The following is a 111,675-nucleotide window of genomic DNA, read 5'->3' as shown; positions in this document are numbered from 1 at the left end:
TCAGGACCTCACTCGCGGTTACAAGTACAAATTATTCAGTGCTGACATAAGAGAAAGTATAAATCAGCCGCCTGATCCCAGATGTGCTGTTACCCTAGGAACAAGCATTTCAGGTATTTGGCTTCCTTGTCTAAACATGTAGGACACACAGGCTGTGTTATATAATCCTCCTCTGTGTACTTGGATTTAAGAGGAAAAATAATACCAACCCTGCCCGACCTTGGAAAACCAGGAGTGCTGATAGAACTGTTGTGTCCTCCCAGGCACAGTGGACAATGACAGGTTTCTGTCATGTCATCCACAGGCTTGATGAAGGCAGTACCATAATCCAGATGGTCTGAGAGTTTTGTTTTTTTTGTTGGTAGAGTTGCTTCACACAGTTCACTTTCTGCGTGGATTCATTGTGGTTAAGGTCATGCCTTCCTAAGAGGATTTGCTCTTTGGACACATCTTCCATCTTACTTCTAAAGGAATATCAAGGGTAAGGAACCACATGCATCTTTTAGCGGTCTCTTTCCTCCCACCCCTCATGGCAGCACATATTGCTCCTCCCTCAGCCGTACCCTTTGCCATGCCAGATGTGCCTTGTTATACAAACTTGCATAGCAGATCAGAAAAAGAAACTTAAAATGACACGAGCTTAAGCAACAGGGAAGTTGGTGATCTACTAAAACAGAGGCAAAAGGTTGGGTAGAGATGCAGTTTTATGGGAAAATAGGGTAATCTCGTGTTAAAACAGAAGCAAAGATGGAGATGTGGTGGGCAGTTCCTTAGCACTGCATAAAACTGTGTATCACTGTTCACAGTAAGCCTCCAGCAAGAGCATTTTGGACGCATAAAGGGGATATAAATACGCATCAGAAATAGTTAATGCCTGCAGCCTTTCCCATCAGAAGTTTGTGACACCACATAATGCATGCCTATACCCAAGATTCAGTGCTATTTCTTGCTGAACGGGAATCCCACTTACAGTTCTGCAGCATAAAGCCCATCCTTCCTTGATTTGGCAAAAGTGTATAATGACTCCCTTGTCACTACAAGACATTTTTCCTTGCTCGTCTGCAGTGTGGGAACAAAGACCAGGGAAAGATTCATCCCTTCCCATGCCCTGGAAACATGAGGTTTGATAGAAAATGGGAAGCTTTTTCTGCATTTCTTAGGTATGGGCTTGCAAAACTTCTACTGGGCACTACTCAAACCACAAAGAACTTGAAGAGTATTCTCTGGTGCAATGGCTTTAGAGCAAGTTTTATGTAGTTTAAAGAGTGTTTGTTTTCTGTTCAGATTGTTCCTCTTTCAACAACTGCAGTAATGTAGTTGAAGGGCATCAGCTGTGTTAAGTTCTCTGTTAAATGCTCCAGAATGTGAGTTCCCTGTTCTGCAGTGCTACCATACAGCTGAGCAGTCCATCCCTGCCTGGTAAACGGGGAATCAGGAAGCTCAGCAAGCCCGGCACAGCTGCGGGTGCAGCGGGACACCATGGCAGACCAAGCTGCCGGCTGCTCCTGTCAGCAGCAGCAAGAGTCCCAAGGCAGAGTATGAAATTCTAGAAGAATCGTCATTGTGGCTGTCAGGGAACCTCACGCAGGCTCCCCCGGGAATGGCCAGTTTCCTCAAGCTCTGCCGCTGGAAAGGGACTGTTTTCCCTTGGTCCCTGCCAGCCCGCTCCCTCACACGTATCCTCTCTGACGTGTGTCCTTGGTCTCCTTCCAGGCAGGCCGTGACCTGGCACTCGGTCCCACAGCTGTGTGCCAGATCCAGCCCCAGCCTTCCCGCAGGGCCCGTGGCCCCAGGGCGACCTCGGCCCCCCGCCCGTCCAAGGAGCCACCACTTGTGCTGAAGTCCAAAGGCTTCACTGCCCCGCAGGGCACTTTCAAAGCTCTCTGCACTCTATTTACTCACCTTGAATCTTTGCTGTTTGTGTCGAGCTACCTCAATGCCAGAGAGGAATTAAATATTTTTGAACTCCCACACAAACAGTTTCATATATAGACTGTAAACAGATGTTTTAATAGCCTTTTCCTGCACACCACACAGCCTTTTTCCTTTCTCTAGGGTTTTCTCATTTCTGCAAACTTTTTACTTACTGTCTATTCTTTTATCCTGCTTCACATTGAACAAAAGTACCACCTACACCTAACTCCACACTCATGTTTCATTTAAAGAGGTTCTCAGGAAGGTCTTCTGTAGCTTGTCCAGACAGCCTAACCAAAGGCAGAACTTCTGGAAGCAATGGGTTGCTTTTGTGAATTAGGGTCCCACCACAGACGTGAACAAATTTCTTACTTCTTGTGATCCAAACCTATCAATGCAAAAAATAACAGGCATAGCACCAAAGGACTCACACTAGAGGGAGGGAGGCCTGTAAACAGTATATAAACAATTTTAACTAAACTAAAACTGTTTTTACAAACCTTCAACCTGCTTCAGAAAAGTTGTTCTATCACAAACATAGATCTAGCCTGTAACAAAACATCAGTGTGATTTTGGTCACTAAACATTTTGCAGCCCTCCCAGTATATATATATACACACATTCCAGTTAAAATCGGAGCAGGAAAGGATTCCCAGTGCAGACTTGGAGCACAAGGGCTGTGTTACAGCTCCAGGGTTTGCTCTTATTTGAGTGGGGGAGCAGGTTGCTGAACAACATCCATCACAGAACCGAAACAGGTCTCTTCTGCTTTCCCAAAAACACCTCATCTTTTCCCAAGATCCTTTTTAAGAAAGCAGTTATGGCAGCATGACAGTAAAATAACTCCTCATTCTACTGTTAGAGTGAGGCTGATGCTGAAAAAAAAGCATGGAATTTAGAAAACACAGATCACTATGTGAACAAGGAAGAAATTACAACAAAACAAATTATAACATCACATCATGCATTAAAATCAATGTAAAAACTTTTCTAAAATTGGATTCTCTAAGGCAGTGGTATTTGGAGAATTCTCCAGACAATTTGAACACAAGACAGCATTCAAACAACCTGCACACAGGATTTTCTGCCCAGTCCCAATCTGGAGTGCATCAGTTTGCACTAAAACCAACACCAGAAGCAGTGTAAGCAAATTACCTACAAGCCTGCAAAAAGCCATCAGAGGAGGGAAAAGGCCTGTCTTTTTATACATGTGTCATCCCTGAGGGTGTTGTGTCTGTGTCAGGGGAAGGACCTCAAACTCCAGCTGCCACTGGAGTTGCTTTAAGGGCAGTGCAGCACAGGTCAGGTGCTGGCACTCAGGCCTGGACCGTTCTGTGTGCTTCCTGCACCACAAAGAGAGGTCTGCTGGAAAACACAAACAAAAGGCTGTTCGGGCAGGATTCACTGCACCGCAAGCTGTGACCCCATCTCCACTTTACGGTAAAAATTGTCGGAGGTGAGCAGGGACGAGAAGATGCCCGAGAGGAAGAGCGGCTCTGTCCTGCGGAGCTGTGCGCCGGCGCTGAGCACCAGGTGGAGCTCGGAGATGTAATCCTGGCCAGCAGGAGTGCACGGCAGCGCCTGACCCACATTCCTTAAGTCCTACTACCTTTAACACCTCGGGGGACAAAATCTCCTCTTCATCACACCTGTGACACCATTGTTACTGGGGCTGTCTTTAGTGCCTGTAGGCGAGCAGAAGGTGGTTGGAAGGGGATGGAATTCTGCAGCATCGTTTCCTTGCCTGTGTCCCTCCGGTTTGCTTTCTAAGCTTCCTTCACATGCCATCTGAGTGGTATAGCCTGTAGTATACTGAGAGCCAGATAATAAGACAGATGACATCTGTTTAGGTCACATATCTGAAAGGATTAATGCTCCCAAAGACTTACAATCTACAGCTTAGTACTCTGCTATCTGAACACATTGGCCCTGGTACATGTGATGGCTGTCAGCTCAAGGCTCAGTACTTCTACAGCTCAAGAAAGATGGAAGCTGGACATCCAAGCAACCATGGCAAAGGATGTGCACCATTCCCTTCATGGATACAGTAAAAGCCACAAGCAATTGTGTGCCAAGTCTGGTGAAAGAGTTCCAGGGGAAAGAAATAACTTCATGGCACTGGTTTTGTCCGTGGCAGTGTGCTGAAAATGGGCATGGATATGTTCATTCCAGCTGGCAGAGGTGAAAAGGGAGCACAACCATTTTTATATGGGGCAGAACTGCTATGTGTAAGTTGCTTTCTGAACAAGAAAAGGAACAAAATTCGCACTAATCCACATCACCCACAAAGCTTACCCATCTCTTTCCCTTTAAAACCACATGGCTCTGTAGAATTGCTCCTGTGGAGGGGCAGGGGAGTGGGATAACCTGGACTATAGCACCAACAGAAAGCACCACAGCTCCCTTCCTCAGCAGGCACAAGGGGCTTGCAGGACACACAGGACTTGTGGACAGGCAGTACCTGCAGACACCAGCAGCCCAGGGCTCTGCACACAGGCTCACAGGCATTCGATTCCCCTGTTTTGACGAGGGTCAGATGGATCTTGTGGCCTGTATAAATAACAGAGCTTTGGAAGGAAGATGAATAGAATATTATATTCACCATTTCAGATCCATAGTTCTGAATGAAGGGAAAAGAAATAAAATTTAGAAATTAATCCTAGACCCTAAAGTCCCCTGAAGGAGAAAGACACAAGAGACTGACGCAGCAAGTTCCACTAAGTTATTTAACTGGTACCGTGAGAGTTGATTAGAATTATTTATTTCCAACTCATAAACCCACATGCTGCCTCTTTCTCTCTTGCCAATTAACAGTATTACTTAGCACTAATAAACTGCTTTCATTTCCAAGGGGCTTAAGAAGACAAATTAATCACCTCAACATGTCTGAAAGGAACAGATGGCAATGAAGTATTAACATTGCAATTTCACAGTTGGAAAAGCTCCTGAGAGAGGGGGCAGTAGCAGTGTCTGGAGGACACCTAGCCCTATTCCCTCTGTGGAGCTGGGCTCCCTTGATCTCACCTCCACTCTCAGCTTCTGCTTTAACCCAGCTTCACCACACATTACTTTTCCTACAGCAAAGCTACACTGTTTTTCTTACTCATTTTTTAAAAGTGACTTATATCCTTCTAGAAGGCTTCTTACCTCAGCACATCTCCAGACAAGTCACTACTGCTTTGGATTTAAAAGACTAAATGTCTATCCAATAATGCAATTAGTCCAGCCTGTCATTATTCTTACTGGCTATAAGCAGAGAAGTGATCAGGAAGAAACACATTGCTCTGTCCATACAGTGGAGATGCTCTTTTTCCCTGAAACATCTTGGTTACATTTCAGTACAGAACAGCTGACTGCCTTTTCCTCTTCTCACTCACCCCTGTCCCAGAGGACTGTGTAAAAGCATTTTTCTGTGGGGTCTTTTCCTCAGCTGTACAACAGAAATTTTCTTAAGCTGTATCTGGAAGGAAGACAGGCTTTCTGTGGAAAAGGGGTTCCTAAAGCAAAACAGGTTCAGGTGAGGACCAAACAAACAAATACAGTGATTTTAATAGTAACTGATATGATAGTGACTAAGCAACTGTTTAGTGTGCTGTTTTGGCTTTTTTAAAGACTGATTTAACTATGGATGGTTTTTATTTAAAGCATTGTGATAATACGCTCTATTTCAGTATTTAACCCCAGTCAAAGATTATCTCAAATGGAAACTGCAATGATAATAGTCAGTGCCAAATGTCTGACATGTTTTGGTCTCTCCTCTAGAAATGGTAACAGTAAATACTAATTCAGAATGAAATTAATTATTCTAACACCATTTCAGAATGATTCCAGCACATACTGATATTAGTATCAATTGCCTTCAATCTCTGCTGAGCCACCGAGCTAAGCATCTCAGCCCATAATCAATCTCAGCCCTCAAGTATCAATGTACAGTGTACAATGAAATCCTTCTAGAGACATTAGTTAGTGTCTAGGGACAACATAACATATCCAAAATACTGCATTAACTGGGGCTGCTCCTGCATGTTAAGGTAGAGAAGGCACACTGAGACAAAAGCATTAAGCACCAGTGTGCCAGTGCATCCCTCCCTGAGAATTCCTGGGAAAGGCAGCCCCAATCTGCTCAGCTGGAACTGCTACCTGAGCACTCAGGCTGGGTAGCAGAGGCAGCACGGTGCAATGCAAACTGGTTTTCAAATGGGCTTGAGAAAATAATACAGCCTATTTCACCCTAGCTAGACAAGCATCTGTGTTCAGCATTGACCCACTCAGTCATAAATCTAGTGTGAGTTTTCCTGCTACTTTATTTATATTTAAGAGTAGAATGTAATGGATGTGGATTTTCCTAAGTTAGAAAATATTAAAAACAGAGTTCTCATATTTACAAGAGTAACACTTCAACAGAGAATTCTTAATATACAAAGTGGCTACATTTGATTTTTTTAAAAAACTGAACCCAAATGCGAAATGAATTCAAATAGCCCTTTTTTAAAGACTTTGATTGTACAAGTGAAACAACTTGTTTTATCCCTGTAGCTAATAATAATAGAATGATTGTTGTTGGGGTTTTTTTCCTCAGATTTCCATTATATTCTTGTACTTTAAACCTTTCCAAAAGTGTAGAACGTCCTCAAGCATAAACACTACTTTTTGTAAATAACAGCAACCCTGATTAATAACATGAAGATTCAGAATGTCTGTAATGAGTGAGCATCTGTTTTTCTGAACTTGCAAATCATTGGTATCCTTTGCCTTTACTTGTAATTTATTTTTCTCAATCAGGAATGATAATCATATTTAGGACTGTAGTAGCAAGTCGTACTAATGCATAAACCATGAGTAATTGACACCAGAACTGCAGGAAATACAATAATTGTTCCAGGTTTTATAATGCAACAGACAAAGAATTTAAGAGGCTTTGCCATATTATTCCATCCCTTCTGTAAACTCTCTCTTTCTGACCAGTTCGATACTGGTCTTATATCATCTTCCTACAGCTGGGGGCTTTATTTTGGAGAGGTGCTTGGAATGGCAGGGTGGGAAGGAGAATACAGTTTTTCCACCTGTCAAACTATGGATTACAATGGCCGTGGGAGGAAGGTACCCTTGCTATTTTAAAGCTTTAGTTTGACTCTTCAAATCTTGAATTCTCCTGCACACCCAAGGACAAGCTAACAGAGAGCACAAGGTTTTATACCACTATAATGCTTAAAATTCTCAAAGTGTAATGTTTGAAGAAAGGAAAAAAAATTAATATTCAATATTCTGGACCATAAAATAAGCCTGTATAGAAACTGCTTAGCTAAACTCTAAATAACAGCAGAGTAATTTTATTTAGTTACTCATTACTTCCTTATTCCTATTAAAGCTTCAATAAAAGGAATTTTAACATCGAGAATCATTAGCAGAACTTAGATGCTCACAGCTAAAGAGGATCCTGAGTAAGGCGTTATATTCCAGTGGCTTCACACTTGGTTTGTCTAAAACTCATTTTGAGCTCAGACCTCTTTGAGGCCAAAGTCCCAGCGTCTAAACGAAGCCTCCTGAACACAAGGTGAACTTCAAAGGAGCCAGCTCTGTTAAATCCCACTTTCCCCAGGAGTGAAAATTTGATCTTGAACTACTCTACATCATTAAATTAATCACAGGACATTCCAGCTAGGAGATCCTATATTTAAGTATTTTATAGATGAAAATTTAAAGCTGTCCTAACCACCAGGGGTTCCTCTTGATATGCAAATGTCAGGTGAACATTATGGTGTCAGTCTGCTAACTTACTGGAACAAAAACCAAACCAAACCAACAAAGCACAACCCCACACATTTAAAGTAAGAGTCAGAAATTCCACAGCAGTAAGTTCTCAGACATTGCAAATTTTCCTTTGAGACAGAAATGGATGTTTCTCTTTTCTCTCATAAAAAAAAAATATTGCACATGTCGTTTCCCCAAGAATCTTAGGCATTCACCAAAGGCACATATGACACTAGAAACAGTATTCTCAGTTTCTTTGACAAGTCTTTTACTTCAAACAGGCCCTGCACTACAGCTGCATTACACTATCATAACAGATTTCTCACTGAAAACTTGTTTGTGAAGTTGTTTCTAGAAGAAAATAAATCTTTAAGCTGCCCAAATGACCAAGGCACTCAGAATAACCTTAGGACTGTCCTTTGGGGAAGACACAAGGTCTCACTTTCAGCAGATGCCTGACGTCAGAGCAGAGAGGGAACACAAGACAGGCAAAGGTTACATGCAAACTGTCCCCTGTGGCTTATGCAAGAGCCAAATAATCACTGCTCAGGATAGATGCACATATAAAGAACTCACTGGAAATTACTTTTAATATAAGCAAACCAAAACTGCTCGTGAGTTGTAGGGTATGGTGGTGCCACAGACTAATCTGAACAGCTTCCGTTTCAGGTCTCTAAAACAAACATTCAGTAAGCAATTCACATTACATCAGTCATCTTTGGTAATACTGTACATTTGTGTCAATCACTTGGTGAATGTAAGTTCTGGATATTTAGAGTGTAATTCATCATAACTACAAACTAATTGGAAAGTTGGTGGAGTGTCCTCTAACTACATGAGCTCGCTAAGGGAAGAGTTCAGACTAGCAACACTGAAATTACTTCACAGTTATTTAGAAAAAAGTTACAATTCTTTGTCATAGAACATTACACAAGTTTGTTATTTTGTCTACAGTTAAAGTGGGCTTGTAGTCAGGATTATTAAATTAGCAGCAAAACAGCTGCCAAAACAATTTAAGGGAATGTGATTTAAAGCTAAGAACTTTGATTAAAGCATTTTTCTAAACCTAAATTATTAAAATACAGAAAAAAGTCATCATTATTTCAAAAAGATGTATCATTAAAAAAGAAATTCCATTCCTTACAATATAATTTAAAACTAACATAGAAGGAAACAGTGCTACACTAAATACAGTCAAGAGCATTTGGATGGCATTATTTAAGTATAATCTTATGTTTTCTCTTATATGGTCCAGCCATGGACTTCTCCTTGCTTTAATGTATATTGATGATCACTGAACTTTTCCCACTCATCCTGATGTGGGCTGTCCACATATACTGTGTTAACACTTAAGAGTCAGCATTTATGTACAATTTAAAAGCAGGACAGCTATGCTACACCCTACAGCTGTGCTCACTCCACTGCAGTACTGGAGCGAGCACAACAGCTTGGATATCTCAGGGAATGCATCATTGTTCTGAAAGGCCTTTTTTTCCCAGTTTTTCCAGGGGGTGGCTCCTCATTACTTTTCCCAGCTGCCTCAGCAGGCTCTGTCTGGAACTGTTCTATTTGAAACTCGAGATGTTTTTGAATGGCTACCCCGAGGACTTCTGGATCCACAGATGCCCCATACACTTCCCACGTCATTCCTTCATCATCCCATCTCACTTCACGAACTGGAGATTTGGGGGCCTCCAAGCCTTGCTCCAGGTTCACCTCTGGGAACACATGTGAGTGACCTTCTGCTGCAGCTGCTGGGCTCGTTGCCACCGATTTGCATTCCACGGTTGGAAGAGTTTGTACCTCGGCATCTCTGCGCTCCAGAGCCGGTTTCAGGCCTTTGGTTATGTCATTCATAGAGGTCATAGTCCACATATCCTTAGTTGTCACTACCATGTCTGCACCTTGCTGGCTGCTCAGAGCAACACAGGCAGCCTCGGCTTCTGGAGGAGCTCTCTCCTGAGGAGCAGGTTGCAGTTGTTCTCCAGGAACATTACAGCACTTTAGGATTTTCTTGGCATCCAGGCCTGATTCACTTACTGAAGATACCAGCTTAGGATATGTCAGAATGTCTGAAGCAGAAAAGGAATGAAAGTAGCCAGGTGCTGCCTGCTCTTTTCCTGTCTCACTTACGGAGCACACCAACCGTGGGATGAGCTGGATGGATGGGATGGGCAAGGAGTGGCAATAGGCTGGGATGGTGGCATCTGCCTTCAAGGCATCCTGCCTGAGACTGCAGGGCCCCGCTGAGTTGTTGTGAACCGTCATCACCATGGGGGAGTAGGCAGAGTTTGGAATATTACCATAAGTCAGACCACCATGAATAATCCCAGGGGCTTGACTGAACATTGTCCTGTTTGGGAAACTGTTTCCAGGCATGTGGGGTCCTAGAACAGCAGTGTGAAATGTGCCAGGATCTGTGTAAACAGTAGTGTTACGTGGAATACTGCCACTGTCAAAGGTATTTGTGGGTACTTGTTGGTCTCTAGGTAGGACTGGAAGATGAGTCACAAGGTTTTGACAGTGAGATGTGTTTTGATTTGTTTCTGATCCATATCTCTGTGTTTGGAAAGACATCCTAGCCACTGGTGGACCATGTCTGCAGCCAGAAGAGCTTAGGCTGGACTGAGTAGCACTGGTTTCTATGTGAGTGACATGAGTCTGCTGTTTGCAGCTGCAAGTTAGATCTGAGTGGCTTCTCTGAAGGGCAGTCCCTGATTCTTCCATCTTACACATGCCTTGCTGGTGAACAAAGCAGGCTGAAGAAACACTCTCAGCAGTGCTGCTCTTCACACACATCTTAGTGTCCCCCACTCCCCAGGATGCTGAGGACTGTTCAGTGACAAGAACATGGTTTGTATTCTTAGTTCTTGCCTCTGAATGGTCATTGGCTGACCGGTCATTTATGGTTGGGACCTCTGATCCAATTCCCACCATCCCAGGCTGTGAGGAGGACCATCCAGGACTCTGCACACTCCTTGCATCACTCCTGTTTTCCAGGATATGGCAGATGGTGCTACTGTGGCTTTTCTTCAGCTCCTGTTTGTTTTGCCTTTCCTCTAAACTCCCAATACAGGCCAGATTTGAGGAGCTCTTGGACAGGGGGTGACTGTTGACGTTCAAGAGACTGTGACAAGTAGAACTTAGTGAGTCTTGGTAGCAATGGGTGTGGAGCTGGTGGCTGTCAGATGACATGGCAAAAAACAGAAACCTGCAAGAAATGGGGGAAAAGAAAAAGACACAATTTAACTAGGAAATAAATGTACTGGAAACTATCATCTCCACTGACCTTTTGCTTGGGCTTTTTGCCTTTCACAGTTCACAAGTACTTTCTAAAAAGCACAGTACTCTAGTCTAAGTGTACTCAGACCAGTCAGTTTCCATTTTCACTTTCCCCAAAGAGTTTTCCCTAAATTAGATACAATATTTTTTAAAATTCTGGTGGGTTTTTTTCCAATTCATAAAATACAAAAGGAAAAAGTCCTCCTTGGTTTCTATCTTTTAACAATAACTGTCTCAACATTACCAAGTATCATCTCCCCAAATTCACTGGAGCCATTTTTGGGACATCCAGAGATGACATGTAACTTAAGCAAAGACACACATATTTTAAAAATAGATAGCTTTTCATCACAGTGGTCATTAAACCAACGATATTAACTGTATTGTCAAAACAAAAGTTTACTTTTTAGTCTCTTGACATTTCATTTTAGAAGTTATCCAGTCACTGATGGAGCTTTTAAACCTTAAAGCTGCAACAACTGAACAAGTTCTCCCTTTTCCCCATACTTTTCCTAAAAAGCTTCTAGATATTTCATGTTATAAGAAGATCACTGTTTTAGTCCAGTTTTCCCCAAGCCCACACAAGTGTACAGCAGGCATGGACAAAGTTGTTTTGACCCCCTGTGACAGAGATGACATGAAACCCAAGGAAATGACCTCTACCAAGCCAGTGTGGGGTCACTGCCAATGTTTCCAGAACAAATACTGCTGGTCAGCGCTCCAGCTTGTGCTCACCTCTGGCACCACAGGAGGTGGCTGCAAAGAGGGATCCAGTGAAAGACGGGAGGTGAAATTCCCCTCTCTCTGTAAGGAGAGTCTGAACTTAGTACTGCCTCTGTTAAGGGTGCCTGCTCTGGGCTCTCAGGCTGCTCACCTTTGCAAATCCACAAGTCCATGCTGGCTGTGGAAGGTTGCACTCATGACACCAGAGGAGGGGTAAAAATGAAACAAGAAAATCTTTAGCCAAAGTCTTGCAGTTCTTCTCCTTTTTTATAGTGCACTCAGTCATTTCTATTTTTAGAAAACCCTTGTTTCTACCAGTGGGTGCAGTACCCTCGACATTATTAACATTTATGTTAGCAGTTTCATATCTGAGGGGAGTTGTGATTGAACATTTTGAATCTCACCAGATTTAGAGATCCATTTTTGCTGATTGAATCAGATCTTCCACTGATTGACTACACATATTGCCTTGGTGTCACAGAGGTGTTGCAACATTCGTACAACTAAAGGTATTTTAATATGCTCATATACATCTATATCTACTCACAGAAATACATATATGTCTTTTCCACAAGGACTCACTATGTTGAACAGAGATCCAGAGTATTTGTGCATTGCTTCCAGGCCAAGTACTACCAGATATTTTGTTGTGCAGATGTAGAGAGTGAAAGCCAGATTTTCTCATTTTAGACAACTTTCCCTCAGATCCACTCTGCACTCTGCCTCCTTAGCAGGTCTCTGACAGAAACCTGCACAATTTCTTGTGCACTATATCACTAAAATAAAAATTAATGTGTGGAATGGAAAGGTACATGCACATGGTGAACAAAAGCACTCTGCAAATGTAACAGGGAAGTTCACTCCTACCATCAAGGACACCGTGGTTGCAATGGCTCACATTCAGCACTCTCATATGTGATCCTTTTAAAGTGATATTTACAGGCTTCAAGAGTCACGTACCAGTGTAACAGATAAGAACATGCCTTTTGCTCCCTCTGCCAACCAAGAGCTCTACAGCTGATCCAGGCAGCTATCAGTGCTTGTAATTAATTTCATTTCCACTGTTAACATTGGCAGGCTAACAGGCTGCAATTTTCCCATCACCTGAAATCCACTTGTGTTGGCTGTTTTCCATCATGAAATTAAATTGAGCATGACAACATTAAAAAATAATAATATTTGCAATCACATTCTTACAAAAATTCTCATTGTGGGTTGTGTATCAGGGACTTGTGACCAGCAGCAATATCCTCTAGCATAGGGTTGCTCCAATTTGGACTGTATGCAGAAAAAAGGTGAATTCCCATCCTTCATACATGTTACCTCTCCTGCAGTCACTTCTGCACATGAGTATAGTCTGCCAGACAGGGTTCAAAGGAGTCAAGAGGATTAAACACCAGAGCAATAGCTGCCTACAAGGTGAAAACCTTATATGTAATCTCTTTAAAAGGTAACACCTGCAAAGGCTCTCACACACACCTGGATGAAACAACACTTACTAATGGAAATCCTCAGACACAAATATTGAGACTCAGATGAAAGAAAGCTTCAAACATATCCTGTTACAAATGACACAAGGCTGTGGGAAGTTTGAAGTGCTCTCTTGCAAAGTTTACAGCGCTCAAATACATGTACACAGAAACCAAGGCTCCATTTGCTTTCTTTAAGTAGCAATGGACATTGCTGCAGAAGTCTCTGTAACTGAAAGAAGCGATGCATTTGAAACTCGTCACCTCACACACAAGACATTCAGATGGGTGAAACAGACCAAACATAGTGACATCACTGAAAGCAACACCCAGGGTGATGCTGGCAAGGAAACCTCCAAAGAAAACTCAGAAGAAATTTATTTTAGCCCCACTGCAGGTGAAATCATTACATATATTACACATGTACATGTAGAATATTCTAACCAGCTACTCCCAACAGCATCTGAACACTGTTGCTCAGACAGACCAGTGTCCCACAGTAGCATAATTGCAATAATTCTCCTATGGCCTTGGGCCTTCCCAAACTCTGCATTTCACACATGCACTCCTGGCACTGATTGCTCAGGGTGCACAAAAATCCTCTGAGAAGAGGCCCAACACTGCACACACACCTCCCGAGGTGCCAGACCTCCCACTGAGCCTGGGGTCCAGCCCATCCCTCCTGGGAAGCAGAAGGGTCTGGATGGTCCTTCCCACACCTCGGCCAGCGAGGGGCTGGGTCACGCACGGAGAACGAAGTGTGAAACTTTTCAAAAATCCAACCCCAAAACATGGAACCTCTTCAATGTCACAGCCATGCAACTCCTTTGTATTTTGTGAATCAGCTCATCAGGAATGGATTACCCATATGAAACATGGATAGAAGCACACTGATTTTGTGGGTACATAGGCACCCAAACCAACTTTCTCTGTCCGTGCAGGGCAGAGCAGGCTGCTTGGTTTAACTTTCATTTTTAAAACGTAAAAATATAATTTATAGGAAAGGAATTTTACTCAAAAGTACCTACTTTAACTTCTGAGTCTGTCAGAAAGATTGTGATTTGAAAGGAAAATCACACCAAAGGAAATTCACACCTGAATACACAAATAAGAAAGTATGAATTTTTGAGGCAGTTACTCTACTATGAATATACAGAAAATTGTTAGACAAGCAGAGAAAGGATTAGGATAGAAATGGAATTAACATCCACTATTTTTGGCTTAGCTTCAGATAGCTTATGAGGGGATCTAGGCTGCTTTCACTAATTCCACTGAACTACTTTAAAGCAACAAATGTGTATTTCGCTATGACTTATGATTAAAGTTTTGACCTATTTAATGCACCAGTAAATTTTGTCTCAAAATATTAAATACAATGTATGTTATCAATTGAAAGACATTCACTGTAAATTAATTATGATTCTAAAATCCTTCAGTATTTTTGTACTCCACACATGTACTTTCATTGAAATTTTGACAACACTGTCATCTTTTAGTTTGAAACTATTCCCCCTTGTCCTATCTGCCCACGTAAAAAGTCCTTTTCCCTCTTTTTTAAGAACCCTCATTTAGTACTTTGTTACTATAGCAAGTTAACAGACAGTGAGAATCACCTGACACCTTGAACAACACAAGTTACCCACAGAATTTGGGAAGAGTCAGAGAAATGTAATACTATTTACCAGAAATATGCATGTATTGCCAGAGACTTCTCTAAATCTTCCAGTTATTTTTTCTTTATATAACTCTGATGGTCAACCCACAAGTCAAGAAGATTTGTAATAATGACTGCAGCTGTTTCACCCATCTTCACTTGGCTGATCATACAAGAAAAGTCCTTTTTTTATTAATTTTATGCTTTCAAAATCAGCATCTGACTGCAAAATAAGTCATAAAATCAAAGCCAATCTCAGGGATGAGAGCACTAATATGCAAATGTGGAATTTGGAAAAGCTAAGCAATCTGATCCATACCACATTTTTGGATGATGATTTATTTTTGGATGCTGACCAGGACCCTCCATGGCAGCACTAGCCCTTTCAGAGAAGACACCTTCTGAGAAGGGTTAGGGGGTTGCAAGGTCTTTGTCCTGGATTTGCTCCTTCATTTGCATCATTCTGGCCCTGTTGTGCAATAATCTGCTTCACAAAGCAAACACAGAATTTCTGCAACACCAAACTCCAAGACAAACACAATTATATTTTATACAAGAAGGACAGTGTCGTTTTAATTAACTTAAGGAATAGCCTTGAATAGAAGGCTGCTAGATAGAGGTTCTTAACTTTATTTAATCTTATTACAAACACCATGGTTATAAATTTGAAAGCTAAGAGCAGTTTATGGCTAAAATGATGGAACTTTAATTACACCCTAAGGGGCAGCGGTCACTTAGCCATAAACACTGCTGACCCCTGCCTGGGGCACAAGACAGCACATTGAGGAAAACCTGCATTTCTGCCCAAACAGCCAAGCTCCCTCAGGTACCAGAAACAATTCAGTATATTCACACTAGGTTCTATTCAGGCCTGGTATTTTATAAGCAGTGTGGCTTCCTTACTGCAATCCATGACTAAACTTCTAAGATGCATGTTTAATGTGGAAAAATAACATAACGAGGAACATCATCTAATATGATATTCATTTATTTTAGAGCTGTACTAGTTTTATAGAAACTTATACCATCAAAATAATAAAAAAAAAGAGTGTGCTTATGTTTAAAAATTGTCCTTGCTTGTCCACATGGAAAACTACTTGCACAAGATAAGAAAGATCTGTTTTGCTTTAGACAAAGATTGGCATGATAGCATTATGAGATCTGATGGCCTCTCCCTAACTACTACTGCTGAAGGAAATAGTTCATTAACAGTAATCACTAACATTTACATTGAGGGGGGAGTCAAACCACTCCAGAGGCATTGGCAAAACAGGATTAGCCATGGTAAAAAGCTTAGAGATTCAAGTGTCTGGGATTAGGAGTTTTGTTGTTGCTGTTTTTAATTGTTATTTTATTTTGGTGAGGTGTAAGTGAAAGGAGTAAACAGGAGTTACAGTAGAGGAAAAGGTATCACTTGTCAGGGAACAAAAAAAATTTCTCTAAATTCTGTCAATACAAAAAATTATTTCTCTAAATTCTGTCAACTAGATTAATAAAGACTCAGGTTGAGACCCCAATCACTTAACCTTTAATCCATCATCTTTCTGTAGGCTTTCCATTTTGGAACAGCATTATAAACAAACCATGCCTTGTTCAGTTTAATCTGCTAATGCCCTTTTGTAAATATTTTCTATCATCCTAAGTATTTCCAAGTAGCAGCCAGATCTACAGGACAGACTGGCTTGGGCATCCAGAGATACCAACAGACAAATGTACACTTGGTATGCCAAGGGATTGGGTTGTTTCCCATTCTGCACTGCAAGAGGCACTGGGGACAGTGGGACCGTGGCACTGGGACCATAATTCACGAGAGGGAGGGGGAGTACACTTGGCAGGCTGGAAAACATGAGAGCGGGAGAGCTGTGACCCTCAGTGCCCAGCACTGCCAAACAGAGGCCGTGTGCCGGATGTCCTTACAAGGCCACTGGTCACAGCCTCGTTAGTTTCTGCTAATTACTGCTTTGGCTGCCAGGCTTTCCTGAAACACTTCTGCCTGTTGCCCACCCTGTGCTGAGCACATTGGGCAGCAATCTCTGCAGCGACTGGTGACAAGACCCCGAGAGAAGAGTCCCCTTCACCCTGAGTGGTGATGAGCCTCGGCTCTCTCCTTCCTGAGGGCACAGCAGAGACCTCTTCCCCCAAAGGCTGAGGGTGCCCTGGTCCTTACCGGTGGCCGCAGCAGGAGATAACAAATGAGTTGCCACATCAGAAAATGAACAGATTCCAACATTTGCCCATGCATTCACCTCAGTGTGGAACAACAAGGCCACTGGCCACAGCTTAGAAGAGCCAGGCAGGAAGGTCAGCATTCTCTTTTATGGATCAGGGACAGCCCACAGCCCCAGCACAGCCTGAGCAGAGCTGACAACTCTGAATGCTAAAGATAAAAAAGGCTAAAATGGAAGTGCCATGAGAGAGGGGCCTGATAGGGATGAACCAAAGGAGACAACTTCAGTGACACCTTCAGCTGAATTCCCAGGAAGAACAATTCACATGGCTGTAAATATATTATTGGGAAATCAGAGAGAGATGCACTCTGTCACAAGGGAGGCATGTGTTGGGACATGGTCCTGACACCACCACATGATTTACTACTGCAATATGTGGCATCTTCTTTGCCTTTTTTATTTAATCATCTATCCCAGAAACAACTTCAAAAATCTCTTGGACTTCATCTTTTTTTAGCAGAATTTTATGAGCAAAACATTACTCCCACTATATCTCCACGTGGAGATCTGCCTCAACATACAAACTACCCTACAATATACCCAACAGAGATATTGTACAGTCATATTTTGATGTTCACTTTTACTGTTTGACAGCTCACTTCTTTAAAGCTAATCTCTTCAGTCAGAATACTTAAAACTTTAATTACAAATTAAATATGATGACATGGTCATTTAAAAAAATCAGCTGTTTTCACCAGCTGGGGCTTAAAAAAAAACAAATATAATGACAGCAGGCAACATTGACCTAGAATCATGCTTACAGTGAATAGTGCATGCCTAGAAGTGGTATATTAATATAATTATCTTTCTGGCTTAAGCAGAACAGAATTAAGCAAAATGAAACTGTTAATTCAGATGCCAGAATTATGCTGCTAAGAATTGATGGCTACTGATATCCACTGGTATTGCAGAAGTCCTGTGACAAAAATATTTGATAGGTTTTTTAGGAATTCATCTTTAATGTAGAAAATATGCAGTGGCTTATCCACATTTGGATTTATTTCAGAGACAGACAGTAGTGAGCCTTTTCCTCTTCACAGCAAGGCATCAAATCCTATTCCTTCACATGTTCCAACTTGGAGGAAACAGAATTGGTCTGGTGTTGAACAACTCATGCTCCTCAGAGCTCCACTTTCGCACCCAGTCTTCAGCCCTGAGCAGACCAGCTTCAAAGCAACCCCACTGCCCTGGAATTCTGCAGAAACACATGGCCAGAGCTTTGCTCAGTAAGCCTCTGCCTGTCAGAGGCCCCAGCCTGCCAGCTGTGTGAATCACAGCTGCCTGGGCAGCAGCATGAACTTAAAAATCATACAGAAAATTTGAAGCTTGCTTACAGTCTCCTTCCAATCTCAGAGTACAGCTGGATATGAGTACAAACTACCAAAAGGCCAGCAGTTTGCACATCCAACAAACTCCACCCAAACTGGCTAAGTGATTAGAATATCTACTTGCAAAATAATGTGTTTTAGTAGAAAATATTCAAGTAATAATTTTTGCTGTTTGCTTGAAAGCTTAACAGTGACAGTTTAGAGGGAAGGCACAAACAGCTTATTCTCCCTGCCCTATGGACATCCCAGCTTTAATGGCACTGCACTTCTGTGTGAGGGCAGTGGGACACTCCTCCCTGCCAGGTGATCACACCTGTGACAGCTAAAGAGGGTGCACAGTCTGTGTGTGTGCTCTGTGCTGGCTGCAAGGAGGCAGAAAAGGACAGAGCTGAGCCTAAGTGCCCAGCCTCCCCCTAAAGCTCACTCCCTTGCCTCAGTGCTGTGCCAACAGAGATAAAAGCTTTACAACCAGCTGCAGTGGCAGACAAAGGAACCTCAAATCTGCCTTAAGAACACTGAATATACAAACATAGCCACAAGCACAGCAGCTTTTCATGCTCACATATCATCCTTAACTGAAGGATGGCAATTCCTACAGCAGCATCAAACAGCAATAATGGTGATATAAACAAAGGTCTCCAAACATCTCCATTAGGATAAAGACAACAGATTTAGTCAATTATATTGAAGGATGCTTCACCAAAATCATTAAAGATGGCTCATTATTCTTCAACATGTGATAGCTGAATCTCTTTCCTACCTAGAAAAACCTGGCAACTTACCTAGCAAAACCTAGAAATTTACTTTTATTGACTGTTCCCTGCTTCCCCCTTTGACTGAACACCATACAAGGGCCACAAAATCCCCTACAATTCTTTATTTAAATAAGAGCATTTGTGAACTGTATGGAAAACCATGGAGAAAAGAAGAATTCAAAATCACAATCCAATCCATCTACCTCTAGAAGCTGCTCTCAGTGGTGGCAGAGAAAACACTGACTTTGACATTGTGGACTGAGAGAAAACTGACTTCCAGAACTTAAAAATCAATTGCTCAGTAATTAGAAAGAGAAAACAATTGCTTTCTAATTCTGTCTTTGCTCACTGACATAGTGTATGACCTTGAGCAAGTCATTCCCTTTGTGACTCAGTTTTCTCATCTGTGACTCACAGATTAGATGCAGAAGCCCACGATGTAGGTATTTAAAGGCTTAATTCATGATTGCAGAGCACTCTCAAATCCTAGAATAAAAGATATTAAATAGAAGATGCTGAAGATAATGTATTCTGGCCCTTCTTTTGTAATATTTGGATAGGAAGAAATAAATAGAGCATTTCTACAGGAAGTTCTTGTTGCACTTGCAGAAAACTCACCTTACCAGTAAAGTTCAGACACCATCTGTGCTTCAGAAGCATAATTTTAAAGCACCCCCTGCAACTTTCTAGCATCATGAGCACAAGTAAACTCAAGGATTTCAAATACTCAAACTCAGCAGAGTTTCTCAAATTAGGTGTTGTATGTATATACTCTCTATATCATATGCATGCTGACAACATGTATATTGTATATGCATGGTATGTTAAGTAGCAATGATTAATTATTTTAAGCAGCTTCATTAAACTTTCTAAGCAGAGTTGTCACAATGGCAGACCACGTTGTCTTGCAGCACCACATGCACTTGTAGGCTTTTATTTACTATGGTGAATTTGTCATGAAAAAGAGATTCTGTGACTAATTTAAGCCTTCAGTTCACACTGCAAGCTGTCTTTTATACATCCTTAAGCTGGAAAAGAGCTGGCAACCTCTATCCACGGGGCTGAGTATTGAAAAGAACTAAAAAGGGGACCAGCTAATCGTGTTTCATAGCATTAAAAGGTGCCATTGTATGAGGTAGCTTTGAAACTATTTAAACAAGGAACATGGGAAGAGGAAGTTTTCATTTCAAATTTGGTGTTTTGTCATAAAAAACCACTATGTCAAAGTGCAATTTCTGTCTCTCAGAAAAGCAACTGTCCCAATTCATCTGTGGTCAAATCAGACCCATGTGGGGAACTATTATCTACAGTTTTCAGGGAACATCTGAAAGGGATGAGAGGGAACACTTCCTTATTCTTTCAAGACTGAGAGAAGAAAAACATATCTTGGCTAGAGGAGAGCCCCTGCCTCCCAAGGCTTGATACCAGAGACTGTAAGGAGAAAAAACCCAAGACAGAGTAAACTAACAGCCCAAAACAGCAGACTAAAGCTTGCAAATACTTTGTCAAATCCAAGTATGTGAAGGAGTTCCTCTAGAACTAATGTTTACACCCTATGTAAACAAATCTCCCCTCCTCTTGGTTAATCTCAATCATAAATCAAGCTGCAGAAGTCTCCACTTCCTTATTAACATGTAATAATGTCAGAATCACAAAGTTTTGAGGTATAATTTTGAAACGACTCAAGCGCTGCAAGACAATTCAGTTCCTGTCATCAGGACATCATTCAGGTAGAGAAGTATCCCACCTGTGTGACATGGACAACTAGAGAATAACTCTTCAGGCATCTGCTGTTAACTACTAGCAAGATACTGATTATAAAGAATAAAGGCTCTGCTACAGGAATACTTTGCTTTTCAAACATTGGCTTGATCATATTCAAGACTCACTCAAGAACCCTAAGAAATCTGTTCTGACCTCATAGCTGTCTCTGCTTTGAGCAGGAGACTGGAATAGATGAATTTGCAAAGTCCCTTCAAAAATGACTTTTTAATTATTTTTATTTTCATAAATACATGGTTTTATCCATCAGTGCCAATGAATGTCATGTATCTTCTCAACCTGAGAAGCTGAAATGTGCAGCCATTTTGCAATACTGAACCACTTCTAATTGATTAGTGGAGCCTGTACATTTTACTGAAACCTTAGTATTCTTACTGAGACAGGAACGACTTTGGAAAGGAAGCACAAAGGTGATCTACTGGAAAGAGGCAGTGACTCCAAAAGTTTCTTTCCAATCCATTAGCACCTCTGTTGTTACTAAATCAACAAAATCACTCCACCCCTTTCACAGTTTAGAGGCCGTTGAGAACCAAATAAAACTGCTATAACAAGATGTATGTTTTTCCTTGATGTTTCAAGAAGCATTAATCTACCCTGCTCAGTCATAAACACTGAACTTTCCCAGCAGATTCTCCGCAGAAAGCAATAATTTAAAAATTCTTTTAAAAAATTTTAAAAAAATCAGTTTATGAGAGCTAGGGTGGCTTTATGCATTCATTATCTCTCAAATTTCCAGGTCAGGTTTGCTTAGCTTGAGCTATAAAGGAGTTGGACCTTTCACTTCCGCTCAGATGAACTGGTTTCTGTCAGTCTTCTGCACTGTTGACTGGAGTAAAGCTCTGCAAGTCAAATGAAGGTCTTACAACTGCTCAATCCCATTAACCTTCATTTGCACACTCAGGTGTTCCCTTGCTAAAGCTTAATTAGCAAATATTCTGCAGATGGAGAAAGACTCCTGCTCCTTTCTCTGCTTTGTATTAAATCCACACTGTGCACAAGTCAAGCCATCATTTTGCAAGAACTTCCCCACACAGGAACAGGCCAGTTTAAAAGTGATTTTTCTTATGAAGCTTTTTTTGGTGCAGAATGATGCTTGGCTACAACTCACATGCTTAATGCCCACACACCAAACTAGGAAAGACCTGGCAGGACAACTTCATTTAGTTGGCCTGACCCAATTCCCATGTTCTGAGTGCATCTACCTAAGCAGCCCCAAAGTGATTTTTTTTTTGTGGTTCCTGTTGCTAAAGATAAAGATAATTTGTCAGAGTGGAACTTTACTCTGAAGAACCTTAACAGCTTTTCTAAATGGAAGAGGCCATCTTCTTCCCAACAATCTCCTAAGCAATGTTAGGAAACACTCCTAAAGGAGAGCTCTTAACATACAGATGGACTACAACCTGCACAGCTGTAGATTAATTCAGTTGTTATAAGGCATCCACAGGAAATATTGCATCAAATGATCTTAACCAGAGAAAAGCTCAGCAGTATCTTTCAGTTCACTGCCTTCTCATTGTATCCCTCATACAGATATTCCGGACCACTGTACTCCAACATTTATTTTCATTTTGCTTTTACAGAAAAGATCTCTCTCACAACTGTAACGCTGCCCCCAAATCCCCCATAAAAAAAGGCTATTCAAAGTTTAATTCACATCTTCCAGAATCTTAATATCCCAGACAGATACTGTGTATGCATACAGCTTTATTGTTTACACCAGTTAAAAACCTCTTATTTGTGTACAGTGAAGCTGCAAGAATTAAAAGGCTGGTGCCTGCAGTCCCTATGGTGTGGCTCATGGCCATGGAAAATGATTTAAGAAAAAAAAAAAAGTTCAAGGCTGACAAGGAAAGTAAAGTTCAACATCATTTGCAGCCTATGATTCCTGCTGGACTGTTGCTCTTGGGGCAAAATGGTTTGAGACTAGAAGCAATGAAATATCACTCACACCTGCCAAAGATACTTGCTGCAATAAAAATATTGTTATGATAACAAAAATAAGAATTTTTTTATGATTAACTGGAAAAAATACTTGCAGAACAAATACCATTAACAGGTATCTTTCAAGTCCCTAGCCCTGAAAAGCATCATTCCTAAGCTGCATTCTCCTGCAAAATGTGTAATAGCTTGCAATTCAAATACAAGGGACCAGAGTGAAGTACAATCAATCCTGATCTAAAAACGTTAACTCCAGGGCAAAGGAATGAGCAATTTAGTCTCTCTAACCTGCAGAAGAGTCCACTGGAGAAGAAATAGGATTTTGTTGCTGTTCTGCTCAGAAATAACCTGCCTGCAGTCAGGTGTAACAGTATCTCACTGGTAACAAGCAAATACCTCTGCTCATCTGCAGTGGTTAAAAGCTACCTCCAATTTACCCTTTGTCATTGCCCGAACAGAAAGAAAGAAAAAAAATCAAACTTCAGAAGTCTAATGATCCTCAATAACAATTCTCCTCTGTTTTGCCTTCCCTCATACATTTTTATTTTTCAAGTGCAGTTTGAATATGCATAGTTTATTATGGAAGGAAAAATATGGACTTGACATGGTTATCTGATGGAAATTTATCACATTTTGTATTATAAACTAACTCTGACACTACAAGGCCATATACAATTTACTGCTCTTGTTTAAGCAGCCCAAAATAACTGTCAGATAAACTAAATTGCAATTCCAGCTTTCCCTGAAATACAGTTAAGATAAAATGTCTGGACAATAAAAGTCAACAAAACCCTATAATGGAGAAGTATTTATGGAGTAAACAAGACATCGCATGAAAACACAAAGCCCTCATCTAATTCACCCTCCTGAGTGAAAACTTCTCAAAACCTAATTGTTGTACACAGAGACTCCATGCAGAGGTCTCTAAACTCAGATCTCACTACAGCTGATGTCCTGCAAACATTCAGACATACACTAAAACATGCAGACAACCATCTGCAAGCTTTCATCAATCTCTTGATGCAAGAAAACCCCTGATAGTTTTGTATTTTTTATGAGATTATTACTTAGAAGCATGATCCATGCAAGAGAGGTAGATTTTGATCTACATAAGGTCCACCTCACTTATGTCTGAGATCAACATCTTGCAAAATGTATTTATCTTTCCTTTCCTATCATCTTTCATGCTTAGAGTTCTCTAAATGGAAATAACTGCTTGCTCCCCCTCCCTTTTCCCTCTTCCCCTAAAATCCAGGAGTGCATCAGCACAGACTCTTGCTTTTAATCATATACAACATATACAGAAAATAGTCTTCTACTTCTAAGGATTCTGATATAAAATATTAATCTAGTGACAATAAAAAGCCAAACCAAATCAAATTCGTGACTTTGGAAAAAACAGGTTGTGGTTTAAGAGAACACTGTTATTTGCCATTTTAAATAGCAATTGACCATTTATGTAGGAAGGTAACGTGCAAAACAAAGCTGATATGCAGAAAGCACTGAAATATTCTTCAGATTTTTCTGTTGTTGGATATTCCTAGGAATTTAAAGAACATGTGGTACGCATGGTGGAAAACAGTAAGGTAAACAATTCTCTGGCACATTAGTACTAAAAGGCAGAAATTTAGAGCAATAAAATTTACTCTTTTCTCTTATTTTTGGTATCCAAACACTAACATGCACACAAGAGATAATCAAAAAGCATCTTCATAAACTCACAGATGTTCAGAGGAATAAGATGAACAAACTTATGGGGTTTTTCTCCCCCAAAGAAACAGTGATATGTATACTCTGGAAATATTTACTAAAAGACAAACACATACACATGTAAGTGAAAGACATCAGCACAAAAAAACCCACCTTCTACAGAACTACATTAAATTCAATTAAAGCTCAGAGTCATAGTTCCCATCATTTCAGAAAAAGAGAAAGCTACCATTTCCTGGGATTTTCAGTCCAGCTATCAACCCCCTGCTGCCAACACAGCACTTACAGAAGCCTGGCTCTGTCTGTGTGCAGCTCCTCTCCCTTCCCTTCCCCTCATCTGCTTTGTTACTCTCCTGGCAGAGCGGAGAGGACTCGGTGTCCTTTCAGGAGACAGAGAACTGCCGTGGTCCTTACCTTCCCCCCACTCAGAGATTGCACATCCAGCTTCCCTGCACAAGTTACTTGGAGGGTATTTAAAAACAGATGCTCAGAAATCTGAGGAGAACAAAAGCCCAAGGAGTTCAGATTTCCTCTCCTTGATCCGCCTGATGCTGTTGACACTAAGGTGAGCATATGAGAAGGGGAAGGAGGTGGGATTGTCAGAGAGCATCAAAGGCAGGAGATTGGGAGAGGGGGTTCCCTCTGCCTCGACGTGGCACCCCTTCCTGGCTCCCCCCTTGGCTGGAGAGGAAATAAAATGGAGCCTAGGAGGGAGGGAGAGAGATAATCCTGCAGCTTCATCTGATTAGAGAAACTGGGCCTGTGCAGAGCTGGCAGTGCCGCCAGGGAAGCACAGGGAGGGGAGGCAAACAGGGGCAGGAAGAGGAGGAGCAGGGGGGAGGAATAAAATTATAAGAGTTAAAGGAAAATAATAAAAGGTATACAAAGTAACTGAGCCCTGGGCCAAGGCATCCTGGTATGTGAGGGTATCAACCCTCATATAAAGGGGAAATCACCAGTAGAAAACACCCATTCCTTCTTTTAACATGGAACAATCAGAAAGAAAACAAATCAACCCCCAAGTCCAGAATGCATCCCTCCCGTGGGCACAGACTGGGAACAAGGATGTATCCATGGACTGCAAAGAGTGAGATTGTTTGTGCTGAGCAGGAAGAAATGGAAAAAGCAGTATGCTACAGAGAGATTCTAAATTGTGCCAAACAGGACACCATTTAGAAACCATTTTCTATTGCAAGCCATTTTCCAGAACCTGTTTCCACTTACTTACACACATCTTAGTTGAACCAAAGTGACTTCCAAGGAGCTTGTGTCAACACACACATCGAGGAGCTCGCAGCTGAGGCTGCCCTCCCACAAGGCTCCCACTTGTGCCATGTCCCTCTCCCACACCTGGCACAGGTGTTTCTGGTGCCCACAGAGTGTGGCCATCCCCACCCCTGCAGTACTGCAGCCCTCAGGGGGTGCCAGCCTGCCCTCCCTGCAGCGCTGTGTCCTCGCCCTCAGCCTGACACAGGGGCTCAGCCAGGCACGGGCAGGGTCCTGGGGGTGCTGCTGTTGGGTATCCCCCACCCCATCCTCGCCCAACAGGGATATCCTGCCTTAAGGAGACAGGCACACAGCTCCTCCAGGCTGCCAGGCGTGACCTGTGGTGCATCAGGGAACATCAAGGGCAGATGTGACCAGAGGAGTTTCGTCCCCATCCACAGTAGCCCATTTTTGTATAGAATCTCCTCTTTCACTCACCTTTATGAGGGGCTACACTCAGTCCTTTCCCAAGGATCACTCAAAGTTTCCACACTGTGAGCTACTTTTATTCTTTTCTGGCCTATACCCTCCATTTAGAACTTCACACAAGGGAGGGTGGTTGGATCTCTAATGGAGCAAGAAGCATGCCAAAACATTAGAAAAGAACCCTTTCAAGTCCTCTTTCTTTCTTTTCAGGAAGCAGTTAATAATTCTTGTAAACCACTTCCAGCAGTTCTCAGTTTGCTCCTAAGCCTTCACCAATACCCTCCTATCAGACCTAGCTCAGCTGAGGCGGGGGGGTCAACACCCCTCCCAAATGCTTTTAGGAATGTAGGAATGTACAGTTGCTCCCTGAGTCTTCAGGATGGGCTGCAAAAACAGTAATTTCCTGTGTGCTTCCAGGCTTTGTTCCTAAGATGCACACCCCCCAGACTCACTGGGGCTGCAGGTCACGAAGCATTTTGGGGGTTTAAGAGCCATACACGGGTCAGCAGCAGCTTTCTGGCTGCATTATTTTACCTGCCACGTGTTACAGCAGTGAAGCAGAGTAGGCACTTGCAGTCAGCTCTTTGTGCTGACTTTGACATCCTTCCTGCCAGGCTGGAAACAGAAGTTCCTTGAATCTGTCCCCTCCAGCACATGCTCATCAGCATTGCTACTGGTCCAGAATCATGCCCAGGCAACTCTTCCCATCCCATGGTATGGGATTGCAGTGGTGCTGCAGGGAGAGGGCAGCTCTACAGCCTCCTTTTTTATTCCAGCAAAAAACCTTTGGCTGGCGTAGTGAGACACAACCCTGGCACCTGTAGCTACTCCAACATTGTTCCAGTTCCAGTGGCCAGCCATGGAGCAACTCAGTGCCACCCTTCCACTCCAATGCATCTTCTAAATGAGTGCCAGGTTGTCCAAATGACATCCCAAGAACATATAAAAGATAAAATGAGAGGACAATACTGCACTTAGCCTTTCCCCTAAATCCTTTACAGAACGAAGTTGCAGGGCTTTCTTGTCCCAGATTTTCTCTGTCCAGCAAAGTTGACTGTTTTCATTGAAAACACCAAAATGTGCTTACTGGAAGATACTGGTGACCAACTTTTACATCAACAGGTCACAAATCTGGGCATCCATAATGATGCAATTGGCACCATTATGCCAATGCCAGCTTTCTCATCTACATTTGATGAGAAAAGATGCAAAACTGCCTCAAATTCAGATCTGGAGAATTTATTCTTGTATCTTTCTTTAAGAAAGTCGATAGTTAAAGGAAGGTGAGAAATCAGTAGCCTACAGATCCATTAGGCCAAATCCAGACAATGCTGATTAATTTCTTTTGAGGAGAAGGACAGCATTATTTTTCAAGAGAATGATTTCAGAACAGTTCTCCCACTGTGGCTCAGCCTGACTAGCATTCATGCTTTCCTGAGAACTCCACCCAGGGCTTAGACATGTGAGAATGTGTATAATTTCATGAAATCACAGCCCTATGCCCAGCCATGGAAGAAAGTTTTCAAAATTATTGTTTACTGATTTGGTTGCTTGAGGGTCATATGAAAGCAAGCCACCAGCCCCCTGACTTTGAGTCACCTGGTGTGAGGAGAGGCAGCCAGCTCTGCCTGCCTGCTGAAGAAGGGCACCACCAAGGCAGAGCTGTTGGATCTGCAGGCCAGCTCTTGTCAGTCTCCATCCAGGCAACCAGGGCTTCCACATTCAAGAGAGAAGTCCAGTCCTAACCCAAAAGCCCTTTATCTAACCTAAAATTCACTGGCACACTTAGGCCATCTACTCCTCTTCAGAAGAGGAAATGGGATTTTTCTATCGTGATTGCTTGGTGCCTCCTAAAACCAGGTACTGAAGCCCTTCTCTCACCCCTTCCCGTTTATAATCCCACAGTATTTTCTTGCACTGCCTGGTCTGCTGTCATTTAGAGCAACTTTTTCCTGCCAGGTGGGTGACCTGAACCCGCCCATACTGCGGCTTCTGAACTCCCTCAGCCCTGAACCTGCCGAGCTCTGCTGCTCTTTGTGGGGCAGGTTTGAGTGTCCACAAACACTGCCTGAAATTTGTTTACATCTCTCTCTGGAGGCTCTGCATGGAAACCCTGGAAGGCTGATATTTGTTGTCTGTTTTCAAAGCCACTTAAGCCAGTGAAACTGCACCTTCCACCAGGCAGATTTTATCTTAATGCATTTCTGGGATATATTCTAGTCTTCCACAATAAGGCAGCCCTCCAGGAACAATATGCTGCCTTGTGGGTAACACTGCTCATTTGCCTGAATGTCATCTGCCACAGCCAATTTGGGTCAGGTTTTGGATTTCTCCATTGTAAAGCATTTTTGAGTGTTTCTGAAGAATAACAGCCCCTTAGCACAGTCTGGGAGAGCCTTCAAGATAATAACTAATGCACCATGGGCAAATTTAACTTTTTCTATGCCTATAACCAGTCAGAAGCTCTCCACTCCACATACTAATTTTCCCTTATTGAAATTTGCATTCTGTATGCAGTGCCAGTTTTCAGTTTTTGCTTATACTGAGACACCCAAAATAATTCCAGTCAGGTGTAGGAGCTAGCATAGCAAGTGTTCACACACACACTCAAGGCAACTGAAATGAACCTGAGATTGTTTAAAAACATGAAACTGACCACCACCTTCCATTTGACATAAACCAGCAGTTAGCAGGATTATTTCTAACAGAGTTCTATAAAGAAAGCAATTCTGTTGGGTAAATATCACATTAACTTCAAACTTTCCAATACATCCCAATTAATCACCACAAATATCATTCCATTAGGCTATATGCCACATGTCTAACACATCTGTCAACCTAATATACCTTTGGGTATAAATATAAACACTATATAGAGTGTTTCTATCCAGCAAGCATCATGACAAGTTCTGCTTCTTGTGCCTGGGAGAAGACAGCTGCTGGTTAGACATCCCAATTATAGCAGGCATGGTCTCTGAATAAGCCTCTATTCTGCAATTTTATTTTTCTGTGGAAAGGAAGATAATTTGTGTGGGTTTATCTCATAAAGTCACCATGAAATCTGCCAGGTCACCTACATTTATCTTCATTGGGAATAATGCTGTAACACTACTGACATGACTTTTTTCAAGGAGCAACATAGATGCACTTCTCTTCTTTGCAGAATTAATCTTTTTGAAAGCTGTCAGAATTTTTAGACCCGTGAAAACTGGTGGTTTTGAGCTCTGTCATCTCCTTTCTTTTTCATCTTGGATATAAGAGCAGCTTTCTCAACAAAGCAGACCAGTTCTTTTGCCTTTATTTTACCTTGGCAGTCAGTGAGGCAAGCCCACTGATAACAAACAATCTCATGTACTTCAAAGACTTAGCAAATCTCTACAAAGCACTGGTTTTAGTTTGGTTATCAAACAAATAGAACAGTAGCTTACGGAGAATGAAAACAAGCTCCCCTTTTTAAGCATGTTTTGCAATAGATGGAAGATGATATTGCACAAAACCTTACATCTCCTCTTAAATCAGGGGACTATCACATGGACACTCTGCTGCTCTACTTCTCCCAGATGTCATTTCCTCCTCTGCATAACCACTAGAATGCCTTCCCTACACTTCTTTAATATCCATTAGCAGAAAGCAATAAATAATTGCACCAAAAAACCCCAACCCTTCAATCCAGTTTTTGGGTAGCTTTAAGCTGCCTTTCATGCAATAAGGGCTTTGGCCTTTTGATAATTTAATCACATGTTCAGCTTCGCCCTGCATTTGATTGCTGGTATTCCATCTGTTCTGTACTCTCAACTGAAAAGGAGGGAAGCCAGGACCACATAAGCAAGCAGGGCTCCCAGGGTCTGCTTCCAGAAAAAAGTCCCACTACAGAACACCACACTTTGAGAAGTCACCACTAATTCTGTCCTGATGTGACTTGCCCACCAGGACACTCCTGCAAGTTTGAATCTGACTTTTTTTTCAAAATTACATCCATGTAGATACTAAGCCTCCTTGGTTTACTTTTGCAAATGGTGTCATTCAAAAAAAATTACTTGGTCTTTGAACAACAAAGTATCAGAGTCTGTTCTAGATGTTAACTGGTGCCCAGGGCTGAGGGCTATGAACAAAGCCTGCTGTAGAGAGAGTTTGCTTTACTTAATGGGAGATAAGCATCTAAATAAAGACTTGAACTCTGATGCCTCAATTCTCACATGTAAAATGATGAAATGGGATCAGCAAGAAGCTGAGAAAAGTGCAAAGGAAAACACTACACAAGAGGACAGTTCTGCAGCCTGGGAGCATAATTTGCCCTCATGCACTTTGAAAAAACGCAGCTATGCAGCTCCAAGAAAGGCTTTGCTTTCCCATGTGACCTGCAGTATTCCCAAACAACTCAGACCACAGCCATCAGAATGTCTCATGGCCTGTGAATCAGCTCCAGTCCACTCAAAATTCCTAATCCAGATCCCCTTTCCCTGTACAACAGGCCTGGGTAACATATCCACCCTCATTTCTTCCTCATGCAGCAGAAGCTGCTTATACTGGTCTCCCTGACTTCATCCAGGATATTCTGAGGAGTGAGTATCATGGAAGGAAGAGGCACAGAGTCTTCAGGAAAGCTGGGGGGAAATTTGAAGAGGGTCTGGATCTAGTCCCTGGTGCTGCCTATAGTGAACCAGTCACCTAAGAGGCACAATGATCCTTGGTTTAATGAAACAGACAGAATTATTGTACAACCAATATACCAGAGTGACCTCCCAAATTAGACAGGAGCTGAGAGCAACACCACTGACTATTAAAAAAGGCTTGCTGCACTAAGCCCTAGATTTCAGAGGAGCCCCACAGCAAGAGAAAAATGCTATTTCAAATGTATCCAGTGTCAGAGGCAGTCCAACAATATGGAGTGTAAGCCCCAGGCTAGCTCTGCCTGCAATAATCTGCAGGCTTGACTCTGTGACAGATTGAAATGCAGTAATAGTGTTTATGCAACTAATTCTCATTCTAATCTATTAGTTTATGTAACCTTTGCTCATGGACATACTGACTCATAGGTCTCAGGAATCTAAAGAAAATCTTTAACTCTCTCCCATCCTTCAACACCTGGTTGCCCAATAGACAGGTTGTCAGAGATCTTGTTCATTCTCTTTGAGAAAAAATTATGTTGGCAACTGGAAAAAAGGTATCAGTTAAATTTCTCAAAACCAGTGTACTTCTCCATGCATACCAATGAAGTCATGTAATAAGCTCACCTGTGATGTGCAGGTATCCTTCAGGTTAGCATTTCCAACCCCAGCACGTACCATTTGAGCCCAGGCTGCGAAAGGCACAGGAATTGTTTGCTTAGCTCCTACAGAGTAAAAATACTGCTTTCTAGCATTTAGACTTTTTTTTTTTTTTCTGCGTAAAGCAAGGCAACAATATCTGTGTCAGTGACACTTATTCGTCCTAGCTTGAAAGATTTACTTTCATCCTTCTCATATTTCTTGTATTTCCTAGAACATTCTCACATCTATTTTATGTGAAGAGCTAACCACAGGAACAGTGTGCAGAATTCCTTCTGCAGCAGTCACAACTCTAGTGATTACCACACAAAACATGCCCGCATCAGCTTATTTTATCCCTGGCTAGGCTCTAACATAGATTTTTGAAAGGATTGGAGTCAGATCAACCCTTTTTGAGTTTTTTTTGGTTGTGGGGTTTTTGTTTTGTTTTTTTTTTTTTTTTTTTTTGGTTTTTTTCTTTTTAAACATAAAAATGTATGGGATGACACCTATAAATCTGTGGCTGCTATACAGAGGGCAGTTTTAGGCGCACTGCAGAAACATCTTTAAGTTAGAGGAAACAGATCTACAGCTTTCAGTATCTGATTCCAGATGTAAATGCTTCCAAAAAAGAAACATCACCTTTTGCTCTCAGTTAAAAGTTTGCATCCCCTAAGGCTGTACCAGTAAGGTACCATGTACCACGTGGTGTAACTGCTATGCCACACATAGAATTTTGTGCTTCCCTGCAAATCTTAAAATGGATTAGTGTCTACAGATTCACCTGCCTGCTCAGCAATCCCTCCCCATTCATCTAATTCACATTATGTCTGGTCTAAATTCATTATCCCTCACTCACAGAGGGCGAGGCTTAGGAAAAACTGTCTAAAATAAACACCAGTCTTGCCTTCGAGCAACTTCTGTTGGTCACTACAGCTGTGTGAACAGTTCATTTTTCATGTGTACACATACAATCCTGCAAGGCCCTGCCAAATTTATGGGGTGTAGATTACTCTTATCAAGGCCAGGAAGTGTACAAAACTGAAACAAAAAGCCAGATATTACCCCCCAAAATCTTTAAAACCATGGAAGCCAGAGCTATACAAATAGTTTTCTCTGCAAGAGTCTCTATTTGTGCATATTATCTCTGAACTTTGAGTTTATTAATAAAGTAATTTTAGAAGGAACATTTTGTATACTTATTTTCTTAAAACATCAACAGCCAGCTAACTTTCTTAATGCAATTTACATTAGCAAAAAAAATTGGAAACATAAGAACACATTTTAGTAAAAGTAAACCTGAAAATCCTATTACAAAACACAGAAAGGAAAAGTCATTAGAAAGGAATAAAAGTTCACATTTTCCCATTTTGCTTTATGCATTAAAAAAAGGTCAGCTTTAAAGAATTTTTTGCTTTGCTCTACTATTTGCACCAAAGCCCAGCTTTGGACAGCAGGTGGTGCTATAGTCTGTATATATTTTGTTGTTAGGCAACACCAATAGCTAAAGCTTACTAAAAGCAAAAGGATAAGGTAAAAAAAAGAGAAACATTCTAAGTCCTGTAGAAGTGCTGGCATGCAGACTTTACTTACAGATGCTTTCATATCAGTAGGTATTCTGTAACAGTGCTAAAAAGTTTCGTAAGAAGGCACTAAAATATTTGTGTCTGTCAAGGATTGCAAATACCTAGCAAAACATGGTTATCAAAGCATGGAAAAAACCTCATGCACAGCTCTGGGCAAGCTGTAACAGTTTTTATGTGGCCAAGGCTCTGTTGAGTAGCTCTGGGCCATGAGGAAACTGATGGAACAGTGGAAGATTTTTGCAGCTCCAGTGAGAGCATTCTGTCTACCTCTCCCTGAAGACTGTCAAGGTTAGCTGCAGGGTCAGATTTACTGGGCCAAGATGAAATACCAAAGCAGGAATCCAAACCCCATGGCTAGGTTAATGCCCTTTCCCCCTCTCTCCTTTCTTCTTTTGCTTTCTTTCTCCTCGTGCCCATCTAAAAGCACCAAACATGGCATCTTTTGAAGATTTTTTTTCTTGCTGTCCATGTTGCCCTGTCTCTATCCCCATTTGACACCTGTAATTTTACTGGGAGAGCTGTTCTGGACTGCAGTCTGCTTGACAGTGGTCCCACCAGCAGCCAAGCTGAGAGAAAACAATTGTGGAAGACTCATTCCCTTCTGGCTGCACTTCCTCTCCTGTTCTCATCTTTTCTTTGGAAAGGAAACTAACAAATTACTCCCAGAATGGGTCCAAGGGGTATTTTTTAAGAGAGTAGATCTTTCTTTCATATATTCCTTTCTGAAACTATCAATCATCCATAGCCTGCTAAAGCCAAGAACTAGGTGTCAGACCAAGGCCAACAGCAGATTGTGGGAGAAATTCTTATCTCAGTTACACAAGTGTGCATCTGGAGGAACTCCAGTTATTAAACAATCTATAAAATCAGGATAACAATAAGTATTATTTCAAAAAGGTTTGTGATGGTTAACTACCAGTAATTAACGTTGGTATAGAAAACAGGCAATGGTTGCCTGGAAATGAAAGGCACTATAGAAATTCTAAGTACTCATTATTTCTGCCATTTGCAATTATGCTTTTCAATGTAATCTATTTGTTGTAGTCAGGGTGCCCATCAATGCTCCCTGCAGACCCCAATGTATTGTCCTTGAATAATTCACTGGTCTCAATAACATTAGTTCACATTTAATTGGGGGGAAAAAAAAAGTTTACCTCTTTCTAGATGCCATTACAGATGAAGGTACAATCAACATGAAAGTCAAATTTCACAAACACGAGGGAGTGGGTGTGAAGGCAGAATAACTTGAAAGTATTTCACTTGAAATGGATGGACTTGAAGATCATTCTACAACTGCAAAATGGGATTAAAAAAATAAATGAAAACACTTTTATTGAATGGGATCTGTTGAAGTTTTAAGATTATTAATAAATTATAGTAGGAGTTAGACTTCAGGGTAAAATGATGCTATAATTACTTACTTTTCTAAAGACCTATTGATGCTTGTGATCCTACAACTATATCTTCTTTAAACACTTTTCTATCCTTTATCAAGGAATGTTCCTATAAACAGATGTAAGTAATTACATGCAATCAAATTAATTGTAAATCAGAACTGGATAAAAATGTTTATATGTCAAGTAAATACTGATTTTTTTTCAAAGATATTCAACTTCAAAAATACATATGTTGAATTTCACCCAGTCTAGTGGAAATTACATGAATATATGATAAATTATTTGTTGGTACTTAGATGGTGCCAAATGAGCAATGTTGCATCACTGTTTTTAAGTAACACACTTTGAAAAATTGTTTCGTGACAGAATTTTTAAGTGGTCTTTTAAAGCTCAAGGTTTGACTGTAAGATGTCCCTGGATAGGGACACCAAAAAATGTGCATGTTACAAAATATGCACCAGAAACACAGAATATTTATAGTACAATATCTAGGTCCACAAAACATTAAAGTCTTAGCTGTTCAGGGATTTAGGCTAAGAAGGAGGCTGCAATCAGAGATAAAGGAGGGTATAGTTGTGTTTCATGGCCTGCATTTTTTCTGCTTTCCAGCTGTTGCAAGAACTCAGCACAGAAAGACTGGAACCGGGAAATTCACAGTGGAGCAGAAAATCAAAATTAAAACTCCCTGCTCAGCAGCTTTGCCATTAACTCCTTCCACAGGAACTTGGGGAGGGCAGGATCTGCCCCTCCAGGCCATGCTGTCCCATCCCAGGGCTCTCTGAAACAGGAGCTCAGTCAGCAGCTGCGTACTGGCTATGGCTTCCCAGCTGTCCAGCTTCCCACTGCTCACACAGGCTCGTGTGGGAGCCAGTGCATCTGGGACTTCACTGGCCAGCAGTGCTCTGGAAAGCAATCAGGTGTTCAGAGCAAACTCAGCACTCCTCACACAGCCACAAAAGTGAGCTCAAGCAAGAACACTGCAAGAGAAAGCAGGCGTTTGTTGTCTTGCCACGCAACTCAAAATTTTTGGTTGCCTCAGACTGCTTACAGACATTATCCTGACAAGTGCAAAACTGCTCAGATAAAAAACTCTACTTCAGCATTTGCACTAATTCAATGGAGAAATAAGAGTAGCAAAAGCACTGACTGTGCAATATTTATTTAATAAGTAATTATCTTACAAGCATAAAACTAAAACATATGAAGCCTTTTCTTTTTTGGGTAAAATTTATCTAAATACTTCCTTCCTTCCAGAGGACTCAAAAATTAATAGAAAAAGCCTAACCATGCTACATTTACAGCAGAACACTTTAAATGCAATGAAAAGAATTCTAAGATTCTACAGAAACAGACGATATTTCATTAAAACCTACTGGTTTTAATTCCTTTGCATTTCTTTGGCTTTTAGATTAAACAACACTATGCACAATACACACAACAACTGTGAAGAGAACATGAAATACAAATAGCTATTAAATTTAAGGTATAGGTTCTTGTCATATACTGGCTGTGAAGAAAGCATTAGGAGACAAAAAGTGACAACAAATACTTTGTTTCTGAACTATGCATGAGTAATTTGGCTGGTTAAGATCTGGCTGGTTATATTTATTACACTCTCAGAGAGTAAAGATCACTATATTCATAAATACAAATAGGAAGGGTTGTAATTTCAATTGTCTAAGGAGATATGTGTTCCTTGGTGCTTACATATTTTGTTAAAGATATAAAAGAAATGCATGCTATTTCTTGCCCACACAAATATGCAGAATTAAGCTACTAACATCAAAGAATTTTTCTGAGCGCAACTGCAGCTTTTGGAGTTCTGTCACACCGGCAGTGTCGCACAGGTGCCTTTTTAGGGCTGACAGAGGACTTATGCAGCACAGCGGTCAGCATCATTGCTGCCCGACCCCAGCTCTGCCTCCCGGGAAGACCGGCAATGTCTGTCCTCGGGGAGCCTGGGACGACAGGGCTCTTTCCCGATCGGTCCCTTTGCTATTCCTGAGCCAGAGCTGCCTCTCCGAGCTGCTGCTGCCGGCCCGTGCGGTGTGCGAGCCGCGGGGGCGGGCCGGGGAGGGGCTGCGGCGCTCGGACAGCGGGGCGGCGGCGGGCACTCGCCCCGGGCCCGCAGGAGCAGCGGCACCCATGCCCGGTAAGTGCCGGGGGCGCAGGGAGGGAGGCAGGGAGACAGGCAGGGAGGGGGTGCCCGGCTCCTCCCGCAGCCCGCCAGGGAACGGGCAGCCTGGAACTGCAGGGCGGGCAGCACCGCCCGGAGCGTCTGACACAGCAGAGCTCGGCCCTGGAGACAGGCACAGCAAATGTGGAGTCTTGCCTCCACTCCCCCTCAATTATTTAATTTATAGTGGGGTTTAGGCCCAGTATATCATTAAATAATATAAATTATTTAATTTATATGTGGGCTTAGGCGGTGTCTTCATATGGGGATTAAAACTTGTGTTGGAGAATGTAAAGTTGCGAGCTCGTAAACTTGTTCATAAGCCAAAAAGCTTACTGCAAAGTTTAAGTAAAGCTTATTAAAAGCATACAATCACACAGCAAGCAAAAAGGGATGCAATCCCAGAGGAGACAGAGGATGCCTGTCAACACCTGCTCTATGCTAGGATAAAGCTGGTACCTATTAGCAGGAGACAGTCCCCTGGCTCAGGTGGGGGGAGATGAAGGGGTCCAACAGGTCTCTTCCATCTCCTCTGCCATGATCCTGTACCACAGCAGGATACATCAATTTCTCACGATGACAGGTAGTCATTTTAAAAGATACATATTTTCTCCCTGCACACAATGGATGCAACTTATCTCAGTGGTCGATTTGTGACTAGTGCTACATTGTGCCCTAAGCCACTGGTTCTGTTGCTGATCTAATCAGACAAGATGGTTTAAAAGCGAGACAAATTCTCCTTACTCGCATTAAATTACAGGTAACTATTGAAATGAATAAAACTTTACCTTATATCTACAGCTATGTAAAGTTTAAAAAATCCCAGAATTTGAGTCTATGCCTATGGGTGTGTCATGAATGCTTATCATTCTACAGTGAACAAATTCAGTACAAAGTCATTAATTAAGAGATTGGAAATTCCTTCTCTTACTCCAAAATCAATGCACACCTTACTGTCTTTCATGGTAAATGGTGACAAACTGGCTATAGGGGAACACAGGACTAGCTGCTGAGAGCATCAAAGATCTGTAAATGAAGAGGACAAGTTAAACAACGACCTGTACAGCTTGCTTGAAATGTTAACCTTTCAGACCCTTATGTTAGACAGTAAAAGCACCAGCCACATAGATATTTGTGTTGTTTACAGTGCACCTACACAAAGGAAACCATAATTTCTATTATGTTTATGGGTATTAAACTGAAGCATTTTTTCTGCATTTGGCCTTCTCAGATACAATAAAATGTGCGTCTGAAGATATATTTGAGCATGCCCTGCAAAACTAAAAGGAACAAACACACAAAATTCCCATGCTCATATGCATTTCCGCATACTGCGCATTCTTATAAAGGAAAACCAATTTACCTACATGGCACAATCAGACTTGTCTCTGTATTAATATTAACCCACATCAAGCAGGTGCTTGTTTCCTGTTGCTCAGAATAAGGATGGCACTAATAGCCTGGCTGAGTGCTGGACCCTACTCAGTTCACCTACCAGCTGCAAGGACAGCAAAGTGCTGTTGCTGTGGCACAGCCGTGAGCAGGGTGGCTGCTCCGTGGTGGTGCTGGGAGACAGGAGTGACTGTGTGACTCAGGGAAGCAGCCAGCCAATTCCTGCAGAGCCTAAAGCAACGCACCTGGAGGGGAGCTGCAAAACCAACTTGGCTCCAGTGACTCCACCAAATACAGGAAAATGAGTCAAGATCAGATTAAGGCCTTTGAGGTGCTATGGCCAGGTTAATTTATAGCACAAGGTAATTACTTAAGTGTTCTGTAGCTGAAGGACATTTCATGTCACTTACTGCAACAGGGCAACACTGAAAAAGATCAGCAATATATGTATTTGCAACTCGCCTCCCATACTCTTTAAAGCTCTAATGAATAAACTAAATTAAATGAAAATAGTTTGGAACAATTCAAAACTATTATTATTTGATAGTCAAAACTATCACTAGTGTTAACTGATTACTTTGTGCCTGTATTGTCTTTATTTCACTTGTACTGTTGTACAGAGATGGCTAACTGCAAGGTACCTACCAAGCACAGTCAGATAAAAAGAAAAAGGAGTAAAGCATAATCAAATTAACTCTACCTAAAAGCAGAGAAGAGGAAAAAATTCAGTACCAGCTGTAAGAAAATGCCAGGTCACTTCACTACTTCAGTTTCAGGGGAGACCTTGAGAACTGTCAGCACCGAGTACTCAGCTGCTCCTGAGCTGTCTGCCATGGCTGCAGAGTGGAAGATAGTTCTAGAGTTTAGGTAGAGAGCAAAATAATCTTTGCAGCCTATCACTCCAGCATTCTCAGCAAACATGTGAAAGCAACGAATTGAGCCCATTATCAATTGTCTATCCTTGGTCTAACGAGAAATTCTCACAATAGAATTTCTTATATTCATATTAAATACATTTATTAAGTTCTATTTGGGTTTTGGTTTGTTCTCAGTAATTATAACAAGATTTTGTTGTAGTTAAGTACTCACGGTTCAGGAAACTGTGTTTAACGGATATTTAACTTGGACTTCACAGATCAGGAAACACATGCATCCTTACAAAGAAAACAAGCCATAGCTTTACTTTGTTCCTTGTGGCAGGGTCTAGATTCAATTCAACATAGATGAATAGTTGGAAGAACAAACCAAACCAAAATAATGGTACCTTTCATATTAGGTGTTCCAGGGTTCTCTTTTTTTCCATTATGCAAGCTCTAGCACTTCTGCCATGCTACAGTAAATGTTAATGCAAAACAGAGCCTAAGCAATTCTTTGGCATTTGGGTTTTTTTCATGTCTGTAGTCTCTCATATTGCAGTAACTGCAAGTGCTTCTGAACACTGTAATCTGTCACTGCCATTGTCAGAAGTCTTCAGGTGCTGCACCATGCTATAACCAAACAAAAATGTATATGTGAGCTGAATGCTTCATTTAAAAATAATTTTGGAATGGTTTTTGTTAGCTTTAATATTCCTGTCTACACCCAAAATATACTTGACTTTGATCTTCCTATGATGTTTTGTGTGCTTTTATGTTTGAACAGAACAAGCAGTTGCTGTGGCTGGAGGTATAATAGGAGGGATCCTTTTATTTTTTCTCATTGGAGTAACTGCATATCTGCTCTGGAAAAAATTTTGCCGCCTCTCTTCTTATGAAAAGCTCATCAATCCTGTCAAAACAACAAATGCAAATGCCATTTTCCAGGATCAGGCAAATTCTGAAATTCATCTAAAAAGCACAAGGTACCTTTTTTCACTTTGTTTTTAAAGCATATGCTGTGTAATTTATTTCAACTTGTCAAATATCAGATGAGCAGGTGATCCAAATATATGCATGTACAGAAATAAAGGAGATCCCTAAATTATATGAAAACATCAGTCATGTTCTCTTTTGTTCCTTTAGGAAAAGGAAATTATGAAATCATATGCTGTGTAATTTATTTCAACTTGTCAAATATCAGATGAGCAGGTGATCCAAATATATGCATGTACAGAAATAAAGGAGATCCCTAAATTATATGAAAACATCAGTCGTGTTCTATTATGTTTTGTTCCTTTAGGAACAAATGTTCTGTTCATGTTTTGTTCCTTTAGGAAAAGGATAATCTAACTATGAAAGTGATGATTATTCCTGATTTATTTAAAAGAGAGAATATATTCAAGTGTAATTGGTGAATGGATATCTTTACCTGTTAGACAAACCCAGCCTAGGTTCCAGAGTAATTTCTAGTCTAATAAAAAAAACAATAGGACTTCAGGAAGGAGACTCTCTAAGAGAATTAATCATTGCAGGGGTTTTGGGCTCTAAAACAAGCAGCTGTAGTTAATTCTTCCTTTCCTTTGAAAGACAAATTCTAAAGGAAAGGAAAGGTGGAAAAAGAATAATCTGTCAGAAGACCTAATGTGCCTCACTTAATTGCATTAAGCAATTGATTTTATTTTTGCCTTTGCATATCTGTAGAATTTTTACACTCTGACGTAAGAACAGTAAACTTACTACTATTATCAAGTTTGATTTCCAGCTTTAAACCAGAAGAGTCAATAGGTGCTGTTGTCTTGAGCAGATCCAGAAGTGTTCCATTTATCATTCCACCAACGCTGCATGGGCGAGACTGGGTTCACCTGACCAATGAAGAACAGGTTCAGCAAGACAGGGATCCCTTCATGACCCCTCAGTCTGGGCCACGGTCATCATTTCATTCTTTGGGTATGGCATTGCAAAAATGGCACTATTTTTAAGGGTAGGGTGGCTTTACATAATTTAGTAGTTTATTAGATACGTAATTTAGTATTATGTATCTTGGGGGCACACCAGAGATTGCATTACACAGCACAAGCCCTAAATGCTCCATACATTTATATATTTTATGTATGAGAATTGGGCAAGAATGTAGTCATTTTGGTCCCAGTGCTGTGGTACCTTGCACATTTGGCAGACAAAGCAATCTCTCCTCTCATATTTTGTAAAGGCCAGGAAGTCTCTGTTGTCCCCAGAAACAGCAGTCACCAGCTGCACAGTGCAACAACAAATAGCTAGAACTAACCAGGTACAATCACAGGAATAAGAAAAGCAAAGTAGTGCAGCCTACAATTACTCCCCCAAATTTGAGGGAAAAGGAAACAAAATATTAAATTATTTAAAAAATTGATTGTTGATAAAGAGGGGAATCTGATTTACCCAAATACAGCAGTGGTTATAAAAATGCCTGCAATGGTTCTTGAGGCTAATCTGAGGGTGCTTGTTTTGCCTTTTCTTGTAGCTGGAGCTTATGTTGTAGGAACCATTAACCCAGATCTGTACAAGTTTCCCGAAGACAAAAGTGAAACAGATTTTCCTGATGGCAGCATTGGCCGCCTCTGGTTCTCCATAGAATATGAGCAAGAGTCCGAAAGGCTCCTTGTATCCTTGATCAAAGTCAGAAAGCTGCAGCCTCCTGCTGATTCCTGCAGTCCATTTGTGAAAATCTACCTGCTGCCTGATGAAAGAAGCTACCTGCAGTCCAAAACAAAACGTAAAACTCTTAACCCGCAGTTCGATGAAAACTTTGTTTTCCAGGTACTTTTTCTTTTGATGAGGCAGATTTTTGTTTGCAAATATTAACTTGTCAAACTACAGTAGATGTTTGTATGTTCACAGTGCTTCTACCAAGATAGAAGCTGTTTCCACCAGACACAGGATTTTTTACTGGGGCTTCTGGAGAACCTGGGCTTAGAAGTGTGTGGCTCCAGAACTGCTCTTACCTCTGGTCTGTACCAAAGTTAAGGGTTCCAGAACTTGCCCTGGGAATAACAAAAACTCCAGTTTGAACTACAGCTGAGCAGTTCAGCCCAGCAGTTCTAGAAGGCCAGAAGGAGCCAATACTGACATAATGCTTTCACAGCTTTTGGTTTCTTTGCTGTGCAAGTAGGTTAGACAGCAGAACCTGGGAGGTATCTCTGGGCTGCTATTTGTACAGTACTGCACAGCTTGGCTTCCCATGCTAACAGGCTTGCAGCACACGTCACAAGACAAAAGCTTTAAAACTAAAAAAAGTTTGTGTTACAGATTCTAAACATCCGAGTCTGAAAGTGAATGGATTACATACACTAGATCCATGTGAGCTAAAAAACCACCAATTAACTTCATAGCTTTCAAATGAAATCATATTTTAGCTTGTATCTTGACTTTTGCATAGCTCAATTTTTAGGCAAATTTTAAAAGTACTTCAAATAAATAAAGGAAATATCTACCTAACCTTACCACAGTTTGAAAAATATTTCCTTTGAAGTCATGCTAGAATAGGAAAGTGTCAGATGTTTTATATATTAATATTCTTCATTTTCCTGTACAGGTTTCCAGTAAAATGTTGCTCCAAAGGACACTAAAGTTTTTGGTTTATCATGTTGATAAACAGAAGAAACATCATCTCCTAGGCCAAGTTATCTTTCCACTAAAAAATGAAGCATTAACTGAGGACAACAAACTAGTCATATGGAGAGATCTGGAGAAAGAAAACTTGGAGGTATGTGATACTGGGCTGCTTGGCACTGTGGAACTTCTGTCATCTTACAAGTATTGGGAGGATGTAGCTGAAGTAGAACTATGTTCTAATTCAAATGCAAGTACCTCAAATGCAAAAGTACTTCATAAACATTTGGAATAGAAATTCCCGCCTTACCAACCTGCAGATCGATAGCTGTTGTAAAGGGAGTACTCAGATGCTTTAAAAAATTACATGAATTAGGAGGTTGTTACATAAGAACTTTCGTTATTTGCTTCTCCTTTCAATTAGTAAGAGCAGAAGAGACAAGGAAATAGATATCCCCTGGAAAAGAGTAATTCTGAGGGTTAGGAAGGCTGATTAATTGGTTCCATCAAAAGTTACAACAGCATAAATAAAGCCATTAGAACTCACTCATACACCTTAATGTGACAGAAACCATGAGCATGAAAAAGGATTGGTCTCCCCATTTGACCACACAATGAGGGAGTTTTTCAGACATATTTGACAGGTGTTGTTCTGCTTCCAAAGCCTCCTTCAGAGCATGGTGATATCCAGTTCTCCCTGAGCTACAATGACTACCTGGGCCGTCTCACTGTGGTGGTTCTGAGGGCCAGGGGATTGAAGCTCCAGGAGGAGAGCCCTGCTGTTGGTGAGTGGGATTTCCTCCCTGCTATCAGCTCCACAATTCCTGTTTTAATTTGCTCCTTCCTCATCTGTACACCCAGGCTTGTGCTGTGGGACTCTGACAGGAACAAATAAACATCCTGGTGATTTGAGTGGAAACAAGCCATATTTTGTCCTGAGGCAATTAGATTTTGATAGCTTAGTTTTGATATGTTTGGGGTTTGTTTCATATTAAAAGGTTTGTCCTGTGGCAACTGGTGGAGCAACATCCTTTTTACTGCTATCCAGTCCAGAGAAGGCAGCATTTCAGGGGATATTGATATGAACAGTTGCCTCAAGTCAAATTCCCAGAGGTAACAGCTGCAGGACAACTGCTTATGCTGAACAGCTATCCTGGGGGGAGCTTGGGAGAAAAAAAAATCCCCGTTTAGGGCAGCCTGGCTATTGTTCAAAGGATCAGGGCATGGAGTCACAATTTTCTTCCTTAGTGCAGAGGGCTTCTTCTGGTACATGATACTCATGTATCCCTGGTCTCAGAGATTACCTCAAAATGCTCTTTAAAATCCAACACTCAAAAGCAAAAACAGTTGAAGAACCAAACTTGTATCTCAGTCTGTAGTGATTTCTTGCAGGCCTTTGAAGCTAAACAATATAAATGCAAAATACACCTACAATTAAAAAAAAAAAAAGAAGTTAAGTCCTCTATATACACACATCACTATGAAGTTCTTTTTTGACTGAACAAATTAAGCCTTCAAAAAAGTCTCCACAAGATGAAAGAAAGGCATAGAAACATAAGATCAAGGATGCAGGGTAAGAATATGACTGCTTATTTTAACAGCACTTAAATTGGAAAGTGCACTGCCAAACTGAACCCTCAGTACTTTGTAGGCTCCCTGCTTTATGTCATGCTGTCATGTGTGTTCCATCAATCTTTCACAATCTGATGTTATAATTGATATTGACTCCCAAAAGGAAGAAACTCCTTAAGCCATCTCCCAACTGCTTCTTGAAGATGTCTTTTAGTCTTGAATTTCTTTTTCCCCAAGGTGTGTATGTCAAAGTCTCACTAATGAACCATAATAAATTCATCAAAAGTAAAAAGACAGCAGCTCTTCTGGGAACTCCCAATCCTGTGTACAATGAAACCTTCAGTTTCAAGGCAGATCAGACAGAGCTGGATACAGCAAGCCTGAGTCTATCTGTGCTCCAGAGTAACAAAGGAGAAAGTAAGTTATATAAATTATTACAGTCAAGGTGTCAAATCTCTTACATATTTGAGACATATTTAAACCTGAGAGGAAGTAATTATTTTTCAGCAATAATTATAAAACATGTAAGAGTTCTGGGGCATTTCAAAGGCTGTCTCTTTAAAAGAAGAATAACTTATTTGTAGTTAAGCATATGTCTGTCTTTCAGAGGCTAAATTTCACGGAACACATGAATAAAATCAGTGCAGACTAGTCAATGCCAGTACAAGGTGCTGTGCCTTTGTTTCATTCCAGTATCCCATTAAAACAAGCTTATGTGAACACTTACATGTGTAACACACAGCCTGAAAAACTGTGTGGCTGTTCACTCTAGGCAAATTTGAAAGAGGAATAGGAATTTTAATTCTCTCAGCAGTGAGAAAGATTAGCAAACATCCCCATTCCCCTGGCAGAAAACCTGATGCTTGAGGCCACCTCTTACTGTTAGAGAATCCATTAAGGAGTTCTGCTTACAAAAGCAAATCAGAATTCAGTATTTCCACTGCTCACAAGAAAAACATCTCTGCAGTGCAAATATGATCTCAATAATTTTCCCCATTCATAGCTGAAAAATCCAGGCATGAATAAACAATCTGTTTCTTGGCAGTGGCAACACACACATTACAGCTGTCTCAGTAACTGCATTTATTTTTTGCAAAGCCAGAGCATCATGCAAATCCTACTGAGGTTGCTGATGCCCATAATTAGGGCACACTTCCCCAGTAAACCTGAGGTCAAGGGGTAGGGCAGATACAGATCAGATATTTGTGCCTTGGAGATGTTTAACTGCAGGCAAAAGGACAGGCCTGACTAAACACCCACTTACTGCCATACCTTTTTTAATGCTGAACCTCAGCAGGCAGAAGCTACAAAACCTGAAGTCCAGAGTTATTTCCTTGAGGAATATTTTGGTATAAAAATACCTTTTAGAACTGGCATTACTTGGAGAAATACATGTTGATATTCTAACGTAGGCAAGGATTTCAGAGAAGCAACACAGGTGCTCATCACTAACTGCTTTCTTTTTTCCTAGAAACACTTCTGCTGGGACGAGTAGTAGTTGGGCCTTTCATGTACACACGTGGCAGAGAACTGGAACACTGGAATGAGATGATCAGCAAGCCCAAGGAGCTGGTTAAACGATGGCATGCTCTCTGCCACAGCACATGAACAGCACTGAGAAAAAAAAAAACCTTAACATGGAAAAGCTCTTACTACCTTTCTGATCTAAAGGGTACAAAAATATTTGCTAAGATTATTAACCCAAAGAAGAATAAAATAAAAATAAAAGATTTGGTTCCTGGTAGGCTGGGAGTCCCTCTTTCCTCTCTTCAAAATAAATGTTAAATTTATTTAATATGCAGCTGAGCAAACACAACAGCCAAAAATGACCTCTCAGTATTAATTATTTTAACTGGTTAATTCCACTTCTTGGTCATGAGTTCTGGGCACAAATGATCACACATGTAGACAGAAACCAAAATGACCCAAGAACTGCCAGTGATGACACCAGGCCTATCTGCCCACTGCTCCACATCACCACAGTGGCTTCACCAAAGGGGAGAGAAGCCCAGTGAGCATGCCAAAACACATAAAGCCCAAAAGACACTGTCTAATACATGCAGAACTTGTTCAAAAGAGCAGCATTGTATTTAAGACCTCTTTTGAACAGGAAGGGTGAAGGCACTGCTCACTGGTCACACACCTGGAAGCAGCTGTTCACATCCCTCAGCACAGTGTATTTCCTGCAGGAACTCAGTTCAATGTTGTCAGCTGACCCCAACTACAGCACTTTGTGTTAAAAATAAGGGACAAGTAAAGAAGTCCCAGAGTCACAAGTGACTGGAGGCTATTCCAGTACTGGAGTACTCTGAGACAGTAAGATGAGGACATGTCCTGTCCTTTTATATTTCTCTCTAAACACATCTCTGCTGAAGACAAAGCATTGATTACAAGAGCCTTGGGTTTGACCTAGTATGACCATTCTTACACTGAAAATCCAATTAGCTTAAGGCCCCTGGGCATATGTCTGTTTTAGTAGTAGAGTCCTCTTCATTAAGTAAATTACTGCTCTCTAAAGTAATTCAGAGCAATTATTCCTAATCAAAATAAAATAGAACATTTTTCTCTTTTTGATTGCTCTCTGGGGACCTCAGCTCTGTACCCTTCTCACTGTACAGCCATAAACCAGACACACTGACTACTGCAGCAAAACATTTTGCACAATCATGTTCCATAACCTCTACAGCTGAAATCAAACCAACTTCCTTTCAAACAGGACACAATATTAATTAATTCAAAATCTTAAAAATATTGGACTTCTCTGGGGAGATGAAACAACTTTCCATTTTGATAATACTGTTATTACCTAAAGGAAATGTTATGAATGAGAAGATACCACAGAGGAATTGTAAGATAACAGACCTCCCTGATCCACCATCTGATATGTTACATGGTATCCTCAGTCTGTCTTGCTAATTACAGCACAGGATACAAAATGAGCCTAAACTCATTACAGTAAACTGAATTTGACAAAGTGCTTAACACTCATTTATCTTTGCTAAAGGAGTAATATCAGCAACTCAACACCAAAGAGCTGTATTCAAATTTCAGCCCCACAAAACTACTGCAAACCAATCTCATAAGCAAAGTTAATGCATGTGTTCTGGGAAGAAAAACTACTCAGTTATCACACAGTTTACATATTACCAAAATAAAGTGATTTTACCAAATAAAGTTTGTATTTTATTATTTCAATCATACCATTAAGGATCTTAAAAGTAAGCAGTTAGTAGTATTTCAGACAGCTGGTTTATGAGCTTGGGCAGAAGATGCATGCAATGCACAGTGTCTGTTAACAAATACCCCTAAGGTGGGCAGTCACCTGGCTGACCTGATGCACAGTATGGTCCTCTTCTTCTTATACATGAAAGTAACAATACTTCCAGCTTGTGTGTTCAGTAATTTCAGCTAAATTGTGAAGAAACAAATCCTAATGCACTTACCAATGTACTTGTACTCATGGTCATCCAAGGGAAGCACATGAGAAAGGCACTTTTTGACTCTACCTGAACAAGAGTTATTTCAAAGCAAGAAACATCATCAAATAAGGAGTTCTAATACAATGTTTTTAACTGCCACATAATGAGCATTTTTTTTACTTACTGCCTTTTATATAACATCCACCTGATCTTGTGCTTGAGACTTACCTTGAGCTGAAGGAGGTGGAATGATTACAAGACAGTTCTGTTTTACAAGAGAAAAGAGCAGCAGCAAAATTGCTGAGGGTAAATGACAAAAATTCTGCTGTCAAAAGGAGAGCAACCACAACAGCAAAACAAAACCACCAAGCTACAGATAGCACATGGGATAAAGCAAACAAAAATTGTGTAACTAAAATATTACTGAATTCTCTGTCTTCCTCTAATATGCCAGGTCTCAGGAAAATTCAGTCTCTCACAATAGTAGTGAATTTTTCTGAGAAGAAAAAGGAAAACAGATACTTAAATTGTTGGCATTTATTCACATAATTATTAAAATAAAAATACATGTATAAAAATATACTTTATGAAAATTCACCAGTATTATTCCAGCAGTATATACCATTAGCAGATATTCCATACCAGTCCTTTTGATAGTTTTGCTTTTTTCATAAGTTAAAACCAAAATCCTTTATTATAATTTTATAAGAGATTTGCTTCCTTCAGCTGAGTAATTTTTCTTTTGCTTCCCATCTATATGTCCTTATAGTCCTTGTTACTCAGTTAGTGCAGAGGTCAAAGTTCAGGATGAAAATTCAGCAGATGGAAATCCTTTTGCAAAGGATAGCTGTTTTCATCTAGCACGAAGTGGCTTCTGATTTCCAGCAAATAGGATGCTTCTGTATCTGCCAGCAGTGAATGACACAGATCTGCTACTATTGTGCTGTAGGTTATATCTGAAGAGGGCACTGCAAAACACAAAACAATTCAATTTACACTTGATTTTCACAATAGCACCTAACATTCAAGATCTACCTCCATGAAGCTCCACTGAATTACTGGAAGTGAAGTTCAACATCTGAATAGAAAATTACCTTTTATTTTTAATTACTTCTAAAAAACAATCAGCTGAGCCTGTTTCTCATTAAACTGTTAACACCTGTGAATTACATAAAACACCTCAAGTCCAACAGGATGTATCAAGTGAAGCTTGTCTGAAACACAGCTCAGTGTTTCACACCATGAAAACATGCCAGCTCCTTCTAAAGGCTCCTAAGACATTCTATTTTGCACATAAGGACTCTATTTAGCTACTGAATATTTAGGTATATAACTACAACTACTTATATAATAGGTATTCACACCTACTTAGTTATATAATAGGTATTCACACTATTCTCACCATCTCAACAAGAGGTTGTTGCAACCTCTTCTCTGAAATTCTGAGTTTGTCAAACAGCCACTGAAATATTCTTTGATGTTGGTTGCTTAGGGCTTTTTTAAACTGTCAATGATTTAAAATTTTGCTTCCATTGTGAACTTTGCTGCCTGTTTCTATCACAAGTAATTCATGAATCAATACCTACTAATCTCTTCAGCCAGTCTGCAGGAATATTTAGGAAGATTTTTTCCACCAGCTCAGACACCACATGAACATAAATTTCGTATCCTTCATCTTCTACAGTCATCAAAGCAGGTCTAGGCCAGAAAACAAAGTTTCATGAAAGTCACCTGCTGTGGTTTGTTTTTTGTTGAAGCAAAATTTTAGAAAGCACTACAACTTCATCTTACTCTGCAATGTAATACCAAGAAATAGAAAAATGAGAAAATAGCTCTGCACTCATGTGTCTAATCTGTAGGACTGGAATAAGTTTGAGCAATAAATAAGGAAACGGCCTTAAATTGAGACAGGACACCCAGATTAGACATTAGAAGGAGCTCTTTTACTGTTAGGATGGTCAAGATTGCCCATGGAGGAGGTGGTGGAAATGCAAAGCAGGGACATAAGCTTAGGTGTATCACTTGGAATTGTACCATCTGTAACAACATCACTCTGTATTATCTGTCTTAATACATCACTTTATAGCCACACAGTACCAAGGTATATCTCTTGTTCTGTAACAAATACCAAATGTTTTCACAAACCACTGAACAAATAAAAATCCCTGTTTGGAAATACTCCCAAGGTGAAGCTTTCTTACTAAATTGATCAGCAGAAAATTTCAGTGCAAAAATGCCAGGCTTTTCTCTGAAAAAAAATGGCCACATAAATTCTACATCTGCATGTGATCCTGTGCTGAGAATACAAACACTGGAAATCCTTATAATTTTTCTACCATCTTTTGTGCAGGAGCAAATTGAGGTCCTTCATGCCCATTGAGATTTTATACTCTTATGAAAGATTGGCAGAACCTTTTCAGTTCAGAAAAAAACCTTTCTGCACTTAATCCTCCCTCACAGGAAAACAAATAGCACAAAGATGCAAGATTATTTTGCTTAGAGGAAAAATACTAAGTCCCTACCTGGTTAGATAAATAAGATATTTAAGTCCTAGTTCTTTAAGTAATAGTATTTAAGTCAATGATTCATTAAGTTCATTATGAAAGAGTTCAGAAAGAATTTGAGAAAAAAGATAGAAAATTTACATATTCTAGAATTCTATCACATCCATGGTTGTCTCAATAAACATTCTCTAGCTACATGTCTTTCTAGTCACAATGACAATTACATTTCAAAAGCCCAAGATAAATGTGAGAATTGAACAATTAGTTAATATAAAGATGTACCTACATCAAATGGATCCACTTAGCTTATTTTCTCTAAGTGTGAATACATGTGTCTCACAGTGCCATCTGGTGATAACTCACTATCTCTGCTCTCTGAGAATGTTTATTGAAAACATTTGTCAATATTATTTCTGCACAGCTGAAACTGACTAATCAGTTTAAAAACATGGTTCTGCATTCACGAGATTTCCGATTTAGGCTGGAACAAGATTCTCAAGGAGTTTTCCTTTGGTCCTCAAGCTTTATTCCATCTTAGCTTTATCTGACACAATACTGGGTACACATCATTCCTGCATGATATAGTATTCAAAGAAATTAAAAAGTTAGTTTTAAACGAAGAATATAATGTATAAATAATGACTATATAAACAGCAATTCAAGAACAACAAATTGAAAATTCATTAGAGAGACAGGGATTGCTAACCTCACCTTAAACAAAGAATTTCAGATATGGGGGATATTAAAATGGAGACAGTTTACCACCCTAATAATACACACTACTTTGGCTCTATTTTGTTTACCTGTAGAATGTTTTTACTTTGCTGTATGGCAAACATCTAACACATTGCTTATAGATCATGTTCTCATCTGCCTGTAGTTCCAAACCACATTTGGCACAACCTGAATACGTAATCATAGGCAGAGAAGCCAAAACACATTCCAGTGAAGTGTCAGCAGAGAAGACGAGTTGCTTGTACTGCCCAGTGGAAATGGTAAACTTCAATTCCAAGATATGGGCTTTCACCTGAACCACTCCTACAAAAACAATTCATATACGAATTAAGCTTAATTTGGAACTGCAAGCAAAATCAATGGCTACAGCTGATTAGAAACTAAAATTGCTATCAAGAACCTTCTGTTTTTTCCTCTTTGTTACCAGAGAAAAAAATCTTCATGCTATTAATCAACTTCCATTTTTAATATGTCCCTGTTTTTAATCTTCTATCTCCACAATTCTCAATTTGACATCAACCTAGTTTAACTTTTCTTAAAAGAACAAGTCTAGGAATTACTAGTAAAAATTGGTAAAATTTGGTAGGAGTCACTGCTGAAACGCAGTCTATGTAATTCTTGCAAGAGATGCTTTTACTTAGTTACAGCTGGACTTGATCTCAAGATCATCAGGATACAAAGCCTGACACAAGTAAAGTGGAAAGCAGAATTTTTTTTTTTAAAGTAGTAGGAAAAAACCCAGTAATTCATGCTAAACCAGACAATGATAAGGAAGGCTCAGAAAAACTGGTAACACAGTTAACACTCATGGATTTTTACAGTAACATAACCAGGCACTACATAAGTAAGTGCATCTTGTATATAGATTCAAGTTTTTAAATATTTATGCCTTCTCAGTCTTCTGAAGTGCATTCAAATTCTGTTGCTGATGGCACTGCTTCTAAACAGAGGAGATATGTTAGAATTAGCACAAAATACATTACCCCTCCAAGGGGACTATTTAAAGGTTGAATGGATAAATGTTACCAGCTGAATACTTAAAAGGCACTAACAGCATCACAAAAATCCTTTTAGACCTAACAATAGGTACAAAGACCTTACCTTTTTTCCTCTGAAGCTGGGGGTACCAGGCAGCCCCTGATCCCCACAGAACCATCCTATAGTGTTGATCTCTGTTCTGTTCTACTGTTAGAAAAATTTTTTTTTGGCTGCCACCTCTGTAGCTGTACACAGATTCTGAAAAAAATTGAAATTACATTACTTCTACAGTAAAAAGCACATAAGCACACAAACCCCACATGCCCCAGTATTACAGTGAAATCAAGGTGTTATCACATTTTTTGCTACAATTAAAAGCAAAGAAGAATACACCTGTAATTTCCTCTGGACAGAAAATAACCTGCTTTCTTCTGCAACAGGAATCTAGTTTGAGGGAGTGCATAAAGTCTATTAATTAACTTTTATCCATCTAAGTACTCAGTAATTGGACAACTCCCTTTGAAGCAGGAGGTATCCAAGCATCTTTCAGCTCCCATTCATCCTGACTTGTATTGAGTACAAAGAAGTTGTACTCAATCTCTCAGCAACTGTTGTAATTGGAAGTTCCCATAACTTCTGTAGAATACAGCAGAAGAAACATTTCTCTAGAAGTTTTGACATTAAAGAAAACTATAGGCACAAGGTGTACAAGGCAAACTAAAATTATTAGTAGCAGTACATACAAATCTCTGCATAGCTCTTATCCAGGATACTCCATGTTTGTTTCAGTTCCACACTAAACTACAGCATTTTTCATAAATAATTTTTGAACAAGAACACCTGGACAAAATATCTAACTAATATCTAGTTCCAAGATTATGAAAATTTCTATCTTCAAAATTCTGCATTTAAAACTAATAAACATGATATTGATGATGTGGGTAGAAATTTGTATCCTACCAGTTCAAGATGATAGTGCAATGTGACCAAATTTTTGTGCAAAGCTTGAAATCAAGCAGTGAGAAACATTTTGCCTTGCCAAATTACTATTTAAGTTCCACCTATTGCAGAAGTTGAAGTCCAGTGCATGAACTTACCTGTTAACACAGAAATATTGATAATTTTCAGGACTGAGTGCACCAAAGTACTTGGCTGGAGCTGATCTAGCTGCACATACTCAACATCATCCAGTCTCTGAACTTGTCTTTGTGGAATGTCTCTGAAGTGTGGAAATTCTGATGATATGTATGCCAATAAGCCATGGAGAACACCATCATCCACAAGAGGATAAACTTATATGGAAAAAAGGCAAAGTCACATACTGCTTTTTATGATAAGAAGTATAAAACTTGTGACTTGGAACATGTTTACACTGAAAAAAATCAGAACGGTTTTAGAATAATTTTAAGGTAAGAAATTCCTGAGATATATAACACTCAATTTGAAATTAAACTGTACTTCAGGGTAGTATCAAGAGGAGGCAGATGAAGTTAAGCTAAGTGCAATACTTTAAAATACACCAAAAAACCCTTGTATCATAGCTTGGTAAGAAGAAAGCTGTTCTTGATCACTGACCTCAGAATCTGCCTTAAGAGCTGGCATCACACCAGTGGACATTACAAAGACAGGAAGAGCAATGGTAATACTTCCAGAGTTTTTCCTCTCAGTCTCCAACCCTCCATGGCCTGCAATTAATCACTTTCCCTGAATGGATCTACTTACTCTATTTTGCAAAAAAATTAATCCTCATGCAATCTCAGACATCACAGGGACAGGTCCTGGGATAACTGCTCTTTCCTACATTAAAGTCATTTTTTTTTGAGTTCAGACTGGTAGCCACCAAACTTTATCACCATCTCCACATGCCTATTGATGTCATGTCCACATCTTGTGCTCAGGTGTTCCTGTCATATTTTTCTGTTGTGTTTTGTACCTCTCAGTTGCACACATTTCTATTCTACCCGATGTGTGAGGCATTGCCAGCAAAACGGAGTAATTGAAACAGCTCTTTTACTGTGATTTTCATGGCAACTTATGCACTACAACCTTACCTTTTTCTGTATTGAGAGCTGAGCAGTTCCCCAGATTCAGTAACTGACTGGTAAATGTTGACTGAAGCATGACCTCTCCACACCAAGGATTCTCATACATTATTATATCTGCAAGAAAAAAGCAACTTTATCAACTCATGTGTTGACAATTTGAAATGTATCATATTTTTCTTGACTTTATAACCACCTTGCATACAGATGTGTAATGCACAGGGTTTGAAAGAGATCACTTGGAAACACAGTGATTATTTTTTTAAATCTACCAACACCATTTACAATGAGTTAGTGAAATTTTCTCATTAGTTTGATGTAACTGTTAAATTTATTAGCCCCCTAGCTGACACTGCTTAGGTCTGGTTTGTAGTAGAACTTGTACTTTTCAGGAACAACTGTTTTAAAACACTGACACCTTACAGCATAGCCCTGACTCTCCATGGCTGTGTCTGAGGGCAAACTTCCATGGAATAGCCAGTGTTCCACTGGCAGGATGACCGAGGACTCAATTGATGTAAGAAAGCAACTTACAAATGCTTAGCCATAGTTCCAAATTACTTGTTACATTCTTCTACTTTAAACAGGCATTTTTAAGATCCATATTTTAAAAAGGCAAACAAAAGAACTCTCACCTGTAAGCAGTATGATATCCCCAGGAAACACAGTAAGGGACCAAAATGCAGCACCACGCCACAGCACCACCTTTCTCTCAATTTCTGACTGGTCAATAACAACAATTGTTGCCACAGGAACTTTACATGAAGATTTTGGTTTAGTCTTCTTCTGTATCTCTTTGATATGACAAGGATGTACAACTGTGACCAAAATATTGTACTTTTGATTTTTGCTGCAGCAATTCTTAAGCAGTGATAGTTTCTTTTGGAGTTTCTTGAACTCTGCCATCCCGTCTGGATCCACTCTCACCCCGGAACCAGGTGGAGAAGAATTCAGTTTAGCTCTCTTGGATTTCAGCTGTCTTTTAAATGCTGAGTGAGAGAGATGAGAGGAATCTTCATGCTTGAGGGGTCTTTTAGAAGAGTTCTTGTGAGAACAGTTCCCTTGAGAGCACCGTATTCCAGAGCTCAACGGCTCAATATGGATTCCATTTACAAGTTGCTCAGCAGGAACATTAAGTTCTTGAAACTTTTCTGCATTTTCCTGAGCACTTTCTTCCTGTTTTATAGCTTTAATTGAAACATTTTCCCCATCATCCTCAGAACTAAAAAGTTCAAGAGAACTTGCATCCTCTTCCTCATATTCATTTCCAGTCACAGCAGTAGTACATGTTCCAACACCAGAATCACATTGGAAGTGATCATACTGTCCTTCCTCAGCTTTTTTGCCTGCTTCTGTTTCTGATAGTTTTACAATACTTTCCTGCATCTCATTCTGTGCAAAAACAGCCACCTGACTCAAAGTCACTACACTACGAAACTCTGTGTCTGCTGACACTGCAAAGTCTGCACAGTCATTTGGTTCTTTTGGTTTGGACTCCTGACTTTTTTGGAAAAACACATCCATACATGGACTTAGATGTTCATGACACTCACTTCTGCGAGCTGCCTGAAGTCCCACAGACCGTAGATGGATGCTGACCTGCTCAGTGCTGGCAACCAAAGCAGAAATGTCAGAGCTGCTAATTTCTGAAGGAGGGGCTTTTCTCTCAGTGAGCTCTGGGCAGCAGGCACCTGATGGTTTCTCTTGTCCAGCTGATTCTGCACAGCCCTGGGGCAGGTGTTCATCTGCAGCCTGATCTACATTTGCAGGTGCAAATGTATCTTTGGATTCTTCACAATCAGAGCAAGTTAAACTCGTGCTCTTTTTAGGCGTGCTGGTACAAGTCAGTGCCACAGGGGCAGGAGATGGCAAATCTTTTCCTTCCCTTGCCATGAACCTGCCCTGCTGAGCTCTGTCCCCACTGGAAGGGACCCCTGTGGGTGTGGAGCTCTCTGCCTGGGGCACAGAGGGGGCAGCAGCACCCCGGAGCGTCCCAGGAACAAACCCAGGGTTACACAAAAAGCGCAGCTCCCTCCACTGCTCACCAGCAGGGGCTGAGCTTTGCTCTGACCCCTCCCGTGGCCTCGGAATACTGGGGGCTCCCACAAAAATATGAATTTGAGGTCTTTCTGACATTTTTGACTGCTGTGTAAGTTTGAGTATAAATAAAGTGGTTTATGCAAAAAGCACAATAATAAATATTAGCAGATGCCAAGAAAAGGATTTTACTTTTTCTTTACAATTTTAAAAATACCTAAAATTCATGGGAATATTTCATAGTTTAACTGCTAAAAACACTACTTAACTACTTCAAGCCTATAAAAATAGATGTACAAAATCTATAAAAGGGAAATTATTTTAGAAATATTTAGCATTTATTTCTGTCAAATTTGCCCAGAAAAATAAATTTACAGCAACATTTCTGATTCTGATACATGGGAAGTTAAAATTAAGTTTAATTATGGACCTATTTGTCTTCATTTACTATTGCTAATTAAAGAGTCAAATGTGACTTAACTATTCAGTACTTGATTTTAACTCATCTTAAATAGATGTAAGACATCTTCACAGCATAGTTAGATCATTTCATCTCCCAGAAAATTACAGTTTCAACTAAATTATTAAAACACTAGAGCTATTTAAAATTAAAGTTTGCTAGGAATGCAATATTTTACATGCTATTTTGGCATGAAACTACTCTTTCAGGCTATTACTGATAAATAATAATTATTTAATAACCACTAAGAGGTCAGTAAAGCTTGAGCAGGTGATTTAGGATTTGCTTTAATTCATTTATGTAGTATCAAACTACTCAAGGAATTACTAGCTTTTCTAGCTAATTAAAAATAAGCCCACTTACACAGCACACAAAAAGAAGACCTTTTATTTTTTAAAATTTCTGCTGTATAATTATTATTTTAATATATGCAGAAACAGCTGTAACTGTTCCTTAAAGTGCTAATTACAGCTACTTGTTTTGGGAGTGCTGTTGCTAATAGAAATTGCTTCAATAGGCAATTCTGCAGATGTAGAGAACACCAGGAAAAATACGACAGCTGTAAATAGAAGGAAAAGACCATTGAAACAAATGCAGCATTGAAAAATGTGCAAGTTTTTCATTCAGCACTAATTAAATTAGCAATTGTTTCCTAACAACCCCACTAGGGGTCAATAAATCTGCACGTTCATAAGGCTCAGTGTAACATGGAAAAACCATAAACACCCCAGAATAGTGATCTCTGGTATGTCACTGCTGTCACTAGAAAAGCAACATACATCACTAAAATTAGATAGGGCAAAATACAAACAAACTACAAAACCCAGAGACTAGTATTGATCACTTTTATGCTCATAACAAAATAAATACCACTTAAATCATTGGAGTGTTCAAACTTCTGCAGTTGTACATTTAAATCTAGTCCCAGAAAATGTAACTTTTAAAGGACAATACCCAAAGCTGTGAAAGCTTTGAGTTATATAAAGAATGGTAACATACAAATAACCAGAAGAACAGAATTTATTGTCAATATTAAAGTAGTGGATCAGGTAAGGGAAAGACTAAGCAAAATGATAGTGAGTTTGAATCCCTAAAGAAGTGATGTTAAGTTTCGTAGATAAAAGGCTACCAATACATGATGTAAAAAGCTTAGTAACAGATCTGTGACAAACAATGTTACTATCAGTTCAAATGACCTTAGTAAATGTCCAGTTATATAGTAATTTATCAGCCCCTCATTTTAAGTATCACTTCTCTTTTGTTTGTTGACATGTTTAAAGGTTTATAAGTCACACAAATTTCTCAAAGTTTTCCTTAACTTTCCAGTCTGTAACTTCTCTAAACTTAGGATTTGCTTTGCTGATTCACATTTTGCAGTGCCACTACTTTAAGGCCAGGCTGGGTGGGGCCCTGAGCAACTTGGTCTAGTGAAATGTGCCCATGACATAGGGTTTGGAACTTGATGATTTTTAAGAGTCTTTCTAACCTGAGCTGTTCTGTGAGTCTATGATCACACCAAAGGAATTGAATATTGATGTTATTTAATGTATGTTTGAAATGAAAGTATAACTAATATTTTCAAAACATAAATTACCTTAGGAATGGCAAGTGACCTCTGCCAATTTTCTGGTTCGTGTAACAGGTCCACTACTAAATGACCTACTTTGCAAATTCCAAGGGACTTTTTGGGTCAAAGATGTCAAACTCCTCCCTGTACTAGGAATCATCAGTACCTAAAATCATTTAAGCCTGTAAATCAGAAAGAAAAAAAAAATTAAGTTTACCTCAATTCTCTGTACACAAAAATGTTTAAAGAACTGTTGCTTTGCTGCTTTAGAACAGAATTATTACTCACTTCATGAGTTTTGTTAGTTAAGTACTACACCTTGTTATAAAAGTCTGAGAGAACAATTCACTTCAGATTTTAAAAGGTGAGCAAAAAAACTACCAATATTTTAGTAAAACTCTACTGCCACAAAAAAATCCATTTTATACTGTAGTTAAATTATCTGTGGGCAGACAGTAGGTTAACTAACTACACAAAAGATAACAAGAGCTAAAACTCATGAAGATAAAACTGAAACCTGAATGCACACATCCATTATACCTGTTAATTATTACACCATTTCCTAATTTGTGGAAAGGTGCTCTACTCCTAGAAGCCAATGAAAGCCACGCTTTTTATCTCTGAAATGGTCAGAGTCTGATTGACGGGTCAATGATCTATTAAAAAACAGTAACTACATCAGCAAGTTTTACATTTGCAAGGCACCGCAACTGAGGTTTAATATACAGAAATATATTATGCTAGATAGGGTATTTCCTCCAATCTAAACAGTAAGACAGGAATTCTAAATGTAAAGGTTTTTAAAACAAACTGTCATTAACAGATTGTTAATCTCTAGTGATTTGCTGCACATAGAATGAAATTTAAAATAGCTTTAAAAATCTTCTTCCCTCTACAAATGTTCTGATGCTACATACATGACCTTAAAGTATCCCTAAAACACCCTAAAAATACTCATCAATTTTATTCTGTATTTTTCTACTCATTAATAGTATTCACTCACCATGATAATCATTAAGCATTATGCCAAGGTAATTTGGAAGGACAAGAGGATGACACAGCTTCAGCTTCCTATAATTCCTGAATATTCACAGTAGTCACATGCCTAAATCTCTGTTTTGAGAAGTTACATCCAAATAGTCTCATCAAGTCTTTACTCAAGCCCTGTACACTAAAAGTAAACCATGCTAATTCAATCTCGTTAAGAGTTTCTTTATGTCTGTTACACACTACAAAGTTTCAAACTACAAATAAAATTACAGAAATAAAAGACAGCAATGCATCAGAAGACAAAGAACTATACCAATATAATGCCAAAGTGTACTTTCCCCTCTAGAAACACTAAAGTTTCAGGAGATAGTGTGTTCTTTTAACTTTCTGCTTTGATTTGCTGCAGCTTGATGAACATTCAAAATGCTAAGTGGTTAATGACTTGATCCCTAAAATATGCAAGAAAACATTATATTGTCCTTTACCTGCTGAAAAGCTGGCCCAGTAAGTAATAAATACATAAAGTAGGATATTTCTTAAATTCTAAATTTTAACTTCTATTGTGGACTTCATCCTCCCTTATTCACATACTTGACTTTATCCTCCTCCTACATGTGGTATAAAAAATTAAAGGATTGATTCATCTACCTTACAACAGAAGAAGCTGAATTATTCATAGCCATCTTCAGAGTATTTGGTTTCAGCTCAATTCAAGCTGTAGGGTTGTTTGGCTGCGCTTTTCTCTTTTCTACAACTCAACCCATCTGATTGTGGAGTAGCAAATCTACTAAGACAGCTGCCAACCAAAGGGAAACCAGAAAAACTTCTTGATGCAGAATTCTGATTACATCACAGGAAACTCTCCTGGCACTTTCACCATGCTGCTCAAATCTCCTTCCAAAATTCAACGTGATCTTTTTAAAAAGCCAGGCACTGGAGCTGTACAGTAACTTTAAAAGAATAAACAGCAAGCAGTGCAGTAAGAGTTTCATGCACTTAGAAACTGAAACAACTCTGGGATGAAGTGAGGAATGCATTACAGTTTGCTTGCAACTTGTGCAAGAAAAAGAAGGGTGATCCTTCTGCCAACAACTCCTGCTGGCACTGCAAGTGAATCAATATACCAGCAACAGCACCTATCTACTAAAACAATAAGCTTGGTCCAAATACATGTCGAGACAAACAATTGTGTTCGGAAAATAAAAACTGACAGAAGAACTCAAGCTAAGCACCTTGTAGCTGAAGCAAACTTACTCTACATAAAAGTGAGGGACGTATCATGTGGGTATAAAAGAAGATGATATGTGTAAGTAAATGGCAGTTCAAGGAGACTTACATGGGTTGCAGTAGGCAAGGCTGGTGGCACCTAACAAGAACTCAAGGGAACACAGATGTGGGAGAACACACACACACACACACACACACACACACAGAGGCAACTGGGTAAATGAACAGGTCTTATTTCTGTCATCCCCTGTTTGGTGATTGTAACAATCACCAAATGCCTTTTATCTGAATTTTAATACAAGGTTTCAGGCAAAGACTGTAGCCCTGTCCATAAATGGCCTGTCTAACCAAATGCAATTTTACACCAGGAGGATCATTTGGCTCACATACTAACACTGTGTTAGCACATGGAATACTGTGCACAGGCACTGCTGTCAACCAGACCTGGTGGTATAGCAAGAACCCTGCTAGTTGATATCAAAATTGTTGAAAACCACAAACCTTCATTTGCCTACAGCAGTATCTGTAATTAGCATAAAGTCACTTCTAAATGAGGTACTTAGGTTATTACTGACCATAAAATAATCTCTATTAGTACTTCTACTGAAGTTAAATAGCAGCATTCAGTATTTAGTTCTTACTGGCTATTACCAGAGGACTACAATAACATTTGGGCTCAAAATAGGTACAGCTGGTTTACAAGTACATAAAACCTGTATTCAGCAATACCTAGCCATAAACACGAGGTATCCAATTTTTTTTCCTTATTTGGAGCACGTTCAGTAACAAGATGATTTTTAGAATACAGAACACCTATGGTTTAGGTAACACAATAGAAACCTTCCTAAATACTCCTGCAGCAGCAGGGAAATAATTTAAACCAGAAATCAGCGTCCTAAGCTGTTCCGTAGCCTGACACCGTAAAAAATGTTAAATCAAAATACTGAGTAAGAAGAGGCAAGTTGTTCTTCATAACTATTACTGAACTATTCATATACAAAAAGAAGGCAAGCAATCAAATGGCATTGCTATTGCTAATATTTAATGTGCACCTACTTGCCTGCAGAATCAGGGCCTTGGTTTCTAAAGTTGTGCTCTAGAAGGAAAATATTTCCCTGGATTTGAAATGAAGACATTTCTTCTGTACATACAAGCTTGGGTCATATAAAAAGGGCATCTACTGAGCAGTTGCATCAGCCATTTTATTTTACCATTACTATTTTTTGAAACCAAATTATGCAAAATTTGAATTCTGATAATACACTTTCAATTCAGCCACTGAGATAGTCTTCATTGTGTTTGAAAATTGGAGTAAAGGTGATAGGCTTTTGTGATTAACTTGATAATTCTTTCCTCACAGCCTTTGTGCCTTTTGAGATGGCCCCTTAAGTAAATTCTATTTATTGATTTTTGTTTTGCAATACATGAAAACATATAATTAAGGAGATATGAGCATCCAGTGGCTGCTACAAACAAAAGAAGTCAGAAGTTCTGGAGAACACTGACCTTTTGAGTAGAAAAGAAAGATAAAGGTAGAAGGTGAAAGATACACAAATGTGCCATGCACGTTTCGTTGAAGAACACTCACTCCCTAACCCTTTATTTTTGAGAACTATTTAAACAACTAAACTGCTATACCTGCTGTCAAGAAATATGTTGTTCCATATATTTCAGCATATTAAAATACCTCACAATATCAGAATGACATCATTATGGCTTTTTTTAGAAAAACTATTTAGTTTGCAGAAAATATTCCACATGTATCATTACCAATGAAAATCTATGTTGGGACTGAAACCTGATAAACAGAGGTGGATAAAGCAATAGAGGACCTAAGATGAAAGCAAGGTAAATGGTGAAAGAAACATCACAATAGCCTGATTTCCATCAGATTAACTGCTGGTAGATTTGACTTATTAGGACCAGAAGATAGATATAGATATATATATATATACAAAAGAAATATTTAAAACACAAAGCCACCAATATTATTTTCCCATCTTCACAAAAGCCTTACTCAAAAAAGATGAAATTTCAAAATGAAAACCTGGATGCTGACTGCATGTTCATAGTCAAAAATGGGATATTGTCACTGTTTTGGACAACTGCCATAGGTAAGACTGTCCTTTTGCTTTTCTACTGTGGGAGACAGGGCGTTGAAAAGGTGTAATTCTGAAGTTTACCACAAAGTAATAAAGTAAAGTAATCTATTTTATTTCCACATAAGTAATCTACTAGTGCCATGAAAATGTCTTTCACTCCCCACAAGTGGTTAAGCTAGCAATAGACCTTAACAGAAGGTGCACTTCCTCTTGCCTTTAAGACAAGTGGGATACTTCTCATTTGTCAGCATCATGAAACAATGAAAGGTCACTGTCTGTCAACTGAAAAATCAGTCACCCACGCCAAGAAGTCATATTGGAGAACACAAGTCATCACTACAGCAAGTAATTTTCCAAGGCTGTTCAAAATGACAAGCTGCACAAGGAGCTCCAGAAGAAGCCATGTGGCACATGAGCCCACGAGACACCTTCAGACCAATAGCTCAATTATGACTTCATCTACTTCATCACTGTATATACAGGGTCCCTCCAGAAGAGCAAACAATTAACCTTGCTGCAAACATAAACAGCAGCAAGTACGTTTTGTCAGGACTGAACCTATGGCACCAGAGCTATCTAATTCCCTCCCCATGCCAAGCCACATTGTGCATATTTTATTTGTTCCTCTAGTGTGCAGCTACATCCTTTATGTGGCATCATCAGTGTATTTCTGTGAGGTTCAAAGGAGCTAGCAATTCAGTCCAATCAATAGCTGATCTCCTCAGTACTTCCATATCTCAGGAAGATGAAAGCTAGCTTTACACATTTCTACAGATCCAGTGTCTCAAAAGAAAAGTTCAAACACATGCTTTATTTGCAAGCATTGTAATTTAAACAAAACTCTTGAGAGATATTAACTACATGCTAGCATGACAGTAATGTCAGAATTTCAGTTCTTGTAAAGGCAAAGGATTTTCAAGATTATGCCAATATTTCCCTTTTGCATGCACCTCAAGAATACACTTCAGCTGTAAATGAAAAGGATTTGCTCTTCTATCTATAAGTTGAGAGCGTTAGGATTTTTTAAGAGATAAAGCTCCCTTAAGGAAACATAACCTTCAGACTTGAGCCAAACTGTCTCTGTACACTGGAGAAGAGCATTACAAAGATCACTGACGGTTCACTGCCCACACTTGCTCCTTGTTGTGGCCACAGAAGGAACACACCTACCTACTTCTTTGCAGAACTGCATGAACGTCAAACACTCTTTCCTGGCCATTCCAGTAAGTAGTAAAGTTGTTAATTTACTAGGGCACTGCAGGAAAACAAGACAAAAAATTCAAATTATTTTAAGTGAGTGAGAACTACAGTGAATCTTCTGGAAACAGAAACAAAGTTTTCAAAAGTCTTTTGGCATTTACCTATGAAAAAATTAAGATACGATAAATAAAGAAAATTAGCATTGGCTTTTTAATATATAAGCCTTTACATTTCAATGGTTTAGATGGATGTTAGTTTAGCAAACTGGTTAAGCTTTAACAGGGAACAGGTGACACTGAGTAACTATCAACATAGCTGACTGAGCCAAAGGTGCCTTTTAGATGCAAATTTCCTTATTTCAAAGGCGTAGCTTTTCTCTCAGACTTTAGGACAGCAATGCACTTTGACTATTTATTAAAAGTAATTTGACTGATTCTACTTCAAGCAATTGTACATCACAATTTTCTATTCTACTGCCCCAAAAAGTTAACGGAAATCATTACAATTGAACAAAATGTGAATGAAGTGTACTAATTAAATGCCAGAAACGCTGATTTGGCCTGTACCCTTTTCCATAGTAATTCAGTTGTCTGAAAACACCTCAAGAAAAATCAAAAAAGTCAAGGTATGATGTAACAAGTCATCCTGGATCTCCCTCTACTGTTCCAAATCATAGTGTGTAGCAGCAGGGCACAGCAGCATAGTCACAGGTAAAAACCTTCCTGTACCTTTGTTCTCAAAGCACATCATTTTCTTCATTGTTTTTGTTCAAGGCAATACTTCAATTATTATCTGTACTGTGCCATTATTGCTGAGTACCTTCACTCAGCTGCCTTTGATTCAGTAACTTTTAGAAATGTTTTTATTACTTGCAGTACTGCATAGTTGTGCCCCTGAAATTTTAAGTTGTTTAACTTGCAAAGCTCCTGAAGTATGAAGAGTTAAGGATGGAAACTAAAGGGATTTATCTATTTATTCATTTGTCTTCATACAGAAATTGCTCCAATCTGAAGTAAAACTATAAATTGCTTCTTTCTGCAATATAATGCAAAGAGAGTAGAGATTATAAAGAAATGGTCACCTCATAGCTTAACTCCTTCTGTATTAGAACTGCAATCCTGTTTGCAAATGCAATTCTTTTTCTGTCTGCCAGCTGTTGCAAGTTCTATACTTGATTTTCACTAGAATAGAAACAATAGGACTGATGTACACAAGGCCCATATTGGCTATTAGTACACTAGCATATTCTTTATCTAGAAAACCATGTGAGCTGCTATACAAAGCTAAAATCGCAATATTCTTCAAAACATTTTTTGAAAAACACTAGCAGAAAGTTTTCACATAGAACAGAAACGACAGTGCTAATGTTAGAAATCTATCTCTTCAACAGGAGTTCTATTTAATGCCCCAACACACATATGGTACTAAGGTAGCTCTGAAGAGTGTTTTGTAACCCACCCTTACTCCATGTCAAGTGACATCATTTACAGACAGACAGCTACTGCTCCGTGTAACTCGTGGTGCTTTAATGCCACACACATGCACCTGAATTTTACATTCTGTAAAAACATGAAAGGGGAAAATTAGAGGTGAAGAAACAAAGCAATTTGCAATCCATTCCATATCAAAGTACTCTTTGGTATCAGCTAATGACTTGAGTAACTCCAGGTTTAACTTGCTTGTGTTAGGAAGCACGTGGAATATAAATGAATAGCTTTGGTAGTATTGAGCACATGACAGGAAATTAGTAAATACATATTGGTTTCCCTTCCAATAAATTTCACATTAAAACCTGTTTATATGAGCTTACTTTAAAAGATTTTAAAATTAGCAGATAAAGCAAAAAATCCAAAAAGCTATTACACTTAACATGTGATCCATTATCTCTCTCTAGAGATTAGTAATCTTTACAACAGACCAGAGATACAGGAATTCAAAAAGCAATACAGTTTGTTCTATCTTGGCTCATGTTCTGAATTATCTGGCATTGCATTCCAAGAACTACAATTATGTTAACATTACATTTTATATTAAAACTTTATCTTGTAGGTCAAGCTAGCATATCATCTAAATGAGTGCCAGTTTAGGAGCCATGTGCTCATAAAAAACATTAAGTGAGGTATGGCAACAGTTCACGTTAAGCACTATGAAACACTGGAGCAGAAGAAAAATTTGAGATAAATAAAAGACATAAAACTAAACCACTAAGACATCATATTTGTCAGCACAAATCTATAAAGCAGCAAATGGAGATTTAGTTTATATAATGGAAATCAGATTAAAAAATAATTGAAGGTATCTTTTCAAAAATAAGATAGCATTCATTCAGTAAATACAAGGTATTCAGACACAAGTGAAAATCAAAATATTAACATACTTCTCTCAACAGCAACTTTATGACACTACAATATATAAACAATATGTTATGAACTTCAGCTTTCTGCCAACAGAAAAACCATGCAGAAAACTGAACAGTCTGATCACAGTGAGAAAAAAATTAGTGATAGGTACGGATGCAGTTTGACAAAAATGAGCAAGTGCAAGAACATGATTTGATGAAGCTAAAAAGAAAAACATCCAAAATAATGTCCATTAAAATGCATTCAAAAATTGCCTCATTAAAAAAGGCAAATATAGAAGAGGGAAGAGGTAACATTATAAGAATTAAGAACTGTGCAATCATAGTGTGTAGTTTTTAAGTCCTTCATACATTATGATGTTACTTGCCATTTCTTTCTCTATATGGCAAACAAGTAAGTTTTACTATACCAGCTCTGATGGAAGTTAAGATTCCAATCCCAAATGGGAAGCAGCTGTCAAGTCCCTTTACCTATGGCTAATCCCTTTAACTGGGCAAACACAGTGTTTAAAAAACAAGTACTTCCATTTTATTTCCAGGCAAGTTTAAAGGATAAAGTTCTGATCCTGGAAGCTGTTCTATGCAGTTCTCTTCTCCAGGCAGCTCTGAAGTGACAAACTGTTTAGTGGGCATCTCAGCTTTCCTTGGAGCATGCAAACATGGAGAAGGAAGCTGTCCATCAGCAGCATTCTCCACAGCTTAGCATTTGAAAGCCACTTATGCTGTACTTCTGGGTCCTCTCCAAAGAGAGCCCAACTTCCTAAGACTGTGAATATCAAAAAAATGAAAGCCCCTTAAAAAACGTCTTGACTTACATTCACCTTTCAACAATGAAAATTTCATTCTTGCAGCCAACATCAGTATTTTAGAAAGATGTGGGGAAACTTTACCCAAAGAGGTCAAACTCTATTCTTTCAAATTCTCAATAGATCATCTTATATAAATAAAAATACAGTTTAGAGGGGACTGAAGCTGTTCCAATGTAGAAGCTATCTAGGCTTTTCCACATTACATTGGCTTTCCAGTCTAGTTCCAGGCTCCATGACAGAAATTTGCCACCATGCTTCACATTAATAAGAGTACTCATGATACTTCAAGAGTAGTTCTAGCCCATTATTGTAAAAATTAAATAATGACTTCTCAGCACAGGAACTAGATGTCAAGAGGAGAACTAGTGGCAGAAAGCTTGCCACTGATCTCTAGGATTAGTACTGCTTTGCAAGCATTGATGCAATGAGGGGTTTGAGCTTATTCCAAGAATGAAAGTCTCACACCTGGGAAGCCAGAGCTCTGCCTCCTAGGGCTCCTTTGCTGGACACAGGAAGGCCAGGGAACAGCCCAACTGCAAAGTCTTTATTCCCAACAGGTCCTTTAGAATTAGCAATCCATGCAGTTACAAAGCTAATAAAGTCACCTTCCTCCACCTTATCTAAATTTTATGCTCTTTTACAATCTAGGGTGGGAAAACAGAAAACAAAAACAACTCTAAGTTCAAGAAACTACACTGCTTTAAACAAACTGATCTGACATTCTCAGCAAAAAAAGCACAATCATATCTACACTGGCATATTCCCAAAGAACTCACGCCAATCCCAGTATTTATCTTCTTTGCTTGCTGAGTAATTCCACCTTACTTAGCATTTCAGAAATTTTTCTAACCATAGGTCAAATTATATTACCTACTCCTCACCTGCCATCATGCAACTTGCCAGATGAAGATTTGCTGACAGACTTCATTTCAGACATATTAATCATACAGTATGAAAACAATTGAAATTAAATCTACTGGCAAAACACAAATGTAACATATATGACAACCATTCCTTTTATCCAAACTGACCCATTAAAGTAGCTTATGGATGAAGCCATGGATAGTACTTGTTATTCCAAGAGCACTTCTGCTCGTTCCTCTATTACTTGTTTCTCTGGATTCTTTTAATTCAACAGAACCTGCAAAAGCTTACATAATTTCTATTTTTCATCATCTTCAACATAAAATTAATGAGCTGCAGTTCCATTAGACCTCACTATTTCTGTTCCTAGGAATGAGTAAATTGAATATGCTCCGAAAATGATAAAGATTCCAGACAAGAAGTATTTTACTTATCACTTTGGAAAATAATCACAGACTTTCCTATATTTCTTGAAGAAATCAAGTCTGATAGGAGAGAAACTGTATGAGTTTATTAGAAAACAAATTCCAGGAGCTTCTCCTTAAGAATACATACTGCCCATACTCCATAACTTCTGGCCCATATTAATTCAGATATGAGTACCTTACAAGTTTGTACAACCAGCTCAGTTCCAAGCAATACTTAAGGTTAATATGTCCTCCCCGTATTTTTAAGACTTTGGGAATAGATTATCATCTGTTTTGCCTTTTTTTTTTTTTTTTTTTTAATGGGAACTGAGGCAATGAAAGGTTTAAGTAACTTACTTTTGCTTGCACAGTACATTGAACCACATGTAGAACTCAGTGAGTCTTACATACTCCTACCTTAAACATGGCACTGCCATTCCCCAGTGCATAATCCCTCACCTTCTGGATAAGAAACAAAACTACCCTTTTCACCTCAGCTTTTCACCCTACCTCTTGAGATTTTAACAGTCATCATCCCTGGTTATACCATTTCTATATCTACAATTCTCTCTTCCTGCAATATGAGATTTATTGTCCTCTGCTTTTATTCCTTACTTGAGGTCTCAGGTGCTGGTTTACATGCACAAAATAATCAAATGATTCAAAGTCAGGATTAACACAAGGCATCTGATGTAACTTTTTTTTCTTTGTTAAGTTCCTAAACCTCATACACTATTTGAATGAAGTTCTCTCTTACCTTATATTGCAAAACTCACCCACACAATCACACCTTAGTTTTCAAAATGTTAAGAATTACTTTAAGTCCTGAGGCAGTGCCCTATATTCTATTGTGACTTTAGGACTCTGGGAGAAAAAAGACAAGTGTTTCGCCACATAACAGGCTTTTTTTTCCTTTAAGTTAACAGGCCCATTAACTTCTTTAACTTACATAACCTTCACTGAATTAGCCATCTAATAAACAAGAATAAATTGTACCTAAAACTGAGTAACATTAATGGACTTGCACTGCAAGTGTGAGTTCAGTGTAGGTGAGGGGTAAAGTATTTAGAGAGAAGAGAACAGTGAAGGAGAGTGGCTTCTGACTCCATCCTTCACCTATTCATTTTTACTTTGAGGTTTTTGGTCACACAAGGAAGAAGCTCAATTTCTGCTTAGGCAGCCCAGTGTTACATTGATGTAAATGCCACCATGATAATGCAGCCTTAAAACCTGAGGCGAACATCTTAGCATCCTTTGTTCAAGCACGCTGACCTCTAACGATAACTGAACGATCTAAAAGCATACATGATTTAGATTGCCATTTAGTGTTTCTTTACTAAAGAAAAACAGCAGGCTTATGTGAAAACTGATAAGACAAAAGAAACCAGGATAAGCTTTTACAACTTCCATGGTGATTTTAACTCATTTAGTCAGAAGACAACAATAAAGTAGTCCTTCTGAAAGCAGAAAATCTGTTATGCAGAGACCCTACCTTTTCAGTAATTCAAAACAGGCTTCATTTCAACCTACTGGCTTTCAAAGGAAAAAGTAGAAGAGATGAAGTAGAACAGGAAAGTTAGACATTATCTTGCCAACACTGACAAGATTAGACAATAAATAATAATCACGAAAAACTTGATACAGTGTTTTCAAAAACTGTTCAAGTGTGCTCAAGAAGGAACAATTTAATTAAAACAGAAATATTTCCTTTTCTGACCTATTTTCTCATTCTGAGATTCCTCTGGGATGAGCCATCCACCAGTGATTTTGTGCTGGATCTCTACATGCAGTGGACACCACAAACAATCCTGAGGTCTGTGAAAGAAGACCAAGAAAAGATATCACTATACACTTTTACATCTTTTCCCCCGAAGAAATCCATGATGTGTTGAACAATACCAGCCAATGCACTCCTGGAGTTTTCTGATAATACCAATTTCAATTATACCAACAAACTTGAATGGTAATTCTTAATACTTTGTATCTGGGCTTCACCCACCAACATATTTCACAGAAGATTTAAGCATTCAAGCATATTTTAACAATCTTGATTTCCATAACCACTCTTCCAAAGTGAAAGAGGCTAAAGTTGATTTTGCTAATAGAAATGCAAACAAAAGCACTGCAGGAAACTAGCATTCTCTAGTTCATAAGAACTTTAATGTTTGTTATTTAAACAATACACACTACATTTATGTCAACAACTTCTGACTGTCCATTGAGTATTAAACCAAGAAAAAACTGGTTTGCAGCCTCTGATGCTTTGATTCCAGGCTGGAAAGATTTGGGGTATAATTTTCAGCCAGACAGCCAAGGACACCAAGAGTTGCAAAAAAGATCCATTTCAATTGTAAATGTTACTTTCAAACAATTCTTATTTCACTCCTGGCAAACCACTGTCTACTATCTGTTATTTGCTATGTTAACTGAAGTAGACAGAAATTTTCTAAAAAACAATTTCCAGGAAATAAACTGACTAAAGTACTTTATTTTCCCCCTAACCTTATTTAAGAGAACAAAGCTGGCGTGTTCTGAGTCCATCTGTGGAAGATTTATGCCTGTATATCTATCAGCTTTCCCATTGCCAGCTTTTTCATCACCTAATTTCAAACACACTTAACAGCAAATGAGAATCACAAATATTTTTCAGGATTGGGTAACTACATCATGCCTTCTTTTGTCTTTTAAATTAGAAATGAGGAAATACCAATCAAAAGCTAAAGATTATGCCACAACGACACAAACCAGCTGCTTACACAGAATCTCACTGATATAGGAATTGAGAAAGGAGAAGCCTTCACAGTGACCTACAAAAGCCTCTATCATGAATGGCCACGTTGATGGGAAGGTCATTGAAATCAGATTAATTTGTTACTGACTTCAGCAAGCTTTGGGTCAGACCTGCTGCCTCCAGAGAGAACTACTTTTTGTCCTAGCCATCTGAAAATCAGAAGTGGTGTTACAGGGATAAGAGTCACTAAAAAGCATATTTAATCTTTATCATCTAGATTATCTGGCAACGCTCATTATCAATGTATTGATAGTAACAGTGCCAAAACATGGCACTGAGAATTTGTGTATCTATAGACTGCCTGATCAAGAGATGAGGGCATCAGCTCCTATATACATGAAGAGCTTTTTTTATCTGCTCTGTCACAGAGCTGAAGTTACCAGTTGGCAACATCAGTCATCATGCACAGCAACTATATAAACAGATGGAGACAGAAGATCTTTAAAGCTAACAAACATCAGCACAGCCACTTTTCATGGAAATTAAAAATATTTGCTCATGAAGTAGTTATCATAATTTATTCAATATTTTGATTTCTGCAGCAGAATTATTAGCAAGTTAAAAGCTCAGAAAACTGCTCTGAACCACTTACTGAGGTAAGTTTTCCCAAGTACCTTCAACTTACAAATTAGGAATCCATGACAAATTCACATCATAAATAATGGGCTAATAGCTCTATTAGCAGAACTTCTGGAAATGTAAAGAAAAACAAAATCTTATGCTTAATTAAATAATAAATTTAAATATTACTTTGCCACAGATTATTTTTGTAGCAATGCTTCAAGCAAAAAAACAAGACACACTCTAGCCTACTCCCTACTAGGCTAAACCTAGAACTTCCTAATTTACTTACACAATTTTCAGTTTCACTCCCTACTTCTGCAGTGCTATAGCCAAGCAAAACCATAACTATTTACAGATGAATTAAAAAACAGCAGCTTATTACTTTAACTTAGCAGTCAGGAAAAACTTCAATTTAATGCAAAGTAATACATAAAAATATTAAATAATCAGACCACCAGTACCTAAGTATCTCATTAATAAGGCAAAGTATTGAAAGGTTTAAAGCCTTTATCTCAAATGGAAATAACGTGAATACCTCTTCTCCAATTTTGCAACATTGCAGCAAGCACATCTCAAATTTGCAACATGTGCAAATTAACTTCTGCATCCTGCCTGGAAAAACCGCCAAATTCGGGTTCTTTTTATCAAGGCAAAAGGAGTAAATGAAGAAAACCTATAAGTCTGCTCTCCAGAGCTGCTATGGCTCAACACAGCTGAAGCTATTTATAGAGGAAAGGCTCTAAACCAATAGATCTCAGTACTGGCATCTTATGCCATCAGGAAAATGGCTTTTAATAAGCTTTGGTCTCTGACTGGTTGTAAACAGATGACTGAAATGAAGATTTCTAGTCAAGTGTTCATTTGGTAAAAGTGGTCATATAGACAGTCCCAAATTAATGGAATCTTCTGGGATTCACCTACTTCATGTGCTGCCTGTGGCAGCATCTTACTGGGACAGCCCTCCAGCAACAGCAAAGCCACAAAACTGCTCCACACGTCCCAGTTTGTTCCTGTCACATCACGTACTGGCTAGGCATAGAAAAGGGAAGAATATAATCAAGAAATATGGTACTCAGAGTACAACAATTTATTCACAAATTTGGAATTAAAATTAACATCAGATTACATTAATTATTCCTTAGATCCTTTAATCTGTAGCACATTTGTTTCATTTAAAAATACATCTTTGAAAGAACAAATGCTGTACCAACATTACCTCCCATTACTCTTGACTGAATGCTGGTACATTCTCCTGCAGATAAAGAAATTGCCATCTCTATTTTGACATCCTATGCCAAAACCAATTAGACATGAAGTTTGTACTTTAAAGCATTGGTGGAAAATAAAACCCATGAACTTGAGATGTTCTCAAGTCAAAGATCTGGAAAATAATTAGATTTCTATTTGGTACTATTTTAATACATTTTGCCCCAGTATGCAGGCAGTTCCCATGCAGAAGGATTTCTATGAAGTCCTACACACTTGATGCTCATCTGCATCGTCTCCATTTAACACAAACACAGAGGATTTTAGCCAAGAGGTGTGTGAACAGCACTACACTTCCCATTCCTGTCAGATTCATACCCTCCCATTCACCCAGCAACTATTATGCAACTGTCCAGAGATCTGTTGACTCGACAGAGGCTGAACAGTTTCTGCAGCAGTTTGGGGTAAGAAAATAACCCCAACTCTCACCTATTTAGCTACACTTCCAAGGTAGCTACATAAAGCAGTACAGCATAACATCTAAGCCCAGAGGCTGAACAGTTTCTGCAGCAGTTTGGGGTAAGAAAATAACCCCAGCTCTCACCTATTTAGCTACACCTCCAAGGCAGCTACATAAGGTGCAATGAGGAATGGAAACATAAGTGCTCATATAGGCAATTCAAAGGCAAACAACTTGCTTCAATTTTTACTTGGAATTTATCTCCATTAATTTTTTAAGCAAAGGGACTTTGCTTTATCTGTCAAGTGCTTAATGTGGTATGGCTCACAACTTAAAATCAAATTTTCTGAAACAACTGTAATTCCGTCTGCAGTTTATTTCAAAAGCAATTTGTCTTCCCAGAAGACAATTTACCACAGAAAGGAATTGGTCCTCTGTACAGATAAACTTTCTTCCAGAGCGTGTTGTCCAACAGAGGCTCAGACTCTGCACTGGAGGCAACCCCAGGGTTACCCTGGATTTCCAGGGCTCAGGCAGCCAAGGGCACAGCTATCCAGAGCCCTGGGAGGATCCCTGACTTGCAGCTTCTCTGCTCCTTCTCATCTGCTCTGGTCAGCTGGTAATAAGACTGGGAAGTGAGCTGGGAATAGCTATTCCAGTTCCTGAGGGAATTCAGCACCAGTACATCCTGGGAATGTTTTAGCCCAAATAGCTAGTACTTCAAATAATAAATGGATTAAAGCAGGAAGTATTTGATTCTTGTCTTAGATCCCTTTTCTCAATAAAACTTTTAATTCCGACACATAAAATTACTCCACCTGCTACAAAATTGCTAATAAATTTTAAGGTAGCAAAATTGCTACCTTAAAACAGTAGATTGCTTTAGGAAGGCACAATACAGTGCTCATTGTAGTTCTTATCTATAATAAAAATAACCCGTTAAAATTTATATACATTTTGAAATATGTATATAAATTACAAGAAATTAAATCAAGTTGTTTGTCTCCCTGAGTTATACTTCACAGATTTTAAGTGGAAACTGATACCTGTCATGTACATACAGTTGAAAACGACCTTGCTGCAAAGTCCATTAATAATACAGACAGCTCCTATCACACAGGTATTGAGTTTTCTCTACTCATCTCTCTCTTCAGATGTAGTCCTAAGACCAAAACTTCGTATAAAATTAATGAAGTTAGTGAAGCTCCTGACTGTGAAGACAAAACGTTATCTTTTAATCCACCCTAGCGATTTTGTTTTTACCAATGCTACTCAAACGTGAATTTTCTGATGGCACCCCACATGGCATATGAGAGCAAAGAAGATACAGCTCCTCTTTTAGTATTGCAACTACCACTTTCATGCCTGCTAGAACTCATTCTGAAGCATGCCATTTCTAATTTCCTCTGGCAAACTGATTTTGATTCAACTGCTCAGTGCTTAGCACGTAAGAATTCTGGAATGAAAATTCTCCTGCCTCCAGAAAGGACTTGAATCAAACAGAAATTCAGTACAGACCTGCTGAGTTTGGTAAACTGCACACATTATTTCAGTCATAAAAATATGCCAAATAAAACTCCTTAGTTATCTTATCTCCTACAATGTTTAAAGACTAAGAAATTTAACATGCTGATCTAGTTATTCTCAGCATTCAACACACAGCTTGTAAAACATTTTTCCGAATTCCAGTCTTGTTTAGAAAGGAGGATATGTATGGTACAGCCATTGCTTCAAATACAACTGTGACTGAGCCTCTGGAGAGATCCACGTGGTTCCCACATTGTCATGTCCCATGCTCAGCCTCAAATACATCCACACACGTGTGCTACAAACAGGCTGATACTGCAAGCAGCTGATAATTGAGTGTGCTCGGAAATCAGAGAGAACACAGCTGAAAGCAGGACAGGAGCTAAGCACATTAACCTTAACATCTAATTCTACATGCTTGAGCAAACTGGCTAATCACATTCTTCATTTAACCTCTGTGTTTCTGCAATGACATTCCAACCTACAGAACAAGGTGGAAACAATTACCTGATAAGGACTAATTGCACAATACCTCTCATCACCTTCTTTCCTAGGCATTTACAAAATTTAAGCACTTGTAAAGAAAGTGAGCTTTAGCTAATGAGAACATGCAGATGACTGAAATCAAGTAGTAGCTCAAAGCTGATACAACCACTGAGATCACTGCAGTTCTGTGAACTGAAAATTAACACTAAAATAGAAGTTTTCCATAAACCACCTATACTATGGACTGAAAACCAAATCAGTAAGCTTATTTCTGAAGCCCTGTGTGAACATCCAAACAAGAAACTGGACTAAGAACCAGCTCCTTTCTTGATTTTTCCCCCTATATCACTATCAAGCATCTTTCTTCTCTAGACTACAATTATAAACCATCTTCATCACTGATAAAAACCAGCCTGATTAGTAGTCCTTAAGAGAACTTCTTCAAATCCTCAGGACAGAGAGCAACATTAAATCAAGATAAAAATAGAGCATCAATTGCCTGAAGAGTTTATTTGAGTTAAAGAATCTGTGACTAATCTCCCTGCTGACAAATACACACACAAGTTAAATTGCTTTCCCACAAGCCTTGTAGCACAACCCATAGTGGTTAGAGAGATTCCCACAGCGATAAAACAACTTCCTGGTTATTCCTGGCTTAGGGGCATTGGTCTCTCACAAGCTTAAGAAGAAAAAATACCCACTGTATTTTCCAATTAGCACCCCAAACCGACAGAAAATTAACAAGCCACTTAAGTATTCTAAAATAAAGTTAGTTCAATAGTACAGGACACCATCTCTCATGCTCTGAAAGCAGACCTTACACAGTTTCAAGAAATGTTCTTAAGAGATGGTGCCTGAGGTACACTTAAAAAATGGCCTTGAATGGACCAGGACCCAGCAAGATGAAAAACAGTGGAGCAGACAGAGTAGACAAATCTCAAGGTCTGTTCCAACCTCAGTGATCTAACGGTTCTGTGAACGCAGCCACGTTAACACCTTCACTCGAGGCCTCTGTCCCCTCTCGGCAGGGCAGTCCCTATACACACGTGGGAAAGCTGGGTTCTCCCAAGGCTCCTTTCCCCGGGAGCGCAGACCACGGTGTGTGAGCACGCCCTCGCTTGCGCTGTACTTGCGCCAAGAGAGGCCTGCTTTTTCACGCGGCACGTGAAGGCCGCTTGCCGCGGGCTGTCCGCGGCCCGCAGGGCCCGGCGGGGCGGGCCCTTGGCAGCGGCGGTCCGCGGGCGCGCCGCCCCCCCTGCAGCCCGCGTTTAAAGGCGGCGGCGCCTGGCCCCCGGCCCCTCCTGTGACAGCGGCAGCACCGCTCCGATCCTCGCTTCTGGCGGCCGCCGCCATGTACCGCTACTTGGGGGAGCTGCTGGCGTCCCGCCTGGCCGCCGGCTCGGTGCTGGCGGGCTCGGAGCCGGGCGGGCCGGCGGCGGCAGCGGCCGGGGGGGCAGTGGTGGCGGCGGCATGGGGCGGCGGCCGGTGTCCGCGGCGGCACTACTGCGAGGCGGCGAAGAAAGAGGACGACCCCAACTTCTTCAAGATGGTGGAGGGGTTCTTCGATCGCGGCGCCAGCATCGTGGAGGACAAGCTGGTGGAGGGGCTGCGCACCCGCGAGGGCATGGAGGAGCGGCGCCACCGCGTCCGCGGCATCCTCCGCATCATCAAGCCCTGCAACCATGTGCTCAGCGTTTCCTTCCCCATCAAGCGCGACAATGGCGAGTGGGAGGTGATCGAGGGCTACCGGGCGCAGCACAGCCAGCACCGCACGCCCTGCAAGGGAGGTGAGCCCCGCCGCCTCGCCGGGCCCGCGGAGGGCCGGGCCGCCCCGCCCCGCCGTGCCCCCGACCAGCCCCCCCTGTCCCGCCGCGCCTGCTGCCCGCCCGGCCAGCGGGCAGGCGGCTGCCTCGCTGTGCCACCCGTGGTATCCGACAGCCGAGGGAAGGCACGCGCAGGGCTGTTCCTCCAGCGCTCCGCTGTCCCGGCCCCGCCGGTGACCCCCGGGCCAGCCCCGGGGCCGGGTGTCACGGCCGCCGGCCGGGCCTTCGCCGCACCCACCGCCGGTCTGGCCCTAGGCATGGCGAGGAGATCCCCGCCTGATTTTAACTCGATGTGACTCAGACCTCGATAGTGTTTGTGGGGAAAGGGGGGAGCACCGTGCTAGAAGTGTCTGCGCGAGTCGAGAGCTGGAGGAACCACTGTCCCTTTACAGCCAGCTGTGTTCGCGAAAAGCTAGTGCTCACACCGAAAACATCCGTAGAGAAAAATAACAAGTTTTAATAACAAGTTAACTGTGGTTCCAGTTACCGGCTGGATACATAGTTAGACAAAAGTGATCTTTCTGGAAGTGGCTAGCTCTAGATAGGTGAGACCAACGACCTGCTCAGGGACCGAGGGGGTGAATCCCACCGGAGCTGAGCAGAGCTGGGCTCTCATGGGATCGGCCGTGGTCTCAGAGGAATCAGACTCCCTTTTAGTCTGGGATACATGGCATTTCCTTGAAAAACAAATACAGATGTCCTTCAGCATAACTTACTCAAGAGCTCTGATCTTTGTGGACATTTGAGTATTGGAAACCATTTCAGGTCTGTGACCCAAACCAGAGACTCTGTAGTCTGTAAACACTTTTTTTCTTTTTTTTTTTTTTTTTTTTAGTGTACATCAGCTTTATAGTAAGTAATGACGGTTACAGAAACCAAGCAATTTCTTATAAATGAAGTCGTCTAACTTCAAGACTAGATTAGGAAGGGTGTTCTCAGGTAAATGTGTTTGTGAGAATCAGTTCAGCTGGTATATATATGACATGAGGATTTCTCTCTGCAGCACAAATAGTGTGTCCTGTTAATGTGATTCCTAACATTCCAAAATCAAATGTCTAGTGAGTGTCCTGTAACATGCTGAATTCTTACCCAAAAGAGGCTAACTCAACTTTTGGTTGTTTACTTGAAGCAAGAATTACCATGAGACTCCAGCCAGCATGGGTGTGGCTGAAGTTTACTCTGTGTGAATCTACTGTTCTATACCATTGCTATAATTTCTTTTAAAATACCGATGGATATCACACTGCTGTTGTATTACTGCTTCAGCTGAGTTACTCTTTGCTGCTGCTTACAAAAAGTCCTTTGCTGTACAGTGTGTTACTTTAAAGGTCCTGCTTGCATAACAAAATGCAGTCCAGTGGCAAATGAAGTAATAAAATAATATTAATATATGATAGCTTCTGATATTTCACATTAGTACTGCTCATAAGGGAAGGAACTAATGTTTACACAACAATTAATTATAAAATGCATTGTACATGAACAAACCCCACCAACTGGGTGATTGGACGCTGTCCATTCTGATACCTACATTTCTAAATCCTCACCAGAATTTCTTGCTTTTTGGTGGCGTTTGTTATGCCTGTCTGCACTCACACTGAAGCAAACACTGGAGCACTTACAGGCAATTGAAAATGACAGCTCAAGAAAGTAGGAAGTCTCAGTAGTTTGTCCTTTTCTTCTTGTGTTGCTCCCCACCCCCTCTGAATTTAGGGAAGGAATTGCAAATGATATTTCCTTTCCCTTCTTCAGCACAGAGATCATTAATGGGTTTCACCTTCTACTGCTGTCTAGGAACTTGCTCACTATCAGGTGACAGATCTGAATTGGTAGTAAATTTAAATGGGGTGCATGATAAGCAAAGATCAATTGCTTGACACCCGCTATGAAAAAGGAGTGAGGAAGTAGAACATTTCTACTTTAATGACAAAGGAGTGGTAGAGATATTTCTGCATTTATTATGCATTTGATCCACCTGAAATGCAGCAACAACTTAAGCTTTTGTCCAAAAGGGATTTTTGAACTAGAATCCTAATACAATCCTCAGGGATAAAAGCACAAAGTCCAATGAAACCCAACTCCAAACTTCATATAACAGAATGAAATGGGGAAACTTGCTGAAGTGAGTGTCCCACACTTCCCCAGAGTGGACCCCAGAGTCCAATGCAAGTAATTCTCACCATCAAGAAACAGCAAGGGACATAAGAGCCCCTTCTAAAAGAAGGAGTGAGTTGGCAAGTGGAAGGCTTGCAAAGACATTAGGAGGAACACAGTTAGCCCATCTTTTCATATGCAAAACTGTGACCTTTAACTTTGTGCTTCCTGAGAAGTAAAATTTGGTAAAGCAAGCTTATCCATCCTGCTTTTTTTTTTTTTTTTTTTTTTTTTTTTTTTTTTTTTTTTTTGGTGTGTGTGTGTGTGTGTATTGTGTGTATTTGGTACTGAGAAAGAAATAGTGTTTAATTACTGCTAGATGATTGTAAGTGGGGATGCTTTGTCCTGTCTATTGTTCTTTCATGGAGCATTGTGCTTTAAAATCTCATCTCCTATATTTCTTGATGTTTACATAAACTGAAAGGTAAGAGATGCTGGTTAGAAAATATTAAATACTGTTCTGTATGCAGATTAGACAAATGATCAAAGTACACTTTAAGAATCAAGTAGGAAATGTAGGAGTACAAAAGTTTTTAGGTCTTTTAAAGGCTGTCCTCCTTTAATTGTTCCTAATTTTTTCAGTACATTCATGCCAAAATGTTTCATTAGCAGTTGTACATTACTTCTGTATGTCTTTCGGTTTATAAGAGCATTTACAGATTTAACCATGAACTAAGGAAGAATGTATACTGTAAATCAAATTTTAAAAACTTGATTTAAATGCCCTAAACTTGGACGCAGCTGAATTACTCAAAGAAAAAGAGTCTAAATAAACATTTTAATTATATGCACTTTAGCAGCCCCTTCTTATTTCTACTAAATGTTTGTAGTTAACAGTATAACATTTAGATTATGTTCCTTCTGTCAGAGGTATCTCAATTTCTTTGCCTGCTCATTCTCTGCTGGAGTGAAACCTCAGTCCCTGTTGAGTGGTCCAGCCCAAATATGAAAACTGCCAGACTCTAAGTGCAAGGTTTCTCTTTATAAATCTCACATGTGCATGCAAGTGATACCTGCAGGTATAAACCAGCAGTTCCTTGACTAGTAGTCCTTCCATACCTCCTCTGTACTGGCTTCTCTTTTGCTGCAAAGTAGAAATACCTCAGTAGAGTGAATGCCATGAAAATACATGCCAAGAAAATGCCATGACTCCTTTGAAAATGCAGGTCCTGAGTGGATGGATGACTAGCCTGATACAGCTGCATGAGGGCAAATCCAAGATCAGTCTTACATTTTTTGTATAGGCAAACTTCTACGCCTTGGTGAGAAACTCGACTGTCGTATTTCTATTCAAGAAGTACAATGCCCTTAATACCGTAATTCTAACAATCAAAAGCATTGTTAATAAAAATAGGAAGTTATTTAAAGGCTTTTCCTACTTTACTCTCTCCCCTCAAAGCACATGTAAGAACACAAGTCGGTTGTGTTGGATGTAGCTGTCATTACATAGCAGTGCAAGTGATTCTTCATTGGGTGAAGAAAAGTGCTTTTCTGGAAAAGAAGCATGAGGTACTGAAATATGCTGTCTTTTCAGTTTACAACTTTTGGTGGTTTTCCACCTTATTGAGAGAACCCAGAAATAACACTTCTTGTTGAATCTTGTGGTGCTTACCTATTTAATTGTTGTAGGAGTTAACCTTTAATTCTGCTTTGGGGGTTGCAAACTTTTGCAAGTTGAGAGAAGGTGGTGATTCTTTTTCTTAGCAGTGCTTCTCTGCTTTACTTTAGGAATCTTTACAGAACTGTCATGAATATCCCATTGAAGTGGTAGGTCTTGCAATATGTCCAGCATGCAAATCCAGGTTTTAAGGACTCAATTTTCTGCAATGTAACTGTTTACTAGAAAGGAAAAATCAGTTAGATGCCACCTCATCCCACTGAAAATATGGAATAAGCAGCTTTCTTGTGTGTTGGAACTCAGGTTGCTTATGCTCCAAATATAGTATTTATACAACTGGACTGATGCTGCCTGGTAGGTGGAGTAATGCTGTGGGTCACATCACTCTTTCCTATGCTGATGTGGTGACTTGCATGCCAGTGGCCAGTACTAACAGGAAACCACAGCTGCTCTTGTTCACTGCACTGACAGCTGCCTAAAGAAGTAAAACAAGCCAAATAGGGTACAGGAAATGAGATGTCTGAATACAGATGGCTTTGTTGGAAAGTACTCTGGCACTTGCTACTTAATAAATTCTTCTAAATAATTTCATCAGGGTCTGTGAAAGGTGTAGAACTGGTTAAGCTACTTTTTGTGTGGTTGCTGATGGCTAACTATCATTAATTGGTCAGTTTCAGAAAAGAAAATGAACTTACTGAATTTTTACCTGCTTAGTAGTATGGACATGATTCTGTGTTTGTTAGGCAGCATTTACTATGGGAATAATGCTGTTAATGGTTTCAAAACTTTCCCAAGCTTTTCCATGTTAACCAACTGTCCAACAGGTCTGTTATAAAGGAAACCAAATGAATCAGAGCCGGAAACAGCCTAACTTGTTTGTGCTCACCCAAATTGCTGTAACCAAGTCCCAGCTGCTTCCTCAGTTCAGAAAGGCTTTTAAACCGTCCTTAGTTCTGGACTAGATTTAGTAGAACTTTCATTTACAGAGTAATTTTGAAAGCTTTGTCAAACATTACTTCTGAGTTCGCTCTTTTATGTGAAGACAAATGAGTCTTACTTTATTTCTTCAGTTGACTTGGAGGTGAATGAATTTGATTTCCTGTGTGGTGCTGCCTTGGCTGGTTAGTGGAAGGAGCTATTCTGCACTACAACACTTTCCTGTTGTCTGGTCTTGGCTGCATTTATTCTGCCTATCAGGATTTATCCTTCTCACTTGGCTCATGAGTTCATATTAATGAGTTTCTTACTGCATAAGGTGACTTTTATTCGTGCCAGCCTTGCTGCAGTTTTGCAATTGCAGAGGTCCAAGGCTGGCACTGATCTCAGTGCCCAGTCACAAAATTCTCTCTGTTGCAGACATTATTGTGGTTAAAACAGGTTACATACCTGATGATGGAAACCTTACTTGCAAAAGAAAAACCTGTACATACAGGACTTGGACAAGTACATGTGCTGTCCCAACATTATTTATTCCTTTTCTAAGAGAGTAAGGAGTAGTGCTATAAGGTATCTTGGAACCTGCAGAGCTGTTTATCTTGGGGTTGAATTAGTGGCTTTGATTTTTTTAAATCATGCATGGGTGAAAGTTAAGAGCTTGTGCTTTTGGCTCGGGGTCTTTCAAGTAAGACATGGAAATGTACCCTGTGGACCATGCAACAGATTGAACTATAACATGGACCATCTGTAACCTGAAATAAACCTTGGAAAATGATCTAACTCCAAAGGAGTGGGAGAGGTTTTTTGGGGAAAAAGGGGTAATTAGCCTAATTGTGGTAACACTTGTGGTGTTACAGCTAAGGCTTATACGAGTGCCTTACTTTCATAGAATCATTAAGACTGGAAAATACCTCTAAGATTTGAGTCCAACCTTTGACCAATTTTCATGGATTTCTGTTCTCTTATTGTAACTTATCTAACTTCACAATTAGTGCAACAGTGGATATACATTTAAATTGCAAATGAAAAAAATAAGAAAAGGAATGTATGTCTTGTCTTTTATTGTCTTTTAATATGCTACTTATAATGTGAACCATATCAGTTTTTTGTTTCTACCTTTGATATTCTTATAAGAGGCTATGCCTTGCTCTTGGTTGTGAATCTTTTTAGTCTCAGCTCTTTCATATAATCAGCTCATACCGTTGCTGCGGTAGCCAGCTTTGTCCTTGATCTTAAATAGTTGTTTTCCCTTGCTACTGTTGGCTCTTTGTCTATTTATAGAGAGATCATACCTCTCTCAGCATTGGGCTTTCTGCATAAACACGTGTTGGGGAGAGGAATCTCCTGTGTGATAGTCTCCCTCCTGTTCTCTGGGTGATCCTAGCAAACACTTTCTTGTTGCATGAATTGCAACAGCTCCATCTTGTTAGAAATTAGACTCTTAGGAAGAGCATGGAATTTGCCTGCCTCATGTCAGCACTGTGGTGCCTTCTTGTTTTGTGGCTCTGCACACACCCCCCTGCACATGGTAATAATAATATCTAAGTGGAAGCAGTTTACTGTATCTCCCTGTTTCTGTCCTTGTTACTACAGTGTTGAGTGCACTTTAATGAATGATCTAATCCTTTAGGTGGGGCTGAGGTAGTTCTGTAGGTGAGAGACTTTACTTCATAGCCAGATTCCAAGTGCATAAATTCATGTCCTACTTGCTTGCCTTGTAGATTTGCTGTATTCACATTTGAAGCACCAAGTCTTATCAATGCACCAGAGGTAGTTTGAATAGTTTGGTAGGTTTTTGAATAGAGAAAATTCTTCGCTTTTCTCAGCATGGATTGAAATAAATGGATATGTTCAAGCATATTTCAAGTGCAGCTTATTAAAAACACAATAAGTGGTGTACTGCCTGGCTGAATATCTTATGATCATTTTATACATACTGGTGCTTAAAGCAGAATGGTGGCGTGTGTCTGTAGGGGAATGTCTGTCCTGCCCCAGCTTTGTAGCTGGCTAGTGCTGTGTAGGAAGAGATAAATATTTTTATCTCCTCTCTTGGCAGTTATTGAATTGAATTTAGGAATTAGTGGTTCTTGTTGCTGATTGGTGTACAGTGTTCTTGTTTTCCAGTACTGAATTACTCATCTTGCTTTGTTAGGTTTATCTGGAATTTCTTTGTCTTCAATAATTACAAATTGGTCACTGAGCTGTTTACCACACTTTCCAAATGGTTAAATAAGGCTCAGCAGTTTCCTTCATGGGAAGGCTGGATTGTTTTTCTGAGTCTAGAAAAGTGTGTGTGTGTTCTGAAAGAGTTTAAGAATTGCTTGGATGATATGTCCCTACTGAGTTAGGTGTCAGTGAATACTGAGTTTGATGGTAGTACAATCACAATTGCCATTGTTTGCTAACCTAACATGAAAATATACATAATCCAGGGTTAAAACACTAAGGAACTAAGGTACTGCAGTAAGTGCTGGGACTGATTTATGGATTTTGCAGAATCTATAGGTGAGCATCTATACTGAAGCTCCTTCACACTGTGGACTTAGACTCAAGCCTTTGGACAGGGTCAGGCAAGCTGCTAACCCACAGAGCTGCTGCAGAATCCAGTGTTGCTAACTGGGAGATTAACATGCCTGTAGTCAGTCCTAGGAACTTCCAGAGGAGATGATGACATCTGTGTTGCCAAATGCTGTACGGGTAGTGTAGGATAGCTGCTGCTCTGGAAGGTTTCTTTTGATGAGCAAGCACTTTGCAAATAGAGGTGAGCAGAACAAATGCACCATATTGACAGGAATTGTCATCTGTAAAGGACCCAAATTAGTTCCAAAGTTCACAAGAACATGACAACCAGAAGAAAACACTGAAGTCAAAGCAGGATAAAACCCTTGGTTAGATATTAATAATTTAGGCTGAGATGCAAATGTGTTTCAGGTTCTGGGGAACTTGAGAGACTTACTAAAATTTACAAGAGGAACATGAGGAGTAGTTTACCAAGTGTTTTGCTTTGAACTGTTGCTATGGCAACTGTTGAGGGTTTTTTTGAGACTTTGACTACCTCATGCTCGTTAGTAGCAAGGGCACATGTAGGCACTACCATTTAGGATTGCTGCAAAGAAGCTCAAAAAGTAGTGACATGAACTTCCCTAAATAGATTCGTAGGCGTACTAGAAAGGCAGTAGTCATCCTTGAAAAGTTGGTGGTTCTGTACACCACATTTTCTAAGGAAGCCTAATAAACGCACTTAACATCACAGAACATACTGAAGTCTGTACAATGTAAAATCTAGTAGGATGCATAACCAATTTTCTTGGAAATCAGGGTCTTTGTTATGTGTATGTTAGTACACCCCTTGCTACAAAATGATAAAATGATTAAAATTATAACTAACTGCTGTTATTATAGAATCCAAAGTAGCCTAGCTGATAAAGACTACTTTCATGTGAAGAAGTAACTGAGTGAAGTATATCTCCATAATACAGATCATAAAAAAGAAGTTCTAAAAGCATAGACACTGTCGTGTAGTGATAAAGCCTTCTCTTTATACTGACCAATACTAAAAAATTAAATGAAAACTTATTTCTTCATTTAAAAGCCTCTGTGCATAGAAAAACAAAGTTACTCTTAGCATACTGTTTAACTTCTTGGGGCGTGGTAAGGAAAGAGAATTCTCAACTGGAACAAGAATTCGTATGTTTTCCAATGAAACGTATTTTCCATAGCCGTGAGTCATACTGTAACTTGAGGCTTTCTTCAAACTATTTTTTGTAGTTTGCTGTAAAAGACACAAGTTTCCAGAGACTTACTGAGTGGGACTTGCCAGAGTTTAAAAAAATTGTAATCTTGCTACCTAACAGTGACTTTGTTTGCTTTTATGCGGTGAGAACCTTAAAAAAAGCCAAAAAATCAAACCCAGTATTTTATCTGTGCACATGATCCATTTTTAGACTTAGGCTATTGAATGCATAGTAACACTGCCAAAAGATGCCACACAAATGTGTGGCGATACTCCTGCCAAATTATGAAGCTGTCAAACTAAATTTCAATGATGTCCAAATAGAATAGAAATTAAATGAGTCTTTTATCTTTGTGCATCTGCTTGCAGATGGAATGTACAGAATTCTCAGATGCCTGCTTCTCATCAGTCTTAACAGCTTAGCACGAATAACTTCCCTGTCAAGAGGTGGCCCTCCTGTAGAGTAATTACAATTCCTGGAAAACAGTAGCTGGCTGAATTGTGAAAAGGAATGAAATGTTAGCACATCTTAAATGTTATGTGCTTCTGCCAGGGAAGGGAAAAATTCATCACACCTGTCAGAGAACTTGGGTTCACATCCTGAACTTCACCTGAACTAGAGAAGAGTGACCAGTAAAGTCCGCACAACTCTCAGAACTGACTAGAGTTCCACTTACTAAGATAAAGCCAGCAGTCAAATCGTTTTAATTACAACTGTTTAAAAGCCTGGAAAAGGAATTAAACCTTATTCAGAAGTACAAAGTTGTCCAGAAAAGAACAGTTTTGACCTCAAGTCCAAAAGTTTCCTGTGTTCTGGTATGTGTACGTGGCTGACAGATAGGCAGCTCAGTTGAAAGCCTGTCAGTATTTTGTTAGTTTTGGGGCTTTTTCCCTATTTACCTTCATAAGAAAACTTAACATTTATTACGTCAAAGTTTGTGATAATCCTTGACTGGAATACAAGGAACCAGAGGTCTAACTGTTCTACATGCACTGGAGTAAATACATGCACCAGCACTTCCAGTTAAAGTGCTGCTTGTTTACCTCTTCAGATCCTATCTTCTGTATGATTTGCAGAAGAGGATTCCCTCTCTTTTTGAATTTTGCTTCTCTCTTTAAAGTGTTCAAGATAACTCTCCCAAAGTATTTAGTTTCCCTGCTGCTTTTCATATACCAATAAACAACATTTTGTGTGCCTGCAGGAGTACATTTGTAGCAAAACTGCTTTGTATACACAGCTTGGAAGTTTGAATAGGTATATGGGTTGAATAAATACACAGTGATCTAGTTCAGCTGGGGGGTGGTGGGGCAGAGTTCACTTTTGGCCAACACAGGCTGTGACTCCAAACTTGGCTGGCTTGAGCAACACTCAGATGAGACCTGTCCCCAGAATACCTGCTCAGCCAAGAGGGAATGGTTTCCCCAGGCAGGACAGTCAGTGCCATAGGTAGTGCTCATTCTTGCTCAGAGCATGACAGAAGGATAACTGCTGCTCTGAAGGACCAGAGTAAGACATATTAAAAAACCCCAACCCATTGATGTTCTACATTTGACTGGTCTTTTGGGCTCTGATAAGTTCTACTTAAATTTTGAATATTACTTCCTATGAAAATGTTATTGAAAGTTCAGACATTAACTCCTTGCAGCTAAGTGAGAAACTACTTAGTTTGCTTTTGGAGACCACCCTTCCCCCATATACACAATAAATTTAAATTCTATTCTGCAGAGGCATGGTACTTTCTTTTAGTGATTGAACTCACATAAGAAAGCAGCACTTGGCCCTCAGCTTTATTTGAGCAGCACTTAGTTCCTTTGAAACTGGGATTGTTTCCAGAGCATTCAGGAATGGCTTTCATAGCAGCACAGTCCTTTAGTTTGGATAATGTATGCTGGTCTTTTTTCACTCCTGAGAACCTGAATATGGTCTTCTCTTTACATAATAGGAAATTTGTGGTGCCATGTTCTGGCATCTAACGGACACTCTGTGCCTGCTACAAACCACCGTGCAACTTGGCAGAACCTACAGCCAAAGATTTGGGGAGTAAAGATGGGAATAATAAATTATTCATGGCTCTGTTGTATGCTTGGTTAAGTAGGAGAAGCTTGGATAGAAACAAACATACAGCTGTAGGACCCTTTTGGTTGTGGCCACATGACTTTGGGTACATGTTGATCTTAAACAACATATTCAAGCTTTTCTAGTTCTCTGTATCTGCTCTGTCAGTTTGGTTATATATTTCCTACTCTGTAGCTACCTTCAGATACACGAATCTTAACTTTGAATTCAATAAATTTATTGAATTTTTCCATTTTTCAGAAGACTGGTAAGAGTCAGGCAGGTGAAAGATTTCCTTACCATTGTGTAACCATTTTTTCCAGTCAGCTTTGAGCTGCCTTGAATGCTGTGCTCACCCATTGTGCATCTGAGCTGCTGCCAGCACACAACAAACTGAATTTGCATTTGTACCATGTGTCAGCACACACTTGCAGCCCTGCTGAGTGACTTGGAGCAGGGAATGCAGGTGGGATGTGGGATGGGTGGTCTTGTCTCACAAGTTCACTGGTGTAGGACTATTCCCTCAAAATGTTTTGAAAAAATTCAAACTAGCAGAGTAGTTTGTTGCTTTTTGTTTTGTGGCTGTGCCTGGCAGTCAGGGCCTTAAAGCCAAGGCTTAGAACTTAACAGGAGCTTGTATTACTCCATCAAAAAGATCTTGATTATAACCTGTACTGATAAGTTACGTTCAGGAACAAAGTTAATCTTGTATATACAATGAATGAAGTCCAAAGCTAAAGATCTTGGGAATGCTGAAGAGCTTTATCAGCCTCTCAAAAACTGTGCTCTTAGCTACCTGTCAACTTGATTCATCTTCGTCACAAGGAATATTCACTTTTTTTCCCTAAGGCTGGGTGCTGCCAAAGCTACTTCATAGAAAATTACTGAAGTAGTGAATTTCTGCTACATAAAGGTAGACATTTAAGTAGGGGAACAGGGTCTTGTTCTTTACCTCTTAGAATAAATAAGTTGATAAACAACCTACTTGCTTGTTAAAGATTGTTGGTGTAGAATTACCCTTTCCAATTTATAAACACTTATGAAGGTGGTTAGTGAATTCCTATTTTTTCTCATGTGTCTTCTGCAGGTATTCGTTATAGTATGGACGTTAGTGTGGATGAAGTGAAAGCCTTAGCATCTCTCATGACGTACAAATGTGCTGTGGTTGGTAAGTGTTCATTTTTCAAGCAAGATTTCAATTTCAATTTCAATCAGTAGTGATGTAATTACATAGAAAAAACCAAACATGTAAAGGATTAAAATGAATTTCAAACACTAATTTCTAACTTAAATCTGTAGCAAGGTGGGATAAAATCATAGTGACCAAAATAATAATATATATTCCCTCTCCTGTCACTGAAAATACTTTAATAAGGTTGCATTTTCGTTTGAAAAGTCCAAACTCTGCTAACTACCCACTCCCATAGAAAGTACTACATCTTGAACTCAGATTCAAGTATGACAAACTTGGATTAGTAGGGGACTAATTTTAGGGGGAACAGATGGAGGCTGTAAAGAATTCAGGCAGGGGAGCTGTGGAGAGCAAAGGATGAAATTCCTTTATGGGTTATAAAGAAGTATAACTTGTACGCAGCTACTAAATCATAGAGGAGTTTGGAGAGAATCTGCATATTATGTGTAAGAAAAGAAAATATTTTCCTAATTTACATAGATGTGCTTAGGACTCCCAAAGTAAATTTTTTGAGCTAAACCAGTAAAATATAAAAGGTAAAATAAAACTTATTATTTCTACAAGTGTCAAGTAAAACAGATATTTAAGCATAGAAAATTTAAATAATGAATTTTTGACTTTAAAGACCATTTTCAAAGTGCCTTAAAAGATCTCCCATTTTTATAAGAGTACCTGGATCAGATTATAGCTAACACTTCAGAAGCCATAAATGCAGCAAAACCAAAATCATCACTAAAATCAAAGATATAATTACACATCTTTCTCATGTGTTCTGCCTTTATTGTTGAAAAAGTAAAATGATTTTCCTTTGCATTCTTGTAGATGTGCCATTTGGTGGGGCAAAGGCTGGTGTCAAGATCAATCCCAAGAACTACACAGTAAGCCAAATCATAAATGAAAATTTGGGTATCTGCAATACTGAAGCCAGCCAGTTAAAAAAGCTCTTCTAAGGGCATTATTGACCACTTAAAACCTCCTGCCACTTCTGCCTCTGTAAAGGCCGAATGTAGCCTGTGCATGCAATAGTTAGGAAAAGAATTTTTAAAAGGTCTGTGTTTCAGAGGTGGAATACTTCAATTACTTAATTGATTTTTTTTTTTCTGAAAATCAGGAGACTACAAATAATAGATATTGGAACCTGAAAATTTTTTTAAGTTGATACTGTTAATAAAAGCTTATATTATAAAGTTACTCTTAAAAAAAAAAAGTTAATGTTTTTGTTTATTTTGACTAATAGTTTTATGCTCCATTAAACCATTCTATGCAGTGTTCTAGTGTGAATAATAACTAACTTGGCTTATAAAAGGTTTACTGCAGGCTTGCCTTCTTGCCCTAATTAAAACAACTTGTACAGAAAGGAATACTAAAATACATAATTGATATTCTAAGCTCAAAGCTCCTGTAAGGATTTGTCTCAAGTCATTTGGCTGTGTTGATTGCACAGCTGGCAGGGCCAGCTCTTGCTGTTGCCGGTTGTAAATCGCTCACACAGGATATCAGGTTTGTTTGCTGGAAATCTCTGCAGTGGGCACAGGTGGTTCTTCCTGTGCCATGCTCCCAATTTGTCATGGATCAGAATGTACAGAAAGAAAGCCCAATATTTCTCATGCTGCCTGAATACCAATGGTCTGCTAGGGAGTGGCATATAAATTATATAAATTATGAATCATCCTTTCTTCTAAAAGAAGAGGGCGTTGGCTTATGCTTGGGCTAGGTTTGGGCAAATACTCATAAACACTAATGATTTCTTCTGATATTTATTGCTTTCTCTATAGGACAATGAATTGGAAAAGATCACAAGAAGGTTTACCATGGAGCTGGCAAAAAAGGGCTTTATTGGTATGTTGGGCGGCTTTACTATTCAAATTTAGGAATCTGATTTATTGTGCATTGGCAGTGTCTGTTAGGTGATATTCTTAAATAACAGTATTTTTGAGAGCTGTAAACTATTTGGGTACAGAACTTTCAGCAAAAACCACAAAGAATTGAGTCATTGCATCTTAGTGCATTTAAAGGGAACTGTGTCTTAACTTTTTCTGGTGGCTGTTCTGCTATGGAAAGCCACAAAAGCTGAGGTCACAGTACCCAAAATGAATCACATTTCTGTCAGAGTTAGATCATAAAATGGTGACCATATTTGTTGCAGTTTTAATCTCTAATAGCAAACTCTTCACTGTTACTGTTTCCTGTAGTCTCAGTTGAGGCTTTTGGCAGGTATCTGAGGAAAGAGAGGAAGGAAATAGAAGATCCACCCCAGCAAAAGTTGATGGCTTCACCCATGGCAACCAGAGGCTGCAAGGGAAGCGTAGGCAAGAAGCATAGGAGCCTGTAGTAACAGAACCTCAGCTTCTGTAATGCCAGTAGGGGCTTCATTCACACTCAGCCCTGAGCTGTTCTGGTAGCTTTGCTGTCTGGACATCTCCTCTGCAGAAAGCTGACTGTTACCAGCTCAACTTTTAATTGAAGGGAGCAGCTTTACCCAGAGAAGGTTCTTACTCAAATGAATAATGAGGCATGTAACTAGTTAAAGGTCTGCCATGTATTCCTGATATCTAACTGCCCTGGGAAAGTCTATGCTTTTTCTTGCTCTTCAGCCAATGTTTGTTGCTCTTCCAGACAGAGCATTTATCATCTAAATTAAGCTCCTTTATAAACACACTTACTGATATTACATGTGACTGTAGTTTTGCTATACACAATGCAAGCTACAGTGATAATTAGTTCTGTGACAATTAAAATGGTTTGGTAAAATTATCTTCCTTTTTGGCTCTCTGGTTGGTGCTACACAACTTTCACAAACCTTTTAAAAATACTTAGAAAAAATTGTTGGGGCAGAGTTGCATATAATATCCTGATTAGCAAGTTTCTATGATCTTAAATAGTCTGGGGAAATACTATTCTTAGCTATCTACAAAAACCAGATTTTTTAAAAAATTTCAACAGATGTGTGAGATTTCTTTTAAAGGTTTATTTCATCAAGAAAGAGAAATGAAACCTTCCTTGAAGTAAGCAGTAAAATGAAATGTATGTGCTACAGTGCAGTGACTAGGTAGAGCCTACCTTCAAGATGAAACTCACCCAGGAACAGAAAGGAAATTCTTACGCAGAAGAATCCAATCAATATCACAGTATATAGAAATCATACCCAGATAGCACCCTCCCTGCAAAATAAACCAAACCACTGCTCTTCTTATTGACAAAGTGGCCTTCACCTTTTATCAAAAGGCTTATGTAAAGGTTAGGGGTTTTGATAATATTGTAGAAAGGTGTGATACAGCATCTAAAACTGCATTGAATCCGGGAGAATATTTTGCTTGCATAATAAACTGAGGATTAAACAGGAAAACAGTTCTTCTCTGCCAAGGCCTGCACAGTTCCCAAGTGAATAATGATTGACAATAACTATTTGTGTTGGATCCTTAAGAGCTGTTTTCACTGTTGCCAACAGGACCTGGTGTGGATGTGCCTGCTCCTGATATGAGCACGGGGGAGAGGGAGATGTCCTGGATTGCTGACACCTATGCCAGTACCATAGGACACTATGTAAGTCTTGTGCAGAGGCTTTCAAGCAGAAAAACTACCTAATCATATCAATTTGTTTACTTATTGGATCTAAAAGTATTCTTGCAAACTGTGACAGCCTCAGCGGTGTGAGGGTACAGCAAAGGAAAAATAGCTTTAAGGATAATATTCTTACACTAGCCTTAAAAGAAGCTTCTCTGATACAATACTGATTGCAACTGTTCAACAAAAGAAAATACACTGTTTTTAAAGGTATATAGTCTAAAATTGCTTTCTATTTCTATCATTTTCCTCTGTTTTTCATTGGTACTGTAATTACTAAAGTTTTTAACTGATAACTGAATTTACAAGTTTTATTGAATACATGCTTTTGTTTATTCAAAAGACCATGCAAATTACATTCACACTATTGGTATAACTTCTAAAAATTTTGAGACTCTTTGCAGTGTCCTAGAAGTAAGAAGTTTCATTGTGGACTTCAGCAAATTCTTCAAAGTGTAAAGCAAAAGGACACTAACATAATTTATAGCCCAAGAGGCAATAAAAAAAAAAAACTTAAAGTTTTTAAAAATTACTTTTTAATGCCAGCCCTTGGTTTGGCCTTTGTCCTTGTGTCTATGGGGTTATTTGTACCTGTTAACCAAACACTTTAGTTGTATACTTTCAACAGGTCTGTTAAAAAAAATGCCTTTTGGACAACTTATTTGTGAGTAGCTGTGTATTAGTGTGTTAATATGCTATTCTATTGCATGTTTGCCTGTCCAGCTCCTCTTTCTGTACTTAGTGGAGTCCCTTCCAGCAGCTCCCCTGAAGCACTGCAGGGTGTGTGCCTTGGGCATTAGTGCCACCCACCACGTGCCTGGCTGTCCCCAGGCATCTCCTGGCACAAGACTTGTCTGAGGCCTTGGGCAGTAGGAGGTGGAATGGAACAGGTTATTCTAAGTCTGAAATACAGTCTAAGGTATCTTATGGAAGGAAAAAAAGAATGCTTGAGTGTTCAGCTGTGGCATGCTGATTAGTTGAGTTAAATTACTTTTGTACAAGGCTCTCTGTTAGGGATATCACTGAAAAACATTATTTGCTTTTTGCTATTCACATAGGTAAATATTTTAATTAAAACTTGATATCTGATAAAATGGCAAAGTTATGACTTCAACATGTGGGGTGGCAGCTAGTTACTTCAGTCAGAACTTAAAATTCCAACTTAGAGCAAAACTACTGCCTCAAAGCATTGAGTTTTAATATTTAACCCATTGCACTAAAATGTGGATTTCACTGTGATACAACAACACTGTGTTACTGAGACTGACAAGAAGGATCACAGCAAGTGACCTGCTTTAACATTTGCTGTATTGAAGGGTTCTCGTACAGTTTTATACAAAAGCTCATTTTTTTTAATGAAACTAAACCCTGATAGAGAAGTTTTCAAATGGATGAATTTCTTATTCTTACCACTTTATAAGCTCACCTTATTGTATAGTCCTACATATTCTAATGATTCAATGACAACAGAAAAGAAAATAACTACTGAGGATTAGAATTGGAATTAGCCTACAACAGCTTCTTTTTAGACTCCCTCTGTATGGCAGTTGCCTATTGAAAAATAAAAAAAAAAAAAATCTGAGAGGATTCAGGAACACTTTTCTGCAAACTTAAAATATGGAAATAAGGGCTGGGGGGGAGTGTTAGTTTCCTTAATTTTGTTGGGTTGCTTGTTTATACTTAAGAGAGTGGTAGCCACTGTGGAACTCCGAGCTATTGTGGAAAATTACCAAGTAATGGAGAAGGAAAGTGAGAATTCTGAAAAAGCTATAAAAAGGGGAATAATCCATCAAAATCAGTTTCTAGAGGAAGATGTTTCAGATAACTGTCTGGTTGGCACACCAAGAGCAAAAATAAAGGTGATTAAAGAATACTAAAAAGATAAAAGTGACCATGGGGGAAGAAGGGAAGGGAACTAAAAGCAGAAAATGAGCAAGGAACAAAAGTGAAACAAGCCGTAATTGCAAACACAGATGGAAGCTGTGCAAGGGACTACATTCAGTGGAGTGGAAAGATAACTCTGGTGAGAGGGATCTGTCTGATGGCTCTGTCCTTGCACACTGCACACAGCTGTGTTCAGGGAGTTTCAAGTGGGAAGGATAAATCAAATAATGGATCTAAGCAGATAAGGGAAGTGTGCTCAAAACCCTCCATACAGAGCAAGGAAGCTGGAGAGACAAGGAGGACATCATTGCAGGGGGAAAGGGGTAAAGAAAGGAGCAAATGTTAGTGCCTGAACATCACCAACTAAGTTCATAAGCTACCAGTGCTGATATAGAAGTCTTTGATGCCAGGTATAACCCATTTTTCAAGGTTCTCAGTAAAAGCCATGCTCTTTGGTTTTCACCCAAGATGTGTTGAAAGTTTTTGCTTATTGACTTGAAACCAAAGATTTTAGGACTTTGACATCAGCTGTGGCTTTTATATGTGACTTCAAGAAGACCTGGATCTGCCCTCACTTCATGCTCTATTTTCTTGCCAAACCATGCAAGTTGTTAATAACTACCATGTTAACTGTTCCAGAAAATCCATCTGAAGTTGCTGGATCACTGAGTTACATATAGCTGAAGTTTTTTATTAAATTAATCCTTTCTGCTCTTCTGTACTTCCTGACACAATCAACTGACTTTTGGTACACAGGAAAGGACTTTGATAAATACATCCTTATATATGGTTGGAAGCTGTATTTCTTCACATATTTATAAAATATATTCCCTCTTTTGTGAATGCACAAAGCCCAAAGCATAGTTTAAGACCGCATAACAGAATAAAAACCTGAAAGTCCATCAAAGCATCAGGCCAAGAGAACACCCCTGCCAATGTTTGTTACAGTTGACATGCCACAAGAGGGAGCATACAGCTTATGGAGAGCAGCGAGCTGTGTTTTGGGAGGCTGAATTAGGAATTCTGTGACAAGCCCAGCATCACGTTCATTGTTCTTACAGAGGCTTATATGTTACCTCACTGTCGTTTTCAAACAGTGAATAGTTTTAGTCTTCATTATGGCTTAGTCTCCTCCAGCCATTCTGCCTCCACTTACTTTTGTCTGCTCCTTTCCTTCCTCTCACCAAGCACCCTGCACCACAGGCATGCAAATGCCTTTGGCACAAGGGATGGAGCAGAGGGAGCCTCCCTCCATCAGTGAATGTGTGGAATGGAAACCCATCCGGCTGCTGGCACTCTCATTTCAGTGCATTCTCTTTCATCCCTACTTTTTCACTTGTGCTGGAAGCCAAGCCACCATGTGACTGTGCTCCCAGGGTGTGGGAGCATGGGAACCACTGGTGACAGAAGAGGGAGTTCCAGTGTCTGGTTTGGAAGAATTTCTTGTTATTAATTCCAATTGGAAAAATCAGCTATGGTTTTAAATAGCTATTTTATCTTGGCTATGTGAATATGGAAAACTTAATTTTATTGCCACCAAATTAAGAATAGAGGCTAGATTGTAAATGCTGCTTTTCTGAATAAAAGTAGTAATTACACAACTTTTCCCATATGACCTTCAAACTCCAGATTTCCTCTGAGAGCATCCCTGTATTCTGACTACAGACCTCATGCCTCATTTTGTAATTGTAAAATAACTGGATTTGTTATAAAGGAACACTAAACACTGTTTAAAGATGATTAAAAGCTAGTTCAAGGATATGTCTGAGCCCTTAAAAAATTATGACATCAAAAGTAGTGATGTAAAGAAATTGTGGCTGTAAATAGGAATTGACTTTAAGAAACATTCTTGAAGATTTTTGATTTGTCTGCTTGTGGATGTCACCATGATACTCAGACTGAAGTTAACACACACACTTAGAGGCAACAAAAAAATCACAGACCATATCCACTACTGCATTACACAACTTTCCTGACAGAATATTCTGAGGTGTTCACACAAAGTGAGGAAGGAAATCATCTTTACAAACTAAATTCATTTAAGCTATATAATGTTCTGACTCTTAAAATTTCTGTTTTCCCTTATGTCAGAAGTGTACAAAACTTCTTGTTCCATCTGTTTTTTGATTGATTCATTCCATGTCTCACAAGTCCTTTGCTGTTTTACAGGATATTAATGCACATGCATGTGTAACTGGTAAACCCATCAGCCAGGGTGGGATCCATGGACGTATATCTGCAACTGGCCGTGGTGTCTTCCATGGAATTGAAAATTTCATCAATGAAGCCTCATATATGAGCTTATTAGGAATGACTCCAGGATTTGGAGACAAAACATTTGCTGTTCAGGTAACTTTTTTCCTTGGACTGTAGGAAAAGAAACAGTACATAGACTTTCAATAGAGCTGTTTTTAAAACAGGCTGTAGCCCTCAAAAACTGAGAGAGCTTTAAAACTTCCAAGTTAACCGTTACTCTCAAACTTCAGAAACATTTTTCAAGCAACATACGTGTACTTTATTTTGGACTGGTTTTTATAAACTGAACTTTCAATTGCACTCTACAGGCACAAAGCCAAATCTCTATAGTCTTTATGATCTTGTAAGCTGTAAAGACCTAATGAAATACTGTTACAGGAGGTCTTTAAACTAAGCACACTTTTCAGTGAGCTGTGACACTGGTTTTACCTACACAAAATTTGTTGCGATGTTTTACAATAAAAAATTTAACAAGAGGAGAAATTCAGGGTTCCATTACAGAATAAGCAGTTGGAAAAATAGAAATTAAGACCTTATCCTGAATTTGTGTAGTTGAATGTACATTTTTGGTGTTCCTAAGACTTGGGGATTTATGTAGATGAATTTCGAAAGTGTTTGATAGTCAGTAATATGCATTATTGTTCTTAAAATTTCCAAGAAAGGAAACTTGTTCAACTTTAAACAGTATGTTAAATGGAGCATTTAAGGAACTGATTTGTTTTGTTGCTTTCAAAAGTGCTTGTTTCAAAAGAAATACCAGAGTAATTGTAACCTCCAAGTTGTCCTCTGGTTAACCTGTGGTCTGAACAAACACCTCTGCCCTGCACAGGCCCAGTAGCACACTCCTCTCCCTGCACTTTGGCATTTTCATGCCCGGCAGAGGAACCAACAGGCCTTTACGCAAAACGGAGACTGAAAACATTGCCATAAGAAAAGCAGAAAATTCTGATAGAAAAATGAACCTAGAGCATTTCAAAGAGACCTAAAGCAGGACAGACTCTTCTATCAAAGTTTGCTTCTAATACATAAGCAAAAATCCCAAATATAATTGAAGCTGTGTTATATAGGAATTCATTATTCAGCTTTTTTTTTCAGCACAGAATCGTACGACAAACTTTCAACATTGATCATATGACTTTTTGTCTGCTATGTGTGTACTTTTACTTCCAGAACATCAGCATCCTGGAAGTAAAGGAACTTAATGGCCTGGAATTAAGTCAGTGGTCATACAAAAATCCATTAATCCCTTTAAGAGGGTGCCAGTCATAAAGTGGATACACAGAACATTCCCAGGTTGATAAACATCATAGTTTTGACAATTTCATAGTAGCATTATCCCTTCTTTTCTATATTTCCAGTATAAAACATTTATCACAACTGTACATTGCTGGCTACAGTGCACAGTTTCTGCAGTGAGATTCAGACAAGAATGGAATGTATGTAGATTTCTCCCATCTTGCCTATGCACATCATCTGATGCCAAGATGTGCCAGTAGATGAAGAACTATTTAAAACTGTATTAGCCCTAGCAGTAATCACCATTTTAACTGGAGGGTTAACTACTTTTCCCTTTCTCTTTCCACCCTCAGGGATTTGGTAACGTGGGCTTGCATTCTATGAGATACTTGCATCGTTTTGGCGCAAAATGTGTCGCTGTTGGAGAGTTTAATGGTTCCATCTGGAATCCTGATGGGATTGACCCAAAGGAACTAGAAGATTTCAAATTGGTATGAAACTTAGCTAAGCAGAAAGAGTTTCGTTTTTGTCAGCTTTGCAAGTACATAGAATGACTGATGACTGTAAACTGGTGGTGTGATATTTAAAGCATGCTGCAAATAGTCCTTACAAAATGGCTTAGAAATATTGATTCTTCTGACTTTCCTTCTTATCCCCAACAAGAAGGCAAACTCAGGTTAAAAGCAAATTAATACACCTTTTTTACCCTTTGACCTGACTCTCAAAAAAGTCTGTATGTGTGCAGGCTAATTACTTTGTTTTCAGAATTGGAATTATTATTATATTGCCTTTCTTATGCCTAAACTAGAAAGGAAGTCTTAAGGAACCAGGGCGAGAAGGTTCCTGAAGGATTCCTGACTGAGAATCACAAGCACATGGTCATTTAAGATGTACAAAATGTACTTTTGCTGTTTCTTACCTATTAGATGTTTCTGAAAGAATGAAAGCCTGCCTGGCAGTGTGACTTGAATGTGTAGTTTATAATGAAAACTGGATGTGGTCTTTTTATTTCAGCTTCCAAGTGAAGCAGACTTGAGGGGACAGTTCACAGGCACTAAAATACAATCTTCTACTTAAAGCTTCTTAGGGGCTTATTTTATGTGTCTGCTTTTATATAGGGAATGTTTGAATTTCTTTATCACCCTCTGTCTCAAAAGAATGTAGATTCTATCACTAAACAAAAGCTATCATTCTAGTACTGAATTTTAAAAACCATTTGATTCTTATGTGGTGCAACTTATCCTGGGTGTAGCAGACTAGTGAGTCATTTTGGTTGTTTGAAAACTATTTTAAGAGCTAAGAGGAACCTTTTTTTTAAAATATTACAGAGCCCAGATGTTTCTCAGTGTCTTTATGCAGAAAGCAGTTATGCTTCAGTCTTGGGAACTTTGTTCCTGAAGCTTTGTAGCTTGCTTTTTATGTCTAAGTAAGGATAGGAGTTACATTATGTGCTGTCTCTCTCTAGTACTCACTCTGAAAGTCAGAAGGGAAGAAATCGGCATGAGTGCACAACACACTGAAACCACTGTGGTTTGTTTTCTTCACACAGCAACACGGGACAATCATGGGCTTCCCTAAAGCAAAGCCACTTGAGGGCAGCATTCTGGAAACAGACTGTGACATTCTCATCCCTGCTGCCAGCGAGAAGCAGTTGACCAAGGCCAATGCACACAAGGTTAAAGCAAAAGTAAGTCAGAGAGTTCAAATGGAAATGAAAACCAGAGATGGTCTGTTTAAATACTAATATTCAATAATCAGCATGAACAAACCCAAATCTGTACCTCTGAGTTTCTCTGTGCTGTGGTTTCTTTCAGATTATTGCTGAAGGTGCCAATGGGCCTACAACTCCTGAAGCTGACAAAATCTTCTTGGAGCGGAATATCATGGTTATCCCTGTAAGGTTCTATCATCACCTTTGATTTTCATTTCAAAGGAACATTTTTGTGAAGAGTACCAAGACCTTGTTATTGAAGGTTTTTATTAATAGCCATTCATTCTCTAAGAATGTTTTTTAATAACTGATGTCTACAAAGTGGGTGTCAATGTTGCTGAAGAATTATTATATTTATTAAAGACCTCACTACAACTGTAAATGACCAAAGATAATGATTGTTAGCTGACATTTGCTCAATCAAAAGTGCACTAAACACAGTAAGAAGGAAGAGTAAATATTCTGGCCAGTTTCTAGACATGGTCTGTCTAGGTGATGCTCTGACAGAACTGTGTACTGCAGAGAGTATAGAGTATGTGTAGTGATAGTTTGAAAGAATAAGACCTATCCAGCTGTAATGACAATTTTTTTCACAGAGGAAGGGTGTCCTGATCAAGTGATCTTGCTACATAGAGTAGCTGATCTTCAGCCTTTACTCACTGAGATGGCCTAAGAATGCTCTAATTTTCTTAAAGTCTTGTGCTAAAATAGAAGTAAGTAGTCTGTCAAGCACACCTGAACTTGATGTGCTCTGAAGTAGAAATAATCCCTGAACTGAAGAAGAGGATGTTGTCCTGTAAGAATAAGAACTGGATTGTCTTCTGTACTGCAGTTTAAAGTAGTGCCTTGGACATAATACTGCTTGCTTTTGTAAAATATGATAGTGCTTTGTCATATGGTCACAATTCAAAATATTTCTTCTTTCTGTGCAGGATCTTTACCTGAATGCTGGTGGTGTAACAGTATCCTACTTTGAATGGCTGAAAAACTTGAACCATGTCAGTTATGGCCGTCTGACTTTCAAATATGAAAGGGATTCAAACTACCACTTGCTCAGTAAGTGCTCACTTCTGCTTCCATGCACTGTTTAATTAATAGACTGGACTAGCAAACACCAAACGGGAACAAATGGAAACAGAACTCTTTTAAATTCACCACAATTTCCCCAGAAGTCTGTAATTGCTGCTTACTCAAGAATAGAAAAGGTTTCATAGGCTAACTGACCTGAAACTAAGTCTAATGACTTAAGTTAAATGTATATTTTTCTGGTTATCTTTAAATTCTTTCCTCAGTTTTGTAAAATGGTGAAATCAAGCCACTTAAGTGAAATAGTACTTCTTAATAAACATCTTTCAGCTGTACACTTGGTATTTAGGAAGCATTCAAATGAAGTTCAAGCAGGTGCCATTGTTCTGCACATACAACAGCAAAGGATTTCTATAAAGGCAAATAATATAATAGAGACAGGCACTGGAAAAACCTGCTTATGGCTCACAGCTCCACTTGTGGTCATTCTGTGCTGCCTGCTTTCTGGAAAACAATAACAATTGTGTAAAGAGAGGAAGCTCACTGGAGGAGAATTGGAGGATGTTGCTCCATTTTAAACAGTGCTCTGTAGAAAATATTAGAATCTTGAGACACTGGACTTGACAAAACATACACCTGTATAGTTTTTAATATAACCCACTCTCTCGTAAATCATACATTTTAAGGTGTTTCTAAAGTAGTAGAGAGGTATGGCCATTCTCATTTAAATCCCTTTCTTAACTTTGAGACTGTGTTGTCTCAAATGCTCTTTGTAGCTGTTTAGGAATTTCAGAATTTCAAGAACTAAGATGAAATTAATATCAATGAAAATACCAAAGCACTGCTCATGTCCTAAGGAAAAAAAAAAAAACCTAAAATATCACATTTGTCAGTTACCTTGCATCTACTTTTTTTTTTTTTTTTCCTAGTGTCTGTCCAGGAAAGCTTGGAAAGAAAATTTGGGAAACATGGGGGAACTATTCCAGTTGTGCCTACAGCAGAATTTCAAGATAGGATATCGGTAAGTAGTTGCTGCTGGTTTTATTTTTACTGTTAGGGGAGCTGTGCTCTGATATTATAACTGAAATCTAAATTTCACCATTGTAGCTATCATGGAGCACTTTTCCCCAAGCAAAGCATTAGTATATGATTACCCTGATGGCCAAACAAAGCAAGCAAATGATCTGAACTGCTTCAGAATATTGGAAATAAGCTATTTTTGATTTCTTTTACTTCAGTCCATGTAAAATACCTCCAATGTAGTAAAAAAGCTACAGTTTTAATACAGATGCTTTTTGTATTTTGGAGCTCTTGTTGATATAGTTTGCCTGGTTTTCCAAAAAACTTTGAACAAGATATCACACCACAGACAGTTTGATGTTTCTGTAACTCCAGAATAACAACTGGGTGAAAAACTGTAGCTTGTTCCTTTAAGAGTGAATCAACAGGCAAAGAAACGTCAGGTAAAATTCATTGCTATCTATTGTGTAGCAGTACATGGTGGGGAAATTTCCACATGAAGGGATGGATTGTGAGCTCATCCATTTGCATTTGAAAGGAAATTGTGGAGGTGATGACAAAATACAAGCCTAGAAATCCACAGCAGTCAATAACCAAATCCAGCATTAGAAATTGTTCTGATAGGGTGAGACTGACTAATGATGCACCACATGAATTCAGAGTGTACTGCCTTCTGAATACTGTGTGCAGGTTAGGTCTCTGCATCTTCAAACACTGGAAGGGTGGCAAAAGTTCAGAGCAAGATGACAAGGATAGATAAAAGTACAGGAGCTTCTCCAGCATGGAACAATGAACGAACCTAGGTCCTTCTAGCCTGGGCAAGGCCTGAGGTGGAGACAGTGGTCTGTAGAATGAGGGATATGGCAAGTGGTGGGTAAGGATAGTTTGTTTCCTGCAGGGAATGGTGGAAGAGAGTGAGATGTGTTCCAACCAAACCAGCACAGTGAGGTGCAGAATTAAGAATAAGAGAATAGTTCCAAGCAGAGCAGACAGTTCAGGTGTGCAATACTCTGCCAAGGGATACATAGAAACTAAAAGCATCAGTTGGTTAGGTTTTTAAACTCAAATTCAGGAGGAGGTGGGACAAATGAGGAGGGGGGGAAAGTCCAGCAAGTTGTGAAAAATGTTGAACCATGCTTCCTTAGGAAGAAATCAGGGGAAGTGCATATAAACTTGGACTACAGCCAGGTGATAGCAATAGACTTTAGCCTGATCCAGAATGGTACATTTTATACATGTTAGGCTATTTGAGTAGCATGTGATGGGCTCTGTGGCTTAAAGCAAATGCTGGATCTCTTAAACACAAGCCATAGAAACTGGCCTAGTACTTTCTGCTTCCAGCCCAAATTCGTATTTGAAGGAAAACAAGTATTTTGTGGACCCAGATATCAAATTACTAGTAAATTATAGCAATCAGGATGATGGGACATTGAACCTATAATGAGTCATCTTAATTCTTCAACTGCTTATTGTTCTGTGTATTTAAATTTTAATGGAAATAAAGCTATGGAGTTGCTAAGGGCTAATGTAATGTGGAGTACATGAATTTGGGATCTATGCCCTTCCTAAAACCTGTCTGTCTTCAAAACAATTGCAATAGGTTGTTGACTCTTGGAAACGTTTTTGTTTAATATTTACTGTGTGGCCTGAAGGCAGAAAACAGTAATTACTATATCAGTAGATAATGGTAGCATCATGCATCTAGAAGCTGGGCTCATGAAAGTCTTCAGTGCTTACATGTGAGGTTTCAGAATTGAATTGACCATAGCTAGCTCCTCACATAACACAGTAAAGGCTGTTTAGATTCTTCACCCATCATTAGAAGAGAATGAGTGAGCAAGCTCCAGTAATGACAGGAATCTAACGTGTCATTGTCCCCAGCACACAATGAGGACCTTTTTGTGTTTTAGGACACAAAAGGACTAAAAATCAAGGATTAAACCTGGATTTTATTCTCTGTTGTTGCAGGGTGCTTCTGAGAAAGACATTGTGCACTCTGGGTTGGCTTACACGATGGAACGCTCTGCCCGGGTAAATACTGCATGACTCTATACACTTACATGAAGGAAAATCCCATGACTTTGGGACAGTTTTTGAATAGATTGTGCAGAATTTCTTTGCAAGTAAAGGATGAGATAAGTAGTATGTGGTTAATGAAAGTCAGAGTATGAAGAATTTCTGCTCTGTGCCATCATGGCCAACTTTAACTGGTTATAATAACCATTAGAGATTATTCTGGTAGAAGCTGTAGTAAGTAGAAACTTTCTTGTTGTTCTTTTGTACCTGGCTAATCTGGGACACGTACACAAGAGTGCTTTACTTCACCATTAGCAGTTTTAGATCAATTCCTCTATGCTGTATGTTTAATTAGTGGGACAAAGGCTACTTAAAACATCTCATCTCTCCTATCAGTGTAAGACTTGAAAAGGGGTAATATAGTGACCTGGGAAAGATGTCCTTCCCTTTCAGCTCTCAGTTGTAAGGGCAATCAAGAAATTTCTGAATTGATACACAAAGGATCAGAGCTCTGACACCAATCTAGTAGCTCCTTACTTTTTACTCCTTACTTGGATCCTACAAGCAAAATTGTTGAGCTCCTATGGAGAAACCTGCAGAAACTACATGTAACCTTTTCTGTTTCAGCAAATCATGCGTACTGCCATGACATACAACCTGGGTCTGGACCTGAGAACAGCTGCCTATGTCAATGCAATTGAGAAAGTCTTCAAAGTGTACAATGAGGCTGGTTTGACCTTTACATAAACAGGCCATGACCGCTCCTTGTTGTATCCCACCCCTCGCTGTTAATGTACCCTCTTCTTGAGAAAGCTTATCACAAGTTTACATGTAACCACAAAATTTTCTTTCTTCTGACATTATAGTGGATTCTATTCTCAATTAGTTTCAGTTCCAAACTAGTCTTTTTTACAATAAAAATCCATGGATTAGGAAATTGTATACAAGTATGTATCTGAAGATAACAGTTCATCTGCACTTGTGGGGGCCATTCTGGGTGTTTCGCCTACAAAACAAAATGGTACATTTTATGTATGAAAGAGTGGTCTTGCCACCTGAGCCACTTCTCAGACTTCAGATCAGATACTGTACTATATGAGCACTTGGCTCATTATTACTTCATGCACTTTTGTTTAATGACATAATTTTGGCTTCAGCACTTTCAGTAAGGCCTTGTATGATCAATGCTGTGGCATTGTCAAAGGAAGAATGGGCCTCCAGCAGGGATTAACTTTGATAGGAGTCTAGTTTTTATTTGTAGTAAAGCTTCAGGCCAGATTCTCTTAAGGCAATATTTTTTCTTTAACTGTGCTACTGTTACAGGACTGCCTTTCCTTGCTTGTTCAAGCTAGTTTGACTATCATCATGACGTTTGTAGCGCTGACAGACTAATATTTTTATAAGCTGAAACTATTGAGCAACTCTAGTTATGTTTTTAATCAAGTATCTACATAACTACTCTGACTATAGGTTGTTTCCTTTTTTTAAGAAAGGGATATTCTGAATTTGGTAAGCAATCATACTTAGGTTTTTTGGAATTATTTTTCAGTCTTTTCCTTTCAGAGGCTTTCTGAAAATTAGATACTGCCTCAGTGAACAATTAGAGTGAAACTGAACCCAGAAATCATTGGCCAAACCACAGAGGAGTTAGAATGCTGCTATAAACTTAATTCACTGTCTTAACACACACAGCCTTTTTTTTTTTTTTTTTTGTCATCAGGAGGTCTTGAAAGTTTTGAACATAAAGTACAACAAAATGGACCTCAACAAAATATTGGATCAAGCACAGTTTTTGAAGTTTAAGGCTTTTTTCCCTTGGAGTCCCCTTGAAGTGCCAGATGTTATTTATGTAATGAATATGAATGTTTTTTTTAAAAAGACAATTAGTCCCTCCCAGAAACTCATGCTTTTTTCCTAACTACTTTGTAACTGCATGACATAACCTGGAGAGAGAGCAGTTATTAAAAAAAAAAGTTGACCTTTCCAAACCAACTATGCTGGTGTATTACTGTTTTCTATTTCATGCAATAGCTACAATCTGCATCTCTTCACAGCACACATGTCAGTTCATTACCTGACCACTACTGAGATAATGTCTCTGAATTATCTGAAGGCGCTCACTAATACAGATCTTTGTCTCTTGAACTTGCCTGTCAGCAAGATTTTGAAGTTGCATATATTTAGTAAATCATTTCAGGTCTTTTTAGCTTATCCTCTAAAACTTGTGTGAAGAACTATTTAGTAGTTAGCATGGAGCAATAAACCTGTGTGAGGCATTTAATTGGTGGCTTACTTCATCATATATGCTGGCATCTAGGGTTGTAAAAGTACTACAGATAAAATAAGTGCAGCATATCTATATACACACTGATACTATTTAAAAAAATATGAACCCTTAGAGCTTGAGAATTATTGTGATAAAGGTATGGATATCTAAACACAAGATCTATATCCTGGATCATATCCTTCAGTGCCGTTTTTACATAAATCATTATAAAGTAAAACAAAATTATGACTTTAACAGTTCAGCTCTGACAAGTTGTAACCAAAACTTGGAGGCCAAAAGCTCACAAATAAACAGTTGTATTACAAAAAATAGAAATACTCTTAACAGTAGTGTTGCATTATCTGGCAGCAGATTAATTTAAGGCAAAATTCTTATTGTTGTTCTCCCTCCCCTGCTTAATTTCCTCTATAGTTGGTAAAGCAGCCCTAGTTTGGCTGGGCAAACTTCAAAAATGGGACCCTTTCAGTGCTGGAGCATACAGAAAGCTGGCACAGATAGCTAACTGGGACATCTTCTACCTCCTACCAACTTGGAAGGGGAAAAAAGCAAAAGCCTGCACCATGCCTGTATTCCCCAGTACACTAGCATCCTCTATTCTTGTGTACACACACATTACCACTTATTTTCTGGGGATATCTTGGATTGGAAGGGGAAAAAAGCAAAAGCCTGCACCATGCCTGTATTCCCCAATACACTAGCATCCTCTACTCTTGTGTACACACACATTACCACTTCTTTTCTGGGGATATCTTGGAAAAAAAACCAGCCCTAACCACCTGGCATGATTTTACTAAACCCAGAGATGAGCCCTTAAGGTTCACTTGACCTCTACTCAGCAGCTTGATTGCAGTAGTTACTGACCTCTCGTTAAAGAATCAAGTGCTGGAGACATGAATCCAAGCATATCCAAGGGCCAGTGTTACAACAACTTAAGGTACTTTCAATCAAAGAGTTTAGATTCTCGAGGAGACAAATGCTTGGAGGCTGACTTGAGAGCACATCAGCTGATTTGCGCTTTGTAGCTAAACACAAGAACCAAATCCTTATCAGTGTCCCCAGACTTCTTGTGATAGCCTGCTCTGAAATAATCTCACACCAGTTCTGAGCATTATTGGCCTCACTTCTAATGTGACCAGACAGTTAAGAAAAAAAAGTTGCATGTTCCTTATTTCATTTTGTGCATGTACCTCTCAACACCCAGCAACAACAACAGAGAGAAGAAAGTAGCAAAATTTTGTACAGTTTCTATGAGTTAATGTGATTTCAAAGGTTTGAGTACAGAGCAACTCTAGCCTTTTCCCAGCCCAAGCCACAGCTGAAAGCAATCACTCTCTGTGATGCATATTATAAATACTGGGGGTTTTTCACTAAAACTGTAACTTGAGTTAGGTGTCAGACCCTCCTTACATATTATTCTTGTGTACACACACACAAACACACAAGACTTATCTGCCAGCTAATAACCTTATCACTGCTTGTGTTCACTTATATGCCACTAGACATTTACTAAAAAATTTGCTGTACTGTTTGGCAGGGAGCCAGCCAGGACCAGAAGTCAGCTCAGAACACGGATTTGCTCTGGACCACACCTACTACAGAGAGCAAAGCACATCCTTACTGAGTGTTTGTAAACTCCCATTCAGCACTTGATACTGCCTAGGTACATAGTTATGTTGAATAGCAGCTCAGCAAGTACTCTAAAGCTGCAAGTGAATCCCATGAGGATGATAACCACAGTGCTCAGGGTCACATGCCACCTGCAAACTACTAAATACAAAATGTTTCTATTCTATAGAAGAGCAAGCAGAACAATAATTTTTTTTATCCCAGAAAATAACTCAGTACTGCACCTCTTTTTGATTGGTGTCAACTGCCACCATCAGGAAGAAGTGTCAAAGAAATGGAAATTCTTGCTGTGATTTCAAGATGCTGGGTAAGTAACCTCTAAATTATTCTGTTACTAATTGAGAAGTGTGTAGTATCAGATTCTAGTATCTCATTCTATGTTCATATGCGCAACAGAGTGTTCCTGGCTTTTGAGGATTTTTTCTGGTTGTTGATGCATTACTCAGAACTACCTGGTTGTAATTCTTCCAGCTGCTGTCCCTGTGTGGGTTTCACAGGAGCCCTGCAGCCATGTCAGTGCCATGTCTGTGGCACAGCATTGCTGCGCTGTGCAGAGCTGCTGGAGTGGCCCCAGTGACCCAGCTCAGCACCAAGCAGGTACTGCAGCCAAGCACTCTGCTGGCAGCAGTGCAGCCTCCTGCTGCTGGCATTGGCTCTGAGTGTCGCAGTGCTGCTGTGCAGTGTCACATGCACCTCAAACATGCTTGAGCCTTCCTCAGCACAGGAGCTAACTGTGATTTTACCAGTGAGATCAGAACACGCACAGAAGTTCTTACCTTGTCTGGAGAGGGCAGTTCTTACCTTGTCTGTTGGGTGCTCAACTTGCGATAGTTGTACCCACACACACAGTCAGGACTTAGGCTCAGTGACAAATGGGAGACCAGCTCAAAAGTGCTTGACTTGACATGCTGCCCACTTTAAGTCAGCCCTTACACCACAACAAAACCCAAAAAAAAACCAAACCAAAAAACATCTTGGCATTAGTAGCTTGGCACAGCTCTAGCTGCCTACTCTGTGCAGTAATCCAGTGATTTTCTTTCTAGACCAGTGATTGTAAATGTGTTTTTATGTGTGTAACCAAAGGAAAACATGCAAGCCGGGCAGAGTGTAAGTATTGTCTTTATTTAAGAGTATATGCAGTAGAAACTTGTTTACAACAATTTCAGTGGTGATACATTTTGATCTTTATTGTCCAAAGCTTTTGCCCCATGAAGTTGCTTGGTTTGCTACATTTTTTACAGCTTTTTCACCAGTTTCAGCAACTTTGTAGACTTCATCAAGTGCTTTTAAAAGAGAAGAAAGCAAAGGTAACTGTAGCATCATTGCAATAGCTCCCCTTTCCCACCAGGTGTGGGACAAGAAGCAGGGCAGGGTTGAGGACCCTGTCTGGGTCATGCCATTTTGAAATAAACACAAACACTACCGTACCTTTCTGACCAGCAGCCTTAGCCTGTTCTGCTGCTTGCTGCACAGTCTGGTTCACAGTGTCAACTGCAGTTAAGAGAAAAAAATGTCAATTAAACAGTCTTTACCCTTCCCCTAATTTCAACAATCACATTTTCAAAGGGTTCCCTAAATGTTTCAGGGCTAGAAGATGAATAATTATTCCATAAGGATGGGCATCCTGATCTAGCGGTAGAGGTGCTATTAGGACTCTGGTTGCAGTTCCCCACAGTATCCATGTATCTTGGATAGATGAAGATTATGGATGTTAATGTGGGGGACCTAAACTGTCAAGAAACAAGCCCTAGTAGAGAATTAGGTGCAATGAAACTTTCATTTTACTTAGCCTGGCTAGGATCTGCTGAGGGCAGTTTGATTGGTAAAGAGTCCTTTACCAGCTGCATAAACTGGTGCTCACTCTGTGAACTGGCATGCTGTATGAGCAGCATATCAAAAATGATTAGTCTAATATCCTTTCTTATACCTAAAGAAAATGTATTCTGTAAGAAACCAGTGTATTTTTAAAAGCATGGAAAAGTTCAATAGAAGAGACATACTGAAAAATGAAGAGCAAGAGAAAGTATTGTCTTAAAGGCCTATAGCCTAGAAAATAGTGGTAAATATTTACATGATCAGCTTCCAAAAGCTACAATCAGAGAAGTCTTGCTTACAAGAGTCAGAAGTTTGGGGCAAACGGCCTTGCATTGGACCTGCATTTATTACCCCTGGCTCCAATTACTACTTTTTAAAAAACACCATAAATGTCTTCTGCACAACAGATACCAAGGAGGTGGCTGACTGAGCAAGACATTCCTCATGGAAGTGGCAGGAGGGAGAAATGCTGAGGTGAGGAAAGATCTTTAAGTGGACTGGGAGTGTCTAAAACTTCAAAGGTCTCCAGGCTTGCACTGAATGTCTCTTCAACAGTGGTTTTATTAAGTGTCTTGTAAAAACCAGTGACCTATTTCACCTGGAGCTTGTAGGACATTTTCTACTGCTCAAAAAACATGCTAATTATCATTACATGCCATCTTTTGCTGTAGTTTCCTAATGTGAATGATGTTCACTGCTCACAAGGTGCAGCAGACAAATGCTTCCCATAGCAGTCTTGGGTCACAGCCAAGTTTGTAACTCCCTTCAGGACCCATGGGATAGGTGCTAATTTTAGATACTTGCAAAGCTCAGTTGTGCCACTCTGTACTTGGCAATGGCTCATGGGATCCTGCCTTTGGGGCACGTGCAGGCACAACAGAAGTAGTTCAGAAACAAGGTAATGAATAGTTGCAAGACCACCAGAGAGACAGTCTTTTTTTTACTTGAAATCTGACATTAATCCCCCTTTCTTTTCATTTAAATGGGGGTTGAGAGGATACCTCTAGAATCCTTCCAGTCAGTGCAGTACTAACAGTGGAGTGATGAGTTCAGCATCACGTGCTGTATATTTACTGCCTGACATCAAGGTATGTGCAGATTGCACAAAACTGGCCAAAGTCAGGCCAGTGCCTGGGACCCTCCTCTGTTGTTCCAGAATTCAGCTCCAGCTGGAAGAGCCATGCTGCAGTGCAGGACTTGCTGGGAAGATGTAGGCAGGGTCAGGCAAAGGGCTTCAGGGGGAAGGACTGCAGCTACTATTTATACACTTTGCTCTTAGAGTTTGTTGACTCCTGAACACTTAGTTCCATCAGCTGATTGAGATTAGTGCTCAGCTCCTTTGAAGATGACAAATGTCCCCTCTAAAATATCCATATTGTCTTCCAGCATAGGAAACAGTAGATGTTTCCCCCATGTTAAAGAAGTTAGGAACATCAAAAAGCTGCCACAAAATAGGCATTTCTAGGACTACTCTGTGTCAAAATCAGAAAGAAATCAATTTTTCAAATGAAGATATCTCCCTTCCAATCGTCCACATCCTGGTGTTTTTCTTTCATGCTTCAGCATAAAAGTAGCTGAATTATGAATAAATCCAAATTCTTTGGAAAAGAAGGTAGCTGTGGGATTATTCATCCTTCATCTTCCTAGCAAAATGAACCAAGTCATGGTAAATAAGTAGCAGGCTTCCCACTTGCTTCATTGGGCACTTAGTCCACAAGTAATATTTCTACAGCATTTGAAGTCACAGGCAAAAGAACTGGTTTCAAGAGTTTACCTAAATGTCGTGTAAAGAAATATTAAACAGTTTCCAGTGCTAATGTACTAAGCACAAACACTTCAGGAATCTCAGCAGTGCAGGTCTCCATGTTAAAGCTGCACTAACTATGGTTATTTAACTTCAGGGCCAGTTCAGCAAAACTCTCTGCAGGAGTGAACTTGGCTCATGCCCTGAACCCCTGCAGGTTGCACTTGTGCTCTTGGTGGGGTGTGTAACCATCGTGCTGGCAGGGCTGGAGCACTGACATCAGGGCACTTAACTGCACCCCTCTGGGCAGCACCGAGCAGATCAGAGCCCTCAGAGCTGGTACACTGTGCTGCTGCAGAACTCATATTTGTCACGGTTGGTCATATTAGGAAGCAAAGCCCTAAATAAGCAGCCTCGCCTCCACTCTCAGCTTTCTGCTGTCCTGTCATCAATGCATCATCTAGGCACCCATGCACTATGAGCCAGAAGAGGAAAAGTTGTCGGAAACCCAGTAGTTAATATCAGACCTTCACTTACTATAGTGAGAGGGCTTGGAGATTACAGGATGTGCTGACCCCACCCCTGAGGGCAGCATCTATAGAGTTCATGCCACGGGGGCAGATTTGCTCCCAGCAGCGGGGGCGGGAACAAAGCAAATACTTTTAACACCCAGGGCACAGGAGGAGGGAAAGGAGCAATTTGTATTTACCTGCCACTTGTGCAGCACTTTCAGCTTGTTGCACAGCTTCCCCAGCAAGCTTCTTCCCAATCCCGAACATGGCTGCGCTCAGTCCGCTCTCCCTGGATGAGATGGGCGAGTGAATCCCTAAGTTCGGTTCTGTTACACTGTTTGGCAAAGTGTAGCTTTTTATAGACAAAGCAGGACTCCTCCCAGCAGTTAGAGGGCAAATGCAAACTGGAACCGGGAAAAGTCATGAGCGCTTGTTGGGTGATTAATATACCAGGCACAAAAGGGTGAAGAGACATTAATGTTTGTTATGATTTCCTCCCCGGAGAGAGGGCGTGGATTCGTCGGCAGAAGTTTTCCATAGCCCAGGAATGAAAGCTTTGTTTTTCCGTATCGGGGAGTTGGTAAACAGTGTGCATGCCACAGCTGTCCTGACCAAAGGCTCCAGTGCCGCAGGGGGATACGCAGGCTGGCACAGCCCGTCGTGAACCGGGCACAAAAACATTGCATTGCAAA

The 111,675-nt window shown here is 39.6% G+C and overlaps 4 protein-coding genes across 6 annotated transcripts; 2 read left to right on the top strand and 2 right to left on the bottom strand.

Annotated features, from left to right (window-relative positions):
* Positions 1–9,078: 9,078 nt before the first annotated feature.
* GPRIN2 (G protein regulated inducer of neurite outgrowth 2) lies at positions 9,079–10,860 on the bottom strand. Its single transcript, XM_041475297.1, has one exon. The coding sequence runs from the start codon at positions 10,858–10,860 to the stop codon at positions 9,079–9,081; it is 1,782 nt and encodes a 593-aa protein (XP_041331231.1).
* Positions 10,861–36,526: 25,666 nt separating this feature from the next.
* Positions 36,527–45,784, top strand: LOC121357911 (synaptotagmin-15-like). Of its 3 annotated transcripts, none has more exons than XM_041475645.1 (8): positions 36,527–36,607; positions 39,665–39,863; positions 40,685–40,827; positions 41,381–41,676; positions 42,452–42,622; positions 43,133–43,253; positions 44,278–44,457; positions 45,512–45,784. In XM_041475645.1, the coding sequence occupies exons 1-8, from the start codon at positions 36,601–36,603 to the stop codon at positions 45,646–45,648; spliced, it is 1,254 nt and encodes a 417-aa protein (XP_041331579.1). In that variant the 5' UTR covers positions 36,527–36,600; the 3' UTR covers positions 45,649–45,784. The 3 variants fall into 3 exon arrangements, with proteins under 3 accessions (XP_041331579.1, XP_041331569.1, XP_041331561.1); XM_041475635.1 differs by having other exon boundaries at positions 40,643–40,827; XM_041475627.1 differs by having other exon boundaries at positions 40,631–40,827.
* A 2,197-nt stretch (positions 45,785–47,981) lies between these two features.
* Positions 47,982–75,922, bottom strand: SHLD2 (shieldin complex subunit 2). Its single transcript, XM_041475659.1, has 13 exons — positions 75,729–75,922; positions 69,458–69,555; positions 66,935–67,113; positions 64,760–64,860; positions 63,272–63,356; positions 57,810–57,964; positions 54,354–56,774; positions 53,728–53,835; positions 52,774–52,968; positions 51,800–51,934; positions 50,767–51,001; positions 49,042–49,157; positions 47,982–48,427 (listed from the first exon to the last, which is right to left on the bottom strand). Exons 7-13 carry the CDS (start codon positions 55,852–55,854, stop codon positions 48,255–48,257), a joined length of 2,463 nt encoding a protein of 820 aa, XP_041331593.1. The 5' UTR covers positions 55,855–56,774; positions 57,810–57,964; positions 63,272–63,356; positions 64,760–64,860; positions 66,935–67,113; positions 69,458–69,555; positions 75,729–75,922; the 3' UTR covers positions 47,982–48,254.
* Positions 75,923–76,025: 103 nt separating this feature from the next.
* GLUD1 (glutamate dehydrogenase 1) lies at positions 76,026–104,991 on the top strand. Its single transcript, XM_041474392.1, has 13 exons — positions 76,026–76,561; positions 88,182–88,262; positions 89,109–89,164; positions 90,062–90,125; positions 91,735–91,829; positions 95,904–96,083; positions 97,580–97,717; positions 98,776–98,913; positions 99,041–99,121; positions 99,870–99,993; positions 100,893–100,984; positions 102,952–103,014; positions 103,627–104,991. Exons 1-13 carry the CDS (start codon positions 76,126–76,128, stop codon positions 103,744–103,746), a joined length of 1,668 nt encoding a protein of 555 aa, XP_041330326.1. The 5' UTR covers positions 76,026–76,125; the 3' UTR covers positions 103,747–104,991.
* The last annotated feature ends 6,684 nt before the right edge of the window (positions 104,992–111,675 follow it).

The sequence above is a fragment of the Pyrgilauda ruficollis genome, unplaced genomic scaffold, assembly GCF_017590135.1.
Source record: "Pyrgilauda ruficollis isolate IOZ18807 unplaced genomic scaffold, ASM1759013v1 scaffold11, whole genome shotgun sequence".
NCBI lineage: Eukaryota > Metazoa > Chordata > Aves > Passeriformes > Passeridae > Pyrgilauda > Pyrgilauda ruficollis.
Note: the sequence above shows the minus strand (reverse complement) of the source record. Positions and strands in the feature narration are given on the sequence as shown.

Bases quoted from the DNA above. Each gene is read 5' to 3' on its own strand.
- GPRIN2 (XM_041475297.1), bottom strand. From the start codon at position 10,860: ATGTCATCTGACAGCCACCAGCTCCACACCCATTGCTACCAAGACTCA.
- LOC121357911 (XM_041475627.1), top strand. The intron at 42,623-43,132 runs GTATGTGATACT...CTGCTTCCAAAG, and splicing joins TGGAGAAAGAAAACTTGGAG to CCTCCTTCAGAGCATGGTGA. The intron at 43,254-44,277 runs GTGAGTGGGATT...TTTTTCCCCAAG, and splicing joins GGAGGAGAGCCCTGCTGTTG to GTGTGTATGTCAAAGTCTCA.
- SHLD2 (XM_041475659.1), bottom strand. From the start codon at position 55,854: ATGTCAGAAAGACCTCAAATTCATATTTTTGTGGGAGCCCCCAGTATT. The intron at 51,002-51,799 runs GTAAGGTCTTTG...TTGTTTTTGTAG, and splicing joins CCAGCTTCAGAGGAAAAAAG to GAGTGGTTCAGGTGAAAGCC. The intron at 48,428-49,041 runs GTATTGATTCAT...TGTGTTTTGCAG, and splicing joins CTGGCTGAAGAGATTAGTAG to TGCCCTCTTCAGATATAACC.
- GLUD1 (XM_041474392.1), top strand. From the start codon at position 76,126: ATGTACCGCTACTTGGGGGAGCTGCTGGCGTCCCGCCTGGCCGCCGGC. The intron at 76,562-88,181 runs GTGAGCCCCGCC...TGTCTTCTGCAG, and splicing joins CCGCACGCCCTGCAAGGGAG to GTATTCGTTATAGTATGGAC. The intron at 91,830-95,903 runs GTAAGTCTTGTG...GCTGTTTTACAG, and splicing joins CCAGTACCATAGGACACTAT to GATATTAATGCACATGCATG.